The sequence below is a fragment of the Halichoerus grypus genome, chromosome 1 (assembly GCF_964656455.1).
Source record: "Halichoerus grypus chromosome 1, mHalGry1.hap1.1, whole genome shotgun sequence".
NCBI lineage: Eukaryota > Metazoa > Chordata > Mammalia > Carnivora > Phocidae > Halichoerus > Halichoerus grypus.
Window position 1 is genome coordinate 19,833,899 of NC_135712.1, and position 144,179 is coordinate 19,978,077.

Here is a 144,179-nt window from a genome sequence, read left to right on the forward strand (position 1 = left end):
AGCGATTCCTGATGATAGACATATCCGACCGGCTGGTCTTCTGTAATTCACCTCTGCACCACTCACTGAATAATTAATAGCATTGATTTTGTCACAATGTCTGCCTGCTCTCTGTGGAAATGAATTGCTTTGCTGAGGAAGCTGATGTTGGCTAGCGTAGCTGTCATGAAGATTCTAGGTTGCCGAGTCAGCCAGTATGCTGCATTCAGGGCTAGGTCACTGCTCACGTCTCTGGTTGTGTCATGTGATCAGCTGTGATGAGGACCTTCACTGGAGGGTGGGGGCTCATTCCTGCTGAAAGTTGAGTAGTTGCTCTAGGAACAGTTTTAATGAACTGCTCAATGTGTTCATCTTAATTCTGTCTCAAGTAACCATATGACTTTGTCTATGCCTCTGATGATCAATTCTCCATGGCTAAAATGAGGATATGGAAAAAAAAAAATACCAGTTTACCATTGAGTCTACCAGTTTCCTCTTTGTAATTATTTTTACTAGAGTATTTAAACTTCAAATATCTTTTCATATTTCAGAATAAGAGAAATAGTTTATATTTTCATGTAGTTTTAATGCTTTGATTTTTTTCTTTTGAGATTCTTTAATTTACATGTAATTTTTTTGTGTGTGGGTGTAAAATTAGAACATAAGTTGATACTGTTTTCAAGAGTATTTAAAAGTTTGATCTTGCACCAGTGAGTGAAAGATAAGCTGTGCCTGCACCACATACTTTTCACTTATGTTGTCCTTCGCTGAATTAGTGTGCAACCCCAGGATTTAATTTTACAGTCAAAATAAGCACATAGCACATTTAACTTTCTTTCTTTTTTTTTTTTTTAAAGATTTTATTTATTTATTTGAGACAGAGAGAATGAGAGAGAGAGAGCACCTGAGAGGGGGGAGGGTCAGAGGGAGAAGCAGGCTCCTCGCCGAGCAGGTAGCCCGATGCGGGACTCGATCCAGGGACTCCAGGATCATGACCTGAGCCAAAGGCAGTCGCTTAACCAACTGAGCCACCCAGGCACCCGCACATTTAACTTTCTGTGCTGGTCAGAAGCTTCCTGTTTTGCGCCTGTATGTGAAAATAAGGCAATGGCTTCTCTTTCTCTCATTAGGGCAAATGGTCCATTTTTTGTCTGGCATAAAATAACTATAGCTGTGATCCAGAGACTCTGGCAGGGAGTCAGCTTGGTAATTTGCCGGGTTGCACAATTCTACCCTAAAATTATAAGTACACGGCTTAGTTTTGAGTTCACAGATTTTGCAAGTCTTAGAGCACTTTTTTTCAAAAGATTTATTGGGTCAAAATTTCTGAACTCTCTGGGATGTCTGCAATGATCTTTGTAAGAATTTTTCAGCTGATGACACGCCTTCTATATCTTTTTCTGTTCAATGCTTTCATTCCCAGGCTGATTAGGAGGGTTATTCTACTGTCAGCTCAAATTTGCCCCATGGGGACAGTCACACCTTACCAGTATGGCCAAATGACTTATACTCTGTTGAAAGTTTAGGTTGGGGAGACTTTCCCCTATGAAATACATTCAGAATATGTAAAATAGGACAGAGAGAGCCAAGGGGAAGGCACAGGGAAACACAGTAGGCCTTTTCGAAATTGCTTATTCCGTGGAAAGTGTCAGTTCAAGAGGCCTTAATACTTTCAGAATTAGGAAGTGAGAGAGGATGAATGAAGATTAGCAGTCTGCATTTAGGCCTTTGTAAGGCTGCCCAGTGCTGAATGAATCAAATAAACACTCCAATATCCATCTGGTCATGTTAGCCTCCTCTCTTCCTTTGGAGAAACCCAAGTAAGGAGGTGCTCTTTAAAATTTCCTCTATCTCAATAGGCCCACTACAGTGCTCTAAGAAAGGCTGCCTATGCTTAAGAGGGTCTTTGAGAATCTTTTGAAGCTCTGTTTCTGATATTAAATCAAACTTCCCTACAGACTGTAATGGAATCTTCATTTTAGGCTAAGTTAATGTTTTTTTTTTTTTTTTTTTTTAAAGATTTATTTATTTATTTTAGAGAGAGAGAGAGAGCATGAGCATGGAGGGGAGGGGCAAGGCACAGGGAGATGGAGAGAGAAACTTAAGCAGACTCTGCACTGAGTGTGGGGCCTGACGCAGGATTCAATCTCACAACCCTGAGACCACGACCTGAGCCAAAACCAAGAGTCAGACATTTAACCAACTGTGCCACTTAGGAGCCCCAAGTTAATGTTCTTAAGCTTGTTGTCTATCAGATCTTTTCTTGTCTGTGTTCTTGATATTTTATATTCCCACTCACTTCTTGAGATAATCCTAAACAGAGTACATACTTAAGTTCCCCCTTTATCCACAGTTCAAGCAATAGGACATTCTTACTCACTTTCACACTTTTGCCCTGACTTCTGGTTGCTTCAGGAAAGTTGAAAGACTTGAGCCCCCTGCTGATACAAAATAAATGTGTCCAAGAAAAAGATAGGTGCTCAGTTAATTTAAGTGAACTGGAGAATGGAAGTAGATTTGATGGGAAAACATGGAAGATTTGATTATATAGCATTGAAACAGGAAATTTGTATATTCTGTTATTTTTAAAAAGATGATTATTAAATTTTCTTAAAATTAAGCATTTTCTTAATTTCTAAATTTTCTTAAAATAAATGCTCTAAGAAGAGGTTATGTTACTTAGGCTCTTTTGTTGCAAATTAACAAATATTTACTAAAACTGACTTAGGCAAAAAGGGAAATTTATTAGCGTATAGAATTCAAGGAAGGATTTATCAACAAAATAGCAGGAAGGGGAGCGATGCAGCTGAACAGTAAGGAAAATGGCTATTGGGTACTGGCATGTTGATGATGATAAGAAAGCTCACATTAAGTAGTTGGTGGGGAATAACTAAATAAATGAAGATGTGATAATTTTCCAAAGCATGAGGTAGAAATCTCAATATCTGGCCATTATTTCTCTCAGAACATTTGTTTTCTTTTATCCTAATACCCACTGGCTTCCTGTGCAAGATGGGCAACACGGTAACATGGCTAACCATCCATAGAGCTCATGTTTTATGATTCTCAGTTCATACCATTAAAGAAAAACTACCATAATGCTTTCTCTGCTGCCAAATTTAAAAATTCGAGGAAAGGGACAGATTAGCTCTATACGAATTGGATATTTGTCTCTATCTAAATTCACAGTGTTAATGGAGTTTAATTTGTGTCAGGTGTCATTATAAGCACAGCTAATTGAGTTCAGTCACAAAAGAACGTGTCAGTTCCTGTGTGATTATGGGGCTGCAGGATGGAGTAAAAACGGGGGGGGGCACTTCTTACATTAAGGGGGTGTGAGTTCTGAAAGATACTCTTTTTTTTTAAGATTTTGTTTATTTATTTGAGAGAGAGAAGGTGAGTGGGAGCGAGAGGGTGAGAGAATCTGAAGCAGATTCCATGCTGGGCGCAGAGCCAGATGTGGGGTTTGGTCCCACAACAGTGAGATCATAACCTGAGTTAAAACAAAGAGTCCGACGATTAACCGACTGAACCAGCCAGGAACCCCTGGAAAATATTCTTTTTTTTTAAAAAAGATTTTATTTATTTATTTGACAGAGAGAGAGAGAGAGAGCACACAAGCAGGGGGAGCGGCAGGCAGAAGGAGAAGCAGGTTCCCCGCTGAGCAAGGAGCCTGATGTGGGGCTTGATTGGGATCACGACCTGAGCTGAAGGCAGCCACTTAACCGACTGAGCCACCCTGGTACCCCTGGAAAATATTCTTAAAAGATGTTCATTAAAGCTGGATTATAGGAGTTATGCTATGATCACATATTATTGTACAGGGGACCATGCATAAGCAGGTTATCCTCACATTTCAGCTGTGTTCCTGCTTTGGTTCTCCCACTTTTAACAGCTACATGGATTCTACAAGCCCATCTCATGGTTCCTATGGATCTGTTGAAGTGGCCAAGGTAAAAACTAGGCGTTGGATGATAAATGTTTCTCCCTGTTTTGGAACCATCAATAATCATTGACTAATAGTTTCCAAAGTTTCCTAGATAAACTAAATCCCAGCAAGAAGGTCTAAATTTTTCTCATATCTAATTATAGTGTGAGAATGGCCAGGGAATCCCCTCCATTCATGCTAGAAGGGCCCATTTAGCCTCAGGCTTCCATGTTGCTGTTAAAAGTGGGAGAACCAAAGCAGGAACACAGCTGAAATGTGAGGATAACCTGCTTATGCATGGTCCCCTGTACAATAATATGTGATCATAGCATAACTCCTGTAATCCAGCTTTAATGAACATCTTTTAAGAATATTTTCCAGGGGCACCAGGGTGGCTCAGTAGGTTAAGCAGCTGCCTTCATTTTCTAAATTTGGACAGCAGATCTTAGGATTCCTTCGTCATAGGGCATTCCCACATTCTCTCTATTCCTTAGACTAGGACAGGAGTATTTTCTCATTAAGAGAGAGACAGAATACTCTTAAACTTTGGCATATTGTCCCATCTTCATTCATTTAGTTACTAATTCATCAACTACTTAATGTGTGCTTTCTTCATCATGAAACACTTAATATTTAATATAAATTAAATTAAATATTCAAGATAAAGACTCATGTAATAGCATTTTAAATCCATCAATTGTTATAAAATGATCATCAGTATTTATTTTTACATAAATTAGTCAAAGATAATTTTAAAATGTTTATTATTTTAAGTCTGTTTTTTAATATTATATATATAATTCAATAGTATAACCAGTATTTAAACTACAGAACTTAGGAATAGGTCTCCTAAATCAGTGAACTTTTCAAACCTTGTACCAACCCATAGTCTTAAATGCACATTTGGAAGGCAGGAACATATTTTCTTTCCTTTGTTGTGACTTAACCTCCATGGTCCCAGGTTCAAGAGCTGTTATTTATAGGCAGTTGCTGTGAGAACTCCCACCCACAGCATTTCAGCTCCACAGATGTATATCTCTGTGTTTATGGTGGGAAAGGAGTGAGAATTTTAGGTTGAAGAAGAGTAAGCTACAGAGTTTTACCAGTTGAACAGAGACTTATGAATATGGATGTATGATTGTTACAGTATTAAAGATAGTTAACCATTGCTGATGATGTTCATTGTAACAGAGCTGAGACTGCCTATTCTACAAAGGTTTTATTAAAAACCAAAGCTAAAACGCTTCTGCAATGGATTGAAGCTGCTGAGTCAAACTTAGAGGGTCACAAAATCATAATGCTACTAGATCAGTCTCATTCTAATCAATTTTAAATCCAGGTTAAGTAAACATGAGCTTCTCCTGATGTACTCTTCAAATATTTGATTTGCATTCTTGTTTCAATGTTTATTTCATCCTTCCATTGCTGTGTAGTGGGACTCTCAGCATAAGTTTTTTTTTCTCCATTTTTTTCTGTTCTACTGGGAAAAATTCCAGATGGCTTCTTAAATTATTGTTAGCTCAGAAGGAAACTAACCTCTTAGTAATAACAATTGTTTCTCTCCATGAATAATTGGAGATGTGTGTGGATATAAAATTAACTACACTAATGAAAGAGTTTAGGTATTTCAGATGACTGGAAAATGGAGTTTATTTAATCAGACACTTGGTGTTGTCAAGATTGAAAAGGAATATTATCTGGAACCTAGAGGTTTGGTGTCAGGTCCACGGTGTTTTTTAAATAATGGTTTTTCAGCTTTTCGACTTGACATTTTGGGCCAGGTAACTCTTTGTTTTGTGAAGCTGTACTGTGTATTTCATGTTTAATGGCATCCCTGGAGTCTACACACTAGATGCCAGCGGCAACCCCTTGCCCCACTGTGACAACCAAAATGTTTCCAGACATTACCAAATATCTCCTGAGGGAGAAAAAACATGCCTGATTGAGTACCATGAGTTTAAACCAAGCTTGGTACAAGAGACCTGGTAGTGACCCATGATTTGGGGGATGAATATATGGACACAGAACAATCAAATCATCGAATCTATCCCCCAGGAAACACTCTAATAACGTAAGTGCTGGGAGAGTGGCATCAGTCTCCTTCAAACAGTCTTAGCAACCAGCTCAGGTATCTGTACCAGTGGTAGACCGTTGTCAAAATCTGCGTTATGTGGCAAACAGAAACAATAGTAGCACCGACTGACAGGACTCCAAAGTTTACTCAACAAGAACTTGGGGGAGCCTAGTCTTCACCCTGTGGGGGTTCCTTTTCAGAGATCATGCAAAATGACACAGAGGGAGTATTTGCAATTTAAAAAAAAAATGTTGATTTGACTTTTTGAGTTTATGCATCTAATTTATTCCAGTTGTATTTTGAGATCTCTATCTTAAGAACAAAGAATGTTATGCAACATTTTTTAACCATTTTCTAAAAGTTATTTTGTCTGTGACTATAACCTTGGTGGATGATATTCACAAAAGATTACATTGACTACCAAGCTAAATTCTAGAATATTCCAACCTCAATAGCTTATAGAAGAAATTTAAACAAATTTAACCAAATTATAACATCATCAAAGAAATCTGATGAAGATATAAAATTTAATGATTTAAGGGCAATTTAGATCTAAATGCATTTAAAATGATTTTATAACTGCTGCAACAGAGGATATATAGTGGGGTCCTGAAAATGGTCAGATCGCAAAATTCCATAAGGAGAGCTGAGTGCAGTTCTTCCATATAAGATCCTACTCAGCCAAATAAGTCATTCTCTGACTCCCCTTATCTACTTTCTTCTTGAGATACAGAAGAAATGGAACAATGCCTAACTCTTTAACTGTAGCTCAGAGGTGGGAAGGGTCTCACATCAATTCATTAAGAATAAAATGAGATGGATAGATGATAGATAGATAGATAGATAGATAGATAGATAGACCTAACTACACATGAATAGGATGAAAAGAAATGAGAGAGAGATTATGGGAAAAGAAAATTAAAAACAAACATTTATAAAGATCTATTTTAAAAAGTCAGGAGCATAGCAATTAATAAGCTGGAAAATATTCAAAGAAAGGCAGATGGAAATCAAATAATACTTTTATATAAAATGAAAGGCTAGACTAGTGGACTTGGTTTAGGTATTTCCCCAATATACTTTGTAACTTTATTGCATATCCAAGAGCAATTGAACGCACATGACATCCTTACATTGACAAATATCAAAGGAAAGAGAAGAGGAAAGAAGTGGACTACATATTCTAGTTACATGTATTTGATATATATCAGATGGATGATCAATAAGTAGATAGACAGATAGATAGATAGATAGAAAGCATACATGCATAGATATGTACATACATACATAGAAACATACATACATACATAAATAGAAGTATTGGTGGGGAGAGTAAACAAAGGAGACAAAAGATACCAACAGAACCAAGCTAATGGACACTCTTTAACCTAGAAGGAAACATTAGAAGTCAGTGCATAAGTAACCATTTCTCAATTCTCCCACCATTCCCCACCCCCCACTACCAACCCAGCCATCCTGGAAGCCTGGGAGAGAAGCACTCTTGGGCAAGCAACTTGGAAAGGGGAAGTCATCTTGCCTTGACACCGATGAGAGGTCTAAGCAGGGATCCTGAAATGTAGAAGATATGTATCATGTATCAGACAGGGTAGAAGCAATTTCAACAATGATACGAAAAAGTGAGATGTAGCAGCACTCATTTGCCTAATCTAACTCAGTCTTACTGAGCTGAGATGTGTATTTTTTACTAAACTGATTCTTGTTACCCTGATTTTTTTTTTTTTATTTGAGAGTGAGAGAGAGAGAAAGAAAGAGAGAGAGCATGAGCAGGTGAGGGGCAGAGGGAGAAGCAGGCTCTCTGCTGAGCAGGGAGCCCAACGTGGGGCTCGATCCCAGAACCCCGGGATTATGACCCAAGCCAAAGGCAGACGCTTAACCAACTGAGCCACACAGGCACCCCAGTTACCCTGATTTTTGAACCACATAAACCCAGGGGTATTTAGAAAACTCAAGAGAGGAATTTTTTTTTTCAAAATTACTATTGCAGCAATAAATTAAACTAGAAGCCTTTTAAAATTTGATTTTAAATAAAATTTTAAAATTTTATATATTTTTTTAAAAGTGAGAAAATTTCACCCTGAACTTATGGGTTAGATAATACCATTTATACATTTGCTAGAGATAGGTGTGCATATCTAGATTACCTATTAAGTTTAAAATTTTTTAGAGATGGAACCTATAGACTATATCCTACTAAATTTGTATTCCCTATACAGAAGACAATTGTTTTGAATTTTTTGTAAGTAGGGAATATGCAGTTTTGGGGAAGGTTATGCTAACATGTGGTCTGTCAGTCTAGTTCATCATAGGATGAATATTGGATGCTTCGAAGTTTTGTATGTGTATGCACAAATGCACTGTGCACGTGTTGGGCGTAAGCTAAAAGGTACTTATCCTTTTGCATTTTCAGGGGCTCTGGATGGCCTGTCGGCAGTGGCTTGAGCATCTGCAGCTGACAGGTACTCAGAGTTAATGACATTATGATTAAGGACACTACCTCTGCAGATTAACTGCTCTTAAACTTATTACATGTGCATCCTTAAACAAGTTTTGTAACCTCGCTGTTCCTCAGTTTTCCAACTAGTAAAATGGTAGTTGTAACACAATCCTCACTGACATTACAAGACTGATAAAATGAAATAAATCAATACATGTAAAAATGTTTGAACAGTGTTTGACATATAGTAAACACTCAATAACTATTAGTTATTGCATTAGGGATGAATTTAATCTCTGATGAGAGAAGAAGAGAAAAAGAACTCAGGTCCAACGTGCACTGTAATAATGTTCTTACAATGAGGAGTGTGGACACTTTTCCAATCATAAACGACTTTGTAGCTATGGATCAACAGTAACCTGTCAGTTGCTTGAAACTTCCTTGTAAATACAAAGAGATTTACTGCTTTTGTGTGAAACAGTAATTCAAAGAAATGGGTTGTTGAAAACTTTGTGAGTACTTCTTGTCACATATCAGAGTAACCTCTGTCATGGGAAAAGTACCTGCTTTTACCTAAATAAACATCTCAGGTTCTGAGGATTTCCAGCACACAATGTAAAATGTCTTTCAAAATTGGTCTTAGAAGGACAGATGTTGATTTAAGCAACTTTGGCTCTGATTAATAGAGTTGAAAAAATATATACATACATTTGACTTCTCCCATACAGAAGTAGATTTCAGAATATTTGTCAAATACATTTTTCCAGTGAAAGAATGTTCTAAGTTGATGAGGTTATTTTAAGGACAAAGAACATACAGTGTTGCTTCTAAATTTTTTACTAGAGTGGTGGGGAAACTTGTAGCTCTAAAAGCTTCATATACATCAACCACAGCCGGTCCTTGACTTATGATGGCTTGACTTTTTGATCCTGTGAAAGCGATACACAGTTGATAGAAACCGGACTTCAAATTTTGAATTTGGCTCTTTACCTGGGCTAGTGATTAGCAGAACGATCCTCTCTCGTGGTGCTGGGCAGTGGCAGTGAGCCGGGGCTCCCACAGCACCACAGGATCACCAGGATCAACAACTGATAGATACGCCGACAATCATTCTGTACCCACACAGCCATCTCGTTTTTCACTGTCAGTAAAGTGTTCAACAAATTACATGAGCTGTCCAACACTTTTTTATATAATAGGCTTTGTATGAGATGATTTTGCCCAACTGCAAGCTAATGTAAGCGTTCTCAGCTCATTTAAGGTGGACTAGGCTAAGATATGATGTTGAGTCGGTTAAGTGTATTAAATGCAATTTGACTTAAATATTTTCAGCTTAGGATGGGTTTCTTGGGATATAACCCATCCTAAGTCAAGGAAGATCTGCTGTGGCAAATGTAGTGGAAAATTTCACATCATGGTTGCATCACTGTCCCGGGGCTGCTGTAACAAATGACCACAAAGTGAGTGGCTTAAAACAAAAGCAATTTTTTTTTTCTCTCATAGGTCTGGTGGCTAGAAGTCTGAAATGAGACTTGTGGGACTAACATCAAGCTGTTGGCAAGGCTGTGCTCTTTCTGGAGGCTCTAGGGGGAGAAACGACTTCTTGCCTTTTCCAGTAGAGCTTTATTCCTTGGCTAGTAGCCCCTTCTTCCAGTCAAAGTCAGGGACAGAGCATTTTCTTTGACTCTGCTTCCCTCTGCTCCCATCACATGACATTCTTCTCTTCTATTTGGAATAAAATCTCCCTCTGCCTCCTTCTTATAAAAATACTTGTGATGATGCTTAAGACCTACCTGAGGATAACCTTTCTACCTCAATATTCTTAACCTCATCTGCAAAGACCTTTTTTCCATATAAGACTCACAGGTTCCAGGAATGGGACCTTGATTTTTTTTTTTTTGTGAAGGGATTCTATCCACCTTAGCACTATTATTGTTGGAAAAAAGGTAACCTTTCATACATCACAATAAAATTGCTAATCTGATTGGCATACATTATTATTAAAAAGACCAGAACTTTGAATGAAAACTCCATATAGCTATAGCTTTGCTATATAAATCAATATTCCCCCCCCCTCAAGATTCCCCCGAGCTGTGATCTCTTAAGCACATTATTAAAACAGCCAATTAATATAAATTGATGTGACTAATTCTGTTTTTTTTCTTTCTGTTCGTTTTATTTTTTTAAAGATTTATTTATTTATTTTAGAGACAGAAAGAGACAGAGCACAATCAGGAGGGGCAGGGAGAGGGAGAGAGAATCTCAGGCAGACTCCAGGCAGAGTGCGGAGCCTGACGAGGGACTCAATCTCACAACTCTGAGATCACCACCTGAGCAGAAACCAAGAGTTGGTCGCATAACTGTGCCACCCAGGTGCCCCCGTTCATTTTATTTTTAAAGTTTATTCATGCTTACAATTTTAATTTTAACATTTGTAAGGACAACCTCAGCAACAAAAATTTTGTTATCAACTTTGTTACCTTATTACTAGTATATCACTAAACTCTTAGGAAATGGCATTTTATATTTATAAACATTCTCTTCAACCATTCTTTGGGGTACCTGAGTTATTCATACTTGCAAAATAGATTTTAGATAATCAAGAATTAGAACATCAGTCAGCCTGGAAGTCCAAGATCAGGGTGCCACCATGGTTGGATTCCTGGTGAGGGCCCTCTTCCTAGTTTACAGATGACTGCTTTCTTGCCGTAAAGGCACTAATCCCGTAATGGGATCCTGCCCTCGTGACCTCATTTAAATCTAATTACTTCCCAAAGGGCCTACCTCCATATGCCATCATATTGGGGATTAGGACTTCAACATATGGATTTTGGAGGGACACAAATATTTAGTCCATAACAAGTGGCAAGCAATTATCTCCTAAAAGTGTTCGATTAAAGAGTGTATTTTACCACAGATCACTTAGGATATGGTGTTAGCATCAAAGATATCTAATATTCCTTCTCTAATAAATCAATAACAGCATCCAATTTGTATCATTTTTTGAATAACAATACAAAGGTAGACTGATTTTTTTCAATTTCTTGAGAGAAATTAATGAGTCATAAAAATGATAGGATTTATAGCTGTATTCTTAAAGTTATGAGAATTAAAATATTCAAAATTTGTTTTTCTATCACAAGAGAGAGTATGTTTAATAATTATCAAAATGGAAAATTGAAATGGCACACTTCGGTTCATCATAAAAATGCAATATTATTCAAGTGGTAAAACCTTAATAAGTGTATTTCTGAGTGCAGTAAATGAAAATTTGAAAAAATGCTCTCTTCCATAATGAGGGGTCTTTGATTTAGCTAGCCCATATCAGTGGTTTTTGATGTTAGGAGCTTTGTAATGTAAAATAATTACAGAATATAACTGAGTGGGTAACTATTATATTATAATTTCTCAAATGAATTTGTTAAATTAACAAGGGGTAAATGTCTAGTTCTTAACAATTATCTTAAAATAGGTAATAACAATGGAGTCCTTCATAATCCTTCACAAACACCCAGCCAACCCATGTCAATTAATTTAATTTGCTTGGTGGAATTTAGATGACCTTCATAAAATATCATATAGACTTATCTAGTCACGTTTAAATAAGAAGCTTAAACAGTTGTATTACGAAGGAAAATGAGTTTCCTTTTACAGAATTTCACTAGATTAGAAAAGGTAAATAGATACTACAAAATGTGAAGAGAAGTATTAAAGCTCTGTATTCATAGAGGGCATATATTCTGCTGCTTTGATTCATTTTGGGAATGAAGCCTATAAATAGATAGATATGTAAATAAACCACAGAATTTTCACTTTAGATGATTCTGAAAATTTCTAGTTACTTAACAAAAATATCATGCATGTATGTGTATAAATATAAATTTATGTAATGTGTATATATAATGTTAATATATACATTTACATATACATATAAAAATCTTCAAAATTTTAAATAAATTCATTAGTGGTTGCTTTGTACCGTTTTTCATGAAGGAATTTTCTAAGACATAGATGAAGAACAGGAAGACTGCAAATGTCATTATAGTCTGCCTCAAACATCTTTCATCTCTGAAATATAAACCATGTTTAGTCATCAAGGATAGAGAACTTCATCAAGGATAGAGAATTGTAATGACATTAAATTTCCAGGTATTTTGGGATTAACAATGTGGTGAGGGTGCCTTCGTGTGATATTCACACACGAAAGGTGAAAAATATCTGGTTGAGTCATTACAATTACAGCAACAATTTTGTCATTTCATCATAAAAAAAATAAAAAATAACCCAACATCTTACACTTGAAAAAGATTACTTAAGAATCTGTCTGTGCATGGAACATAAAATTGACTAAGTTTCTGCATTAGTTCATAGAGTATTAAGTAGTTCAGTTCAACCTTTTCATTGAGAATAACTAAATTTTTTGACAAAATAAACACGGCATCTTACTGGTGGTGTAAGAGATAGAAAAAAATACTAGGAAAAATGCTAGCACTCAAAGCTGATTCTGCTAAAAGGGCAGGCATTTTCTGGCCTAAGAAGAAAGAGCCACAGAAATTATCTCCTTAGGCTGTGGAGACTCATGTCCAACTTAAGGGCATAGAAAAGGAAGAAATTATGATAAACCATCACTAACTTAAACATTTATCCCAAAGGACCATACACTGAGATAAAGATGAATGAAAGGTTAAATAGCTCTGAAGTGCAGGCTTATTGCCCTGTATTGGATCACCCAAGTGATTTGGAAAACTTCAACCATTAAAATTGAAAAATGTAGTTCTAGACTCTTAAAAACTCCAGATGATTTCTGAAGGAAGAAACTTTCCTCCTTCTTGGGTGAAAAATATATCATTCTATCATCAAATAAAGAAAGGTAGATTGGAAACTACAATAAATTGTTTCTCTAACATTATTTCCAATCTCTGGAGTCTGAAGGGGGTAAGCAGGTAAAGCCATATAGAGACATGTGTGACTGTGATTTATATATTGGTTCTTTGTGAGTCAAGATATTCCTTGGGTAAGAAATTATTGTTGCTACCATTAGCTAGACCAGGTAGGTGGAACATTGTTAATGGCTGGAAGTTCTGTAAAAATATTCAGATGATACTAGTTGTTGGCCAGGGTATCCAATGCTGAGATAATTGCCTGAAGTTTGGCCAAGGGTGTTGACCCTTGGGTCTTGTCCTTTATTGGGGATGTCCTGGTTAAGGAACGAAAGGCAGCAACTCTTCACTGGGTTTGTCAAGTGTGACAGTGGTGATGCCCATGTGTAAAGTGTAGGAACTTCCATTTCTTTTCACTCAGTTCATAGCAGGTTCTTCCTAGGTGGCCAAGGGGTGGATGAGGTCCTCCAGCACTGTGGCATCTGTAAGGCCCTGAGGATGGGGGGGGTCACCCCGTCCTGCATATGGGATACGCCAGAGGCCCCAGGTTTGGCTCCATCCCCTAACACAGTCTTCAGTGGCTGTGCAGAGCTAGCTGAACTTTTGAGGTGTTGCTTACATGATCCAAGGTATAATGAGCATCAGTGTATGTAAGACACAGGCTTAGGGCCTATGAGAACCTCTGTTTCCAGGAATGTTCAGTTTGTGGCAAGCAATTTTTGTCCTACTGTCATATAGATAGGGACAAGGGAGGCGATTTCTTGCAGTACAAGCCTGTGGACAACATGAGGCCATCATGGTGATCCAGACACTCCGGGAGGTGTGAGGAGGCTGTTAAAGCTTCTACAGTGAAAAGTCTCTGGGGAACATTAAGGTTTGTGCCTAGTGTATTGCAATTTGGACAGATTCTAGAGACTTGTTGGAAGCTACCCATTAACTTAAGTATAGTTTTTAAATGAGGAAACTATGTTGCATCCAGAGCCCCCCCCCCCCGCAAGCCTAAAAGATGTTGGGATTATTTTAATATAGTCTGTGTTGAGAGGGTCAATAGCTTTTCTTGGCAGTATCAGAATGAAGCAGCTCTTGGTCATCAAATAATTTTCAGAAATTTAACTGAGGTGATAAGCCCTTGAACTGTGTGTGCAATGACCCTTCCCCTTCTTTGTGAGTTCCTTTGTATTTGTATATCTTGGATAATTGTACCAAATGAATCTCTTTGGATGAGGACATCATCGATGCAATGTTATATCTGAGCCATGGAGAAAATTGAATGCTGTTAAGATCTTGTCTCCGAAGATTATGTGTACTTTCAAGGCAGTGAAGATAACCCATGAGTAGCCAGATAAATATCTCTTTGGAGATGAAGGCAAATTACAGCTGAGAGGCTGTTGAAATAGGCACTGAACAGAATATATTAGTCAAATCTATAATAGAAAGATACTTTTTGCTGATTGGATAGCCAGTAATTTCAATAATATTTGGTACAGGGCCCCAGTGGATGGAGCTGTGGTATTAAAGTTACAGTAATTGGCTCTGAGATGCCATTCATTTTTTCCAAGTTTAAAAACAAGCAAAATTGTAATGTTAAATGGAGAAGCAGTGGGATATAATCACCACTTCTCTAAATAGTTCTTATATAAAAGGTTTCAATACTTGAAAGTCCTGTTTTAATTTACATTGGCCATGTTGACTATTTTAACTGGGGCCAGGAGGGTATAAGTCAATTGTCAGTTTGTAAGTGTCAAAGATTTAATGTAATTTTAATTTATTACACACTGTTTGCAAGAGCATCCATGCCCACTATGAGGTATTTTAAGGCAATGAATGTTATAATCATGGGGAATTTAAACAATGCAATAATTTCTGTAGTTAAAGAGAAGTATACTTGTTCATCCTATATTTCATGTTTAAGAACTTCCTAAAGATTATAGGGGAAACATTTTTTAAAATTTAGTGGGATCGCAAGGTATAACTATAATTTGAACCCCAGAATTAAGGCTAAGAAGTTTTGTCAATTGATGTGTCAGCAGATGTTAAAGTTAAGTCAAATCTTTTGTTATAGATGTGCAAAATCCAATCAGTGCCCTTTTATCTTTTTGTTGTATAAAGTCTTATAGCAAATTATGGATATCCAACTGGGTCGAATTTGGGACCTTTGTTTCAGTGATTTTGTTTACTCCTCCTGTCTCCAAGCTTCTTTTTCTTTCTGTGTTTTTTCTTTTCTTTTTTTTTTTATGGTTAATTGCTATACTTTAGTGTGGAGGGTTCTCTACCCTGCTCCTATTTGTAAGCTTCTGCCTTTCAAAGAGCCTCAAAACAACATTGTCACTCATCACAATGTCTACTTTTCAGGGTGTAAAGATGTGAGCTGCAGGGGTTTCGCCAGAGTGGTGCCACGGGTGTGCTTTCCTACAATCTTGAGGCTCATGATCTTGTCTGACAGAGGCATAGTCAGAAGCAGCAGCGAAAGCATGTTGTAGGACTGCTTTTCAAATAGCGACTATTCTTCTTCCACAAGTGTGACCAGCCAGTAGCCTGTAGATCACACAGGCTGTCAGTCTTTCCCCTGCACCTGCATACTGGACTCGAGACACCTGGTTCATTCTATTGTATTTCATTATTCCTTTATATTTCTGGGCTGAAATATAAGACCCAGGCCACTTTTAGGGGGCTCTAATTCTGTACTCCTGTTTCTAAGGGCCAATTATTGAAACTTCTGACTTAGGTTATCTAAATCTCTAAGAGGGGCTTGGTAGAATGAAACAAAATATGCAGAAATCAGCAGGGCTCAAAGTGCAAGTTACCCAGAAAATAACAGCTCAAAGTGTCTGTTCACCAGCAGACAGCAGATCTGGTGAGCAAGCCAAAGCAACAAAGAAAAATCCCTAGTGGTGGTCATCCTCTACACATCCTGCTCATAGTAGCAATTTTTTAGACCATCCTGCAGAGACAATACAGAACCTCCACCCAAAATGTGTTTCAGATATCAAGACTGATGATTCCATAAACACACCTCAAGGGAATATAAAAGTCATTATTTACATAAGGAGACTTTATGAAGACCACAGAGCAGTCCTCTCAACTTGCTCTGAAAATAACTTGATAAAAAAAAAATAAAAGTAAACTGGCTTGGCGTTTTTACTATTGTAATGGGATGAGGCCAGTGTGAGGATGCCCACACGTGGACAAGGTCTTGCATAGTGTACACTCTCATCAGCACCAAAGGAGGGGGCACCTGAGCTTTCTTATCAGCTCTACCTGATGTAGGCAGAGGGGAAGAGGTGGAGGTGAAGCATAGAAGCTGTTAGCAGTCTGACATAAAAAATAGAGTGGGATTTGGTATGACATGAGCTCTGTGTCTGTCCAGCAAGTGGGGTCTCCAGGGAGCTGCCATACAGGTCCAGTAGTGACAATATTCTGGGGACAGGGCTTTGGGGAAGCTCCAGACCTGCTTTCAAGTTGCCTCGAGGGTGCTCGTTTTTCCAGCTGCTGTGTTTGAAAAGCTCCTGGAGAGGGGGAGTTGGGGAGCATGGATGTGAAGCAAATACCACAAACCTCACTGTTCTTGCCATTATCCAATTGTTTTTCTTGAATAAACACTCCTTGGGTGGTTGCAAGATTTGGGTAATTTCCAGACTTCTGAAACTTTGATTTTGAAGTTTTTGTCAGTGTTTACTTTGTTTTTGTGGAAAGGTGGATTTTTTGGTGTTTCTTATTTAACCATTTCAGATATGTTCTTCTCTTAATCCTTTCTTAACCTAGACAGATGGAAGCATGAGTCTTTTTTTTTTTTTTTTAAGATTTTATTTATTTATTTGAGAGAGAGAGTGAGAGAGAGAACACAAGACTGGGGAGAGTCAGAGGGAGAAGCAGACTTCCCCCTGAGCAGGGAGCCCGAGGCGGGGCTCAATCCTGGGACTCAGGGATCATGACCTGAACCTAAGGCAGATGCTTAACCAACTGAGCCACCCAGGAACCCCAGAAGCATGAGTCTTGCTTCAGTTCTCTGAACTTTGAAATGTTAGGGGTCAGGTTTTGATGTAAATTTATGAGGCCAAGAGTGTTGAGAAATCTTAGAAGATGATAATACATGGTATCAAATCCTTCATAAGATACTATTTTTTCTTTTTTTTTTTAAAGGGGAGGTATTATAATTAAAAATAAGCAATTTAGATTATTAATGACAATCCTGAAATAATTTTTACTTTTTCTCCCATTGAATATCCATTATTTACCAAGAATAAATTCCCCTACTCTTCAACATTATTTGTGCCTGAGGATGTACTACAAAGACAAAATCAGAACATACACAATATATTTGTGCATACACATCAGAAATGCTTTAGGATCGCGAGTTTCCAGCAAGAACTCAGACACCAGTTTTTTTTTTTTTTTTCAGAAATGCTGGATGTGAAATGAATTGATTTCATTTGGAATTGTTTTATTTTTCTTTTCCCCACAAGGTATTTATATTAAATGCATTTTCATTTATTTTGTTTTTATAATAGAAATAGAAGTTCGACGCAAATGCATAAAAATGCGCAATCTGGTATGCTATTTGACACTTCTGAACTTGTTAAATATTCTTGTTAATACATAGAAAATGATGTATTAGCATTATTAGCCTTTTGATCTTCTTTCTTTCAAGCCTTAAGCTTTTATCCCCTGGCAGAAATTGCTGCTGAGAAATAATATGCTCGTCTACATATGCTAATGACTTTTTATTTGGGGGTTGTACTTTCTTGTAACCAATCCTGCAACTGTGTATATCACAGTTTCCATGTGCTCAAAATCAGTGACTTCCTGACCCTTGATCCTGCCCCATTGTGGGTGTTTATTAACCCTCCCATGAACGTTGACTTCTGAACTTTCAGCTCAAAGTTATGACTAAACTGGCATTTGCCTAGAGTGCCTGACAGATTATTTCTAAAACGAGGTAAATAAAAGGAGTAGGCATTCTACCAAAATCCTCTCGCAGACCCGGGTTCTCTCCTCTTCCTTAGTCAACACCATGCACATAACATCACAATCGTGACATGGACATATGGACTCGTTAATCAACTTGAGTCTTTCTCTGGGCAAGGGCAATGAGGGTCTCCTGAACAGTTAGTTTGGGGAACATTACTCCTGAGTAATTTTTCTAAAGCTCTGAATGAACTGTTGCAGGCATGACTGAGCAAGTTAACTGCTGTGGTCACCTGCGATCAGGGATGCACTCTATTTCATAATGTCAGAGAAAAGTCATCGCCAGTAGAACAATGTGAGTGATATCTTGAAACACTCGCTCATGCTAGGTTTACTCAATGTTGACTTAGTAAAAAACTAATGTTTATAGGCAAAGCTACTATTTTGTCTTATTTGGCACATTTTTAAAGGAAGGCAAAGAAGAGAATGGTCATTTATTTTCTCTGATCTTTGTTTTTATTTTTTAAAAGATTTATTTATTTATTTTAAAGAGAACGAGAAAGAGAGAGAGTGCAGGGGGAGGAGCAGAAGAAGAGAAATCCTCAAGCAGACTCCCCGCTGAGCGTGGATCCCAACAGGGGGTTTGATCCCATGACCCTGAGATCATGACCTGAGCCAAAATCAAGAGTCCGAAGCTGAACGACAGCCACCCAGGCACCCCTCTCTGATTTTTAAACTAATTCTCAACATAAATAAATTATTTCATAATTAAGATGCAATATTCTGGTTTCCATTTGTAAAGCAAAACTCTCAGCTGAGCATCTTTTTCCAAATAATTTCCTTAATGGAATATAGACTAAATTTGTTTAAACCTGATAGATCACATAGGAACACTGGAGAAATAGTTTTAATTGAATATCATTAGGAAACTTGGGATGGGCTTGAGCTCTCTTAGAATCATAGCAAGTATTTCAGGGCAGGAAAACAGAAATTCATTAACGAAACTTCTTATTTTTCAGAATATAAACTTTTCATGATGCAGAGCTTTTCCAAAACATCATTAATGAAGGTGGGAGCTGGGATTCAAGCTTTTGCCTGCTAATGCTAAGCTGAATTCTTGTTCTTAGTTCTCTCGAGATCCATGTTTGTGCCACATTAGTTCTATATTAGTAAGTGAGAGTCTTTAACTTGTTTTGACAAAGTGTACGTACATCAAAATACATTTATGTATATTGCTGGTGATTTCCTTCACTACCAATTTTTAGTTTTTCTTTTTGCTTCTATATATTTAAGTATTCTTTCTTGTTGCTACTCATTTTATAGCAAAAAATGTTGTCCCAGAAAATGGTTTTGGCAACAGTGTTCATAAATTAAGTTTTACTTCAAGTAAAATTCACCTATGAGATTTTATGATGTGCATAGAAAATGAACTGTCCATGCATTGTGTATGTCCTTCTTGAAACCCTAAAAATTAAAATGCTTTTAATAAAATCAAATGATATTTTTCTACTCCTTCATAAGACACAATCCCACTTGGAAACAGCTCTATGTCAAAGCACTTCTGGGGAGAGAAGTGGAGAAAATTCTCCATAGAGATGCTGTTGGTGATCTGCCTGTGACTTTTGAGTTTCACTGAATGAATATACTAGTGATTTCTTACTAAAAGAGAAGCCTGTGGTTTTTCTGGCCATCAGAGCAAACGTGATGTGCAGAAAGGACAGAATTTCTGTGGAATTGAACTCCACTGGAGTGAATCCTTAACAACAAGAAAAGGAGTTATTTAATAAATACACCGGCTTCCTCTTCCCTCAGGAGAACAACTCAGGAGCAGGCTCCATCCAGTGTCTCAGCAGTCTCACGTCAGATTGTGTCCCAGGTGTCCACTCTGGTGATATGCTTTTTCACATGTTCCGTCTTGTCTTCCTTCCTTTTCTACTTCACTCCCCTACCTCCCTATCAATTCTTCTTAAGATCACACAAAAATAACACAGTTTGCAGAAATCCTACCAAAACATTCTCACAATAGTCGGATTTAAAATCTTAGCATGTAAAGATATTTCTATGACTCTTGAATTTAAGGTAAACCAATCAGACTTTTTCCCTACCTAAGTCATGAGCCAATGATTAAAATAAGATAATAACGATCAGGAGATGGAAGCTAAAATACATTGTCATTATTGATACAGATAATATAATAGGAACACAGGTTATATCTGAGTGCAAGAAAGCTTCCTAAATTCCAAAGCCAGTATTATATCATGTATTAACTTCATCTCAGGCATACCTCAGCCACCATAGTCAATCTGCCCACTCCATCCTCAGCTTGCCCCTTTGCCTCTGCCCCTCTCAAGGTTAGGAACTCTTTCAGGCCAATTGAGAGCAGGTCCTACCCCATGAGGAAGAGAGAGGGACCAAATTGGGCATGCCCAGTTTATTCTTTCTAAATTTACCAGTGAGAAGTCACCCTTCCCCTTTATGGGCAGAAGTGAGTGAAGAGGAGGAGAGAGGTCCCTAGTGTTAGTGGAGCTTCTGCTTCATGGAAGGAAAAAATAAATCAGGGTAGAATGAAGTCATTCCTCTGCCCTCAGAATTAACCAATCTAGTCCCACCTGGGTACTTCTGTAATCACACAGACTTAGGCCAAAGGAACATATTGTCTTAGCTTTTGATTTCTTTTTGCCTTTTAGGTGATGGGCTATTTTTGACTGGTTTTAGCTGAGGCAAAGTGGACCTTTTACTCTGCCTGGATTCCTTTATTTCTTCTAGATAATCACATACAAGAAGATTAATTGGTGATTCATTTTTTTTCATCATGTGAACATGAAACAAACTGCAATTAAAAATTTTGTTTTTTATTTCCCTGATGGTGAGTGATGTTGACCATCTTTTCATATGTCTGTTGGCCATCTGTATGTCTTCTTTGGAAAAATGTCTATCCATGTCTCTTTTTTTAAGATTTATTTATCTATTTGAGAGAGAGAGAGAGAGAGAGAGAAAGAGAGTGAGCAGGGGGAGGGGCAGAGGGAGATAAAGCCTTAAGCAGACTCTCCGCTGAGTGGAGAGCCCAAAGCAGAGCTCCATTCCAGCACCCTGAGATCATGACCTGAGCTGGAATCAAGAGTCAGATGCTTAACTGACTGAGCCACTCTGGGGCCCCAGAAAACTGCCTATTCATGCCTTTTGTCCATTTCTTAATTGAATTATTTGGTTTTTGGGTGTTGAGTTTTATGAGTTCTTTATAGATTTTGTATACTAACCCTTTATCAGATATGTCATTTGTAAATATCTTCTCCTATTCTATAGGTTGTCTTTTAGTTTTGTTGATTAATTTCTCTTTCTGCTGCTTCATTATGGGTGTATAGAAATGCAACGGATTTCTGTACATTGATTTTGTATCCTGCAACTTTACTGAATATGTGCATCAGTTCTAGCAATTTTTTGGTGGAACTAGAGAGTATTATGCTAAGTGAAATAAGTCAGAGAAAGATGAATACCATATGATTTCACTCATATGTGGAATTTAAGAAACAAAACAAAAGAGCATGGGGGAAAAAAGAAAGAAAGAGACTCTTAACTGATGGTTAGAGAACAAACTGAGGGTTACCAGATGGGAGATGGGTGGAGGGATGGGTTAAATAGGTGATGGGGATTACAGGTGATGTATGGAAGTGTTGACATTGCTGTCCCATCCTTTAGTGGGGTTACCCAACTCAACCAAAGCTAAGCTGTCTTCAATTTGTAACAGTACTCAATCCTTGATCAAACTCTCACGTCTTCTAATACTATCTCAGGAACAGAAACCAATCTGGAACTTACCTTCACTTTCCTTAGATCTTTTAGTGGGAGCCCAAAGCTTATACAAGACCCTTCCCACCTCCATTTTGAGTAGCCGCTTTTCACCATTCCTCTGAGATACTCACCCTTGGTACATTGCATCAGTAGATCTCTTTTATCTAGTGGTCTTTAGTTAATTAACTTTTCTTACCACGGATTTGCCTCCTGATAAACCCATCATAAGTTCAAAATATTGTAAGTAGAAAATGCATTTAATACACGTAATCTACCGAACATCATAGCTTAGCCTAGCCTATCTTAAATGTGCTCAGAAAATTTATGTTAGCCTACAGGTGGGGAAAATCAGCTAAAAAAGGTAATTATTTTTTAATTTTTTATTGTTATGTTAATCACCATACATCATTAGTTTTTGATGTAGTGTTCCATGATTCATTATTTGTGCATAACACCCAGTGTTCCATGCAGAATGTGCCCTCTTTATCACCAGGCTAACCCATCCTACCACCCCCCCCAGAACCCTCCGTTTGTTTTTCAGAGTCCATCGTCTCTCATGGTTCGTCTCCCCCTCCAATTTCCCCCCTTCATTCTTCCCCTCCTGCTATCTTCTTTTTCTTCTTTTTTCTTAACATATATTGCATTATTTGTTTCAGAGGTACAGATCTGTGATTCAACAGTCTTGCACAATTCACAGCGCTCACCATAGCACATACCATCCCCAATGTCTATCACCCAGCCATCCCACCCCTCCCACCCCACCCCCCACTCCAGCAACCCTCAGTTTGTTTTCTGAGATTAAGAATTCCTCATATCAGTGAGGTCATATGATACATGTCTTTCTTTGATTGACTTATTTCGCTCAGCATAACACCCTCCAGTTCCATCCACGTCGTTGCAAATGGCAAGATCTCATTCCTTTTGATGGCTGCATAATATTCCATTGTATATATATACCACATCTTCTTTATCCATTCATCTGTTGATGGACATCTTGGCTCTTTCCACAGTTTGGCTATTGTGGACATTGCTGCTATAAAAATCGGGGTGCATGTACCCCTTCGGATCCCTACATTTGTATCTTTGGGGTAAATACCCAGTAGTGCGATTGCTGGGTCGTAGGGTAGCTCTATTTTCAACTTTTTGAGGAACCTCCATACTGTTTTCCAGAGTGCCCACACCAGCTTGCATTCCCACCAACAGTGTAGGAGGGGTCCCCTTTCTCCGCATCCCCGCCAACATCTGTCATTTCCTGACTTGTTAATTTTAGCCATTCTGACTGGTGTGAGGTGGTATCTCATTGAGGTTTTGATTTGGATTTCCCTGATGCCAAGCGATGTTGAGCACTTTTTCATGTATCTTTTGGCCATTTGGATGTCTTCTTTGGAAAAATGTCTGTTCATGTCTTCTGCCCATTTCTTGATTGGATTATTTGTTCTTTGGGTGTTGAGTTTGATAAGTTCTTTATAGATTTTGGATACTAGCCCTTTATCTGATATGTCATTTGCAAATATCTTCTCCCATTCTGTCGGTTGTCTTTTGGTTTTGTTGACTGTTTCTTTTGTTGTGCAAAAGTTTTTATCTTGATGAAGTCCCAATAGTTCATTTTTGCCCTTGTTTCCCTTGCCTTTGGCGATGTTTCTAGGAAGAAGTTGCTGTGGCTGAGGTCGAAGAGGTTGCTGCCTGTATTCTCCTTTAGGATTTGATGGACTCCTGCCTCACATTTAGGTCTTTCAACCATTTTGAGTCTATTTTTGTGTGTGGTGTAAGGAAATGGTCCAGTTTCATTCTTCTGCATGTGGCTGTCCAATTTTCCCAACACCATTTGTTGAAGAGACTGTCTTTTTTCCATTGGACACTCTTTCCTGCTTTGTCAAAGATTAGTTGACCATAGAGTTGAGGGTCCATTTCTGGGATCTCTATTCTGTTCCACTGATCTATGGGTCTGTTTTTGTGCCAGTACCATACTGTCTTGATGATGACAGCTTTGTAGTAGAGCTGGAAGTCCGGAATTGTGATGCCACCAGCTTTGCTTTTCTTTTTCAACATTCCTCTGGCTATTCGGGGTCTTTTCTGGTTCCATACAAATTTTAGGATTATTTGTTCCATTTCTTTGAAAAAAGTGGATGGTATTTTGATGGGGATTGCATTGAATGTGTAGATTGCTCTAGGTAGCATTAACATCTTCACAATATTTGTTCTTCCAATCCATGAGCATGGAATGCTTTCCCATTTCTTTGTGTCTTCCTCAATTTCTTTCATGAGTATTTTTTAGTTTTCTGAGTACAGATCCTTTGCCTCTTTGGTTAGATTTATTCCTAGGTATCTTATGGTTTTGGGTGCAAGTGTAAATGGGATCGACTCCTTAATTTCTCTTTCTTCTGTCTTGTTGTTGGTGTATAGGAATGCCACTGATTTCTGTGCATTGATTTTATATCCTGCCACTTTACTGAATTCTTGTATGAGTTCTAGCAGTTTTGGGGTGGAGTCTTTGGGGTTTTCCACATAAAGTATCATATCATCTGCAAAGAGTGAGAGTTTGACTTCTTCTTTGCTGTTTCGGATGTCTTTTATTTCTTTTTGTTGTCTGATTGCTGTGGCTAGGACTTCTAATACTATGTTGAATAGCAGTGGTGATAGTGGACGTCCCTGCCGCGTTCCTGACCTTAGGGGGAAAGCTCTCAGTTTTTCCCCATTGAGAATGATATTCGCTGTAGGTTTTTCATAGATGGCTTTTATGATATTGAGGTATGTACCCTCTATCCGTATACTCTGAAGAGTTTTGATCAAGAAAGGATGCTGTACTTTGTCAAATGCTTTTTCTGCATCTATTGAGAGGATCATATGATTCTTATTCTTTCTTTTGTTAATGTATTGTATCACATTGATTGATTTGCGGTTGTTGAACCAACCTTGTAGCCCAGGGATAAATCCCACTTGGTCGTGGTAAATAATCCTTTTAATGTACTGTTGGATCCTATTGGCTAGTATTTTGGTGAGAATTTTTGCATCCGTGTTCATCAGGGATATTGGTCTGTAATTCTCCTTTTTGATGGAGTCTTTGGTTTTGGGATCAAGGTAATGGTGGCCTCATAAAACGAGTTTGGAAGTTTTCCTTCCATTTCTATTTTTTGGAACAGTTTCAGAATAGGTATTAATTCTTAAATGTTTGGTAGAATTCCCCTGGGAAGCCATCTGGCCCTGGGCTTTTATTTGTTGGGAGATTTTTGATGACTGCTTCAATTTCCTTAGTGGTTATAGGTCTGTTCAGGTTTTCTATTTCTTCCTGGTTCAGTTTTGGTAGTTGATACATCTCTAGGAATCCATCCATTTTTTCCAGGTTATCTAATTTGCTGGCATATAGTTGCTCATATTATGTTCTTATACTTGTTTGTATTTCTTTGGTGTTGGTTGTGATCTCTTCTCTTTCATTCATGATTTTGTTGATTTGGGTCATTTCTCTTTTCTTTTTGAGAAGTCTGGCCAGGGGTTTATCAATCTTGTTAATTCTTTCAAAGAACCAGCTCCTAGTTTCGTTGATCTGGCCTACTGTTCTTTTGGTTTCTATTTCATTGATTTCTGTTCTGATCTTTATTATTTCTCTTCTCCTGCTGGGTTTAGGCTTTATTTGCTGTTTTTTCTCTAGCTCCTTTAGGTGTAGAGTTAGGTTGTGTATTTGAGACCTTTCTTGTTTCTTGAGAAAGGCTTGTATTGCTATATACTTTCCTCTTAGGACTGCCTCTGCTGCATCCCAAATTTTGAACAGTTGTGTTTTCATTTTCATTGGTTTCCATGAATTTTTTTAAATTCTTCTTTAACTTCCTGGTTGACCCATTCATTCTTTAGTAGGATGCTCTTTAGCCTCCATGGATTTGAGTTCTTTCCAACTTTTCTCTTGTGATTGAGTTCTAGTTTTAAAGCACTGTGGTCTGAAAACAGGCAGGGAATGATCCCAATCTTTTGGTACCGGTTGAGACCTGATTTGTGACCTAGGATGTGATCTATTCTGGAGAATGTTCCATGGGCAGTAGAGAAGAATGTGTATTCTGTTGCTTTGGGATGGAATGTTCTGAATATGTCTGTGAAGTCCATTTGGTCCAGTGTGTCATTTAAAGTCTTTATTTCCTTGTTGATCTTTTGCTTAGATGATCTGTCCATTTCAGTGAGGGGGGTGTTAAAATCCCCCACCATTATTGTATTGTTGTCAATGTGTTTCTTTGCTTTTGTTATTAATTGCCTTATATAATTGGCCACTCCCATGTTAGGGGCATAGATATTTACAATTGTTAGATCTTCTTGTTGGATAGACCCTTTAAGTAGGATATAGTGTCCTTCCTCATCTCTTATTATAGTCTTTGGTTTAAAATCTAATTTGTCTGATATAAGGATTGCCACCCCAGCTTTCTTTTGGTGTCCATTAGCATGGTAAATTGTTTTCCACCCCCTCACTTTCAATCTGGGGGTGTCTTTGGGTCTAAAATGAGTCTCTTGCAGACAGCATATCGATGGGTCTTGTTTTTAATCCAATCTGATAGCCTGTGTCTTTTGATTGGGGCATTTAGCCCATTTACATTCAGGGTAACTATTGAAAGATATGAATTTAGTGCCATTGTATTGCCTGTAAGGTGACCGTTACTGTATATTGTCTGTGTTCCTTTTGGGTCTATGTTGCTTTTAGGCTCTCTTTTTGCTTAGAGGACCCCTCTCAATATTTCTTGTAGGGCTGGTTTTGTGTTTGCAAATTCCTTTAGTTTTTGTTTGTCGTGGAAGCTTTTTATCTCTCCTTCTATTTTCAATGACAGCCTAGCTGGATATAGTATTCTTGGCTGCATATTTTTCTCATTTAATGCTCTGAATATATCATGCCAGTCCTTTCTGGCCTGCCAGGTCTCTGTGGATAGGTCTGTTGCCAATCTAATGTTTCTACCATTGTAGGTTACATATCTCTTCTCCCGAGTTGCTTTCAGGATTTTCTCTTTGTGTCTGAGACTCGTAAGTTTTACTATTAGATGTCGGGGTGTTGACCTATTTTTCTTGATTTTGAGAGGGGTTCTCTGTGCCTCCTGGATTTTGGTGCCTGTTCCTTCCCCAAATTAGGGAAGTTCTCTGCTATAATTTGCTCCAATATACCTTCTGCCCCCTCTCTCTTTCTTCTTCTTCTGGGATCCCAATTATTCTAATGTTGTTTCATCTTACGGTATCGCTTATCTCTTGAATTTTGCCCTTGTGATCCAGTAGTTGTTTATCTCTCTTTTTCTCAGCTTCTTTATTTTCCATCATTTGGTCTCCTATATCACTGATTCTCTCTTCTGCCTCATTTATCCTAGCAGTTAGCGCCCCCATTTTTGATTGCACCTCATTAATAGCCTTTTTGATTTCGACTTGGTTAGATTTTAGTTCTTTTATTTCTCCAGAAAGTGGTTCTCTAATAACTTCCATGCTTTTTTCAAGCCCAGCTAGTATCTTTAAAGTCATGATTCTGAACTCTAGATCCGACATCGTACTAATGTCTGTATTGAGTAGGTCCCTGGCAGTCGGTACTACCTCTTGTTCTTTTTGTTGAGGTGATTTTTTTCCGTCTTGTTATTTTGTCCAGAGGAGAATAGGTGAATGAGAGAACAAAATGCTAACGGGGTAACAATGTCCCCAGAAAATATACTCTAAACAAATCAGAAAAGACCTGAAGCCTGGGGAAAAGAAAGGGAAAGAAAGAAAAAAGAAAAAGAAAAAGATAAAAACAAACAAAAACAGAACAAAACAAAAAAAACAGAATATGATCAAATATGATCAGGCTGGTGCATAGATCAGTGCCACACACTAGATTTTTGGTGTATTTTGGTCTGTTAGAAGAAAGTGCCTCCCAAAATTTTAAAGAAAGAAAATCTTATGTATGTACAAAAATAAGGGTAAATGTGATGAAGGGATGGAATATGACTGTAAAGATGAAAATTATAAAAGATTTTATAAAAGGAATTGATAGGAAGTTGTTTGAAAAAAGAAAAGAGAGGATTTAAAAAAAAAGAAAAAAAAAGGGAGAGAATGTGATCAGGCAGGAGACTAGAACAAAGCCATACACTAGAGATTTAGGGTATATTTTGATTTGACTTTTTATTTACATTGTCAAACTCTTATTGCATCAGAAGAATCGAGCACTGGTATTTGTTTCATTTCATTTTATTTTATTTATTCATTTTTAAAATTTATTTATTTATTTATTTGACAGAAAAAGAGTGCGCGCACACAAGCAGGGGGAGTGGCAGGCAGAGGGAGAAGCAGGCTCCCTGCAGAGCAGAGAGCCCAATGCAGGATTTGATCCCAGGACCCTGGGATCATGACCTGAGCTGAAGGCAGATGATCAACCAACTGAGCCACTCAGGTGCCCCTATTTTTTTCACTGTAAATATAGTCCCACATAAGCTGAATGGGAGAGTTTTGCTTTCAGTGGTGGCTTCTATAACACTTCAGTGTCTAGGAGTTCAAACAATTACAAATGCTTTGCTTTATTAAAGCTGTAATGAGCAAACACTGGCATTTGGTTGCTTGAAAGTTGCTTGTATTTTGCTCTTGTTTATTCCTGTCTATTGTCAAGTTTTAACTAATTGTGTTGTTGCAAAAAAATATACACACAATGTTAGAAAAGATGCTGTTTTGCCATAGAAGTTCTCCTGTGCCTTTTTTTTTAAATAAATGATTGGTGAATTTTACATTTCCAGTGGAAATTGTATTCATGATAAAAATTTACATTAAAATATGACCCAAAACATATAAAAATGCAAAGATAAACAGCTATTATTAGTACAATATAATTCTATAATAAAGCAAATGCATATGTGGGCATATGGGACGCAGTTGGGGAATAAAATTCTGAATGTTGCCTTTATGGTTTTATTTTCAGTGAAAGCACTTTGATGTCTTTATAATTGGTGTTATTCCTTTCATGTGTGTCCGCAAAAGATAATTGATGAATTATATTAGTTATCTCAAAAATTCACAACGAAGTCCCACACCTAACAATGCCTATATCTATCTCTAGCTCTGTATCTCCACGCATGTGTGTATATGCACCTACATCTACATCTTTATCCTTGTTGTGAATATGAATTTATTCAAGTAGACTAACTGATTATAGTATAAAATTTCAACACTACCATATGTGCCTAAATTAAAAATTAATCTGCAGAATTTGATAAGCATTTATGTAATCTGGTTTGGGAGCCAGACTGCTTGAGTTATGATACTTGGAAACCCATTTGACTGTTGAATGACATTGGGTAATTTAATTAATCATGGTGCCTTGATTTCCTTGTCTGAAGGTAAACATAATGATAGCTGACTCATATGCTTATTGCAAAGAGCAAATTAATTCAGGTTAAAAAGTAACTAAAGAATGGTATAATATACTTTATGTCATCAACATATGTTGTCATAATTAACAAGTGAAATTCTGAAGCTCTGTGTATGTGTGTGTCTATGGGAGGTGTACAGTAATTTCTGTAACTTGGGGCTTATTTCCAAAGATCCCTATAGACAAAAAGTCCACCTATTTTCTTACAAAATGTAGATGACCCAACATAAAATTATTTTGTTTTTTTATAGGTGACTTGAAATATTCTACTTTCAGCGGAAAGTAAATGTTCCACTATGTGTTGAAAACCAAGATGATAAAGATCCTCCCATGTGAATGGACCAGCATAAATAATGATTGATTTGTCCTCTCACAGCTTCAAAAGTAAGCTATAGTTCACTGAGAAGCTTTATAGAAAACTTCATTTATTCTGGTAAGGCTAAAACAATTCTGAGTAATTAGCAAGTTAATTTATAAAGAACCAACATTTCCAGAATTATTAAAATAGGATTTTAGATGACTGGGTACTCAAGCTACTATTTTTCTCTTATACCTGTGAACACCATGGAATAAAGTAGTGAAGTAGGTTTTCAAATGGTGTAAGTATAAAGGCAGGTAATGAAGGATAAGAAGGATTAATTGGTGAGTTTTAAACCTGGGTTCTCACGAGCCTTTGCTACAGAACTTGGTCATCCTGACAGAATAGGCTTGAGTTATGAGAAAATACCATTTATGTGTGTGTGTTTATAAAGATTTTTATTATTTATTTATTTATTTATTTGAGAGAGAGAGAGCACGTGCAGGGGGACAGGGAGAAGAGGAGGGAGAGGAACAAGCAGATTCCCAACTGAGTACAGAGTGGGGCTTGAACTCAGACCCTGAGATAATGACCTGAACCAAAATCAAGAGTCAGAGTCTCAACTGCCTGAGTCACCCAGGTGCCCCAAGAAAATACCATTTGTAATATCACAACAATTAGAATTAACTGCATTTTTTACTTTGTATAACAAACAGAGCTTCATTTATTGATACCTTCAACATAGCATGTTGTTTTAACAGAGAATGTAGAGGTGGGAAAAATAATTAGAACCTTTCAGATATTTCTTACATTTCTGTGAATTATGAATTTTCTAAATTATTTTCTTTACGAAAACTACCTTTTTCTTAACTGTGCTTCAGAAAACAACAGGTTTAATGTAGACTCTAAAGGGAAATAAAAAATCATATTAGATATCTCTAAGGTATTTAGCGTTACTCTATGGTTTCCATAGAGATCATTTCTACCTAGCTACTTTAGTTTAAAGCCCTAAGTAAGAAAATCTAGGAAATACAATGCCTTAAAGATTAATCAGGAAAAGTATTTCTTTTGGTACTGCGATTGTGGGAAATCAGATATGGAATATGAAATTGATGGGCTAGTCAAGATCTTAGATCCCAATAGCTAAAAACAATCCTTGTCTTTAGAATAAGCAGCAAGAGACAGAAATCCCTTTATGTTCGCTCTTTCTCCCTCTGGCTTTCATTTGCTGTTTCTCTCAGACTTTCTTTCTCTCTCTCTCTCTCTCATACACACACGGGTGTGCGTGCGCGCGCGCTCACACACACACACACACACATACACACTTTCTCTCCCTTTCCCAAATATTTTCTTAAAATGCTAAATTCAACTTTTCTTCAAGTCATTGCTATAAAATCCATATGTTATGGAAATGGAAGAAGGAATATACATTTTTTATAGTCATACAAGGAACTGAAGTAACTTACATGGATGGAAATGCTGTTCAATGATAATTGATTTTTTTTATTTTATAGCTTAATTTTTGTAATATCCGTAAAGTTCAAAACTAATCTTTTTTTATTAGATGAAATAGGGCTTTTCTCCAGCTTATGGTTTATTTAGTAAGGAGTTTCAGCTAGTGTTTTAAAGAGAAAAAATTTGCTGTAAATAATATAGTTTATCATAATTTGTGTTCAGGAAGTGTTTACACCCTTCTGAATCCCAGTGCCCAATACATATTTTCAGAATCTCATTTTTAAAATTAAGGAACTATAGAATCTATTCAAGAATTCAACTCATTGTATCACGTTACATGTAATAACTGTATCTGTAAGATCAGACTACAGTAATGAACAATCATCACTGATTTTTTTTTTTTCTGAACTAGATGAAAGAGAATTCATAAAAGTGTCTTTATGGTCAATGTTTTTCACCAGATACCGTTTTTCCAAGATGTATGTGAATATGCCTTGATCACACCGTTCCTCTGTGACAAGGAGTTAAGTATTGAAAAACATTTGTTGACATTAGCACCCTTATGCTTTCCTTATATTCGTGCATGCTCTTTTCCAAGCATGTTTATTTTGCTTTAGCATTCTGAATGGGGGAATAACATATTTTTTCACCAGGATTGTAAATTAACATCTTAACTCATTAGCATAATCCTTCTTGCTCATTCTCCCAGCCAGTGCACATCACCTGCTGTGAACCCCACAACTACTTAAATAACAAATCTCACCCAATTAGTTTGCTTACCTAATTTTCTTTAATTAGCTGAAGTGTTGTTTTGGTCCAACTAAGATCACTTTGTCTTAGAATCTGCAAAGCTGAATACAAGCTCATTTATAAATGTCTTTAGTCAGAATTCCACCAAGGCCATTTACACTTTACTGGGCTGTTAGAAAATTGTAAAAAGTGAAGAAGGTCCTCAATAATGTTTCAAAAAAATACATAGTTATTATATACCAATACTTCTAAAAGACACTGGAAACACATTTTACCATTTGTACCATTGTTTGTGTTTTAGCACGCAAAAAATAAAACCTCATCACCCGAGAGATCAGTGATAATGTTAATGAATTTTTCTCATAAACAGAAAAGGAAAGAAATGATGGAGTAACTGAAGACCCCTATGGAACCAGCCTTGATCTTTACTGTGTGTGTGTATGTGTCTGTGCATGAAACATAAAATATCTTATTTACATGTTTATTGATGTATATATATATAAAATATATATTCATATACTAATATATATACATATTCATATACTAATTATCATATACTATTAGTATAGTATATGAATAAATATAATAAATATATTAGTATTATATGAATTATTAGTATTTTCATATATTAGTATCATATTAGTAATAATAAATATATTAGTATATGAATATATGCATTAGTATATGAATATATGTTTTTATATATTGCATGTATATTTTATATTTATTATATACATTATTATATTATATACACAATATATTATATATAGTATTTATTACATTTTATATTTATATTTATCACATGTAATCAAATTTTATATTTGATTTTATATTTATTACATGTAATTAAACCAAAAAATTTAGCCACTGATAACTACATTTACACATGGGAACAAACATGTACATGATTTTAGTAAGAGAGCAGAAAGCAGTAATGCTTCATGGGATGATTTCGCACAGTGTCTAACCTGGAACCAGGTTTCCCACAGTGCCCTTCTCTGTATAGTTCTGAGTTAGAGTTGATCTAAGAGACGTTGCCATAATGTTTGGAAGTTGCAGGTGAAGCAGGGGACCACAGTGGCCCCAGATCCACCAGTGGGCACAAGGCAACAGCGCCCGCTAAAGTCTCTTGATGGTACCTTTGGGGCATTGAGACCATCCAGAAGGCTCCAATTTGTCTGCAGATCCCAGTGCTTCAAGAGCGCTGATGAGTGACTTCCCCGTGACCCTTTTGCTCTTTTTCTAGACCTCTTTACCCCGTCTCTGCTCAGAGGTGTGAATGACCTACTTCCTGCAATCCCTTATTTGAAGTGTGCATGATTTACCTCCTGCAGTCCCTCATTTAGTAATATTCACAGTAGTTCTGCTTCCCTGGTTTATAAAATTTCAGGAAGCAAAGCTGGAAACTGGCATCCCATAACTTTATAAAAAAATCTCTTCTTTTGCTTACCACCTAGATGGCAAAGAGCCTGCTTTTGTAACATAAAATCTGAAGGAAACTCTAGGGAACACACTAGAAGATTTATTCCTTTTATGCCAAGCCGTAAGTTATCCTATGTTCTAGATTTTAAAGATCAATCAGAATTCATAGCAAGAATTACCAAATAATGACCATAATGACATGATAATGGAAATCATGGTCTTTATACAAAAAGGTAGTGCCAAGTCTCATTGATTTTTGTTACTAATTAGTATGCATTGAACAGTCTCTCTGTAATTGCTATGATATTGGATGCTCCCAACAAGGCTAATGGAGGGAACTGCTCACTTCAGGAAAAGTGTGTTTGTAAAGCTATATGTAATTGGTTTGTAGGACAAAGGCAATAGAACTCATATATGTGTGCTTGAATACATTTCTAGACAATTATGATAAATAAATTCTTTTATTATGTTCAGTTAGCCCTCATATAGTACATCATTAGTTTTTGATGTAGTGTTCAGTGATTCATTAGCTGCGTATAACACCCAGTGCTCATCACAACCCATGTCCTCCTTACTACCCATCACCGGCTACCCCATCCCTTACCCTCTCCCCTCTGAAATCTTCAGTTTGTTTCCCCGACGGTCCATAGTGTCTCATGGTTTGTCTCCCTCTCTGATTTCCCACCCTTCAGTTTTCCCTCCTTTTCCCTATGATAAATAATATTTAAAAAATTAAGAATGGTTGAAAGAAGGAAGACTTCTTTGCTTCTCTTCTATATGGTTTATTATTTCTTAAATATCTTAAGAATCTTAATCTGTGTTATGTTGATAATTCATTAGATGGTTTCTGCCACATCACCACAAGGATTTCAATTCATAGGGTAATATTTTCCTGCCCATGTGAATTGATAATAGATGACATTCTCACTTTTATTAAAAAATATAAAAATGTAAGCTTTAATCAGTATTCATAAAAAATTACTTCTCTATGTTTTGTTGGCTAGAGAAAATTTTAAGCTCAACTTCTAATGGGCCATAATAACCTTGAAACCAATTTTGTGTGTTTGTTTGTGTATGTGACAAGGGTGGAGGGGAGCAGTTCTCTGCTGGTCGTTTTTCTGTGATGGATTTAGTTTCTATCCCTTCCATTCCTCAGAGAAATAATGATATCCTTGCAGGTTGATAAAAGATTTTCTTTATTGAAAGATTTTTGTGGGGACAATGAAGCCAATGGAACTTTAGTCTCGCTTGGAGGGGGCTCTAATTCCTGGTGGGGTTTTACAATAAGAAGTAAAAATAATGCATGGAAATGGATCAAGATTTGCTACAAACCCTCAGGTTCATTATGACACCATGAAAAGCTTTTTTTTCTGTAGAACAGGTTCTGAACACAGAGAGATTAAAACTACTGTAAGGCATTTTTGGCAGGTGGTATATCATATGAAATCCATCTCATTGCAAACAATAATAAAAGTAGCTATTTAGTCACCTACTATAGACTGACAACTGGAAGATACAGTATCAGTTGGATTGTAAGACAGTTATTCCTGGATGTGCAGAACCAACATTACCCAGGAAGTTGTTGTAAATGTAAATTAGTGGTCCCAGTCCAGACCTCCTAAATCAGAACCTCAGGGGGCAGGGCCCATTTTTCTGAACCACTGCTCAACAGGAAGAGACATGAATGAGCCTTAAAATATTTATAGAACATGTATGTGTGTGTGTGTCTGTGTCTGTGTGTGTGTTTACTGTTAGATATTAACTGATTTTTTTCTTCCACATAATGGTCATCTATTTAGGCTCTGAAACATCATTGCAGTCTGCCTGAATGAATTTACCAGAATGGCACAAGAGAAGAGAGGTGGTAAATAAACTGTTAAGCAGACGCTTAACAGACTGAGCCACTAAGGAGCCCAGTTTTTGAATTTTTTCTTTCCAATCTGGTATCTTAATTTTAAAATATCTCTACAATAGACAAGTTAGTGTTTACTTTAAAATACATTAAAATATTATCTTTAAGAAAGAAGTTTTGTTTATGGGCAAGTGCAAAGGAGAGTGAGGATTCATGGAAAAGCAGAGCTGGATGACTTGTCTCTGGCCCACATGGCAGCAGGACGGCTGGGGCTGGAGAATCTCTTAATGAAGTAGCTTCTTCACATGTTGTGTGTCTTGGTACCCATTTGTCTCTCTCTGTCTTCATGACGGATTATCTTTCTCAGTCCCCCCATGTCCAAAGTCTTCTTACATTATAGTTGTTGAAGAAAAAGTAAACTTTTAATATGATGGCTGGCTTCCAAAAGGCACAAAATGAAGCTTCAAGGCCAGGTAGGAGCTATGCCTAGAACTCTCATGGTGTTATTACATGCTCTATTTAGCAAAGAACTCACAGGACCCCCTGAAAATTAGAGAAATAGACTCTACCTTCGGATGTGGGCATGGCAAGGTTACATTACAGAAGCGTGTGTAAAATGGGAGACACAGCATGGTCATCACTAAAACACGATTTCCTAAGAGGAAACTTTTAGAGAACAGGGATCTGACAATATTTTTCTAGGCCAGGCAAGGGAAAGACAACAGTAATTAGTGTGCTCTTGAGGTAGAATTGTTTCATTAGTTCTTATTTATAGCTTGAAGAAAACACTTCTATGATTACACTTTTCTCTTTGATCATCCCCACCGAGCAACTTTGTGCATAAGTTAGCTAGAATTTTAACATGCCTAATATAAGGGAACAATTATTCTAATTACCAAAAAAGGATTGGGTTAAAATGTAAAATAATAAAATAATATGTTCGCTAGTAGAGGCATTCATATATACATTTGTATCTCCATATATGAAGAGATTTTTTGATGTGCTAATTACTATTGAATGAAAGATGGTATATTTGATGTGCACCTTCAAGAAACAGTCTATCAGGTGAGGTGGTGAAGAGTTACTTAGTTATAGCCAGACTTTAGCAAGAGGTATTAAAGTACAATCAAATCATCAGGATGATGTCAATGGGTATGAGAAAAGGCTTCTAGAAGAAAGTACATTTGAGAACTTGGAGGACATCTAGAATTTCAAAAGTAACAGTGTTGAAATGTCCCTCGGGTAGGGAAAATAACAAGAACAAAATCACAGAGTCAGTGGGGAATCTGAGCTCCTCTTTCATGTTTCTGAATTAATCTTTCTTTCATTTACTTTCCTCATTTTTTTTCAGCTTTAGTAGAGCACTTTGATTTTCCTCCATTCTCAGCCATGCTCCCAACTCAGGAAACTGACACTTGTCAGTCTCTTCCCCCACGTGTCCACATATTTTCATTTCTTTTCAAGTCATGGTACAGTTACTATTTTCCCATTGAGGCCTTCCCTGAATTCTTTATTTCAAAGTACAACTTCTCCCCAACCCTCCCCCAACCCCGACATTAACTATCTCTCTTTTCTAATGACTTTTTTTGCCATACCCTTATCACCAGATAATATAAAATAAATTTCCTTAGTCATTTGTTTACTATTGTTCTATTTTCTTCAACTTAGATATAAGATTCGTGAGGAAGGGAATTTTGACTGGCTAGTTGACTCTTGTGTTTACACAATTTAGATATATTTGCCACATAGTAAGTCTTCATTAAACACTAACTGAATTACCAAAGGATAAAATATAATCTAAAAAAAATGAGTAGAATTGTTTTATATATAATATAATATATAATAGTATTATATTATGTAACCTATATATATATATATATACACACACATACTTAGTTGTTTATACATATACTTTATATATACATATATAGTTGTGTAAAGTATTACTTGTAGGAGAAATATAATATTACATCAGATACAGAAAAAAGGAAATTCAAAGTGGGTTTTTTAAAAAGATTTTATTTATTTATTTGAAAAAGAGAGAGAGAGAGCATAAGCTAGGGGACCAGCAGGCAGAGTGAGAGGGAGAATCAGGCTCCCCACTGAGCAGGGAGCCCAATGCAAGACTTGATCCCAGGACCCTGGGGATCATGACCTGAACAGAAGACAGACACTTAACCGACTGAGCCACCCAGTACCCCAAAAGTGGGTCATTTTTAATTGAGAGTAACCAGAAACTCATTATTGTGATAAAGGACATATATCTTCTTTCATGTAAAACTCATGCTCCATGCCCTGTATCTTGACAATTTCACAAACCCAAGAGTGTTCTGTTTTATTTTTCTCCAATAGGTCTCCATTCTTAAGTCACCTCAAATGTGGTTCCTCAAGTTCCAGGAATAACATAAACATTCCAGCCAACAGAAAAAAAGGAAAGGAAAGAAATTTATATTCTCTCTGCTTAAGGAACCTTCCTGGAAATTCCTCATACCACTTCTGTTATGACTCCCCTGGGTAGGATTTGTTCCCTTTCACATACTTGCAGTAGAGTCCTGGAAACTGTCTTTATTCCTGTTAAAAATCTATATTTGTATTGTTATGGAAGAGGGAAGGATGAATCTTGAAAAATAGTCTCTGCCATACAATAAGAGAGGAAGAATTAACATTTATTGAGCATCAACCATGGTCTAGGCATTGTGCAAAGAATTTTGTAAATGTTATATTATTTAATATTGCCAGGCTCCATAAAGCACGGAAAAATGGTCTTTACTTATTATATAATTAGTGCTCATCAAGTATTTATAAAATTCACAGCTGGAATGTGATCCCACATCTGTTTAACACTGACCACCATGCTCTTTCTATTCCAGAAATAACTATAGTCACAGAGTGGGACAGATCTCTCAAGGCTAACAGATTTCAGCCCTTTCCATTTTTCAAGTAAAAAATCTTTTCTGATAACAAAAAAGTGTCACTATGCAAATTTTTTTAAAAGATTGGGAAAGATAATTTAATATAAACTCCAAAGCATATTTATCTTAAAATTTTCTCATCAAAATAGTACATAACAAAAAACTCTTGATACTAACTCATCAAAAGTGTTGGGTAAATGCATGCTAATATGATGAAGCCAAATTGAAGAAAATCAAATTTAAAGTAACAATAGAAACAGAAAAGTGTGACCAATTCAAGAAAAGAATTCTGATGGAATGATAAACATTTACATTCCTTAATGCTACAGAAATTCTAACACTGATATGCATACAAGATGATAGAGTTTAAAAGGATTTCAACCACTGTTTGCAGGATTTCTTCAACATGTGGTTTGACTTTTTAATGAGTTATAATTATGCACTGGTTTACTTTATAAATAAATTGTAGAAACCATTAATAACTCCCCTGGAAAACTAGCTCTGAGCAGCCTATACTTTTGCATTAAAAAAAAAAAAAAAGACTGTGGATTTGCACAGAGTTTGTGCACAAAAGTCTGGGAGAGGACTTGCATTTTTAATTAATATACAGGCAAACAGGAGGGCTTCAAAATCTGTCAATGGGCTATGAATACTCCTCTAATAATCACAGTGTAGATTCTTAAAACAAAGACAGAATGGTATGAATTTAATCTGATCCACTGAGTACTAAAACTTTTTCTGAGAGTGTGATAATTGGCAATGTCAAGCATAACACTTATGGTCAGTAGGCAAAATAATTAAGTTGAGAAGTAGTGAGAACAAGAATCTTCATGTGGGCGGTAGAAATAGCAAAGACAGATTTACCTAAAAGATACTTTTGAAATGGAACTTAAAGTATTTTTTTATTGACTCAGAATAGTTGGAGATGGAAAAGTCTAAAAGTTCAATTAAATAATAAAACTGGGCCAATGGGAAGAGTTTCTTTAAGAAACTTAAGAACTTAAAGAAACTTAAGAGTTTCTTTAAGAAAATAGGGAAGTGAGGAACAGAAACCAATTTAGTACAGATGATAATGTGTTTAGTTTATGTCATGCTGAATTCAAGGGACTAGAAGAACATTCAAGAATTTGAGTTATTTTTTAGTTTGGGATATACACTTGAGGGTCATTTAATTGCACCTTTAAAGGAGAGGAAATTACCAAAGTTGGCTGATGATAGATCGATAGATAAGTAGAAAGATAGATATCTTTATATACATTTTTTTCTACTAAAACAAGTTTATTTTATAAGAGGACAGTGTTTTGTTCATCTTTGTGCTACTTAGAGTTACAGAACAAAAAATATTTATTACGTGAGTGAATAAAAGTACCTGCTTTAAGCAAAGAAACTTTACTAGATATTATCTCATACAGGGCTTTATAACCCAGCTGCACATTAGACCCTGGGGAATATATTCAAAAACTCCAGTGCACCAATCCTATCCCAGTAACTTGGAATCTATGAATTGTGAGGGTGGGATGTATCATGTGGAACTTGAAAATCTAATTTGAAAATTTCTGTTTAAGATGAGGCCATCTTAAAAACAATGTAACAATTTAGGAATATTTTCAGCATTAGAACCTAATTGATAGTGAGGGGTGCTGAGACTTGTATTTTTGTTGCTCCCATTTGGAAGAATGAAAATGATTGGAAAACAATTAGGAAAAAAAAAATCTTATGTTTACAAAACATGCTTTTCATGTTGTTTATATTGACACTATTTAGTATTTTTACTGACAAAGGCTTGTGACTTAGAAAACGTATTAATGTATTTCATTTTGGCCAAGTTTGGCTTTCTCATAAGAAAAGAGGATTATTTATTTGAACATACTTTCCTAACACTTATATTTAAAATGACCACGAAGGGGCGCCTGGGTGGCTCAGTTGGTTAAGCGACTGCCTTCGGCTCGGGTCATGATCCTGGAGTCCCTGGATCGAGTCCCGCATCGGGCTCCCTGCTCGGCAGGGAGTCTGCTTCTCCCTCTGACCCTCCCCCCTCTCATGTGCTTGCTCTCTCTCATTCTCTCTCTCTCAAATAAATAAATTAAAAAAAAAAAATCTTTAAAAAAATGACCACGAAGGATCTATATCAAGGCATAACTTGCTAACTACATTAGCAATTAGTTTTCAGAATTGAAGCCTAAAAATATTTGCTAATTGCATTACTTTTATTTATTTATTTTTTTATGTTATTCTTTGAAAACAGATAAACTTCTATTTAGGATTTTATTTTTACATTCACCTTATTTTGATTCTAATTTTTGTTTATACAGTTGAGGCATTTGGTATATTTGGTCCATATTTGCTATCGGTTATTTAGGCTTCTAATTATTATTATTATTTTTCAGAAAGAAATAAATGAAATGTTTAAAATGGTAAAATATGAAACGATTCAATACTCAAATTAAATAACTTACGTTTCTGAAATTACATTATTTGGGGCATTGAGCGACTGTTAATGTAAATTGCCGTAAACTTGTGACATGTTTAAAGGCTTCTGTTGCCTTTCTTCTGCTTACTTGGGAATCAGATACGTCTGGCAACTAATTTAAGCCAGTGAAGTTTATTAATTACTTCCCATTATCTCAGTTATGATATATGATGGCTTTCATACATGAGAGATTCCAAAAATATCTAAAACTGACACTTTCACTTTCCTCATTTCAAGATGATGACAAAGGGTTCTCCTGAGAAAACAACCACCTGTGCTCAGCTAGCTGCTCTTGGTCACCCCAGATTTCCCGATTAGACAGTTGGAATGTGTTCATATTCCATTTGCTACTCACAGATTACAATGTCTTTCAAGTTATTTGAATCCATTAGGTAAGAATACAATTTATTTTATGATTAATATTTTGCAAAAGAGAAGACCATTTACTTTGTACTGCATTCTTCTTGAAATTTGAATTATACAGAATCAATGAATTGACTAATATAACAATGTTAGTAACAAAGGAAATATCCAAAACACATAGGCAACAAAAAAGGTCTTCAGATGTATATATTTTATAGTTAGTACATATCTGAAAATAAGAGTCCTGTAAGTCTATGTCTTCATTAAGTTTGAATCTTAAAATTGAAATTATTTAACTCTGTATATGTGAAAGGGAGAACTCCTATCCAATACACATATGGATAAATTTCTCAGAATTATTCTGAATATCACAGGGAGATGGCGAGAGCTAGAAAGCTGCAACTTACTATTCTGTCTCAAGAACCTCAAATATTATTTTTGTTAGATTAATGCCTTTTTGATATAATTATAATAATGGCCACAGAAACCCAAATCTGGCAGATCTGAATTAAAATGATATTCTCAAGCCCAACACACATTTGAGTTTGTTTTGTTATTATATGACAAATTATTATCAGGGTAGAGAAAAATTTACTTAACGAAAGTGGTTAGAGTCCCCAAATCCTTGAGGAAAAAAAAATCAAACACATTTTCAAACAAACAAAAACTTCAGGGCAAGTGCCTTTTAAACAAAAAAATAGAGGAATTAAAAGGTCTTTGAAAGGTGAACTTTTCAATAAGAGAGGGTAAGTGAAAGTGTCTCATATTATGGTGACAATCTATGCTGGTCAAAAAGAAAAAAAACACAACTATCTCTGATGAGAAAAAAAAAAGTATATAGAATTAAAATCCAAAATAACCTAGATTATAAAAGTCAGGGAAAAAATATATGAAAACCCCATGCAGAAATGACCATCATGAAATAGACTTCATCAAGACTCTCTGACAGTGCACAAATAAAAAAAATTCAAATGTGTTTACTCATTTTACAAATGTACACATTTACCAAATTTACAAAGGTAACTCCTGTTAAATTCCCTGATTTATTCTCTTGGCTGCTCAGTTGTATAGTAGTCACTTTGTGTGTTGAGCATGTTTGTGTTTGTGAATGGGTGACGTGGGTGGTACCAGAAAGGATGTGTTGTGAATGAATATCTCCCAATAAATCAAACAAAGAATACTTAAAATTTCTTTATTTTTAAGAACAAGTTGAGTTTAATGGTTGGGTGTTAGATCCAGTCAATTATTTCACCACTCAATATAACCACAGATAAATTTTATTTTTCTTAAAAAATGGAATCATGTCCTGGTCATATTATTGAAATTTATTTGTGCCAAAACTTAATTTCTATTTGCTAATGTTTATTTTAATTAATCTGTTTTCTATATTTCCATCTCAATCTTTGTCTGAGAAAGTCACTGAAAAAATCCTATAGTTCCTTTCTTTTCTCTACATGATCTATTTTTCTTTCAGAATTGATGCAGTAAATTTAAGCTCCCAAATACTGGAATGAAAATAAGCAGATTGAACAAAAGCAGATCTGTTTCTAGTGAAAAACATTTGGATAATAACGTTAAGTTTGATTGTAACAGAAAAGTAGTTGCTTCCATTTTGGAGAAATGAGCGTACAGTAGTAAATTTTAGCTTTAAGGCTGTGGGGAGCAATTGTAAGTGATGAGAGAATTGTTGAAGTTCCTGCTGAGCAGAGCTTTAAGAACCTGTCAAGTAAATCTAATATTTTTCAAAAGTTGTAAAATCTATTTAGTGAGTAGAAAGGAAGTTAATGGGAACGTCTCTGATTCTGCCTAAGGAGGAAAACAGAAAAAAAACAGAAATGAAGAATGCCCTGGAGTTTTTGTTTGTCTCTTTTGTTGTTTAATTTTTCTTTTTAATTTAAACTGGCAATGAAGTAAAACTTAAGAAGGCTTGAGTGTCTCCATATCAGAGATGCAGCAAAATATAATATTTGAATTCTGCAAGTATTGTTTGATTTGAGATCCAGACTCTGACTTAAATGTTCTTATGATTTAAGCAATCCAGGATATTTAAGCAATCTACTTGTTTACTATTTAAGTGAATATATGTTGATACAAAATTCATACTGTTCTCTTCCCATTTTGTGCCTTAAAGTGTCTCAGGAATGTCAGATACAGAAACAATATTCCAATATTCTAGTTGCAAACCTAAGTGAAAGAAAAAAACAATGTTCCATCTAGTAGGGAAATTTATATATTCGATAGGCTGAAAATATTACTTTATTCTGCTGCCATGTAGACAAAGAAAGAAGCTCTTGTAAACATATTTGAAAAAAAATCCCTTGAATTTTTATCCTTTCATCCATCAATTAGTATTTGGGTTGTTTCCACTCTTGGCTATCATGAATAGTGCTGCTATGAACATGGGCACGCAAATATCTTTTTGAGATCCTGCCTTCAGTTGGAGACAGAGATGACATCTTTGGATCATATGGTAGTTCAATTTTTAATTTTTTATGAATAAGTAAAATGTGGTATGTACCTACAATGAAATTTTATTCAGGCTTAAAAAGAAAGGAAATCTTGTCACATGCTACAACATACATGGGCCTTGTGGAAAAAATAATAAGTGAAAAAAAGACACATACTGCATGATTCCACCGTATGAGGTATCGAACATGGTCAAATTCATAGCGACAGACAGTAGAGTGCTGGTTACTGGAGGCTGAAGGAAGGGGAAAAAGGGAGTTGTGTTTAATTGGTAGAGAGTTTCAGATTTTCAAGATGAAACAGTTCTGGAGAACTGTTTTGTTTTACAATGTGGATATGCTTAACACCACTGAATTATACACTTAAAATAAATAATATGGTTTTAAAATGACTAAGATGGTAAGTGCTATGCTATGAGTGCTTTACCACAATTTTAAAAGACCTCTTAAGTGTCTTATAGGATAGTCACAGGCTAGAATATGTGGTTATGTGAGATGTTTGTCCTTTGATGAGACAGAATGTGTAGTCTGTGGGCCAAATGGATGACAGAATGTCAGCCGTCCTCAAGGGGTTTTGATGGGATCCTGTCCAAGAAGATAACCTGCAAAGATGAGTGGAATTTAATAGTAAGGAGCTGTACTAATTATAATTTTAAAGGATTTTAATGCTTTTTATTACATGTGCTCTTAGAGACTTCCAACAATAAAGTCTCTACCTTACCAAAGTATAAAATGTTCTTTCTTTTAAAAGTGATGACAAATCTGGCATTTGCATTGATATGGTTATTTTCCTAGAAAGACTGGGTAACCATCATGTATGTTTGTTTAAATCTTTCACAATGAACAAGGGACAATTGAAAATAACTTATCATAAGAAGAAACAAGAAAACATGATCTATACTCAAAAGGGAAGATTATCAATGGAAACCAGCTACAGGTTGACCCAGAAGTTGGAATTAGCAGACAAGGATTTTACAGTAGCTATTATAATCATGCTTAGAAATTAAGAGAACATATTCCTATAATTAATAAAAAGAGAGGATATCTGAGCAAAAAAAAAAAAAACTGTAACAAGAAGCAAGTAGATATTCTATAAAAACACAATATTTAAAATTTAAAAGGATCATTGGATATGCTTAACAGAAGAATGAATATGAAAAAGCGTTAGTCAGTTTTAAGGTAGATTAATAGAAATTGTACAATTTGAATAAAGCACATCAAATATATTTTTAAATGAGAAGAGACTCAGGGACTTGTGACATAGCATTAAAATGGGTAACATGTGCAATATTTTTTTCAGAGGAAGAGGGAAAAAAATAGAGCAGAAAATAGTTTGGGAAAATAATGGCTGAAATGTTCTTAATTTATTAAAGATAAACATACAAATTCAAGAAGCTCCGTTAAACTCAGGTGGGATAAATAGAACATACACACATGTTCTTAAATCACAGTTATTAAAATAAATATGTCTTCAAAAAAATCTGTGAAATAAGACCAACAGCCAAATAAAACAAGAATTCCTACAAACTTCATAATGAAAAGACAAAATACACAACATAAATGGGCAAAGTTTTTGAGCAGAAACTTCACAACGAAAGCTACACATACAGCCAATAAAAACATTTTTAAAAAGCTTCATACCATTAGTCATCAGAGAACGCAAGCTGAAACTACAATGCAACATCACTATACAATCACCAAGACATCAGAAATTAAAGAGACTATAGCAAATGTTGTTAAGGATTTGGAGCAACTAAGCCTCATACTCTCTTGGTGGAGTATAAAATTATACAGCCACTTTCAAAAATTGGCTGGTAGTGTTTTGTTTGTTGGTTGGTTGGTTGGTTGGTTTTGGATTGGTTTTGGTTTTTCTTTTGACTGGTAGTGTTTTATAAACCAACATGCATTTCTATGCTCCAACAATCCCGTGCCTAAGAACTTTAGTTTATAAATAGTTTTGTACAAGTATATTCATAGCAGCTTTCTTTATATTGCCCAAAACTTGTAACCATCCTGTTTTTCATTAATAAGAAAATGGATATACAATATCTGGTATATTTACACAATGGAAAACTATTCAGGAATAGAATGCAATAGAGTACTACTGCATGCAACTGAATTAATGGATCTGAAAAACATGAAGCTGAGTGAAAGAGTATATACTGTATAATTCCATTCATACAAACTACTAAAAACGAAAAGCCAGTTTTTGGTGGAAGCAATTAAAAAAGTGGTTGCTTGGTGGTAGGAGTGGGTGACATTTCTTGGGAAGTAAAATGAGGAGACATTCTGGAATGATGGTAACATTCTGTACCTCACAGGTATTTAGGATGCCCAAGTATATACATTTTTTGGACTAACTGAATAATAATTAGAACTTTGCATCATTGCATGTAAATTTTCCATTTGCATTTATATGACTAATAATGAAGATTGAGATTTTCTTCAGTTTTTAACCTTTAATCTTTCCCTTTTATCAGATTTTCTCTATGTCTTTTATGTTTTATGTTTTAAGTCTTTTGTTTTCAATTTTTAAATGATTTTATAATTTGTTTAAATATTCTGGATATCATTTATTTTTTAATTACATGTGTTGCATCTTTTTAAATTGGCTTGGGTTACCACTTTCATTATGTGTATTTTGATAAATGCAAGTTCCTAATTTTAATAGGTTATTAATCAATCATATATATTAGGCATGCCAAGAGGTAGAGTTATAAAAACTTCAACCTTCAGAAAAATATCTGACAGAAATAGATCTGGATATTGGAATTATCAAACACAGGATTTTAAGGTAACAATAATAATATAGCAAAGAAAACAGTGAAAAAGTAAAGAAAGGAAAAAAAAATTCTAAATTTAAGAAATGATTTAGACCTATACTATTTGGAAAATTTTGGAGAGATTGATATTGTTATAATATTGAATCATCTAGTCCATTAACATGTACATCTCTTTTCATCTGCTGTAATATATTACTTTGCTCCTAATAATTTTTCTCTGCATAGGGGCAGCTGGGTGGCTCAGTCGGTTAAGCATCTGACTCTTGATTTCAGCTCAAGACATGATCTCGGGGTTGTGAGATCAAGTCCCATGCCTGGCTCTGCACTGGGGATGGACCCTGCTTAAGATTCTCTCTCTCTCTCTTTCTACCCTCTTCCATCCCTCTCTAAAATAATAATAATAATGATAATAATATATTTATTATATTATAATACATTTTATATATTTCTAATAATAATTTTTTCTGTATAATAATTGGATACACTAAATTAGATTTGCTTATTAGAAAGGCCATCTTCTACAAAATGATATTGTCTAAGTGTTTGTGGTTCATGTCAATGATAAAATAACTACTTGATTTAAATTAATGAAATTTAAAAAATCATACATAAGTGTACAGATCGATTAATTTTTTGCAAAGTGAATTCCCTAAGTGGAACCAGCATACAGATCAAGGAAAAGAAGCCCATTGCCTCTTTTAAGATACTAGTCTCAAGAATTAACATTAATGTTACTTCTAAAACCAAAGAATAAATTTGCCTTTTTTTTGAGGTGTCTGTAAAATGAACTATGTGTACTCATGTGTATCTAGTTTGTTTTGTTCAACACTATGTTTCTAGGATTCACCCATATTGTTTGCATATAAAAATAGTTCATTTATTTTCATTGATGAATTACTGTATATTCCTTCACAATTTATTTATCCTTTCCAATGCTGATGGATATTGTTGTCATTTCCAATTTGGGCAATTGCAAACAGTGCTGTTATGAACATTCACACATTCGGATATAATGAACATAAATACACATTTCTGTTGCGCTTATTCCTAAGGGTAGAATTACTGGATCAGAAGGTATGTAACTGAAGTAAATTCTGCTGAACAGTTTTCAGAAGTGGTAAAATAATTTATGGGTCTGTCTGCAATATGTAAGGGGATTGCATGAGCTCACTAACATTGTTAATGCCAGGATCTTTTAGTTTTGTTTGCCTATTGTTATTTTCTTACATGGTATTTCCTTATGTGTCAATATTGCTCTTTGATTTTAATTTTTGTTTGCAGGATGCCTAATAAAATTGAGCATCTTCTCATATGTGTTCAGTCCATTTTGGTATCCTCTTTAGTGATATCAAAATTCTATATTCCTATGTTTGGAAGAAACAAAAAATAGAAAGTAAATGAACAGCAGAGCCATTTTTCTTGATCTTTGCAAGATCAAAATTTGAAAAATGGATTATACTAAATTTGACAAATGGATATTTCTTTGAAAACAATATGTTTGTGTCATTACTCAGTGAATGATCTCTTCTTCTCCCTCACATATCCCCTCCTCTCTCTCTCCCATTTTCAGATTATTCCTATACTTCACTGACTTACATTAGTCTGCTCTATCAAAACTGTGGATAGTGTTTTAAAATCTATAACTATGTTTTTATCAATCTACTCCTTTTAGTTCTGTCAATTTTTCTTTACATGTGCTGAAGTTGCAATTTCAGGTACATACAATGTTAATATTTTTATGTTCTTCCTGATGAATTGACTCTTTTCTCATTACATACCCCCTTTTTAAAATTTACAGCAATATATCACACCTTAGAGTTTTCTTACTGTATTTTTTATCCAGCCCAATATTCTATTTTTTTTACTCTTTTTGTATTAATGTAATATACAGGTATATGTCATTTTATTGCACTTCCCAGATATTGCATTTTCTTTCAGATTGAAGGTTTGTGGTAACCTTGAATTGAGCAAGTTCATCGGCACCATTTTTCCAACAGCTTTTGCTTACTTCATGTCTCTGTGTCTAGAAAGTTACAGACTTTATCTTATGTTTTTAGTATGTGCAAGGCTGTATGACTTTAATCTTATGGGAACCAGGAAGGATTTTTGTTTTCCTTATCTTTATGTTTGGAATGCTCCTTTTTGGTTATTATTATTATTGTTATTATTTTTAATGAAGCAGATGTACAATGTGTGCTTGGAGCAGAAACAGAACTCATGTTTTGAAGTTTTGAGGAGTCATTCTGACCTTGGTATATACTAAAATATAGCTTCCTTGGGAGCCCAGGAGCAGGGCCCACAAATGTTAAAAGTTGAAAATTTCCTTTATAAGAACTTAATTGATAAGTGTTGGGTGTATTCTGACTGCAAATGTGATGGAAATAGCAAGAGAATTAGAAGTGGAGCCTGAAGATGGGATGGATTGCTGTCATCTCATGATCAAACTTTTTTTTTAATAGATTGATTTTTTTTTTTGATGTAATGTTCCATGATTCATTGTTTGCGTAAAACACCCACTGCTCCATTTGAATGGATAAGGAGTTGTTTTCCACTTGCCGAGTGGTTTTTTGAGATGGAATCAACTCCTAGTGATGGAATCAACTCCTAGTGAAGATGTTGTGAAGATTGTTGAAATGACAACAAAAGGTTTAGAATATTACACAAACTTAGTTAATAAAGCAGAGGCAGAGTTTGAGAGCATTGACTCTAATTTTAAAAGACGTTCTTATGGGTGTAAAATGCTATCAAGCAGCAATGGATGCTACAGAAAAATTGTGCATGAAGGAACGAGTCAATCAATGTGTCAGGCTTCATTGTTGTCCTATTTTAAGAAGCCACCCCAGCCTTCAGCCCCCATCAACCTCCTCAGTCAGCAACCAACAATACTGAAGCAAGACTCTCCACCAGCAAAAAGACAACAATTTGTTGAAAATTCCAATGTGGTTAGTATTACTAGAAATAAAGTATTTTTTTAATTAAATTAAATTAATTTTTTTTTTTTTTTTTTGAAAGAGAGAGAGAGAAAACTTAAAATCTTAAGCAGGTTCCACACCCAGTGCAGAGCCCGACCTGGGGCTCAATCTCACAACCCTGAGCTCATGACCTAAGCTGAAATCAAGAGTTGTATGCTTAACTGATTGAACCACCCAGGTGCCCCTGTACATCATTTTTTTTTAGATATAATGCTATTGCATGCTTAACGGACTATAGCATAGTGTAAACCTAATTTTATACCTGCCAGGAAACCACAAATTTATTTGACTCACTTTAGTGAGATATTCACTTCATTGCAGTAGTCTGGCAATATCTCTGAGGTATGTCTGTAAATAAATTATTTTCTCCTCTGTAGGTTATTAAGGAGTCATTACTTTATTATACATTTAGTGGCATCCTAGATATTAAAATAAGTATATAAAACAATCCCATATAAAAACTTTTACATTTATTATTTCCCCTAAAATACTAGTACCTAGAATTATTTAATTCCATTTACCTCCTTCCATCTTTTGCATCATTATTATCAAGCAGCTCTATAATACAAATATTTAAAATAAAATATTACCAACTAATATTAATTTATTCATAACCAGATACTTACCATCTCTCTTGCTCTTTATTACTTCCAAAAATTTTGTGGTTATCACTGGTATCATTTTCTTTTTCCTGCCTGAAGCCCTCCTGTTGGAAACTCAATCAGATATTTTACATTCGTAAGATTAAAAAAAAAATAAAATTACATTTTCAAATGGTGTGCATATGGATTCAAAAGAAATACTTTTTTCTTTGAAAGACTTTTTTTATTTGAGAGAGTGAGAGCATGAGCTGGGGGAGGGGGAAAGGCGGAGAGAGAGGGACAAGTAGACTCCCCACTCAGCCCGTAGCTGGACATGAGGCTGGATCCGAGGACCCTGAGATCATGACCCCAGCAGAAACCAAGAATCAGATGCTGAACCAGTTGAGCCACCCAGGGCCCCCCAAAGAAATACTTTTACACAGCCTGCATTAATTTAAATTATTACCACCATTTTGGGAAAGCTTTTGACATCATGACAACACTCAAACATGGGCTGGCAGCTAGGCCCGGTTTCATCTGATTCGTTCCTCACCCTCTTCCTGCTCTGTTCTAGGAGTTTGACACCTATGAGCTGAGTATCCTGTGCCCCGGTGTCCGCTGCCTTCCCGCTGAGCTCTACCAATGGGAATTTGATGGGGAGGAGAGGGCAAGAGCCAAGGTACGTTTCCCTCTTTCACCATTCTTTCTGCCTCTGCAAAGAGAACCCAGAACCTCAGCCCTTGAAGCACCCTTCCTGCCCTTGTCACTCATGCCTGAGGGGAGTAGCCACTTCTTGCTCTTTCCAGTCTCTGCTTCTCTGGCGCCTGGGGGGGGGGGGGGGGCAGTTCTCACCGAAAATGACGTATTTTCTGCGATTCACTCCGCATGGTTTAAGAGCTTAGAATTGTTTTTTTCTCTTTTCTTTAAAAGATTTTATTTTATTTATTTATTTGAGAGCGAGAAAGTGAGAGAGAGCATGAGAGCGAGGTGAGGGGCAGAGGGAGAAGCAGACTCCTCGCTGAGCAGGGAGCCCGATGCGGAGCTCGATCCCAGGGCCCTGGGATCAGGACCTGAGCCAAAGCCAGACGCTTAACCGACTGAGCCACCCAGGCGCCCCCTATTGCCTATTTTTTATCTTTCTTTTTCTTGAAACACAGTACTGTAATTTAGTACTGTCTTTTTTAAATCTCTAAAGGAAACATAATACATTCTACATGAAAAGTAAGTATTAAAATACTGTTCACATAATAAATACAGTATATATGTGTGAATGTGTGTGTATATGCCTGTGTATATATGCGTATGTATTTATAAATATAACTATATATACATATATATGCTGTGGTATGTATTCAATTAGACAAGCTTAGTTTTACATTTTAAATATCATGCAATGAATTGATTAAAATTTCTAACCTGTCAGTAACTATATTTTCGGTGGTAATTATTTTAAAGAGGACACCCTCTATCAAGTAATAATTTGATGATAGTCTTGAATTCTTACAAACATGTAACTTTCATGTAAATATTTGGCAAAAAACGGGGGACTATGACTTGACTAATAAAATCAAAATCAATAATACCTTTTCTGTAATTACTCAGAATAACACTATTTAAAAATAATTTGTGAGAAACCATTATTTAGGGTCATTTATCAACCCATTCATTAATTTGATAAATAGAGCCTTTGTGAATAACTTGATGAAACAGTGTTATGTGAGCAATTTTTGAGAAAAAGAAAAATCATCTAATAGTACCGAATATACTTTTTCTCCCTCATTACCAAAAGTCTATTCTTCAGGAATGTTCATTTCCTTATGAACCAATAATCCCACAAGTTAAGTATCCCCTTTTCCTCCTTTTATTGACTCTTCTTTGCTGCTATTCATTGACTTTCAGACTTACATAATCAGCAATATGATATCATAACCCCAAAATATTTCATTGCTATTACTAAAGTAAATATTGTCTATTTTTCATTAGCCATTAGTGTTTCCTTTATTATTATTTCTATAATTGTTTTCTATAAACAATACAATTCAATCAACTACTTTCCCCAAGAAAAATAATTTTTATTTCTCTTAGTTCCTGTCCTGTAATTTTAGAGGTAAAAAGTGGTTGGAGATTACACACACACACACACACACACAGAAACCCAGACACACACACACACACACACACATTTATGAATGGCTGTAGAAATACAGTAAAATTGTTATACAAATACTTTTTTTTAAGTTTAGATAAAGCATAGTTGGAAACCATGAATGTCTATCTCCATGTGAAATATTGTTCTTGTTCTCCTTGATCATAAGATTCGTTTTTTTAAGTTGTTTTTTCAGTCACTAAGGTTAATAAAAAATATTTCTGAAACTCATAAGCATATCATTTTTTTCAGTTATGGACAGGCAGTTTTTCATATGACAGTTTTTTATATTATATAATTTACATAGTAAGTACATAATAAAAATAGCCATTTTTTCAAGGACTTATTTATATATAGCACATCATTCTGATAGCGATCAACACAATTTTATTTTCTAAAGTTAAACTGCTTTTGGTCAAGAGGATTGTAGACACATGATTGTTTTTTTGCAAACTTTGATATGCTTGTCTCTGATAAATGCAATTAATCTAATCTAATTTCTATTCCCAAAGAGATACTTGTTAAATAAAAACCTCTCCATTTTTCCTTCAGATTCTACTCTGAACTCCTGGAATACTGCTTGCTTACTTACCTAGTTATGTTTCTTCCTCCCCGGATTTTAGACTTCTGCAATTAAATATATTCTAGAACTGTGCTGTTTAAGATAAAAGCCACTAGGCACATGGGGTTGTTGAATACTTGAAATGTGGCAAGTCTGGATGGAGATGGGTTTATACATAAAATATACACTGAATTTTGAAGACATTACCAAAAAGGAATGTAAAATATCTCCTTAAAATATTATATTAATTACATATTGATAATACTTCAGATATATTAGGTTAAATAAAAACATGTTATTAAACTTATTTTTACTTTTTAAAAAATGTATCTATTAGAAAAGTTAAAGTTATATGTCTGGCTCACATTATATTTTGTTTGGGCAGCCCTTTTTTATTGTTATGTTAATCACCATACATTACATCATTAGTTTTTGATGTAGTGTTCCATGATTCATTGTTTGTGTATAACACCCAGTGCTCCATGCAGAACGTGCCCTCTTTAATACCCATCACCAGGCTAACCCATTCTCCCACCCCCCTCCCCTCTAGAACCCTCAGTTTGTTTTTCAGAGTCCATCGTCTCTCATGGTTCATCTCCCCCTCCGATTTCCCCCCCTTCATTCTTCTCATCCTGCTTTCTTCTTTTTCTTCTTCTTCTTCTTCTTTTTTTTTTTTTAAGATATATTGTATTATTTGTTTCAGAGGTATAGATCTGTGATTCAACAGTCTTGCACAATTCACAGCTCTCACCATAGCACATACCCTCCCCAATGTCCACAATAGCCAAACTATGGAAAGAGCCAAGATGTCCATTGACAGATGAATGGATAAAGAAGATGTGGTATATATACACAATGGAATATTATGCAGCCGTCAAAAGGAATGAGATCTTGCCATTTGCAACGATGTGGATGGAACTGGAGGGTGTTATGCTGAGCGAAATAAGTCAATCAGAGAAAGACATGTATCATATGACCTCACTGATGTGAGGAATTCTTAATCTCAGGAAACAAACTGAGGGTTGCTGGAGTGGTAGGGGGTGGGAGAGATGGGGTGGCTGGGTGATAGACATTGGGGAGGGTATGTGCTATGGTGAGCACTGTGAATTGGGCAGCCCTTTTTTGTTTGGTTTGGTTTTGAGTAATCTCTACACCCAATGTGGGGCTTGAACTCACAACCCTGAAATCAAGAGTCATGCACTCTATTGACTGAGCCAGCCAGGGACCACTAGGCAGGACTTTTCTTGAGGATAAGTCACCTCTTCTTAGTCATTGTTAATTTCTTAATTATTATCTTCAGTATGTGACTTTGTACATACAGTTGCCCATATACTTACAAGCTATTTTTCTAAAATAAAATGATAAATGATTTTGTCAAAAAATAGAAAATAACTTTGACCAATAGTGTGAATGTAAACACTGTAGAGACCCAGGTTATTCGTTCTTGTTCCTGTTGCAATCATCTGAACACTTCAATTTCTTTTAAACGTTGCTTCCCCTGAAGACCATTCATGCACCTCTGGCCAATATTTCTTGCATCCTCCAAACTTACTTTAGTCCAACTTTAAACCATCACACTACTATATTTTATCCACAACATTCATTAGCATTCACTATTCAGTTAACAACTGAAATATTTATATACAAGTTGTTCATCAACAATTGTAATTACCAAACCACTTGGTAATTAGAAATACTTATTTAGAAATACTATTTGCTTACTGGCTTACATCTCCCTGAGAAATCAGCTCTAGGAAAGGACAACCCTTGTCTGTCTTTTTTTTTTTTTTTTTTTAAAGATTTTATCTATTTATTTGAGAGAGAGAGAGTGTGTGAACACGAGTCGGGGGGAGAGGCAGAGGGAGAAGCAGATTCCTTGCTGAGCAGGGAGCCTGACCAGGCAGATTCCAGGTCTCTCAGATCATGACCTGAGCCAAAGGCAGACGCTTAACCAACTGAACCACCCCAGCACCCCCTTGTCTGTCTTTCTTGACCTGCAGCTCTTAGAATAGTACCTTACTAAATATTTTTCAAACGAACACATGAATATAAAATTTTTGGTAAGATGAAAGTATTCAATATTTCTGTTATATAAAATTTTGCAAAGACCTTTTAAGATCCAGGCACATTGGATTTTACTCTTTGATTTAATTATTTCAAGGATTTTTTTGGCTGTGACATAGCACTTGTTTAGCTTCTGTCATCTCTGAACTATATCCTCCTTCTATCCTCTGTAACTAATTCTGCTCAAGGGCAGAGCATTTCTTTCTTCTCTTCCTATTGAAAAATTAAACAAATGGAGATTGACCAAAAGCAAGATTTGTCAAAGCAATCAGTGCCACAAGGCTCTGTAGAGAATTATATTTAGTTAATGCATATAGCATGTGGCAGATAGACATGGTCCATTTGGAATTTCTGTTAAAAGATTGTTTGTCAGAGCAACTAAGCAAAAATTGCACAAAAATTTCCACTATGATGCTGATAGTATTGTCAGGGCAAAAGTTATTACGTATCTACATAATTGATAGGTGAAAATAATTTACATAGATTGCAAAAAAATATTAAGATGTATACTTGACTAAAACTCCTTGCCAGTAAATTAATATATTATACAGGATCTACCATGATATCATTGTTATCCCTGTTCTGTTGTATACACTTGGAATCTAATCAAAAGTTAGCTTTATTAGAAAAAATGATTTATTTTCATATTTTACAAATATTAGGTAAGACTTAGCCATTTTTATTTATTTTTTTGTTTTTTTTTAAGTTTTTATTTTAATTCCAGTTAGTTAACAGTGTTATATTAGTTTCAGGTGTGCAATATAGTAATTTAAGACTTTGGAATTTGGTTCTACATATTTAATCTGAAATATTTTAGTTTTTTTTTTTTTTAATTTTAGACATCTGGTATCAGCACTTAAGAAATGATAATAACATTAAGCTCTGGCCAAGATTAAAGTAAAATTGATTATGTAAAGGCATCACTTGCTTTTTACATCACATTATTTATATCTTCTTAAGTGTAATTGTGCCTGACTTTATTTTGGGAAAAAAAAAATGACACTTTCAAATATGATAGTATCAGTTTTATTCATAATGAACAATTATTCACCAGTTAATGTGGGGACACATGACTTTTAATCATACTTCAGTACTGAAGAAATTGTTTATCACATGGTATGTGTAATATTTACTAAAGTAATATTTACTAAAATTTAATTTATTAGTCTTTTAATAAATCAATATATTTTTTTATTTTTATATGTGCTATGATGGCTTCCTTCATTTACTCTTCTGAACAATTTGCATAAGAATATTGGAATAATTTTGTTAATGATTGCAAGTACCATCTCACTATAAATAATACCAACGGGCTGCCCACATTTAATCAATTGTAAGTTCTTGATGAACCATCAAAAAAAAGTTTAAAATTATGTCTAGCATATTTCATCTTTTCAGGATCATTGAAAGTAAATTACTTAAATGTCAGACTGCGTTTGCCAGAAATTACACTATTTGCTTCAATATCACCACAATGTTTCTGGATGACAACGAAGTTATGACAAAATAAGGAATTGTTTCTCCCCTACGTTCAGTGAATCAAGTATTCTTCCCTTCTACCTCCCAGCTGTACTGTGAAATGGGGAGAGAGAGAAGACATTATATACCCACTAGGGAAAGAAGCCATTATGCAATCAGAAGTGTGAGAACAGTATCTGAGTGCTCAGGATAGCAGAGCAAAATGATGGAAGGACCCGGACCTATTGCTGATGCGAAAATTCTTCACCAGCTTTCTGATGTCTACATCTTCTCCTGTGAAAAGATAAAATCAACCCTCATTTGGTTAAACTAAAGTATTTAGAGTCATGGTAGCTACTGCCAAATATAATCTTAAAGACATGTGATGATGACATTAAAGCATGTGTGTGTGTGTGTTAATATTCATAATGCAAAAAAAGTGTTTTTTTTTTCTGGAAGATATCGGGTCAAGATGGCACTGAAACTTTATTTTGTAAAATATACCCATTTTCTAATCCCCCCCGACTCCCCAGAAAAATATCTTCTGAATATATATGTACATATTCACAGCCATGATACTAATATTCATGGATGATGTAACGCATAGAATTTGCTGGATGTATGGGTCTCCTGGAAGTTGGGTTTGGAATCAAGCAGAGGTGACTAAGAATTTGACTCCTGCAAGTGACTGGACAAGAAAACAACAAACATAATAGAACCCTGAGGTTGGCTTATTTTTGAAACTGAGCACTATGGTTAAGACTCTCACAAACACTCACATAAGAAGGCATTCATGGAAAGTTCACCAACTGCATGGGTCTACTGCATCCACATAGAGTTAAAAGGAATGACACCTGGCTTCAGGAAAATAAATTTCCCTCAGAATAACGTGGGCCCCACTCAACATTTTTATTATCATGCTAGTGTGCATGTGGTGTGGGGGTAAGATGGGGAGCCACGGATGAGGGGCCAAGCACTTACAGAGTGGATTTCTATAAAAATTGTAACTGACTGGATATCTTTGGCTGGGCTCTGCCTTTCCATCTTGGGGACAGGATAGGCTTCAGGGAGTCTATCTTGTCTCGCTCCAGGCTTGCCCTTTTCTGCTTTCTTTCTTGGAAATTAGTTGTAATATCCACTTCTCCTCCAGAAGTAATCTTTTCCTCAGCCTTAGAGTGTCTGTCCTGTTGGCGTCTAGCCTCATTTGCCACTGGATGAGAAGTTGTGCCTAATTCTGAGATTTAGTTAATCGGCACACATGGCCAAAACCCCGCCTTGAAACCAAGGCTCTATCAGCAATAAAATTGTTAGTTTGGCTTCAGAATTCTTCGTATTTGTATTATTTCTTAAATGTTTAATATCTGGTAAGAAGGGAAGGATACCATTTATAACAGACCTCCATCCCTCAGACGATAACTAGGTTGGCAAAAGAATTCAGACACCCATGATCTGAACTTGCTGCCTTTGTGATGGAAAATTTCTAACATCTGTCTTTTTTGAATTTTCCTCTCTTCTGTTTCTCCCATTCTATAGTCATGAAACTCTTACTCCTTGTAACTTCGTACTTCTTAATATATCCACCACATCTCTCAATATGTTTCTTGCATTTTTCAACTCTGTGTTTCTCTGTGTTGTATTCTAAGTGGATTTAACAGTGGTCAGTCATAATGTGCTAATTCTTTCTGGGTCTCTATTCTAGGATTTCCCCATGGAAAGAGTTGTTTGTATTTATGGCTGCAGATTTGGTTTCTAGGATATATATTTGGTCATATTTCATCTTCACTCATTAGTTCAATTTACTTGTTATTGTTTTATGACTTTCAAAAATGGGTGAAATATTTTATATTTTCTATTATTTAATTTTATTGAAAGGATTTTGTCCATAGTATTTTAATTTGGTGGCTCTCTTTTTAAATATTTGCTTCCTTTGTGTGTTTTAGAATATCAATATCATCATGAATAGAAGGTGTTTTTCTCCCTTGCCTTAAAAATCACTATTCTCTGATTGCCCATTTTATGATGTTCCTAAAGAAATACAAGGTCAATCATTAGTCTGAGGCAGGAAGATGATTACAGATTACACTGAGATGTGATGTAAGACCAGAAGGATGTGTATAAAGGGACATTTGTAGACAGTGGTAAAATAATTGAAAGAGTTGCCATCTGCTGATAGCATTTTCTCTTCTCCAACACTGAGATATATATCAACAAATATTTACCTGGCCTTCTCTTCTATCATGTCCCTTGGAAAAAATTTTTTCCTTAATCTTCTTAATGGTTTTATTCTTCTTTGTTCACCTTTTTGGATAATGAAGATTTATTGCCTATTATGATTTTTTCCTTCTTAAGTTTTGTACATTCCCCTTAGACAACCCATCTAAAATTGTAAATGCCTTCATGAATATGATGGCATGAAATCATCAATCAAAATCAAATACACCTGCTGAGTTTAGACTTCACAGTACCTATCTTCCCTTTGGTAATCCGTAGTTACATAAAATCCCTTATATCTTTAAATATATATATTTTACATAGATGTCAATACCATAAACCTGAGATTATCTTTGACATTATATTCTCCTTTGCCCCTATATTAGAAAAAAAAATTAAAACTTTTTTTTGGTAGAGGAGGAGAAACTCTAATTTTAATATTTGAATTCTGTCTCCATTTCTCCTCTTCTCCATGTGCACACTGTTGCTGAGGTTAATCCCTGATGTTTCTCCCTGGATCACTGCTGCATCCTCCTCCAAGGACCTCGGAGGTGACTGACTGCACAGGACCATCTTCTATCAGCTTCCACACCATGCTCAGCTCTTTCTTCTAAATGCCATAATGTAATTGTCAAGAGAGTTTTGGTGTTTTTTTTTTCTTTATTTTAAGATTTATTGATTTATTTTAGAGAGAGAGAGAGAGAACATGAGCAGGAGGGGCAGAGGAGAGGGAGAGAGAATCTCAAGCAGACTCTGTGCTGAGGGTAGAGCCCAGTATGGGGCTTAATCCCAGGACCCTGAGACCATGACCTGAGCTGAATCCAAGAGTCCAATATTTAACCAACTGCACCACCCATGTGCCCCTGAAGAGTTTTAATATATTATTCTCTAGGTACAGAATCTGAGGCAGGAATAATTCAAATGTATTTAAAAATGTGGTAGGAAGACAAAATTTCTCAAGTCATGAAATCTCCAAACATAAATTTTAAAAGCTGAGCAATATGAGACTGTGATGTGAGAGTCATGCCTAATTATACTAAGCATGGGATGATGAGAGAAGAAACAAGGAGAAAGAACTGTTCATGATGCACGATAACTTGCCATGTAAAAATTGTTTTATTTTCATAATTATTCTCTGAGAGGTGTGGAAGGAAAGGTCCAACTGGTTCCAAGTATTTTATCTTTCTCAAATTAATAATCATGATAATTTGTCACTATTTGTTGACATTTTCCACTGGAAATGAATTTCAACTCTACTTAAACAATACTTATATAACCAATATAAATGACTATAGTGTCATAAGATGTCTGAAGATTATACTGCAATTGTATGAAATCTATACATTTCAGAAAATTTGAGTTCCTTAAACTTTTTAATTAATATTGACATTATTATTATTACCAAATCTAGTATATTTCACGGCCAAACCTTTTTCTTGTGTTATATGTCTTGAATATAATTTATCACAGCTGTTTTTTGCTTTAATACAATGAAGTTTCAGAATTATATTATAAAATATGTGATTCATATTCAAACTATGATTCAATTTTATCATCTATTCTGAGGGCTTTACCTACATTTTAAAATTTCTGTGAATAAAATGTGTTTTTTTACTTGAGATGAATTTTTCCTATACTTTCTTCTTGCTTGCCATTCCACAAAGGCTTAATTGGCGCCCTCTGGCACCACTGGGTAAAATGATTACTCTTGAGATTTCTTTAAAAGCATCAAAGAAAATCAGTTATAATAAATCTAGATTATTCCAAAGGAGTGGATAAGAGGCTACAAAAGAGACAAATTCAGCTTGTTGATAAAGAGTATGTGTATAGAGAGAACACCTCAGTCAACTTCTTTTTTTCAACTTCCTTCCTGCCAAATAATTGTTTCTGTTGCATTTTTCATCTGGCACACACAGGACACTTGAACAACAGATAAGAAAGTAACAATATAAAGCAAATCATCTTTAGTCTGTACTTCACTTGATTCCATAGTCTTTATTCAGATTTATCTTATAATGATTTATTATATGAATTGATGAGATACTCTTCAGGGCAACTTTGTGGTTGTGAACATAAACAGAACTGAAGCAACATAACCGAATTTCCTAATCACACTGCCAAAGTTGTCTAACAGCCTCATAATGAAAAATAAATTTAATGCAATGAACATTGGCACAAAGGAAAAAAATAGGAAGACGTGGCTAAAAACAATAAAAGCTAAGATGAATCAAACATTGGATCATAACATTAATTCTGCTGCCTTATCATAGGACACCTAAATATCTTAGGAGCAGCAAGAATTTGGGTCTCTGGATCCTGACCTTTGTGGATTCACTATGAAAATTAACTCTAGGAGACCCATCTTCAAAAATTTTTATTAGTCTAATTACCCTTAGCCACCAGACTTAATTTTTTTTGAAATCCAGTATAAATGATGACAAGCTTTCTCTTCATGATACCATCTATTTCAAAAATTGCTTGAGCCCTAGAATATATAATGTCTTGTTTCAGAATGTTGCATGGTACAAAACAATGTAAAAATAAATTCATTGAAACTCTATATAGTTCAATTGTTTACACTGCCATGCCTTGGTGATTTTTAAATTATGTAGTATGCTTTAATTAAAAAACACTATGGTATCATTATTGCTATCAGAAAAGCAGTATGATATTTGTTATGTCAGAGTAAGTGTATCTCTGAGCAACCATGTAAGTTGAACACTTCTTGATGCTGAGTATCACTCTTCTTTGCCACTTTAGATAGTTATCTTTATTATCTTGCAAATAGAGAGAGATTTGTTCTCACTGTTAACATGCTATAGTTTATACAACTGAAGTGTGAAATGTCATATCTAAATACAATGATCACTGTGCATTCTTTAATAATGGTGTCACCTACGAGGCCAACCCATATTTTTTAATTATATTTTAGGCATCATTCCTGTGCTCATAATCTTGACATGTTCATTTTATTTGCTTCTGAGTCATTCAGAGAATTCTCATTCTCTGAGCACCTGTAAGGGATGTAAAAACGTAAAACAAGCATGAGGAATTGCTAAATTATTTAGGTTTGGCTAGGTTAATGGGAGAAGTAAATGTCACCTGGATGTTGATATTTGGTAGAGGCTTATAAAAAAAGAAAAATCCAATTTAGCAGTTTGTAATTGGGTCAGAATATTTCCATGGTCTGTTGAATTGGGTCAGAATATTGCTATGGTTAGTTGGTTTAATTTTGAGGAGTATGATCGTTGAATGTAAAATAATTTCTAATACACAGAATTTTCATCATTTGTACATAAGTAGAGAAATCATTTGTATATTTGCAAAACAAATTTTGGCAAATAATTAACCATATTCATCAGAAATAACAAGTCACATTTGTGTAATCCAATAAGCTTTTAATTGTTATATTAATTTATTCTTTTCAATTCAAAAGTACCTAAAACATTGGATAATGAATAATAGGTACACATATAGATTTAAGAAGGGATCACTATCTCAAGATGATGCATTAGTTTTAGTTAACTCTTTAATTATGTGGGGAAAATTAATTGGAGTCATTTGGAGGATTCAAAATTCACATCCTTATCAGGGGATTAAGAGAAATGTATTTTTAGAATCCCAAGAATATTCTCTCTGAATTTATCCTTTTTGAAGAAAGGGAAGAAATGATGTTATAATCAATCTCTTCCTGATTTAATACCATATGTAAATAAGAACGGTATATCAGTGTTTTTCTACATTCATGTGCAAAGGTCAGTAATTCTTTTTGATTCTCTTGCAAATGAAGATACTAACACAAAAGCCAAGAACACTTTGTGAACATTCATATGTCCCTAGGCCTATAGAGGTTTACAATCATTATAGTTATGTGGATATTTTAGTAGCACATCTGATAATTTAAGCCTAAAACCCTAGGTTAAAAAAAAAAACACCTAGAATCACAGACATTTAAAATTTTTTTTTCAACTCAAAGTGACTCAAACTACAATACTTTAGAATAGTGGCTATTTTCTGTAATATATGAATAATTGATTGCTGGAGTTTCAGTTATCTATTTTTGTGTTTGTTTCAAGTTTTTATTTAAATTCTAGTTAGTTAACATATAGCGTAATATTGGTTTCAGGAGTAGAATTTAGTGATTTGTCACTTACATACAACATCCAGTGCTCATCACAAGTGCCCTCCTTAATGCCCATCACCCATTTAGCTCACCTCCCCTCGCCCCCCCACCTCTCCTTGAGTTAACAATATTTAAATCATTTCTGTAAGAGGTCAAGACTGAAAAGTAACTAAAACGTGTAAAAACCATCTGTTAACTTAAAGGTACAAAAAGAGACGACTTCCTTAGCAAATATGACTTAGTTATCTGGAGTTAACAGGCCTATATTTGAAAGTTAGTGTATAAGATAGAAATATTTTTATTACTCAGAGCCCCGCATTTATAAGATGTAGTGGATCTCTCCCCGCCCCCCCCACCCCATCCCTTTCTCTCTCTGTCAATTACTTTCTTGAGGGAGATATGTACTCAAATGTTAACTGGTTGTAGGAAAATGGATCTCTTGATACTTCTAAAATTTCACAAATTAAAAAACAGTTCAGAATTGTGAGCAAATCCAGACTAGGCAGGATTATACTTTATTATGATTTCTTGGTTGCTCTACTCTCCTTTCCTCAGTAATCACATAGCCAAGTAATACATTGACCCACATCATTCATAGTGCAATGGTTTTTGCACCCAAGGGAGTTTACACTTCACCAAAGTATGGATATGTTTTCTCTACATACTGTTATATCTTTGACAGTTAGCTCAGCTTCTATTAGAGGGTAGATGCTTAAGATGTATTAGTAGGATAGATTAATACCGGGATGAGAAATGTGCACTTACAATGAATAAACAGTGTGGGTGAAGTAAGAGAAAGTGGAAATTCACCCAGTGGTTACTTAGTGGACAGCAGTAGCCTTCTGTCATCCTGCTACCAGGCTTGGCTCTTCCAAGTTGCTATTTCTTAAAACATTAATTTGCTTTCCAGGGCGATCATCTAATCACTCTGAAAACCTGTTTGTTAAGACCAAGTTGTAAGGTAAGTGGGGATTGTATCCTTATAGTCATTCTAGACATTTTCTTTAGAGCTACCAAAAACACAGAAACAAACAAAGAAAAAAAACAAAGAAAAAAAACAAAGAAAAAAACAAAGGAAAAAAAACAAACAAAGAAAAAAATGAGGGAGGGGATGCCATTTTATTTTTATTATTTTTATTATTATTAATAGGTTGATGTCTTTTGCATCCAGAGGGATTTAAACCTTATGAAAGCATAGACTGTATCTGCTTTGCTTACCATTTTATTGCCACCACTTAGGTTTCTACTAAATTTCGAATACAGGGTAGACTTTCCAGGGCTCTTCATTGCCCTCAGGCTGAAGTGCAAACCCTATGGATTCAGACAATCCTTAAGAGCTTTTGCTGCCTGTCCACTACTCCCCCCATCTCACTTGAGGATCCTGAACCCGCTGCTCTAACTCTTGCTGCTCACACATAATCACTGTCTCCTAGACCACCCCACATCTCCAGCTCTTTCTGACCTACATCTCAATTAATTCTATCACTTCCCCTAGATCATCCGGACATGTGAAATCAGGTTTAATTTCCCTTTCTATTTACTCTCAACCTACCTTTTCCATCACAGCAGTGCTCCTATTCATATTATTATTATTAACCTCTTACTTATGTAAACCATATATCACCAGTCTTTCCAGAACAACCTCTACTTCTGCTCCATGTTATACTTGAGGGCAGTCTTAACTCTTTGCATCCCTATCTCCCCCAACCAATATCGCATCCCCAATACCCACCAAAAGGGGGAAAAAATCCACAAACTATTAGAAAGAAATCTAAATTTGACTGAAGATTTTAGAAAGAAGAATAAAGAGGTAATAGTATCTATATCTAGTCTCCAAGCCTTTTTAAAATTATTTTTTTTTATTTATTTAAATTAAACTAGCCAAGGTATAGTACATCACTGGTTTTTGATCTAATGTTCAATGATTCATCAGTATAATACCCTTCCGATATTTTCAAGTAGACCTCTCTCTCAAGTTTGTCTTTTGGGCAACAGCACAGATCTCTTTTTCTTTGAAACATTCTTCTTAGCTAAGCATTAAATTTTGTTCTGTGAATTATTACAGCTATGAAAACAAAGGAAGCATATGAATTTCCTTTTTATCCTTGTCAAGCAATATAATATATTAAAGTGAATAAAAAATAATAATTCAGTGAAGTCCTCTTCTCTCTCCCCTTCCCTTTTTTTTTTTTTTTTGGTAGACCTAAAGAAACTGTCCAGAATGATTATGGAGATATAATCTTAATATATCTCAAAATTCAGTCTTTAATGTGAAGAAGCAGGTTTTCAGAGTGCTTCTGAACTTCAAATTACATAAATACAATAAAGAGGATTTTATATTTAAAAAAGGAATATGGAGTTAAATAATTAGGATAATTTATATAGCTTAATTATGAAAATACTAAAAAAATCATCCTCATTTAGATGAATATTCTACATTTTTTTTAAATTGTGCTAAATACACCTTTACTTTTTTTATTAACATATAATGTATCATTTGTTTCAAGTACAGGTCTGTGATTTATCAGTCTTACACAATTCACAGTGCTCACCATACCACATACCCTCCCCAATGTCCATCACCCAGCTCCCCTATCCCTCCCACCCCCCTTCACTCCAGCAACCCTCAGTGAATAATCTATATCTTGAGTGTCTTTTACTTTGTTTCATTTTGCCTGAAATGTTGAAATCAATATGTATTTCCAAAGTTCAATATGAAAGATTTTCATGAATGATTAATATAAGTTAATATGATTTTCTTATTTGTACAGAGTTCATTTACCTTAGCATTGTCACATAATTTATGTAGAAAGAGAAATATTGGCTCCATTTAGTTTTTCTAAATAGTGAGACACCAAATTAGTGTGCAAATTAAAGGTGTTGCTGCATTAAAAACTTTCTAGAAAACCTGACAAAGTTGTAAGAAATAAATTATTTATGCATGAGGATTTTTGTTTCCAATCTGAACCACATCAATAAAGCCCAGACTGCCATATGTAAATGCTATCAAAACATCCATACCGGGAGAGCCACCAGGCATTTTTAATTTAACTCATCTAAAACAAAACGGTTGCCTTCCTCAACTACCCTTCCTTCAGTCTTGCCTGTTTGAGTTGGGGGCAACACCGTCAATCCAGCTACTCAATCTAGAAGCTTTGAAATTATTCTTAACTCCTTTCTTCCTTGATACATCACATCCATTACATCAGCAAATTGCATCAGCTCAACCTTCAAAATGTATTTAAACTTGAACTACATCTCACTGCCTCTGGTAGTACCACCTTGATCCAAACCACCAATATCAGTGATCTGGATTTTTTGCAATATTCTTTTACCTTCTCTCCACCCAACTCTGTATCTTTTCTTAACACAACAGCTGGAGAGAATCTTTAAAAAAACTTAATTTCAATCACGTTACTCTTCTGCTCAAAACCCCCAAAGACATCTCTTCTTTCTTGGCATAAAACCAAAGACCTAATTAAAGAGGGCTCTCAGTAATCTGCCCCAACTCTAATTCCTTCCTATTTGACTTCACACTCAATGCCTGTCTTCCTATGTTCCATTCACACACATTAGCCTCCCAGCCTCCCAACATCCAGGCTCAGTGTCAGGATGAACAGACTGGAGCACTTTCCCTCAGATCTGTATGAGATTCATTCCCTGTCATCTCATTCAGGTCTTTACCCAAATGTCCCATCACTGAGACTTTCCAGGCTACTCTAAACTGCAATCCTCCTTTTAGATATCCTTTCCACGCTTCTTTTTTTCTCCCGTGTGCTGATCATCATCTGATATATTATGTATTCCATTTATTTGTATTTTATCTATCTTCCCACCAGTGGAATGTATATTTCATAGGCACAGGGTTTTTTCAATGTTTGTTTGTTGCTTTAACCCCAGTGCGAAGGACATATAAATCACACTTGATAAGCACTTGTTGGCTGAATGCATTATGGAAGCAAGCAATTTAAACTATAAACTAAAATAAATAATGCATTATTTCAATTATTGATGTTATATTTACATGATATTGTGAGGTGGATAAGAGATGGCACTGGAATGTCCATTGCACAGTTGAGGAAAATGAGTATAAAGATTGATAGTATTCCCTAAATTATAACCCAGGCTTCTCAAATTCCTTAAACTTGTCAGATATGTTAGATTCCTAGCGCTGTTGTAACAAACTACCACACACTTAGTGGCTTAAAACAATACAAATGTATACTTCTGGGGGTTTGGAGTCTAAAGTGGGTTTCACTGTGTTAAAATCAGATATCCGCAGGACTGTGTTTTTTTCCTCAAGGCTTCAGGGAAGAATCTGTGTCCTTGTGTTTTCCAGCGTCTACAGGTCACTTGCACTCTTTGGCTCATGGCCTTCACAGATACGTCACTCCACCCCCTGCCTCCATGGTCATGTCTTTGTCTCTGACTTGCTGTCTCTCTCTTACACTTATAAAGACACTTGTGATTATACTGGGCCCCCATAGATAATCCAGTATAATCTCCCAATTCAAGATCCTTAATCATGTCTACAGAGTCCCTCTTGTCAGGTAAAGTAATGTATTTCTAGCTTCAGGCATTAGGAAGTGGGTGACTTTGGAGGGCTATGATTCTGCCTCCCCTATCAAAATAGTATCGAATGCTCTATATCATACCATAACTGTAATCCTAATGTAAAATATATTAGTGAAAGTTACATGATTTTTCTTAGGGAGGTTTTAACTTCTATAACTTTGATTCATAAATTTATTTCAAAAGTTATTAATCTGGAGCTTGTACTACAAGATAATTTTCTGTTACTAAATATCTTCCTTTGAAATGAATAATATACTCTCTTGCTTGTGTCTTTTCCTCTGGTTCTAATCATTCAAAATAATTATACAATTTAATCATTGATTGAAGCAACAGTTTGAGTCAGATGGTCTCTTTCACAGCATCTTTTCCCACGCTCATTTAAGGAGGCTTTTTACGTAAAGCTTCTGGACATTTTATTTTCTTCAGTAACTAAATATAAAGAGTATACAAATTTAAAAAAATAAAGAACGCATGCTTTATTTGAGACAATATTAGTACCTAGAATTGTCATTAAAACTTGGTTGGGAATCGATGAGGTCTTACTGTACATCAAAAACCGATCACTTCTCTGAAGTCATCCTGGTCCTGAGTCTTGGTGAGTCAAACATTTTATATTCCAAATTTTACGTTTTTTCCCAAAGTAGCCATTGATGAATAAAATCATGGATACATTAACCTATGTTTGATATATATGAGATTTAAACGGAAAAATGAGTAAATTAGCTCTTCTTTTGAAACTTGTGAACAGAAATGCTGTCACCCCGTGAGTGAGTGGCCGACTGAGACAGCTAGGCTTCAGAGTGTGTGCTATCTTTTTTTTTAAGATTTTATTTATTTATTTATTTGACAGAGAGAGACACAGCGAGAGAGGGGACACAAGCAGGGGGAGTGGGAGAGGGAGAAGCAGGCTTCCTGTGGAGCAGGGAGCCCGATGTGGGACTCGATCCCAGGACCCTGGGATCATGACCTGAGCTGAAGGCAGACGCTTAACGACTGAGCCACCCAGGTGCCCCAGAGTGTGTGCTATTAATTATTCTGTGTTACATGGATCCTCACAAATAAAGATGACTTTTAAAAAGTACATAATACATTTTGAATAAGAACATATCCAAATAAAAAATTACTCTTGTGGTTCAATAAGTATATAAGATAAAGTAAAAGAAGTTGAAATAGGACAAAAATAGTAAAGTAGATTTTACTCTTCGAATTGACTAAATAAAAAACATTTTTGTAAGACATATTATAAGCTATTAATCGAAATTGACATTAGGAGTAATTTATGGCAAAAAAAGGCAAAATGCAGACTGATACTATCTTTATATGAGGTATGAAGTATATGAAGTATTCTATTTATATTCCACAAACATTCATAGTACAACTTTTATGAATAAGATACACAGAAAGGCTGACATTTTAAACTGTTTTCTAAGTGCCTAGCACTGTTCTAAATTTTCCAAGTTAGCTCATTTAATTTGCTTATATTTTACTAAAGAATGAAAGCTGGATTTTTTGATCCAAAATTGTAATTACCAGTCAATTATAATAGAAAGGTGTTGTTACATATTCATAGTACAGATCAATATACTGTCCACTCCACTTCACTCTTCAATCCGTACCTGTTTCATGATGGTGCTAACCTCCAAAAAATTTAAGTTGCCCTTGATTTCCACATATTTCTTATTCAGATAGAGAAGAAACTAACCTACAGTCTCTTGTGAAATATTTCGAGCTGATTTGCTGATTGTAGCAAATAAAAATAATCAGTTTCAAGATTTGGTAAGTGCAGACATCTATAATTGGTTTTGGTTTAATCAAGCAGTAGCAATATTTCTTTGGAGATAAAGTACATGATCTATTATAAGCTTAAGCCTTTAGAAATTTGTTTTTGTGAAAAAAGTGGAAACAGAAGATTTAGTTTTTATTATGACTGTTTTAATATTTTCTCAAATTTACATTCAACGATAGCAGAAGATAATATATTGCTGGTATGTTGAATATAATTGTGTCTATACACTTTCTTGCCAGAACCCAAATTAGAATAACAACAACTTTGAATTTATGGGGCATTAATCAGAAAATCAGTTGTTTGAGAGAGTGTTACAAAAGGGGCCATGATGAAGGAGTGTAAAGGGAAGTTTGCTTAGAGACATGCCATCAATTACAGACATACCATCTCATTTACTTCAATAAGTCTTAGCATAATATTTTGTTGAATCCATGTATTTTTTACACACAGGTATCCTAACCTGTCACCCCAGGTGGTATCTGACCTTTTACTCTCTGGATTTGGTTTAGAAATGTTTGAAGAAAGGAATGTCGTTAGCACTTTGTTATAGGTTTTGTGATCATAATATATCCTGCTAATTGAACCTATTTAGCTTAAAAATGAGCTCGTCGTATTTAGCTTCTTTAATCGTGTTTTTGTAAATATCCGGAATAAACATTCAAAACTGTATCCATACCTTGAAAGAGGCTGCTAGTATTTCCGCCAATATCTGTTCTTCTTTATTTTTAGCAAGATTATTTTTAACAGGATACACAAATGCCCATTACAGAGTATAATTTCTAGCCTTCTTGTGTTAGAGCAGAAGAGAGGTCTGTAAGTTCTGGAAAGTGCCGTTAGAAAGAAAGCCCCTTCTCTTTCCTGTGTGTGGACTGCAGTACAGGTGTGCTCAGTTAACCTTCACCAAGTGGACCTGTCACCCATTCCACAGATGGTTTGCCTTCCCAACATCATCAAACTTTCATGCCGGCGTTTTTCCGTTTAGTATGACCGCCGTGTAGGAATGAAACAAATATATAGACTGTTCAAGTCACTGTGTTTTGTTGTCCTTTATGCAAATAGCCTAGCTCATATTTCAACTAATAATGAATTTAGTAGAAAGATGTAGGAAAATTCTAGACAAAAAATAAAAACCATGTGGTCTTGTCCTACTGTAACAGGGAGAGGGCTGAGCAAGGACACAGCTATTGCTGCTGGAGTTGGTAACCTCTGATAAGTCACAGGAAAAAAGTCACCAGGGGATCCTTTAGAAGGTCAACCATACACCAACAGAGCTTCTTCTTTCAGCAAAAATGGTTGAAAACATGCAAAACATTTTGTTTCTTGTTACTTTTAGTGATGTTCTACTAGAGAAGAACTTAGATTATTTTTCCAAAAGGTGGCTCTACCCTAAAGAAGCAGGAGATAACACTGTGTCCCTAAGATTTTCTCCATCTCCTCAGTCAGTCCAGCTGCTGGTATTGAATTAAAGATTTTTTTTTTTTTTTCCCAGCAACTCTAGCCTATGGTTCCAGATGACCTTAATGCAAGATTGGTGTGTGCAGCTGAGTGATTCACTGCAAAATGCTACCAGTGAAGAGGGCGGGTTGGGGCTGAAATCTAGCTTTGGCTCCATTCAACATGCAACAAAGTTGGCAGCACATAGAGGGAGTAGCTTTTACTTTTTACAAAGGCGCTGTGTCAATATCTGTGGAAGTGCTGCAGCCCCTAGCCCCCCAGAGCCCCCCCTCTTTCTACGCTCTTCATCCAGAGTAGTGTCTCATCTTTAACTCTCACTTTAAAGCCCTGCTGTCATTATGTTGTTATGTTGACAAAGAGGGTTGGCAGAGTTCTGAGGCTAGTCAAAGTTTTTAAATGAAAAAAAAAAAAAAGTTTCAGAGATCAAATGAAACCAACTAGCTATTTAAAGATAGAGTCTTTGATGTTGCCACTTGCATGTGGAACTTACCAGAAACAAGTAAACTGGAATTCTCCTATCTATGTTGCAGGAACAGCGTTGCAGAAATAAATGAACCAACAAACCATAATTACCTGGGCTGCAAAGCCCGTGAAGCATATCCCACAGGAATCAGGCGAAAATGTTGGGTAGCTCGCACGGATATAATTTGCCCTTTCTCATCACTATCCCAGATGCAGCCTCAGAATAAAATGAGCAAAGAAGAATCTGCGAAACTTCAACCCAGAACTGCCACGTAAACTGACCCAGGGGAATTCCTTGGATACCAGCGCAGAGACTTTTCACGTTCATTCCTAATATGTATCGGCAATTGTTTGGAACAAAGGATGCTTGTTTCCTATGCTTTCATTTTCCAAATGGAGTTAGCAGGGTAGTGATCATGACCCTATTCTGATTTGTATTTTATGTGGGGGAGAATTTAGTTTAGTACTTGGGTTAAAAACCTTCCAGAGATGATTGCTTATCATGAAGACATCGTGTAATTTTACCTTGGATAAAATTACAGGATGTGGATAGGTTCTGTGTTGCCATTATTGGATTAGAGATCAGGTTATTGTATGTGTGGGAAGAAGGATTTACATGACCATCCAACTAAACATTATGTGCTCCCCTTCATTATGTGTGACCTAATGTCCTATTGTGATTAATGAGATATAAGTAAAAATTATGTGGTCAAATTCTAGATAATCTTCTTCAAATGATATGAGTTACTTTCTTTTCTTTTTCCCACTTTGGACAAAAGCCTATAATGATGGGAGAGTAAAGATAAAAGGAAGTCTGGCTTCCTAATAGGATCAAGCTGCTATGAAGGTCCTGAATACCTGCCTGGTATATTGGGTGAGAGATAAATAAATATTTTCAAGCCACTATATTTTGGGGTCTTAGAATTCATACTATTAGATGAATCAGTAATAAAGTAGTTTGAAACTTTACAAAATTTGAAACCCTTGCATAAAGATGAAATAGCCATTTTGAATAACAATGGTTTCCTGCTAATTAGTTTTGCACTCTGGCTCGCTCACTGTAGCAGAAGATGATTTATACCTAGCATGTGTCTGGCACACAGCATTCACTCAATAAGTGTTTGTTGAGTGAATTCATTTAAAAATTTTCCATTATTTATTATTCATCATTCATGCTTTCCAAAGACAAGAATTGTGCCTAGAGAAAGTTTTCTAATCTCCATAGAGTTGCTAGAATTTTAATACTATTCTAGTGCCTTTATCAAAACACAAACATAGGAGCCAAATTGGCCTCAGAAAGCCAAAATGAAATTAGCTTTTGACAGAGCAATTCCAAAATAAATTACCCCAAACAGGCTCTTTTATCCTTTGTAAGTGCAAAGCTCAGCTGTTAAGCAAATATGCTTCTGTGCTTGATAATGAAGTTGATGTGATCAGCCCTTTCTTTAGATTTACCTCTCACTCTGCTCAGAACCAGGTTTGGGGCTTAGTTTTCATCACATCTCATCAACTACACTCATTTTGTAGCTTCCTGCACACAGCGCCTCTCAGAAGCAGAAATGAAGGTATGCAGGAGCAAGGGGGTGTTGGCCTCATGAAGAGACGAGCTAAGTGATGACTAGTTATCAAGGTAGGAACAGGTCTCATTCAGCAAACGTTGATTATCTGACTCTTATCATCTTACACTCTTGATCTTATAGAAACTCAGAATTATATTTTAAGCCCTACCGAAAGATATAAACTTTGGTAGAAATAAAATAATTAATAAATACTACTGGTAGGTTTTGATGACTTACTCATTAAAATGAACAAAGCCCTTATTACAGAGGGATTTAAGTCTTTGGCAGTTATATTCCTTTTAGGATAAGGTTGCTTTTCATGTCCAGTCAACAGTTACAATGAATCAGTGAAGAACTAAGAGGGACCCATTGGTTTCCATACATATTCCTCCTTGTCCCATTGCATAAAAACAATGTAGCCACTATCTGTTCATTAGGGTCGGTTTCCCCTGACCACATGGCGTTTCTATTCAAGCTGGATACTCCCTGGCCACACAGAGTCCAAAGTACCCTGGGAACGGTCATACTTTGTAGTTCATAGAGAACTTCCCCATGTTTCCTGATAAGAATATGTCTCCCTTTGGTAACCAAAAGCTCCAGTCCTGCACAACCCAAAATTGCAGAGACAGGAAGCACAAAATCACCAACGATAAGTGGGAGAACTAGGTGACTCCTGATTTCGCCCCTTGGGTCCCAAATGCATATATCCTCCTGAGGAGAGACACAGTGCAAAGTCTCTGATTTAATACATATGTGATATCCTGAAAAAATATTTCCTTTCTGGAATTTTATTTATTTTTATTTTTTTAGAGATTTTATTTATTTATTTGACAGAGAGAGAGAAAGCACAAGCAGGGGGAGCAGCATAGGGAGAGGGAGAAGCAGGCTCTCTGCTGAGCGGGGAGCCCGATGCGGGGCTCGATCCCAGAACTCTGGGATCATGACCTGAGCCGAAGGCAGACATTTAACCAACTAAGCCACCCAGGTGCCCCATCTTTCTGGAATTTTAATTCATACAGTCCTCCTTGTTTCCACAGCTATCTGATATTTCTAAACTGTATTTTTTTTATATTTTGATTTTTTTCCCCCTAATTGTTGCAATGGCTTGCAGTTACCTTCTACATTCTACATGGAAACAGAAATTGCTCCAGGCATATCCATTTATATAATGGTTAGATTTTGGAAAAAAACAAACCAAATTATTAAAGTGTGAACCTTCAGGTAGAGCTAAAATTGGAGGAACAGATGCGGATATTACACCTTTTATTAAAACATGTTTACATTATTTGGAAGTTTTATATATATCACACATTCATGCATTTTATTTTATTTTTTATTTTTTGTAAGTTTAAAACAAGCCCAAAGTTTACCACAAGAACATTTTGCTGCATTTATTAATTTATTTATTTAATAAAGAAGGTGGGCCCTAGAAACTGGAAAAGCAAGGAAGCGGATTCTCCCCAAGAGCCCCCAGAAGGAACTCATGCCTCTCATGAGTTATGCATGCATGCGTGTATGTACGTATGCATAGAAATGGCAATTTGCTAGGTGTCCCGAAAATCTCCCCACTCCACCTTTTACAGATGACACAAGGTCAGACACATGCAAATAATTTGAGACTCATAAAACATTAAACATTCTATAAAAAAGTGAGTTTGCGTTATCATTTTAGGCACACAGAAAGTCCTATGTGAAGGCACCAAGAGGGGAAACCGTTTAGTGATTTTCAAGTCCTGAAAAAATTCTGTTGCGAATGAAACAAAGAAAGCAAAAGATACGATTAAAAAGGTGGGCCGTAGTTAGTTTGTGGAAGTCATTTCGTCACATAATAATTATTTTGATATTTTTCCTCAGTTATCGGAGACTTGTGGTAGTGAATGAAATACCAGAACTTTCAGTGTTCCCTGTGTCCGAAGCTATTACATGTGAAACGTTCATTGGCAGTTACACCTCTGCCGTACATTAGCCGGATGATGCAGACGTAGTCAGTGCCTTTATATCTAAAACTTTTATATAGCACTTTTTAAGCCTTTATTTTGAGGAAGGGAAAAGGCATTTGTCTGAATATGGATTCCAAGTTGTATATATTTCCTATCATTCTAAAAAATGAATTTGTGAAGCAAAATTTTGCTAAGTGTTAAATTTGGAAATGTAATATACCAGATTATTTAAATACTGCTCACTAACTAGTTCACTAACTAGTTTACTTGAAAAGGAAAATACATCTAACTTTTAAAAAAGTATTTGAAGAAAATTTCATTTTTGTCTGATTATAATTAAAAGAAAATGTTAAAATAAAAATAAAAGTAATATTTTCCAACAAAGATCTCAGTAATATAACAGAAACAAAATATATGCTTGTTTGAAATAAGTCATTTATAAGCCAAATTACCAAATAAAGTGAATTCCAATGAATTATTTAAAAAAAGATGAGGGTGCCTGGGTGGCTCAGTCATTGGGCGTCTGCCTTCAGCTTGGGTCATGATCCCAGGGTCCTGGGATCAAGCCCCGCATCGGGCTCCCTGCTCGGCGGGAAGCTTGCTTCTCCCTCTCCCACTCCCCACTGCTTGTGTCCCCTCACTCGCTGTGTCTCTCTCTGTCAAATAAATAAATAAATAATCTTAAAAAAAAAAAGAAGAAAAAAAGACTACTGTCAACCCCCACTCTCCACAAAGATGTCATTCCCTAATCCCCCAGAACCTGTCACCATGTTACCTTACATGACAAAAAGGACTTTACAGTTGACTAAATTAAGGCTCTTGGGATGGGGGCATTATCCTAGGTTTTCTGTGTGGGTCCAATGTAATTATCAGGGTCTTGTTAACAGGGAGGTAAGAAAGTCAGAGAGAGAAGATTTGTGACGAAGGAAGCAGAGCTGAGTGATGCACTTTGTATGGAGGAAAGGGCCATGAGCTAAGAGAAGGAGGTGGTTTCTAGAAGCTGGAAGAGTCAAGGAAACAGATTCTCTCCTAGAGGCGCTGGAAGGGACTCATGCCTGTCAAAACCTTGATGTTGACCCTATGACACCCATTTTAGATTTCTGACCTCCAGAACTATAATTTAATACACTTTTGTTATAGTTGTTTTAAGCTACAGAGTAATTTGTTTCAGTAGCAGTGGGGAATTAATACAGCACTGCTGTAGCTTATTCATTCCTAAAGTCATATTGCCCCACCATTTCAGAGAGAGAGTGATCTCTGGGGGAAGGAAGGTAGAGTAGGGAAAAGAGATGAAGTAGTCTGGCTGGCTTCTTCATGGGAGGGTGATGGCGGCCCTGTGGTTACTGAATCACTACCTTCTGAGAGGGAGAAGCATGTGGTGATATGTCTCGATGCTTATCTCCTTCCCATATTGTTCTGATCATTCATCAGTTTTCCAGGTGTTTTGTACGGAAACTGTACTTCTCCTTTGGGTGTTCTTGACTATTTGATTAGAAAGCTGTATAGGGACAAACAAGCATCAATATCCTTTATAATTCTTGACACAAAAATTGTCAGACTAATATCTTCTATGAATTTAAACAAACCATAACCAAATTTAATAACACCAGAGCACTAGAAACTTTGATGGAAACCAGAGATTTGAACGCAAGTTACCATATTCCAAGAAGAATCATCTAAGTGCAAAAGTTCTCTTTAGTGAGGTCACTGCATAGTGAGAAATCTGTGTGAGTCTAGTCTACCAGACAGCAGCTGCACACCGAACTGCCCCATAGATTCAGGCTCTCAAAACAAATCAACTAAAGGGGCACATGGGTGACACAGTTGGTTAAGCCTCCGACTCTTGGTTTCAGCTCAGGTCATGATCTTGGGGTCATGATGTCAGGGTCGTGAGATCTCAGTGCGAATTTGGCTTGGGTTTCTTTCTTCCTTTCCCTCTGCCCCCTTCTGCCCTACTCTCGCTGGATCCCACTCTCTCTCTCTCCCTCTAAAATAAATAAGTAAATCTTAAAAAAAAACAAAAAAACCCCAAAAACCCAAACCACCCATGGTACAGCATGCAGTCTCAGCAAAAACAAAATGAAAATAAAACAGCAAAATAACATTAACCCTTGGATAGAAATATAAATAATACAATTAAGCTTGAAAATTATGAACATAGATATATGCCCAGTACTTTTGTAACTTATTCTAAGTCCTAAATTAAAGCAAACAAAAAAGATTGCTAAATTTGAAAATGAAAGACTGGTTGCATTATTTCTTTATAAGGTCTATGATCCTGTTTTCCTGGAGCTGATAAAGGTCCGTGAGATTTGATCCCAGCTCTTCAAAACAAAGCCTAAGTGGAAGCTAGAGTCCAGAGGGCAGATTAGTTTATAAGGCAGCCAACCCATAGCTATAGATTTTAACACGAGGCTGAATTAAGCTCAGGGCAAAAAGCTCAGAAGGAATTGGAGTGGTGACTACCTTCTTGGTGTCTCCCTCTGACAGGAAAAGGATTTTGAAATATTTTCTGTATTTTTCCTTTTCTTCAAGCAGACCTTCAGTAAGGTTGCACTATGTAATATGATGGTGTAAATGGAGTGCAGATTATAAACGTTCAGAGTAACCTCAATGACAGTCACGATCATGTATTTAATTATAAATGGCTTTATTTTAAAAAATTTCATCTCTACCCTAAACTCCACTTATACTTTTACTCATCGGTGGTTCACTAACCATGACCTCTGGCCACACCCTGAAGAAATTTAAAAGAAGAAAACCTTAGAAAGCAAAAGGCAGTTTGGTAAAATTATTATATCTGTTGAATGATAATCATATAAGTTAGATGACATATATAGGGTCATAAAAGAAATTCTCATTTATATTCAAATGCTATATATTATATCATCTGTATAAAATTACTTAAGACAAAAGCAGACATAAGTCACATATTTTTATTTTAAAAAAACATGAACTACACATTGTAATATTAAAGAAGGACAAATATTTGAAGCGATAGAGGGCAGCATTGTTGCATTTTTTAATGTTATTAAGATTTTGCTCACTTACTGCTCATGCAACAACCTTCATTTCTTTCTAAAGTTTTATAGGTCAGTGTACGAAGATATTAGAAATGTTAATTTGAAGACTCTCTCTCTCTTTTTTTTTTTTTTACTAGACAACTTTGATTTGCATTTCTTCTCTGTATAAAGGACATTACCTGGAGAGCTACAGGAGTGTGGGAGAAAAAGTTTCATTCTTTTATATCTGGTCTGCAGAGCTAACCTACAAGGTCAGGGGGGTCGTGAAACTGGCAGTGAGCTGCTGTGGACTCCCCTGTCTCATCTTCCTTTTAATTCATTGAGTTTGCTAAGGATTTTCAAAACGTATCATTTATATTACTGATTTAGTCTTTTAAAACACTTTGATTTCCACATATTCTTTGATGCTGGAGTTAAATGAGATTTATCTATTTCACACCACTTGTCTGCTGTCCAGTAGGTATTTTTAAAGAACATTTTTTTATGAATGGCTAGATCTTATAAGGGAGAGGAAAATAAATGGTTTATCTTTGAAACAGCACTAACAAGACGACTATGGGAGATGTATAAGGAAAAGCTGTCGTAATGAGGCTACCATAAAGTCAGCTAGACAGAGCGAGAACAAAAGGGAAGATGAGTCCTGGGTCATCCAGTTAAAATTGTTTTCTAGAATTTCAGCGTGTAAATGGAACTACAGACCCAGACATACTGAATTTAAAGCTTTTACTGCCGCAGGAGTCGTGTTTGACACCTAAGTAGGCAAAGAATATTTTTTGCTGCATCCATTGAGTTTAGTTGTGCAGGATTTTTCTTGCTAGAGTGCTGGTTTTCAAAATAGAAAAAAAAAGCACATAAAAATTGTACTGTTCCCTTTTTTTTTCATGAAAAGATCAGCTATCAATTGGAGTTAATAGCTGAAGTAAGAAGGTACCAATTTAATCTCATCAAATTTTTGTGAGGGCTTTCAGCTCTAAGAATGCAATATGAAAGTGTCACACTTAAGTGATGTGTTATCGATGCTCATTTTTGTATCTTCAACATAATATGGCAGAATCTGTCATGAACCACAAATAACAACTAATGTGGGAGCAAGCTAAGCTTCTCTGTACACTTTGTAACATAATCATGACACTGTAAAGAGTCTTTCTTTTGACATATCTGTATTTGACCAGATAACACAAAATGGTCAGGATCAAAGTTCTTTTTTGCGGTTTGATGCTGCTTTTAGTTTTTGTCTCCAATTTGATTATCCAACCTGCTCAAATAATGACAGTTCATTTTCTTAGTGTTAATGTTAAAACTGCTTGTGATTTTCAATAAACCTTTATACATACTACAGAATTCTATCCTAGAAACTGCCCTTTAAGAGAGCTGGCCCAGTTATTGCAATTACAATTGCCATTTGTGAATAACTAGATACAGTTTTAACAAGTTAAGAGCCTCAGTAAAATCAGGAAAAAAAGAGACTACACAGGAAAAGTTCTGAAGATCTGACACAAGAACTTTCGGCTACCTTGGGTAGCTTATAATTAGGAAAATTAGTATGTTGAAATTATTAATTTTAAAGACTCAATGGTTTTCAAAAGCATTTAATTAATGTTTGAAAGCACAGATAAACATGTAAAGAGATCCTTTCACTGTTTTTCAAAATGTTGTCATATAAAATAGAAATAGTAAATAGAAGAATTTGTTTGGTAATTTATTTGTATCATGAAGCATCCTGTGCTTATTGTTTGAAAATCGACCATGATATGGAAATAATCTATAAAAATTATAAACAATTTTTAAAATTCATAAAAATAATCTTTAAACTTATGAAAGCTGATTTATAAAAGTATTAAACTATATAAAATAGCTCATTTTTTAAATAGTGAAATTGCTGAATCTGTCATGAAATAAGGTCATGAGGGAAAGAAGGCATTCCTCAGTCAAGTTTCTTTCAAAATTGTAGAAACATGAGATATCTATCTATCTATATATATATGGTGACTTTAGCAAAATCCTCCTAGACTCATTAGCGAGGCAAGATCACAAGTCCGTTCCAAGTTAAAAAAAATGAAGGAGAATGAAGACTGGTGCAGATATTTTAAGGTTGTTTTCCCTGTGGTAAATAGCTGTGCTGGCAAAAAGAGCAGTATAACAGAGGATACGCAGCAGATTAAGTGAATTTTTGTGTCAGTGTTTTTACCTTGTTCCTAGTGAGGCAGACCCACTTTGAGGGCCATGAGTTTGGACAGCGCAGGATGAGCATCTGCCCCAGCCTGGCTTCATGAGTTAGCATGAGACCGCAAGAGTCATATATCTGTTCAAGAGTCCACTTACTACGTAGACATATAAGGGTTCTTGCTACATTCTAAATACCCAAGTCTGCATCTATATTTAGCGGATCATCAGACCAACAGCATTTTTAGCCTCTGAGCATTATAGCTAAATTATATCTAGATAAACTCAACTATGTTATAAGGTACAAACTCAAAACTACAATATGACGTTCTAGAGATCTAATGCACTCTATCATGATTATAGTCAATAATACTGTATTATATACCTCAAAATTGATAAGACTAGAACTTAAATATTCCCACAAAGATAGATAGATAGATAGATAGATGATAGATAGATGATTGATAGATGATAGATAGATAGATAGATGATAGATTGGTAGATAATTATGTGACATGATAGAAGTTTCAGCTAAAGCTATGGTAATAATTTTATTATAATACATAAAATATCAAATCAACACATTGTACACTTCAAACTTACACAGTGTTTTATGTAAATTTTAGCTCAATAAAAAATAATGCTTACTCAAGTGTGCTGCTGTTTGCGATGCAAATATTTATCAGGGGGCTTATTAAAATATCTTAAATATGCAAAAAATATACATTTAAAGAGAATCTTAAAGAGTATTAGGGGAAAAAATACTTTTTTTTCAGCTAAATTTGAAAACCACCTTATGGCTTTCACTGATGCATTCTCAACCTTTCCTTTCAGAATTAACCAAAACTCAATACTTTAATTTTCTGTCCAATATTTTTCTTTTCCATATGTTATTTTATGATGAATACATGTGCAGTTAAAATATATTTAGTGATTTGTTTTCCTGGTCTTTGAACAGTATCTACACTACACAGTAATTTTTCTTCTGTAAATTATCTTTCTTACTCAGCATTATGTTTGCATGTTTCACATGTAAAGATTTTTAATATTATGTAGTATTTTAGTACATACGCATAATAATATATGTGTATTTGTATATATGTATATGTATAATATATGTATGGTAATATAATATATAGATTGTACTATGTATAGACACACATAGGAGACCCATTTTCCTGTCAATGAACATGTGAGTCATTTCTAAGTTTTTGATATTGCAAATGATGCTGTCATAAAGATTATCTATGATATTCTTGGCACAAAAAATGCAGATTTTAGGACTATACTTAGGAGTGTAATTGCTAGGTCATGGGATAAATGCATATTTAACTTTAGTAGGTTATTCCAAGTTGTTCTTCAACATATTTATAAAATTTTTACCTTGAGCAGTGCATGAGTTCTGGTTGCTTCAAATATTCTCCAATATCATTATTGTCAGATTTTACTTTTTGCTAAACCTACAAGTGAAAAATAAAATCTTAATTTTTAGTGTTTTAATTTGTATTACTTTGCCTGATGAGGCTGAGCACCTAGTACTAGATTTATTGCCTATTTGTTTTGTTTACTCTGTGAAATGCTTTTTTATATTTTGCATCCATTTCTCTTTTGCATTTTTTGTATTTATCTTATTTTTGATTAATATCTTATAGGGCCACCTGGGTGGCTCAGTTGGTCAAGTGTCAGATTCTTGATCTCAGGGTCACACGTTCAACCCCCTCACTGGGCTCCTCACTGGGCATGGAGCCTACTTAAAAATAAATGAATAAATAAATAAATACATATATACATACATATTTTATATAGATTTACATTTACTGTCAGTTCATAAATTCCTTCATATTTTCTGTCTTGTTTATGACATTACTGACAATACTTTCTTCTAAAGATCATAAGGATACTGTGTTCTATTCTAAAAGATACTTTCATGTCTAATCTTTAATCCAACTGGCCTTGATTTTTTTTTTTTTTTGATGGTGAAAGGTAGGCATTCTTTTTCTTTCAAAAAATGAGAAAATGTTGAAAATTGTCAGTCTTTTCCATACTGATGAAAGGCTCCACTCATACCGGAAGTTTCCACACACAGAAGATCTGCCTTCAGGCTTTCTATGGTATACCACTGGATTATTTTCAACAATCTCAATACATTTTTCTTCTTGTAATACTCTTTAAAATTTTCACAGTAAGGATATTTTCCCCTATAAATCACAATGTTTCTCCCTACTCCTCTCTGTCTAATACCTGAAAAAATTTGTGCACTTTTCTTGCCATTTGTTCCTTAAGTTCTTGAAAATATTGGGGCACCTGGGTGGCTCGGTCGGTTAAGCACCTCAGGTCACGATCCTGGAGTCCTGGGATCTAGCCCGGCATCGGCATCAGGCTCCCTGCTCAACAGGGAGTCTGCTTCTCTCTCTGTCCCTCACCCCTCTCGTGCTCCCTCTCTTTTGCTCTCTCTCAAATAAATAAAATCTTAAAAAAATAAAGAAAGCATTTACTAGTAATATCAACTGGATCTAAAGTTTCTTTGTTGTCACCCTCTGTTTTTCATTTTAAATTTGAGGTATAATTTGCATATAATAAAATTCACCTCTTTTTAGTGTATCAGTTTATTGGTTTATTGAGAGTTCTTATCATAGATGGATATTAAATTTTGTCAAGTGCTGTGTGCATCTATTGAGATGATTGGTTGATCACAGTTTTTTTTTCTTTTGTTTCAGCCTATTGATATGGGACATTACATTGATTGGTTGTCAAAATTTGCAGAAATCTTGTATTCATTCCTGGGATAAATCACAATTGTCCTTTCTACAGATTCCTGAATTTGATTTGTTAATATTTTATTCACAATTCTTACATTTATGTTCATAAAGGATATCAATCCTTAGTTTTTGTTTGTTTATCTTTTTCTTACAATGTATTTGTCTGGTTTGTGGATGATTTTAGCTTCACGTGGGTTGGGAAGTGTTTCTGCTTCTTATTTTCTAGCAAAGTTTGTATACAACTGGTATTATTTACTCTTCAAATATTTGGAGAAAAAAACAAAACAAAACAATGAAGCTATACAAGACTGAATTTGCTTTCAGGGAATTAAGGATTCAATTTAAAAAAAAAACAGAAACAAGATGATTTAAGTTATCTACTACTTGAGTGAGCTTTAGTAGTTCTCCACCTGCCATGGTATTTATACATTTTATCTAAGTTTTTTTAAGGGGAGAAGCTTTTGAAATACAGATTTAATTTCTTTAATAGATGAGAATATGCAGGTCTTCCACAGTATTTTTTTTTTTAATTTTTTTATTGTTATGTTAATCCCCATACATTACATCATTAGTTTTAGATATAGTGTTCCATGATTCATTGTTTGTGCATAACACCCAGTGCTCCATGCAGAACGTGCCCTCCTCAATACCCATCACCAGGCTAACCCATCCTCCCAACCCCCTCCCCTCTAGAACCCTCAGTTTGTTTTTCAGAGTCCATCGTCTCTCATGGTTCTTCTCCCCCTCCGATTTCCCCCCCTTCATTCTTCCCCTCCTGCTACATTCTTCTTCTTCTTTTTTTCTTTCTTAACATATATTGCATTATTTGTTTCAGAGGTACAGATCTGAGATTCAACAGTCCTGCACAATTCACAGCACTTACCAGAACACATACCCTCCCCAGTGTCCATCACCCAGTCACCCCATCCCTCCCACCCCACCCCCCACTCCAGCAACCCTCAGTTTGTTTCCTGAGATTAAGAATTCCTCATATCAGTGAGGTCATATGATACATGTCTTTCTCTGTTTGACTTATTTCGCTCAGCATAATACCCTCCAGTTCCATCCACGTCGTTGCAAATGGCAAGATCTTATTCCTTTTGATGGCTGCATAATATTCCATTGTATATATATACCACATCTTCTTTATCCATTCATCTGTTGATGGACATCTTGGCTCTTTCCACAGTTTGGCTATTGTGGACATTGCTGCTATAAACATCGGGGTGCACGTAGCCTTTCGGGTCCCTACTTTTGTATCTTTGGGGTAAATACCCAGTAGTGCAATTGCTGGATCATATGGTAGCTCTATTTTCAACTTTTTGAGGAACCTCCATACTGTTTTTCCACAGTATTTTTTTTTACAGTTATAGGCAGTTTGTGTCCATGGATTTTTCCATTCCATCTATGTTTTCACATTAATTGGTATAAAAATGTTCATAATTGCATCATATATTTTTAATATCTCTAGTACTTAATCTTGTGTTTTTTTTTTCTTTTTTTTCCTGGATTAGACTTTCTAATTACAAATTTGTTCACCTTGTGTCTTGTTTTATCTTGTTTCATTAATATCTGTTCTTATCTCTATTATTCACCTTCTACTTTTTATGGGTTCAAATTGCATCTTAGTTTGTCAAACTTCATGTTTAATTCTTGAACCATTCATTTATTTTATTTTATTTTATTATGTTATGTTAATTACCATACGTTACATCATTAGGTTTTGATGTAGTGTTCCATGATTGTTTGCGTATAACAGCCATTCATTTTTAGAATTCTTTCCTTTCCTTTCTAATGCAGCAGATGAGGCTACAGTATTTCTAAAGCACTGCTAACATACATTCCACAAGTTTTGATTTACTGTATTTAATTATAATTAAATTCAGATAAAGATAAATTTTGTAAGTTTCTTTGTAACTTCTTTCTCCACCCGCAGATTAGTGTTTCATTGCTTAATTTCTAAATACATATAACTTAATTCTGCTCTTGTAAGAGAACATAAACGAATAATCACAGCCCTTCAAAAATAATTGATCTTGTCCCATTTTATGATCAATTAATTATAATTTACCAATTAATTTTGGTACACGCTTCATGTTAGCACAAAGTAATGCACAGTTTCTCTTAGGTGCAGTTTTCCATAAAATTTATTTGAATTGGTTTTGTTAAATCAATCAGATTTACTATATCCTTCCTGAGTTTTCTCTGGCCTGGTAATCTATACAAAACACTACAACAAGATTTGCTTTATTTGTTCATAAATAAATCCACACATAAGTCAACTGCCTAGATCAGGTTGTGGCAGGAATAATACATCTTTCTTTTAATTTTTCTTTGTCTATATTTAATTATTTTCTTGTGAATATATTGTATTAAGAAAGAATAATACAAAATGTTGTTTTCTCTTCTGCTCATTTCAATTTCCCAATGTGTAATTTGAAGTAAAAATTTTAAATTTATAATGGTAATTTTCAAACCTACATTTATAACTAAATAAATGCATGTGGAAGAAAAAAAAATCAAGTGCTGATAGATAAAAAATAGCTGTCAAATAATATATTTCTGAATTAATTTCTTCTACGATTTTAGTGTAAACTCTATCACAGCCATGTAACACCATGATACCATACCATGTATTATTTTGCATGACTTTTTTTTTTTTTGCATGATGATTTATATTGGCTTCTATCTTGAAATCAATAAAATTAAAAATTTCTTAGGGTATGCATGGCCTGCTTATACTAAAAAATAAGAAAAGAGCATAATTTGGGAATTGCGGCTGGCAGAAATTGGTACACAGCGTTTACTTCCAGTTTCTAGATAATTCTGTTGTCAGATCAGTTTTCAAATATGTGACTTCAGAGGCAATCAAACTGATAGCAGATCAGAAGTCTGGAATAATTTAAAACATGAGTAATGCATGAGTAAATTGAGTAAACACGTGCATTATATTTTCTGACAATTGATTATTTTCTAAGTGTTTAAGTAGACTTTCACTAATAGCACTTATTCATGTAATATATTTACTATGGTTGTAGAGGCCAGATGCCAGGATAGGTAAAGAGAATTAAGTACCCTTATAGTAAATCAAATCACCTTGCAGCAAATTATATCACCTTTTTTTTTTTAAGTTTTATGGCCTTATAGTTTGAGAGTTCCTTGATTTAATGATTATCAAGAATCTCTTTTAGTGCCACGAATAGATAAATCAGCCATTAAAATTGCCCTAGCAGTTCTCTGACCTAAATGAATAATTTTAATTTTTCTTTGGATCATTTCCATTAAAAATTGCATTTAGTTTTAGAATAATATGTTTTTCTTCTTTTCTGGAATGTATAGGCCCAATTCATTTTCAATAATTCCTTTAGAAAAGACGCTTTATTCTGAATTTCTTTATTCCTTCCTATAAAAAAAATGATGCAATGATCAATCTGTCCATTTTAAGTAAGGCCTGGTTTGAGTTGATCCTTAGTTTATAAAAACTCTTATAAATGGATGAGTTCTGAGAATGAGTATTTCAGATTTTCCATCAAAGAGCTCAGTTTAGTTACCAGTTGGGGATATTTTCCGGGTTGCAATAGAGGGAGAGGGCACACACATGGAGCACAATGATCTCATTGAGGAACAGTGAGCGATTGAGCTGGCCTCTGGAAAGGCCAAAGTGGCTGGAGTTCCCAGTGTAGACTATCAGGGAGTAGAAAGCTTTACAGAGAGAAAATTCTAGGAAATCTGTACAGGGTCTTCTTCAAGACTTCTGCTGACTATCGATCAACATATGTGTATAAAGAAACTACCCAAGTCCGGGAAAGAACCCTTCAAAAGATTGCAGGAGGTAATACTTGAGCTTCCATGAGGTCAGAGATTAGTACCTGTTTTCATATGCTAGAGTAGAAAACCTGATAATTCATGGGCCTTGATGAAGGGTAGCCAGAAAGTTTTTGCTTTATTGAATTATTGAAATGTGGTAATTATTTATTTTTTGGAAGATTTTCTTTCTTTCTTTCTTTCTTTCTTTCTTTCTTTCTTTCTTTCTTTCTTTCTTTCTTTCTTTCTTTTCTTTCTTTCTTTCTTTCTTTTTCTTTCTTCTTTCTTTCTTTCTTTCTTTTTTCTGGAGAGAGCATAGGTAGAGCGGGGAGAGAAGCAGACTCCCCGCTGAGCATGGAGCGCCATGTGGGACTCCTCCCTCAACCCCAAGGTCACCATCTCAGCTGAAAACAAAAGTCAGACACAACCTACTGAGCCACCCGGGTGCCCCTTAATAACTCTATTATAATAATCTTCACTAATATGTAATAATAATTCACTATATGTTAAGCCTCTTCTCTTTTGATTAAAAAATATTAATATTAGCCTGAGCCACCTCCCTACCATATCTATTTTCTCCTTTCTTTACATTGCTCTGTGCGCCTAGAGGTCAACATCTGTGTATTGGGTTATCAGGTTCCCTTGTTGAGCCTTGTTGGGTTTTCCCCATGGGAGGTGCTATTGGTGTCCCCTCTTTTTGGTTCTTGCAGTAGCTATCATCCTCTAAGATTATAATTCTTATAGGAGGACCATGCTTCAGTTACTCTGATTCCAAATAATTTCATCTTTTGCTTTGAGTAAAGCCTAAGAGTAGTTATAGATTTCCATTGTTACTAATATCTGCATCCCTCCTCATTTCCTTGTGGATTCCCTTAGCCCCAGTTATACCCCTGTAAAAGTTTTCTTTAATGTTTTCTCTTCTGCTAAATTCATTTGGTGGTGCATTCTGCTTCCTGTCTTATGCAATATAATATATCTTTCTCTATATAGTCTGTTGACTTGACATATCAATAACTATTATCTTTCCACACTGCATCATAGCTTATTAGTTTAGCTTGCTCCTTTGGAGTATTGATCTTCGTGCTTCAGAAGGAGGGGACTGGTACTAAGTGAAGGTTAGAAGTGAGAATTCTTAGTTATGAGATACCATCAAAGTTGGGACCAAGAGGAAGACATACTAGATGTTTGCCAGTGTGGCTTTATATTATTACCATACCCACCTCCCCCCTCTTCCCCCTGCACACACACTTAAATAAATGCACCAGTCATAATAAAATTGCTTCAGAGACCACATGCCTGAAAGTTTATGAAAAACATGTTCATAGCAGCAGGCCACCAAAAACATCTCCTTTGCAAATATATATGAACATTTGCCTATCTTGCAAAACTGTGCTGTTAGGATTAGTACAGAATTAGTATGACATAATTAATAGAAATGTTGCATGCTTTTTTGTTTCAAACAATCAAGCACTCAGCTCTCATTTATTGGATATAAACTATGTGCAAGACAGTATTGGCCATATTCAGATTTGCTATTTTTTCATCAAATAACTTAAAATCAACATGAGGTAAAATATAGATACACATTTTGAGTATATATAAACACTTACATAGTGCCTGTATTATTTAATGATATACTTGGACTTAGAAGGCAGATTAGTTGGGTTCAAATCTCAACTAGAGCCAATAGCCCATTGTGTGACCTTGGGCGACTTAATTATATTGTGTTATATTCTTAATTATATTCTGTTTCTTCACCTACAAAATATTTTTAAAAAGACTATGTTCCTAACCAATACATTATGCTGCTTCTCCATATCATTGCAATATTTTGCATTTAAAAAACATAATTAAAATACTTTTTAAAAGTCGTTGTCACTTGTTACTTTTCCATACAGAGCAACTATCACAGTGATTTTATTATTTAAAGAGCTATCTGAAGTTAAAGAATAACTAAGATCAAAAACAACTTTATTCTGAGGTATTTTACCCTTTTATTTCCATCCAGGGATTCCTGTGTGAGAAGTTACAGAATTTAGAGTTCTGAATCACACTGAAGCTTTCGTAAACCAGTAGTTAAAATGACAGACAGATGTTCCCCACAACCAGTCACTAACAAGAGGAAAAATGGCACTGATTGGATTAGAAGTAGAAAGACTCATGAATTTGTGTCCTTAAAGGTTAGAAGACAAATAGATCTTTCAGCTCTGCACCGAGAACAATAAGCAATCCAAAAGCATTATTTGTGCAAGGTATTTGTAGAATCTGTTCCATTTGTCACTGGAACTGGTGATTGATGTTAGCAGGATTTGAGTTATAGTTCAGGCCCAAGATCAGTGTCCCCATGTTCAGAGCGATACTTTGTTTAAAGGTGATTCACATCCCTAAAACACTCAGCAATAGCATCTATCCCCATTATCATTTTTTAAGTTGCAGTGTAGTTTGTAAGGGGGAATTAAGCTTGGCCAACCTGAGGAAATGGGGAAAAATACAATTCTAAAAATAATTTTCCCCAAAGCAGATAATAAACTATATTATTGCAGAAATGATATTAATCCCTCTGAACTTTCCTTTTATTTATAACTATACATTAATCCAGAAGGTGAGGCAAATCTTTGCCTTTGATACTGTTCAGTTTGTTTTTCTTTCCTTTTTTTTTTTTTTTTTTAAGATTTTATTTATTTATTTGAGAGAGAGAGTGAAGGAGAGAGAGAGACTGGGATCGTGACCTGAGCCGAAGGTAGATGCTTAACAGACTGAGCCACCCAGGCGCCCCGATACCATTCAGTTTCTGAGCAGAGAGATTTTCAGAATGTATTTTTGAAACTTAAAAAAGAATAGAAAAAAAAACAAAGAAAACAAAGGAAGGATGCCTGGAACTACAGACTTCCTGTATGAGAAAAGAAAAATGTGAAAACACAGGGTCTGTGACATTGATACAAAATTCGAGATATGTACCATATGTATTATTATTCATTGACAGCTTGGGAGCCTGCAGACAGAGTGTATTTGATGTTGTCAATTCTTAAATATCTACACTAAATAAAAAATAACTAGGTGATTTTAGCTGAACCAACATCTATAACATTAACATTGACTATATATGGATCAATCTGAATATGAATATTACATATATATATATTCTACAATATATGCAGAACAGCTTCAGCATTTAAACTATTTTCAAATGAAATCATTTTGTTTATCTGAGAGAGAAGCAGAATAAAGCGAATTCATCGTTAAGTAGCAAATGTATGCCGGTATAATAACATGTGAGGGACACAATTCTAGGCCCTGGGAATACAATATGCTGAACCTCATGTACCTTACATTTAAGTGGGAGAGGCAGAGAATAAATGATATTAGACTATGCTCAGTGCCATAAGGCAGATTCTTAGGTAGCATGTTTCAGGAAGAGCTCTCTGAAAAAGTGAGTGTGGATCAGTGATGAGAAGGACTGTTCTCACAAAGGATTGTGTGAAGGCATTGCAAGGAGTGTTTTCAAGGCCCTGAAGACAGAAGGATGCAAGAATATGTTTTGGAGGAAAAACTAGAAGGGTGGTGAAGCAGAGGGCGTAAGGGGTGAATGGTGGGGAAAACAAACAAAGCTAGAGAGGTAGCTACGGGTCAGATAATAAAAGACTGTGACAGCTATGGATTTCTATATCATGGAATGCTTTTTTTTTTTTTAAGATTTTATTTATTTATTTGACAGAGAGAGACACAGTGAGAGAGGGGACATAAGCAGGGGCGAGTGGGAGAGGGAGAAGCAGGCTTCCCACCGAGCAGGGAGCCCGATGCGGGGCTCGATCATGACCCGAGCCGAAGGCAGACGCTTAACGACTGAGCCACCCAGGCGCCCCTATATCATGGAATGCTTTAAATAGAACTTTGTAGAACATTATAGTGTCTGCAAGGAACAGGATGGAATATAATAACTATATAAATGATATTCTGTAACCAGTTTCATGAGTTATTTTAGGGCATAATATACTATCCTCCCAACATTATTTAATAATAGTAATGGAATTTATTACTTGCACTTGGTTTCACTGGAGATTTGAGGGTTGTTTTTTTTTTAAGATTTTATTTATTTTTCTGAGAGAGAGAGAGAGAGAAAACGAGCGGGGGGGAGAGGCAGAGGGAGAAAGAGAGAGGAAGAGAGAGAGAGAGAGAAGCAGACTCCCTGCTGAGCAGGAAGCACGATGCAGGCCTGGATCCCAGGACCCAGAGATCATGACCTGAGCCAAAGGTAGACGCTTAACTGACTGAGCCACCCAGAGGCCCCTGGTTTTGATATCTAAGTCTGTTCAGGTAGCTGGAATGCCTATGTGACCAGTTAATTATGATAGACTCCCACCTGGAGCAGACTTTGGGCTTCCTGCCCGACACCTGGAACCCAGGTGCATTACACACATACTACTGGTAGTTTGAGAACTGGACAGAATACATCTTAGGGGACTCAGTAGTGGAAAGACAAAGACTCAGATCCTTTTTTTGCTGTTGGTGTACATGTCTTCTTCCTACATCATTGCTCCGCAAATATATGCAGTTTGTGACTTGAGTCTTTTTGCAGTCAAACACTTATGGTACACATACATAATTGATGTAGTGCCTTACAGTTTCCAAATAATCATTAGTATTATTATTTGTGTTTGATACTTTTGGAAGGTTATTTGTGATAGCTTAGTCAATATTTGATCTTTGTTTATACATTCAGATATTTTCAGTATCATTAATTTATAAGTCCTGGGCTAGTGAGTGTATTACTTCAGTACTAGTATTAAATCTTTATTCTCATCTTTAACTTGTTTCTCCAAAAGAATGCTCAGTAAAAAAGTGTAAAAAGTAAAAACTGTAGAACACATCGAGTAAGGCTTCTTGGGATAAAGGAGAATAGGAGGAACAGAATCCTGTCCACTGTCCTTGAATAATAGAATTTAGTGATTATTTTCTCCACTGATGTCCATCACCACAACTATAGCTTGTAATTTTTGTGAAACATTGAAGAAATTTTAGAAACAGACATAAATCCCATCCATACTGGGTCAGAATCATCCCAAATGTTTAATTCCTAACATACACAATGTATATAAAAAGTCTTCTTTTGTTGTTGTTGTTGTTGTTGTTTTGAACAACGCGTGAATGCTTTGAGCGCTAGCAATGTTTTTGGTGTGATGAGATTCTTGCAAATACATACCGTATTTAATGACGCTGCTACTCTATTGTTTTAGAATAATCCATAATAATAATATTAAACATACTGAACAGTGGAACATAGCATATGATGCAATAAGGGACATCTTTTGCTTCAAACGTTCCTCTAGTCTTAGCACATGAGTGATCAACACAATTTATTAGTATGTGACAGCTGCCGTAAAAAAATAGCAGAGACTTGGTGGCTTTAACAATAGAAATTTATTTTCTCACAGCTCTGTAGCCTGGAAGTCCAAGACCAAGGTGCAGGTGGGTTTAGTTTCTCATGAGGGTTCTCTGCTTGGCCACCTTCTCTCTGTGTTCTCACATGGCCTTCACTCTGTGCATGTTCTTCGTGTCTGGGGCTCTTTTTATGAGGACACCAGTCCTATTGGAATAGGGTCCTATTCCATTTGACATTAATTACCTCCTTAGAGCTCTCCCTCCAAATACAGTCATATTGGGGTTTAGAGTTTCAATATATGAGTTTGGGGGCAATAGAATTCAATTCAAGAAACCATATTGCATAAGTGATAATCACTGGGATTTTTTTTTTAAGGAATGATTTTTATTCATAACATGAATCTCTAATGCTGAATTTGTACTTCTTTGTCTACTATTAGGTGATTAAGAAGATTGAGGGATCATTTGGTGATTATGGTCCTGTGTAATTAAAAGTAGAAACCTCAAAATTATTCTTATTTTATTATATTTAAGTACTTTAACCACTTTTCATGAGATGAAGACCATGGCCAAATCTAAATTTACAAAATTTAGAATTTTCATTGTTAATACTTATAATGACAACTCTCTTTATTTTAAATGTTAATTACACACCTGCTATATTTTTTGAAAGAATGCAGGTTGATATCTGATGACTTTTTCTTATCTCAGTTTAACAACTAATAATCCATTAATTATAGAAAGAAGAGAATTTTCTTTTTCCCAGTCTCTTTGCAATGCCTATCATAAAATGTTTTTGATAACTTGACTCATTCCTTCTAAAACAGAGATTGAGTTCCAACATACACCAAAGGAAAATTAAAAGTAACATTTTATTTGGTGTGGTTTTTTAAAAAAAATCCATGTAAATCATTCTAGAGATAAACAAGTCCTGTGTATTGATTTTGTTTGAATAATGATTCCAAAATCAAGTCTTCACCCTTAATTTATATTATAATAAAATGTGAACATAAAAAGGAACCATTTATTTTTTTATTTTTTTATTTTTTTTAAAGATTTTATTTATTTATTTGAGAGAGAGAATGAGATAGAGAAAGCATGAGAGGGGGGAGGGTCAGAGGGAGAAGCAGACTCCCTGCTGAACAGGGAGCCCGATGCGGGACTCGATCCTGGGACTCCAGGATCATGACCTGAGCCGAAGGCAGTCGCTTAACCAACTGAGCCACCCAGGCGCCCAAAAAGGAACCATTTAGATATTAACATTCCTTCATGTTAGAAAATAATTTTGCCTGCTTTAAAAAATAATTCAAAAAAATGTATTTAGTACAATGTAAGGAAAACTGCTTCTGTTTCTCCCTTACTCACTACTCAAAGAATATCTCTGTACTCTAAATACTACTTTGTTTCTGGTCACCAAATGTATGAGTTTTCCACACATCAAACAATTCTTCAACACCAGCTGGGTGTCCTGTAATTCAATTCAGTTCTGACACTAACTGGAATTAGCGCAGACTCCACAGGTTAAGGACTCAGTCTCACAAGATTGCCCCCCCACTTAAGATGTCAATTACAAGTGCATTCTCCAGGTTACCCACAAATTCTGCCTGACTTGGCTACAAATTGGAGGTTCCCACAACACCTCTTTGGATTCGATCATTTGTTAGAACAGCTGACAGAAACTTGGTAAACACTTATGTTTGCCAGTTTATTATAAAATAGAGATATGATAAGTGATACAGATGAAGAGGCTTATAGGAGAGGTCTGGAAGGGTCCTGAATGCAGGAGCTTTTGGAGGCTGGAGTTGGTGTGTGTCCTCCTCCTAGCATGTAGGTATGTTCCACAACCTGGAAGCTCTCCAAACTCTGCTCTATTAGAATTTTTATGGAGGCTTCATTACATCGGCATTATTGATGATTAACTCCATTTTCAGCTCCTCTCCCTTCTCTGAAGAATAAGGAGTGGGGCCGAAAGTTCGAAGTTTCCAACTTGGCTTGGTCTTTCTGGTAACCATCCCCCATCTGGGAGCGTAACAAGTTGCCTCATTAGAACAGAAGACATTCCTGTCACGCAGGAAATTCCAAGGGATTGAGAAGCTCTGTGTCAAGCACTCCCATCACTCAGGAAATTACAAAAGTTTTAGAAGCTTGGTGTCAGGAACTGGGGTCAATGACTAAATATTAGAACAGAAGATTTCTTAGCATCTATTTACAAGGGTGTTAGGATCTCTGTGTCAGGATGGGGTGGGGAGGTAGAGACATCTTATATATTTTTATTATTATTTCAAATATACATAATTAAATTTTTCTAATTTTATTTACATATAAATATGATGCAGAGCACCTAAAACTTTAACACACTTAAAGCAAACAATCAAAAGAGCAATAATTATCATGACCATGAAGACAGATAGATTGATAATCTGAATTTTTTAAGGCTATTTTGAGTCATATTTGTCTATCTATCATCTGTCTATCAGACTTTATAACTGTGCATAGTCTCACTGGTCTAAAATCATGGTGTCAGGAGAACTTCATTCCTTTCTGGACACTCTAGAGAAGAATCACTTTCTTTGCCTTTTCCTGATTCTAAAGACTTCCCTCTGATCCTTGCACATAGTCCCCTGCATTCCAGAACCAGCAGTAGGGCACACCATTCGTCTCATGCTGCCTTCTGACCATAACTGAGAAAGGTCCTTCTCCACTTTTAAGGACTCCTATGATTAGATTGGGCCTTCCTTGGATAGTCCAGTATGATCTTCTGATCTTAATTTAATCATACCTGAATGTTTCCTTTGCCATGTAAAGTAATATATTTACAGGTCTGAGGATTAGAGTAGGGACATCTTTGAGGTCCTTATCCTGTTTATCACACTTCCTTTGTCCCATGCACATATTATCATGAGTGTCCTGCTAGTTAAATATCATTCTGTATGTGACAGGTGATAATGATTGATCCAAATATGAATACCTGATTTAATCTGAATCAAAGAGTACTTCATGGGACTTTGCTTTGGGACTGGGTCTTAGTCATTCTCTTTTATGGTGCTTAAATCTATGGATTTTAAAATTATGGAACTGTTAGTGGACAAGTTTCTTGACTTGTGGAGAAAATATGCCAATAGACAGAATTAAGCACACAGAGATTAAGAGACAAGAGCCAGAGCTAAGGAGAGCCTGATATTATTTAAATCTTCATGAGGCCCCTGGGGTCCAGCTCCATCTCTACTCTTTCTACATCTGAGTAGTTCCATTCCACCTTGAATTCCAAGAACTAAAGTTATTCACCTACTTTTTTTTAAACGAAGTCAAATTGGATTTCTGTTCTTGAAGTCAAGAGTACTAATTAGTATGCAACTAATCAGATTTACATAGAGATTTAGACTGAAAAATAATTCTTAACCAAATATGTTCATTTTGTTTTTTTTTAATTTTTTTAGATTTTATTTATTTATTTATTTATTTATTTATTTGACAGAGAGAGAGAGAAAGAATACAAGCAGGGAGAAAAACAGAAGGAGAGGGAGAAGGAGAAGCAGGCTCTCCACTGAGCTGGGAGCCCAGTGCAGGGCTTGATCCCAGGACCCAGGGAACTGCTGAAGGCAGACGCTTAACTCACTGAGCCACCCAGGTGCTCCGAAATGTGCTCACTTTGGTTTTATTTATGCATTAAGTAAATAATTAGCCTGACTTTCTTACTGCCTCAATCAGCATTATTTCTTCATTGCTCTGAAGTTCTTTTGATCAATATTTTCAAAATTATATGTATATATTATATATATACATATATAATATATATATCTTAATCCCTAATCCTAAACCTGTTTTCCAAAGATACATCTTTTGCAAGTATTTACATATTTTATCTTCTTTATTTAAGAATCCCATTGAAATTTACTACATACTCAATTTTTGAAACATCTATCTTAATTAAAGATCATTGTTTTTTATAGCTTTGCATAGATTTTAGCTCAAGAAAGCAGATATTTGCACATTGGATGAATATATAATCTAATGGATTTTGCAAGTCCAGGAAGTACAGCTGAATGGAAAAGCAGAAGCAGAAAACACTTTCTCTGTCTCATGGGGCCATTCTTCTCTCTCATCTTTGTTTTTATTCTGTGTGTCTGCTCCGTACTCATGCTTCTCTCTGCAGAATCACTCCCTTTGCTCTTTTGTTGATTCTCTTTCCCCAAACTTTTACTTACATGTAGATCTGACTCTCAGGACAACACCTCTAGCACCATCTCTAGACAATATTTTGGTTCAAGTGGCCATATCATCTGAGTTAGTGCCAGCACCCCAATGCATACTTCCTGGGAGAGTCAACCTGGCTTACCTTGGATGGTATGTCTTTCTCTGGCCATCAGATTTAGATGATAATAAGCTTTCCCTTTCTCTGGGTTTTGGAATAGAGTGCTCTACAAATCTTGATGTATGCTCCATTTCTACTATGCAGCATTAATTTATTTTTTAAATATAAAATTTACTGGTTTAATGTTTTAGCTTCTTTCTGGCATCCAGCATATCTTATATCTCCATGTAAACTCAATAGCATGTAGAATGCCTCACATATTTTATTGGTCTTCTGGTTTTCTTGGTCTTCTGATAGCTTTAGATCTAAGTCTAAATTTAAAACTACTTTTATATTTGTCCAATATAAACATCTTCTTAATCATTTCTAAAATGTTTTTAAGGTAGTTACCAAAGAACATACAAAGTATAACTTACAAAAACGCAAGTAAAATCAGAAAAATGAAGAGAATGTGTTACACTGATTTAATAGGCTCTGAAATAAAATGGATTTAAATTCACTTATTATCCATGCCATATAGAGCAAGTTAATTAGTTTATTTCCTTACCTAAAAGATGGGCAAAATAGTACCTTTTTCATAGGTTGTTTTACTGTGTGAATGAGATGATCAATATAAAGTTATGCTCTGTGCCTTATGTGTAACACACTCAGTAACTGTTAGCTGATTTGGGTACGATTGTTAATTTCATTGTTTATTATTACTGTTTTTACATTGTAGAGCTATTCTTGATTGATTCGCTTATTCAGTAGCTTTTTATTGAACCCCAACAACACACCAAAATGAATAGGCTATAGGGAATTGACAATAAACTCAGTCCTTGCCCCTACTCAGCTTATATTTTTGTGAAGAGAGAGTTTTGAAAAAAATCAATGTAGCAAACAAATAAACTAATTTAAAATTAAAGTAGGTCCTCTAAGAAAACAAAGAAAAAGATTGGCATAGAGATTTAGGAGAGGGGAGGAAAGCTTTCTGAGGAAGTGTAACATAATGTGAGGCATGAAGACTTTCAGAAGAATCTGGACAAGAGTGGAAGGTTTGGAAACTGGGGCACTCCTTCTGGAAGTAGGCAGAGTGGCACGTACAAGGCATTGTAGTGGGGGGATGGTTTGGCGTGTTTGAAGAACTAAAAACAGATTACTGCTATGGATACATGAGAAACAAAGCAGGAAAAGGTGGAGAAATAGATTGTAAACTGGCCAATTTAAACATAGTATAGTGCAATATTAAGTTTGGGTCAATTTTAGACACTTTTGAATAGAATTAAGCAACAGAGTGAAAAATAATTTCATTTTTAGGAAGATTAAACTTTCATAGAATAGTTTGTATAACATAGTGTGATTTCTTTCTGAAAAAGATAGACTTTTTCCTTGAACTTGATCTTATTTTTCTCAGTATCATGTACAGATAGTTGTTTAAAACTTTATATAAAATATAATTATCCTCTAAACCACTTACAATAACTCTGTATTGAAATTTAATGACTAAAGGTAGAGTTAAGCATAGGATTTTTTTTTTTTTAAAGATTTATTTATTTATCTGAGTGAAAGAGAGAGGGAGAGTGCAGTGGTGGAGGGGCAGAGAGAGTCTCAAGCAGACTCTGCACTGAGAATGGAGCTGGCTGCGGGGTTTAATCCCAGAGCCTGAGATCATGACCCTAGCCGAAACCAAGAGTCAGATGTCTAACCCACGGTGCCACCCAGGTGCCCCAAGCATAGGACATTTTAAAAAATATTTTCTTAAAGTATCAGAGTAGTTTGACTTAGCTTTAGATATAAGTCTAAATTTAATTTACATAGCTAACATGAATATATGTTAATAGGGTTTATCTATTTTACATACTATTTGACCTTTACAGGAAACATCAGTGGTTTTACATAGACATATTTCTGTTTTATTACTGAAACATTTCAAAAATCTATCTTTTGAAATATGGGTTACCATTATTTTATGAAATAAGTAGAATGAGTTAACCTCAGTATTCACTTTGAGATGCTCTCATCACACATTACTATTCAGATTGAGGTAATTGACCCTTTTTGAGAGCTTGAGTTTGCAGTGTTTATATCCTTCTGGATTTTTTTTTTTTTTTGGCCCTATTGTACAACAATGAAATATAACAAAAGAACTATTCTACAAAATAGTATTATCCCCAGTAATAAATAAGGACCATCAGTCTGTGATATATCAAGTTATTTGACCATGTTCATATAATTGATAATTTTCATACCTTGTACACAAAGTTATTATAATTAGGCAGTAGAAGTATCAGGAGGAGTAGCAAATACTTGTTAAAAAGAAAGAGGATGAATCTTTGCTCAGTGGTAATCTAGAGGTAGATACAGTGATAGAATACTATAATATGGAATAGGGAAAGATGTTACAAATATCCAAGACATATAACTCTTCATCCCTACTTTTTTTTTTAAAAGATTTTATTTATTTATTTGAGAGAGAGAATGAGACAGAGAGAGCATGAGAGGGTCAGAGGGAGAAGCAGACTCCCTGCCGAGCAGGGAGCCTGATGTGGGACTCGATCCTAGGACTCCAGGATCATGACCTGAGCCGAAGGCAGTCGCTTAACCAACTGAGCCACCCAGGCGCCCTCTTCATCCCTACTTTTAAGGGACTTGCATCATATAGAGGAAATGGAACACTAATAATCCCCATGGAACCACACATAGATGTTGGGCATCTTTTAGAGGAGCCAAATTCTTCTTGGACATTCATTTAGACTTTGCACCAAAAATCTTTGCAAAAACTCAAATTTATGATTATAGAGCTAAATCTTTCTATGTGTTTTTACACTATAACCTTAAATTACATCTGTAGAGGCAAACACGTCATTTCTTCTTCTTTTTTTGAACTCCTTTTCCTTGTACTCTTATTTAATCTCAGATTTTTTTCACTTTATTCTTCTTTGTTCTTGTCACCAAAATTCAATTTACCTGCAGATTTCCACTATGACCATTTAGAATCTCCATTCTACATCGATATCTCTCTCCAAAGAGTCCAATTTCCATTTTTTAACTAAACTTTTTTCTTTTATTCTCTTTAAAAAAAAGAAAAAACCAGTTTCTGTTAGGTACCTAGTTCTCTCCATAATGGTCAAACTTCTGGAATATATTGTCAATATTTTTTTCTACAGTACCTTTCTTCAGATTTAGTTCTTAGTCCTGGCATTCTAATTGTTTATCCACTATTTCTTTTAACCTTTTTTTTTTTTTTTTTGTCTCCATAGACAGCAATCAGGGTACCTGGGCTGCAGCCCCACTGACCTAGAAAGCCAGGACAGTAACCTCACTGTCACTGTTGCCCCACCCAACTGCACTGTACTGCTGGGGGCGTGGTCTAATTAGACAGCCTGGCCAGTGACCTCATCCAACACTGGAGCACGGCCAAGAGGCTACTCAATCACCAAACTTGGCCTCATCTGCCCATGGAACATAACCAGCCACACTGTCCAACCAGGGAGTCCACCTGGTGAGCATTCTTGAACGTCAGCCCAGCTAGCAGGATCACCCAGCACAGGGCCCAACCAGCAAAACCATGCCCCAACCTCAGAGATTCTGAATTAATTTATCTGAAGAATGGACATAAGGACATGAAAGAAAGGAAGGAAGGAAGGAAGGAAGGAAGGAAGGAAGGAAGGAAGGAAGGAAAGAAGGAAGGAGGGAAGGAAGAAAGGAAGGAAGAAAGGAAGGAAGGAAGAAAGAAAGAAAGAAAAAAAGAAAGAAAGAAAGAAAGAAAGAAAGAAAGAAAGAAAGAAAGAAAGAAAGAAAGAAAGAAAAAGAAATAAAGAGGCACTTTCCTATATGACTCAATTGTGCAGACAAGATTGAAGGTAAAGGAAACAGAGAGAGAAGAAGTCAAGAGTATGAGAATTTTGAAGAGAACAATTCCATAGGGTTTGATGGAATAATCCTAGTGAATTGTGGGGGAGATATAAGCAATGGAATAAGAAAGGACAATGCCATATGGGGAATGATGACCATTTTATGGATATGTCCTGCATAAACCACATAATTCAGCTTTTAAAATTAATGTTCTTTGTGGTCTACAGGCTTATAATTTTTAATTATCAAAGATGTTATTCTTCTACCTATGAGTCTATATTTCTTTTGTCTCTTGCTTTAAATTGATATATTTATCTTAAAACTCTAACAATTCTCATTTTTTAAAAATAATTTTTGCACTTTTTTTTGTTTATTTAGTTTTTTACTTCATGATGATTTTTAGAGTGTGAGGATTAGACTAATGAACACCTATTCCCAAGAGCTGTTTGAGTAGTGGATTCTTTCTCTCTATTAGTGAGGGTAACCATCTTATGGGTTTTTTGGTTATAGGGAGTAACAAAAACAAGTGAAAATCAAAAGTAAAGATCACATCGTACCTTGAAGTAATATTGGAAAGTATAGTGTATGACCATATCTACTCATTGCATTAAAGCATGTTGACCAACTAATGGTTACTGCACATTAAATAGTCTAATATTATCTTGAGACATTTGGGTCTTTGAAAACCAAAGTCTTCCTTAATTTGATATTTTCTACTTTAGGTCTAGAAAGAGTGGCTTTTCTCACTCTGAAAGATCCCAAATTTCAGTAATTTGAATCCATTCACTTTCATAACATACAATCCTAAATCATTTTTTTTTTTTTAAAGATTTTATTTATTTATTTGACAGAGAGAGAGACAGCGAGAGAGGGAACACAAGCAGGGGGAGTGGGAGAGGGAGAAGCAGGCTTCCCGCAGAGCTGGGAGCCCGATGCGGGGCTCGATCCCAGGACCCTGGGATCATGACCTGAGCCGAAGGCAGCCACTTAACCGACTGAGCCACCCAGGTGCCCCACAATCCTAAATCATTTAAATTCAATGTATTTTCATGGATTCCACAATTTATTTCTTGCCAATTCTTTCCACTATAGTTTTGCCAACTCAACCTTCGCATCAGTGAAGTACTAATACTATTCAATAAAGTTCTCTCTCAACTCCATATGTCTTGACTCTGCTTGCAAGCTTGAAAGAGTCTGCTTTCATCTCTGAATGTGGGAAATACATTTTGGTTGGTCTTTAACCACCCATCACTCCCTTCCTATATACTTTCTTGTGAATACTTTCCAGTGATTTCTTCCAAACTCAAAAGTAAACAAGAGGTGTCATAATGATGCAGCTGTTAGAGTCACAATTATTTTTAATATCTCTAAAATTAAGGAATATTATTTATTAAGGACTTGATGCCATCCATGATAGTTACAATGTCTACAGAGGAGGGATAGAAGCCAAATAATATTGATTATACCGAGAATTATTTTCTGTTACACAAATTTTTAAATACTTCAGTGACAGAGTTCTAACTAAAAATATGTTATATACTTGAAACCATATGAACTATACCAAAGAAAAGAATGGATAAAGCCATAATGCTGACATATAAAGTAGAATAATATTACCAGGCTCTGGTTGAATCAAGATAGGAAGGCACAGAGTCTCTGTATTTTTCATCCATTTCTCAATAACCTCTTCTACCAGGAGTTCTCAAAATTCCCAAGAAATCATTCAGTCATTTTGAAAACCACTAATATGGTGGATAAGACCCAGGTCCAAATTTAGAAAGCCAGCATTATCCTGATACAGCTTTAATAAAGCTGTGTGACTTCTGTCTCTGGGACTTTCAGCTTTTTCAACCTCAGATAAACTACTGAAGGTAGGATGGAAGTAGATGACTTTTCAATTCCACCTTAGTCAAAACCTTTACAATATTTGATCTGTATTTAATTACTTACAAAAATAAAAATGCTTAAGAGTTTACAATCAATGTATTTCTGAAGTCCAAAATGATAAGGTCCCCAGAGGAAATGTAGCCATAAATTATTGTTCAGACAGTTTGAAATAGCAAGCAATCTTTTCCTTTGTGTTTTAGAGCAATTTCAAATTGCATATAGAACCCCTATGACTTTCTGTGATCATAAAAATGAATGACTAGAATGAAACAGATGAATGGCCAGTGGCTATAATACATATTAATTTAATTATTTTCTAAGTACTTCACAAATATGAATTCATAATGGCCTATTACAGGAAAAGAAATTTCAATCTTTATAAGATCTAAAACTCGCCAGTCCATTGTAAGCACCTAGTGTTCTCTTTTTTCCTAGATTCATTGTGCAGGGGATTAAAAGAACAAAAGAACAAGGGATTTCAAAGAATAAAATGGAGTATTTTTCAGATTTTGTTGTTGTATGTCAGCTTGGTTTTTAACTTGTAGAATAGATGATGTGAAGTTCTGTTCATTATGAAGATGTGGATTTAATCATTAGTCTACTCTAGAGACACCTAAATCTAGTAGATCCAGATCTATGAAAAACAAAATATTTTGGAACACTTGGAATATTAATGAGTCCATTATACAGTATTCCAATAAATAATTAATTTGGGTAAATATGTAATGGAATACCAATCAAAAATACAAATATTTTGCATATGATTACCAATCCTCCATAGTTAGGTGTTTGGTACTGTGTTCCCTTATCATCCACTCAATCCCAAAACTACCTTCCTTCCACTCTTCCTAATGTAAAAAGACTGACTCACAAGAAAATATTAAAATAGTTTCTTGCCCTCTGAATTCCAGTTGAATTTGGCCCATGATGAGGAAGGAGAATGAAGTCAGTGTACACATTTGCCTGGTTTCCTCACCTGGGGCCCACAGTGTCCTTCAATCAAGGATTACTGCTTCCCTTCAGGTGTCCTTCTCTGCAAGACTCTCTCCTTTGGGTCTGGATAATCACTTGTCCCTCTTGTCTTTCTTAGGGAATATGAATGACAACACTCTGATCATTCTTCTTCTCTGTTGCTCCATTGTTCCATGTGGGCTTTTTACACCCTGCCTACAGTTTTGTAAATAGCATCCATATGGAAGCCTCCAGAAATTATGGTATATGCATGGGCCATCTGCTTTTTGTGGCTCAGTGATTAATACCTGCTATATCTTTTAGCAACCAGTAATACCAAATAACATCTTAGTTTGGCCCTTTAAAATTTTTATTCATATTTAAGCAAATACTACATGAATGTTCATGTACAAGGCACTCTGTTGGATAATCAGGAAACAATAGTGATGTGGGAAACAGAGGCAGAAGAAAAATTATTATATTTCCTTACTACCTACAGCCCACTGACAAGTCCTTGAACAGGCAGAGTGACCTTCCTCTAGGGACTCAACTGCCTCAATGTTAATACTTTGCTAAGGGCAAAAGGCAATCCTAGCTTGACTCCTCCCCCCAACCTGTAAGTCTACTTTAACATATAAAAATTCCTTTGAAACTTCCTTTATCTCTACTCCCCCCCTGCCCCCGGCCAAGATACGTGTTGGCAATCATCCCCCAAGCATATGGCCCACCGATATACATCTGAAGGGTCTCATGACCAAAGTTTTTTTTTTTTTTTTTTTTAAAGATTTTATTTATTTATTTGACAGAGAGAGACACAGTGAGAGAGGGAACACAAGCAGAGGGAGTGGGAGAGGGAGAAGCAGGCTTCCCGCCGAGCAGGGAGCCTGACGCGGGGCTCGATCCCAGGACCCTGGGATCAGGACCTGAGCCGAAGGCAGATGCTTAACCATCTGAGCCACCCAGGCGCCCCACCAAAGTTTTAGTAGATGGTAATAAATAACTTTTCCCAACAATAGCTAGCCCCTCAAGGTCCTGGAAACCTTGCTTCCAAAATTCCTTAGAGACTTAAACTCTCCCTACTCCCCCTCCCAACTTGAAATTATATAATGGGCCACTCCTCATGACCCCTGGTTCAGCTCTTTCTGCCCATGGGTCCTGTCCCTGTGCTTTAATAAAACCACCTTTTTGCACCAAAGATGTCTCAAGAATTCTTTCTTGGCTGTCGGCTTCGAACCCTAACATCTTTCTACATCAATAGTATATAATTCGGCTCATCTTACTCTGTTGCTAATAGTATCTAAGTAACCACTGCCTCTGAGGTTTTCTCAGACTCAATGTACAATTTTTGAACCTCAACTTTCTAGAAACATACAAGGCCTTTACCCTAACCCTGCTACTATTTAGAAGGAATTTTTGTCTTTTCTTCCATAATCTTTCATCTGTTCTGCTTTCATTTGAGGACTACTATCTTGAGCAGATAGTCCCCATGCATCATTATTGGCCAGGTGCTAGGCTAGGTGCTAAGTTACAGCAGTGACCAAAATTTACAAACCCTTCTGCCCTCCTGGAGCTTCCATCTTGGTATAGGTTCCTTATTTTATACTAGCAGGTGGATACTGTTCTTTGATCTGACTAGGAAGACATGAATCTTTATTACATCATTTTATTGTAGTGTGTTCTATTTCTCTGGGCCATGGGATACTTCAGCTATCTTTTTACACGACTTTTATATGTTGCTTCAGTCTTCCAAACTGTTTCTACGTAGAAATCATTCTACAATCTTTCTACAATCTACATAGAAATCCTTCTGTGGCATTTAGAGTCGGTAACTCTCCTTGACCTGGGGGTTACATTTCTCCATATTCATTCCCATCCCCTTCCATGTGAACATGCAATTTACAAGAGAAGTTTTTACAATCTATTTAAAGAGGTTTTTCCTTTTGTTTTCTTAAAAATATAAGTATACATTTGAATAGCATCATTTAAGATTTAAAATAAGTGTCTAATGATTTACTCACATTTGCCAAAAGGCATGTTAAGGATGAAGCTTCCTGAGAAACATATGAAATAGGCAGGAATTGTTCATTTATATCAAGCCTTTCTAGTTATTTTTGGCTAAATACCTTTTTTTAATGTAAGGATATATCTTTAGAACTATTTAAATAAAACAAAACACAAGACTTCTGTTTTTCCTGGAACACATTCCTGATGAGGGAAGGCAAGCTGAGGACAAAGCAGAAGCTGATACACACCACCACCCCCCATGGGATCTATGTGACATTCCTCAGGCACTCCTGGCTGCCCTAAAGGAAAAACAAATAGTTAACTTATAGAGATCACAATCCTGTAAGACATGAGTCTCCCTCATTTTACAAATGCCTTAGCAATCTACAGGAACAAAGCATTTCTATCAATAACCTAGCTTCCAGAAGGAAATGAAGATACAATTAAATGTCTTTATAACCTGCAGCTCATTGACAGATAACTTGAGGTGGGCAGAGTGTAATGTGCCTCCAGGAAGCTCCCAACTATCTTCATATTAATGCCTTCCTAGAGGGAAAAACAACCTTAACTTGAAAATGGCAAGGGCTCCAGTATCCAGTGAGTCTTCTTTAACATATGAAAATCCTTTTGAAACCTCCCTTTTTCTTACCTCTCCCAACCCCATAGTATATAATCAGCCACCGCTCACATGCCTGACGCAGCACCTCTTTCTGCCCATGGGTCCTGTCCCCGTGCTTTAATAAACCACCATTTTGCACCAAAGACGTCTCAAGAATTCTTTCTTGGTCATGGGCTCCGGAGATCACCCCACTGAACCTCCCCTATATTCCAAAGCCACATTATTCCTATTTCCTATTGAACCCTAGAATCCTTACAGAGATGTGATTTTTCCACCGTATTTAAATTATGAGCCAAATTGCAATTTCAGGCTCTATAAATATTTTGGAACCACTAAGCTCTCGGGATATGTGACCTTTTACAACCTAACACTGTCTCCTTGCCAGAAGAATTCTTTGAGTGCACGGCAATCTCCTGATTTTTTGCCATATATCCAGTTTCCAGTTGTGGTGTAAACATCAGGCATAATATGAGATCAAAATAAACATGAGTTTAGGATTATTTTGTTTTCAATTTATCTACCCAGTAGCTGAGTTTCCAATTTCCTCACGGTAGGCTCCCTTCCAATTTCAAGACATTGATTGTAGAGATTTCTTTGAATTAGTGGAAAGCAAGAAGGAGTTCCACCAGGTGACATAGAGATTACCACTTGGCTGAAATCTTTTGAAGTTTTGGAGCAGGAAACTGTGGATGAACCTCTCTGTGTGCCATATTATCTCTTGAGGTATGTGCATACTTCAGCAGTCAGCCTAGTTCAAGCAGCACCTTTGCCTCAATCTTAATTTTAGGATTGATCTGAAAGAGTAACCTATGTATTAGACTGATTGTTATTTTTAGTCATTTCTACTAGAACTGGAGTCCAATATAATTGCACAAGTAGTAGAAACGGAATCACTCTATTAAATGTGGGTGACCACACAGAATCAAAATAAATAGGATTTTAAAATTCAATCATTCTGTAATTAGTATATACAATTAGATCATGAACAGTAGTAAGATTTTATCTGTTCTTAGAATTCAGTGTGCTTGCAGGTTCAACAGTGAAGGCAGTGACTGAAGACAAACCCAGAGTGGATGACCTTGAGAAACAAAACTATCAGCAACATCCCACATTGTCACAAAGTCTCATCCCTTACAGTCTGTTTTAGTTAGTCTAGACAAGTTAATAGTATAGTATTCAGTCATCCCCCACATTTCAAGTAGCTTGAAACAACCAAGTTTCACTTCTTTATCAAGTTACGTATCAGGCAGGAGTTCATCTTAGCTCTGATACTCAGGCTGTCAGAGACATTCTCTGTTGGGACACAATTCTCCACGGATTACTTGTTTCTCCATGTCTTCTGAAGAGGCATTAGCAACTTCAATTCTGGATTCTATGTTCAAGGACATTTGAATAGTAAACAGTCTTGGAACGGAGATAATGTCATCCTTCTGAAGAGAGGGCAGATTTATTTCCTGACCGGAATAATAGAACTATCATCCGTCTCTGGAACAAAGGTTCGGCAGATCTGCTAGCAGCCCTCGTGGAGATTTCCTCAACTCTGGGTTCCTCAGTTGTGGCAGAGCTCACTGAGTGCCGCAGTCTCCTGGGTCATTCTCCATGGGAGTTGAGGCAAGGAGAACCAATGTGAGCATGAAGCTCCTGCTGTTCGCTGTGAGAAATAAAGCCATTTGACCCTGGCCAGAAGTGTCAGGTGTTCAGCTAGCATCGATGACATTGTAGCAAGTTAATTTGTTAGTCTGCAAATAGGGTAAAATTACAGTTTTTGATGCTCCCACCTTCTGTATTATTTAGAACATGGGCCTCTATAATAGCTGTCTAGGAAATTCTAGCAAAATAGAGAAGTCACACCTGACTTTTAATCTTCTAGCCAAAGTGACTCATTGAAGGGCCATTGACTGGAATGTGTCACCTGACTCTAACAAGTGGAAGGGTAAATGTACCCTTCCTGGATTCAGTTCTCCAGGAAAAAAGAGTACTGTACATTGGTGACTGCTAGTAACACATAAATCCACAGAATTTATTATGTGGCTTGTGGGTTGACCCCCTCCCCCCTTATAGATGCCAGATATTGATAATCTGCCATTGATGAAAGAATTCATATGAAGGGTGTTCTCTTTTTATGGCTTGTGCTTATTTCTAGCTTTCAAATCTGGGAATACTAGTGGATTTTTTTTAGGTTTGTGTTTATCCCTGCCTGACAAACACAAAGTGGATATAAACATATAATAAAAATAATATGTAATAAGGGCTTAAGATATAATCTCTCAGGATGTTTTGTTTTGTAAAATAAGAAAAAAAAAAGAATATTCTATAACAAATGGGTACCCTCCTGTCAGTCTCACCCCTGCCAATAGATTTAGGGGCACCTGGGTGGCTCAGGTGGTTAAGCGTCTGCCTTCAGCTCAGGTCATGATCTCAGGGTCCTGGGATCAAGCCCCGCATCAAGCCCCACATCAGGATCCCTGCTCAGTGGGGAGTCTAGTTCTCCCTCTCCCTTTATCCCTCCCCCTGCTTGTACTCTCTCTCTCAAATAAATAAATAAATAATCTTAAAAAATTTAAAAAACCCCATAGATTTAGTATATTTAGTACACTAGAGGAAGTGTTTAATCAGAATGAATAGTCATTATCAGTAGCGGCCTGATGGAGGGAAAAAATCAGATAAATCTTCAATCCACAGGTGTCGTATACATGGGAGACATCACGATTCTGGCTTAAATATCTCTTTTGTGGGCAACATCTTGCAATGCATAAAATAAATTGCCAGTTGTTTTTTTAACTTGGCCTAAGGATGGGAAATGTGTATTTGGATGAGTTCTGTAAGATGTGGATCTGAGTTCATCAGATCTGGGCTGAAAAAGAATGTTATCCAAAAGAATGCTATAAGCAGTTTAATTTTCTAACATTACCTGCTCCCTATCCCATGAATTATACTAATTATTTTATTCTTATGACTCATAAATCAAAATAAGCTTTTGAGATGGTAAAATAAAAACATTATCATCATTATTGTTAGTTTTAATACCATTTCACAAATTATCTACACAAGTAAAACAGATGGAAGGAAATCTATATAAGGCTAAAGAATGTGATTTACGATTGTAAACACAGGCCTGGTATGAATACCAAGTTCAGAGTCTATTCTGTAATATAACAATGTTGCAAATCTTAAATAAGGAATAGAATTAAGTAAATCTTTTTCATCATAGGTATTTAATGAACCTTTCTCAAGTGGATGAGTGAATAAATGACTAGGATGTATACAATAAAATTATCCCTTATTATCTCATTGGTTGAATACAACAAAAGATTTTAATAGAAATAGGTGTCAAAGCGGATTATTTTGCACTAACAAAAATTCCTATTTAAAAAATCAGCTTCTTAAACATTAAAAACAAGAGAAAAATCAGCTTTTAATATGCCTCAGAATTTAATTCTGTCGAATAAAATTACTAATAAATCATATTAAGAAGGACTCCATAGTTATAAGATTTATAGAATTAGAATTTCAATAATCAGTGTTTTTAAAAATGAATTTCTCTAGCTTATGTTTAATGTATAAATAAAATTTAGATTGACAGAAAACAAAAGTAAGTTGGAATTTCAAATATTTTAAATTAAATGCACTACATATTTTATTAAAAACTTAACAATGGTCACCAAATCACTGCGGTTTTGTTTTGTTTTATTTCTTAAGGCAAGCATGGGATGGGATTTACAAACAACTCAAAAGAATATTTTTACAAAAACAATAAAGTGAGTATTTCTGCTCTTGTCCTGTATTTGCTTTGATCTACACACACTGACTCTATGAGGTCAGGTCAGAGCTCTACGTAGAATCCTAAACTCTTCTGTTGATGTCAAAATACAGAGGACAGCTAAAATACTACACGTGAACTCAGAGATCATCAGCGCAGAGTAGATTTCGGATACCTGGGACTGAGTCTCAGACTCACCATTTACTTGTTACGTAAATTTGAACACGTTAACTTCCTCAAGATTTGGTTCCTTCATCTATAAAATAAAAACAATGGAACTAATACTTACCTTAAAGGATTATTTTGAAAATAAAATGGGTAATATACGTGAAGTATATATAGCAACCTTGGGCACATGGTAAATGTTCCGCATTAGTTTGGTATTATGATTATGATTTATCTCTAATATTCTTGGATTCTAATGATCCCATCCTCATCTTTCAGGATCTTGGTCCTCTTTGCTGACATTTACTCCTATCTCCCACACCCTTGCTTTGTGTGCAGTCTTCTTCATTCTGATGCAAACCGGGATCTGTCTGGAACATTACCCCTGCCTGACAAACACAAAGTGGATATAAACATATAATAAAAATAATATGTAATAAGGGCTTAAGATATAATCTCTCAGGATGTTTTGTTTTGTAAAATAAGAAAAAAAAAAAGAATATTCTATAACAAATGGGTACCCTCCTGTCAGTCTCACCCCTGCCAAGCTCCTCACAGAAGTTACATGTGCATGATTTGATGGGGGTCATCACATCTGCCTGGAGAAGTGATTTGTCTCAGGCTCTAATGGAAGCTCAAGGAGTCCCCAATTACATCAGGCACTTTCCTAGTTCTTGCAAAGACCTATCTTCAAAGACCTGAACAATCTGTGTTGGTTTCTATTTGTTCTTTCATGTTTGATGTGTCTTTTATGTTTATCTTAGCAGTAATATTATGTGACTTGTGATTTTTAGGCTTTTTTTTTTTTCCATTTCATTGACTTATCTTTTATCTCCTAGAAGGCAGGCACGACTGTGGAGTTAATCACTTTGTTTTCTATAGCACGGTGCTAGTCGGTACTCAGTGATCAACAATTCTTGGTTCTCAGCGAAGGCTTAATAGAATTTAATTCAGTTTTTTTTTCCCCTGGCAAAATAATATTAAAAATTATCCCATTTTTAGAAACATATTTCTTAAGCTTTTACACTGTGGTAAGGCACATAATTAGGTGATGATTTGCTTTAATTCTCCTGAGGGGGATGCCACACAGTTTTATTGGCAGGGTAAGTTGACCTTTTATTGAGTGTGCAGCTGAGATACTCCATTAATGGGGTTAAGTGGGACTTTCAACCTGGAATGTTCTTTTGTAAATTTTGAATATGCAAAGACTGTTAGATCCTTATTCCAGTTCATGCAAAGTGTTCATATAAGGTGCTCCCTGTTCATGCAATGTGTGCAACATGACAGTTCTTTCTGGTAAGTATTTATTAAACATTGCTCACTTTAGCAATGAATAATTATTTTTAAAACCTATTAATCTAATTAATGAAACTTCTAGTGCATATTTAGGATATGGCTTACTAAGGTCTTGGTAGCCACCTCTGAATGTGGGTACCAAATGCGAGAACTATTTTTTTTTTTTTTTTTTTTGAGGGGGAGAGAAGTGAGGGTAGGGGAAGGGGCAGAGAGAGAATCTTAAGCAGGCTCCATGCACAGGCACTATCTCATGACACTTAGATCATGACCTGAGCCAAAATCAAGAGTCAGACACTTAACTGACTGAGCCACCCAGCTGCCCCTCCCAATGTGAGAACTTTTAAACAAAATGAACACAATTAAAATTGTGTATGTGTGAATTTCTGATTTTAGTATGTCAAATTTTGAAATCTGCCCTTACATACAGATTAATTAAACTCCCACATTTATATATTACACTGTTTTAGTGAGCATATTTACTACATGTATTTTTATGTGTATATGTATGTGTGCATATATTGTTTTATATGTATATATATGAAGTATCATATTATTCAGTAAATCCTAATTATGTATAATTATCTGTCACCTGACCCATAAGGGATGCAAAGGAGTGAAACATACGAAAAGAAAAGACGGCCTCAGAGGAAACAGATCAGATGGGTGGGAGGAAAAGGGACATATAGATATCTTCAAAAATTTTCAAAAAGATATTGCTTCTCTGAAAAGGCAACAGAAAACAAGAAGAATCTTGTGAAAATGAAAGCATAATATCAAAACAAAAGAAAAGCTTAAAGATAAGTTTGAGAAATTCATCTCGAATCTTGAACAAAATATAAAAATATAAAGAAGATATAAGATAAAGGAGACAGCAAATTCCTATCCAGGGAGCTCCCAGAACTGAAAAATGCAATTAATTTTATTTTAATACTTTCATTAGAAAACAATTACATTTTCTATTTTTTTTTAAAAAGATTTTATTTATTTATTTGACAGAGAGAGACACAGCGAGAGAGAACACAAGCAGGGGGAGTGGGAGAGGGAGAAGCAGGCTTCCTGCAGAGCAGGGAGCCCGATGTGGGGCTCGATCCCAGGACTCTGGGATCATGACCTGAGCCGAAGGCAGACGCTTAACGACTGAGCCACCCAGGCGCCCCAACAATTACGTTTTCTAAAATAAACTGTATATGCTTTAGCAAATAAACATATTTTAGATTCATTTTTCAAGTATATATGTATGTATTTTTTAATGTAAAATAACTGCAAATCTATCATCTATCTCTGTCTGCTTGTCTATTTACCTCATCCACTAATCTACCATCCACCCATCTATCTGTCTGTCTGTCCGTGCTTTCAGTGATGCATCTCTCCATCTGTCTACCCATGTAATGCATGGATCTTCTGTTTAGGTGACTTTTAGAAAATGTTTATTATTTCAGAAATATAATAATATGTCAATACATTACACTTGCAGTATCTTTTGTTCATATCTCTATTTTTGTTATATTTTTGTTCCTATCTGTTATTGATGCATAACAAACTAATAATCAATGCGTAATATAGAAAACATTTTTTTACTTCACAATTCTTCAGGTTTGAACTTTAGACTCGTCTCCAATGGCTAGTACTTCTGATCACAGCAGCTCCTTCATGTGTTTGCATTAAGCTGAAAGCCTTCTAGTTGGCTCTGCTTCTGAGCATATTCTGGCTGTCTGCTGGACAATCTCACTTGTTCATATAACCAAGACCAAGCTTGTTCACATGGCAACAACAGAATTTAAAAGAGAAAGCAGAAGCCAGTAAGAATGGTTGATCACTATGATCAAAACTGGTATACTATCACTTTATGTCAGGCATATATTGGTAAAGAAAATATCAAAGCCAGCCAAGTTTCTATTGGTGAGGAAATAGACTAATTCTTAATGGGATTATCTTCAAAGTCACATTTCAAACGATGTGTGTTGGCTATTTTTGCCGTTCCAATTATCCCAATTATGATCTTATCTTGACTTTGTTACTGACTTGGAAAAGTTTAACAGATTACCTTTTAAAAGTGCTAAATTGCATTTCCTATCTTATGAAAGTGTTAAATTATATTTTCTCTGGTTTTTTTTTTTAAGATTTTATTTATGTATTTGAGAGACAGAGAGAGCGAGAGAGCATGGGGAGAGTGCGGCAAAGGGAGAGGGAGAAGCAGACTCCCCGCTAAGCAGGAAATCCAACACAGGGCTTAATGAACCCAGGACCCTGAGATCATGATCTGAGCCAAAGGCAGAGGTTTAAGGGATTGAGCCGCCCAGGTGCCCCCTCTGTTTGTTTCTGCTCTGCTTTGAGTACACACTTCAAACTGATCTCGGTAGTGTCTTGTTTCTTGCAATTGGTTCCCAGGGTCTCTGTATGTGTATGTATTTTTTTTATGTTTGTGTATGTATGTGCATACATCATAGCTGGATTATTTTAAAATTATAAGTAATAGCAAACTTCTTAAAAGTAATGATGCTAATATATTCAAAATCAGGTGCGGAATTCAATCTATTACCTTATATCTAAATTTTAAAGAAATAAATATACAATACATCATATATAATAAATATTTAAAATATATATTTAAAATCAAATCCATGTCTCCAGGAGAACATTATACATATATAAATACATATGTTCTATAAAATAAATAAATTCATACGAAATATATAAAATAATATATATAACAATATAATATGTAATGATATAATATATAATATAAAAATACATATATATGTTTGTTTAAACTATTAATTCCTGTTCAGTTTTAGATAGCAATGTAATTGAGCTACTTTAATTATAAAATGGAAAAAATAAAAGGCAATTTTAAAAAATTATATATATTAAAATTCTTAAATATAAAGTCTGGTTGAGATGAAAAGGTTAAGTAAGCTATCCACAGAAATAAGTTTATTTACTTTGAATTTCATAGCTTGCAGGAAGTGACATTGATTCTCATTTTCCTAGCCAAGATGCATAATCAAGCTAAATGTTTAAAAATAACTTTAGAAGGTGTACCTTGGGGGCATTAGTTTAATCATGTATGTATTATTTTTTTTTTTATATAATAAGAAGTCAGTCATGATCAGGAAATTTTCATACAGAAAGGGTAAATGCATTTTAAACTAAATAGTGATCACATAGAAATTCAGAATTAAGTGATTAGTATTACACTTCTATTTTCTATCCCTAGACTTCAGAGACAAAACTATAAGGCAATATACATGAAGCTTCCAATTAAAAAACATGAAAGTAACAAAAAAAAACACTAATTCTTCTAATTGGGTTATAAGGACAATCTTATAGCTCAATAAGTGCTGTTATCTCTATTAAAAACATACATTTTTTATGTAGGTTAATTATGGTTACTCTCTTATGGCAGTATAATTATTTTTAATTTTTTTTTTTTTTTTTTTTTTTTTTTTAGAGAGAGGAAAGCCGGGGGGGTGGGAGGGGAGAATCCCAAGCAGGCTCCATGCCCAGCACAGAGCCCCACATGGAGCTAGATCTCACAGCCCCGAGCCGAAATCAGGATGCTTAACTGACTGAGCCACCCAGGCGCCCCTTGTGGCAGATTAATTTTGAAAACAAAATGTCTATTGAGAAAAATTCTTAAACATGTAAATTATAGAGTTTTTATTTTATTTATTTATATACTGATTTTTAAAGCAGTTTTAGGTTAAATAAAATTTGATTGGAGAGTATAGGGAGTTCTTGTATACCTCCTCACCCTTCCCCTCTTCCCCTTATAATTTGTATCTCATATTAGTGTGCCGCATTTCTCACAGTTGAGGAGCCGATATTGATAAATTGTCATTAAAGTCCATGGTTTGTATTAGGATTCACTCTTTGTGTTGTACATTCTCTGGGTTTTAAAAATGTATGATGACATGTCTCCACCATGATAGTATCATGCAGAGTAGTTTCAATACCCTAAAAATTTCTGGTGCTCCACCTATTTATCTCTTCCTCCTTCCCCACAAACCCCTGGAAAACACTGATGTTTTTACTTTCTCCATAGTTTTGACTTTTCCAATATGTCATACGGTCGAAATCAGACCACAGGTAGCCTTTTCAGATAGGCTTCTTTCACTTGACCGCGTGTTTTCAAGGTTTCGCCTTGCTTTTTGTAGCTTTACTGTTCATTTCTTTTTGTGTGTGATCAATATTCCTTTTTATGAATGTTCCACAGTGTGTTTATCCATTCACCTATGGAAGGCCATCTTGGTTGTTCCTGAGATGTGGTAATGATGTGTATACCTGCTATAAAGATCCATGTGCAGGTTTTTGTTTGGGCATGTTTCAACTGATATGCGTAAGTACAAAAAGCATAGCTGGATCATATGAAAGAGTATGTTTAGTTTTCTAAGAAACTGTCAAACTTTCTTCCAAAGTGGCTATACTAATTTGCATTCTCACCAGTGATAAAGCAGAGTTCCTATTGCTCCAGGTCCCTTCCATCATTTGTCAGTGTTTTGCATTTTTATAGGTGCGTAGTGATGGTTGTTTTAATTTAATCCCTAATTTAATTTAATCCCTAATGACATGTGATGTTATTTTCCACCTGTAGGTTTTTTTTTGGTGAGATGTCATTGAGATATTTTGCCTATTTTTTTAATTTTTTCATTTTCTTATTGTTGAGTTTTAAGGATTCCTTGGGTATTTTGGATAATAGTTGTTTGTCAGATAAGCCATTTTTAAAATATTTGCTTCTAGTCTGTGGCTTGCCTTCTCATTCCCTTGACAGTATCTTTTGCAAAACAGATATTTTTAATTTATTTTAATTTAGTATTTGTTTAAAAATCTATTTATTTATTTGAAAGAGAGAGAGCATGAGTTGTGGGAGGGCAGAGGGAGAAAGAGAATCTTAAGCAGGCTCCACACCCCTCACAGAGCTCAACTCACAACCTTGAGATAATGACCTGAGCTGAAACCAAGACTCAGATGCTTAACTGACTGAGCCACCCAGGCACCCCAGATAATCTTAATTTTAATGAAATCCAATATATCCATTATTTCTTTCATGGATCATGATTTGGCACTGAATCTGAAAAGTCATCACCAAATTCAAGGACACCTAGATTTCCTTCTGTTCCTTCTAGGAATTTTACATGTATTATCCATTTTGCATTAATATTTTTGTGAAAGGTATGAAGTTTTTGTCTAGGTTCATTTTTTATTTAAACTGTTTATGTGTTTTTGCCTATGTATGTCCAGGTGTTCCAGTACCATTTGTTGAAAAGACCATAGTTTGCCTTTTGAATTTTATGTAATCATCAAAAATTTACATTGTTGAACAGTATATGCTTTCTATAGAGAATAAATGTCATAAATAAGTTCCCTCTAGCTATTGAACTTATGTTACGTAGTCTTAAGTTATTAATTACCTTAAAATAGGGAATCAGAAAATTTGTGATAATAAAACAAGTGGAGAGGATAAAAATATTTTTGTAGTTACTTTTTTTTTTTTTAAAGATTTTATTTATTTATTTGACAGAGAGTGACACAGCGAGAGAGGGAACACAAGCAGGGGGAGGGGGAGAGGGAGAAGCTGGCTTCCCGCCGAGCGGAGAGCCCGACGCAGGTCTCGATCCCAGGACCCTGGGATCAAGACCTGAGCCGAAGGCAGACGCTTAACGACTGAGCCACCCAGGCGCCCCATATTTTTGTAGTTACTTATAAATATTAACTTAAACCTCAGAATCCTATTGTTAATGAATTTGATTTGTTCCTTTGCTGAAATCCACCGTGTTAACCCTTCAGTAATCCTTTACGTGTTACTTAAAGTGAAGTGGATATGAAAATCTTAGGCATAGACAAACAAACAAAAAAACAACTATAGAACAATGTTCTCAGAATATTTTCTATGTGTTTATGATGAGCACATATTTTATCACAAGTCTGAGGAAGAGCATCCATTCATAGCCTATTCAGCACCATTTATGCTCCTACAACTCCTTTCTGCCAGGTGCATTGCTGTGAGGGTGAGGACTAGATCAGGTCACCCCTCTCTGCTGCATGTAATGTAGATATCATTCACATAATTTATGTGGGTTGAGAAGTTCCAAGATCTGCCACTGACCAAGCTGGAGACCCAAAGGAGCCACAGTGAATGCTGTGTCAGTCTGAGTCTGAAGGCCTGAGAACCAGGAGAGCTGGAAGTTACATTCTGAAAGCCACAAGTTCAGGACCCAAGAAGAATTGAATTGATGCTTCAGTTCAAGTCTGAAGCCGGGAAAAGAACAATGTGCCAGTTCCTGTCAGGCAAGACGTAAAGTTTTCTTAGCCTTTTTGTTTCATTCAGGTCTTCATTCGATTGGGTGAGGCCCACTCACATTAAGGAGGGCGATATGCTTTACTCTGTATCCTGAGTGATTTAAACGTTGATCTCACCCAGAAATCCGCTCACAGACACACCCAGAATAATGTTTGACCAAAAGTCTGAGAACCCCAAGGCCCTGACAAGTTGCCATACAAAATCAATCACCAGAATGGGCAAAGCAGTGAAGTCACATTAAGTATAGACGTAAAGAAGGAATTTTTCATTCCTAAGCAAATTTTCTTGCATTATCAAATAGAGATGATAAAATTGGCATTAAAGTTTTTGTAAGGATTAAAATCACAAATAAACTGGACATGTATTAGCATTTAGCACAGAGTGGTAGAGAGTATATATAAATTTCTAGGAATTTGAATATTCAATAAGCTCCTGAGCCCATAAATGTATGAAGTATTGGGCTCCTAATAGGACTCGTGATAATGGCTCTGGATTATTTCTCTCCATTAAATGTATATAAACATCTCACTGCAATGAGTTCATCAATTTACTTCCATCATACTTAGAGATACATTTCTGTAAAAAGTAACATTATATTTATTTTATTTCATTTATTTACATAAACATATATCTCATCTTATTTCCAGAATTTGAGGTAGTTATATCCAAGCATATATTCATTTTATTATCACTCAATAAGGATTTTATTTGCAAATAATAATATGTAGTTAAAGCAACATGACCCCTTTAAAGCCATAATCTCACAAGTTAGAATTTTTAAAAACTATCTTGACCTTTCTAAGTCCCAAGTGTATTCAGTTTAATGAGTGCTAATTTCCTATATACTATCCAAGCCGCCTAAAAGAGCACAAAAATGCTTCTTAGCCTCCCTGGTGTAGTTTACACAGTGGGAAAATATAGTAAATTATGTCACAAATTTACATTATAGGATAGAACGCAATGGTTGCAATTATATTTTTGATGTTTTTAAACTAAGTAATTTTAAAAGGAATGTATTTCTAATAATGGAATAAAATTCACATGCTGATATGCAATTTTAAAAGAACATTTTCCATATTCATAAGTTTTACCAATAATGTTTATGTTCATCATGAACCAATCTTTAGACTACTTTTAGGATATGAATGAGTATCAAGAATTTAGGGCCGTATCAGGGCAAATTTGTTTAGTGCACATGGAATGATGATTTCGCGTCTTCTATTGTTCTCTGAGGCCTTTTCCAGTTCTGCAAACTGATATTTTGTTGTGTCAAAGCTTGAACAACAAATGCTACGTCTTATTTAGCCGAGCAAAATTAGATGCCGACAAGTCCTTGTTGTCTTGCATAATCATTTCCAGTTTTATTAGAGAAGATATCCCTATACAAATCATCCCTTGCACCATAAAGAAAACTCTGATTTATTTGATTGATAGGTAACCAATAGTTGAATATTGGTTGTGCACAATATGTTTCCATAATATCGCACACATTAGCCCAGTTACATCCCTTCAGTAGTGATGATATCTTCTTTATAAGGGAGAAAAATCTTGTCTTTCTCTTGCGTGTTTTTTTTTCTTTTATGCTTAACCTGAGTAACATATGCACTCTCAAGGTTATAGTCCCATTTAAAATCATATTTGGGGGTGCCTGGGCGACACATTATGCCTCTGACTCTTGGTTTCAGCTCAGGTGGTGATATGAGGGTTGTGGGATTGAGCCCGGGTGGGGTCCCACACTCAGTGTGGAGTCTGCTGGAGATTCTCTCTCCCTCTGCCTCTGCCTCTCCTGCTTGTGCTCTCTCTCTCTCTCTCTAGAATGAATAAATAAATCTTTAAAAAAAACCCCACTATTTAGAAATTAGTAATAAGTAATATATAAAATTTAATTCATAATATTATATTTCCATAAAGGATATTTTTAGAAGTGGATCAAAAACTTGCCATTCTTTATAAAATTTGGAGATGAGTAAGCAGGAACCTCCTTATTTTTTTTTTTTTTAATTTTTAAAATCCTACAAACATTTTTCTACTCACAAGGTCACTTAGGAAGTACAGGTTAGAAAAATAGGTTCATGAAAGGTAAACATGCACACTATTATGTAGTATGGATCAGTGCCTCTCAAACTGTAGTATGTATGTGGTTCACCTGAAGCTCTTGTTTAAGATATAGATTCTGACTCAATAGGTCTGGATGGGGAATGAAATTCTGCACTTTAAGCAGGCTTCCAGGTAAAGCTAATGCTGCTGGTATGTATGTATTTAATATACAATAAAATGTATATTATATTTGATAAAATAAATATATATAATAACAATTATATTTCTTTTTTTTTTTTTTTAAAGATTTTATTTATTTATTTGAGAGAGAGAATGAGATAGAGAGAGAGCATGAGAGGGGGGAGGGTCAGAGGGAGAAGCAGACTCCCTGCTGAGCAGGGAGCCCGATGCGGGACTCGATCCTGAGACTCCAGGATCATGACCTGAGCCGAAGGCAGTCGCTTAACCAACTGAGCCACCCAGGCGCCCTAACAATTATATTTCTAAGAGTTCCAATTAATTGATTAAATAACAAAATGTATAGGTTATTTTATATTAAGTATATAGGTTCCGAGTGTTGCTTTGGATATAATGTATACAATAAGTAGGCTACCCGCCTCACTAGCTTCTGGAGCAGGAAGGACTGCTATGTTCCCATTCCCCGCACTCTGCTTTGTAGCTGGAGACTGCAAAACATAGAAGTGCTTTTAGAGATTTTGCTAAAGAAGTCACCTTAATCTGACAATAGGTCATTTGCATTTTACGTACAGTCCTGGCAGCCGAAAGATGCACTGCATTGTTTTACATTGTATTTCAGACTATCTGGAATGTTTCTGTGAAATACTCTGGCTCTAGTCTTTCTAGTTAACTTTCTTTTTCTTTCTTCTTTCTTTCTTTCTTTCTTCCTTCCTTCCTTCCTTCCTTCCTTCCTTCCTTTCTTTCTTTCTTTCTTTTCTTTTCTTTCTTTCTTTCTTTCTTTCTTTCTTTCTTTCTTTCTTTCTTTCTTTCTTTCTTTCTTTCTTTCTTTCTTTCTTTCTTTTTCTTTCTTTCTTTCTTTCTTTCTTTCTTTCTTTCTTTCTTTCTTTCGATTTTATTTATTTATTTGACAGAGAGAGAGTGAAAAAGAGCACAAGCAGGGGGAGCAGCACAGGGAGAGGGAGAAGCCTACTCAGCCCGATGTGGGGCTCGATCCCCGGACTCTGGGATCCTGACCTGAGCCGAAGGCAGACGCTTAACCGGCTGAGCCACTCAGGCGCCCTAGTTAGCTCCACTTTCTAATAAGCTGTTTGTATTTCTTATCAATCGAGTTTACTGAGCTACATGGTCAGTATTAGCATATATATGATTAGTGTGACATTGGCGGGTTGATTCTGTTCTAAGTCTTGTTACTGATCCTATCTTAATGTCATAAACGGCATTGGTGCCAGTGGTGGTAATAAAGTGGCACCGAAAAAACCTGATTGCGGTGGGTCCGAGTGTTAGAGTTCTCGTGCGGTCATTAACACACAGCCCTCTCTCTGTATCTATATCTCTATATCTGCTTGGTTTCAATGGAATTCAATAGCGTATCTGTACAAAATTTATTCCTATCTTAAAAGACAGTGTAGCATTCTTTATTTGGTTTGCTGGTTTTAGAGTTAATTTTCATGAGACAGGGAAAAGCACGGACTGATTATTTGAAGATCATAACTTCCTGTGAAAATTCCATCTTAGTGCTCCATTTCCCTCTCGCTGGTTAGTGACATCAGACCTTCTTTTACATGGTCATCCAAAGCATAGCACTGAATCGACACATTAATTCAGAGCTATTGTCATTTCCTTGTGCAACTGTCTCATTTTTTTTCTGTTATGTAAATGATCCAGATGGCAACAAGATCTTGTGAGATAAATAATACAACATAATTTGGACAAAATCATACATGATTACATCTATGTCTGTTACTGGGAAAATGAAGGTGGTGGGATGTATTGTGGTAGAACTTAAACTTTTGGAAACGTCTGTTCTTTTTCCAAGTTTGAATTGGTGTGGTGTCAATTACTACTTTTTTGTTGTTGAGCAAATTTGTGGGTCTAGAGTTTGGATCTAGAGTCTCATTGGTAACATAGGAACAATAAGAGTTACCTCTAAAGGGTTTTTTTAAACCTAGGGAAAGTATATGTAAAATGTCTACCTTACAATTTATACTCAATTAATTAAAGGTTTTTTTTTTTTATTATTATGGTCTTAAAGTAAAACCAATAATGTTATCATACCAATCATCATAAAGGTACACATATAGATGTGTATATATGTATGTAATTTTTTAATAGTCAACATGACTTAAGTTCTTCAGGTTTTGGGAAGAAAATAGTTTTTCTCATACATATTTTCTAGAAAGTTGACCTGCTACTTCATCATGACCTCAGGTATAACCCCCTCCCTACCCTTCCTTTCAGAGTTTGCCCAGTGTAATGCTAATAAGGCTGTGGATTTTCCTGTCTCTCCTGCCCATCAGTTACATTCCTGCTGGCCTTCACCCTTGGCAATCCTGGACAGTGTAGCTTCCTGTGGTCTGAGTTCTTTCTGATGAAAACTCTCCTCCTCCATGATCCACATCTGCACAGGCTCCACCATCACATATGACAAAGGTCTGACAGGCCATCTACAAATGTCACCTGGACTGAAATCTTAAAATACTTCCTTCAGACTAGTTTGGCTGCTATATATACACATTCATTCTAAGATAAGAAGAAAAATACATCAATTCTAGTAGGTTAGCAATCCATTTATTTATATTCCAAAAGAAAATTCCAATCACAGTCCATAATAACTGTCTTTAAGCGAGTTCAATTATAGAATGTGAAACAATTGGCCTGTAAGAGCCCACCCTAACATGTTCTTACATTTCTTTGCTGATATTTTGCTGCCTTATCTCTCTGTTCGTCCTTTGGAAAGAATTGCTTGAAGAAGTTTATAAGGTGCCTCTATGTTTCCTCTGCATGAATGCTTTCACACATTTGTTTCATCTGAGACAGCACCATTGCCGTTCACATATCACTGCTTCTTGGCTATCATTAGAAGACACATAACAAGGATATTTACTTAAAAAGGTGACAAAAATAGTTCACTGGGTGAAATGGAAGTGTGCACCTTGGAGTGGAAGTAGAACCAAGTCGGTAATTTTTAACAGATAAATTTGGACTTCATTACAAGATGTTTAAAGAAACAACATCTTCAAAACATTCACATTGTCAGTACTGGCCATCATACCAATGTTTAGAAGTTAAAATGAATCTTTAGATAATTCAGATGAATTTATGCCAAAATAAATAAATGATGTTTATGAACTTTGAGTTAGTTTGACCAAATTGGGTAAAATTAAACTTTAGCTACATTGGTGACTTAGGTGTCAGAAAAGTAAATCTATTAATTGAAAGGTTTACCACTTATTCAGAGGAATAAGGCATGTACTCCATACTGTACATCAGGAAGCCAAAACCTTCTTGCTCCCCAAAACTCTGTCTCTCTCTCTCTCTCTCTCTCTCTCACACACACGTATAATTTTCCACCTTCTTGTACAAATTGAAATTTACATATAAGAGTGAAAAAAAATCAGTTCTTGAGGATAGACATAGGAAACATTAAGGATTAGAGCTTTGTGCAAGATGTATATAACAATCTTTATAAAAGTGTTCTGGAACAAGTGATTTCTTAGATTCTTTGCTTTCAGTAATAAGGTGTAATGTTTTTCATTCTGCTCCAGGCTGTAGGGAACACGTACAAACATTTGTACACACATACTTGTGCATCTAAACACACACACACATCTGTTTTGAGTCCTCTTGTGCTGCTTCTTCTCCATCTGAGTACTTAGTGATAACCAACTTCATGGCCAGGTAAAAAGAAAGAGAATCACTGTTTACTAAAGCTTGCTCCCCAACTCCCATCCTCCACTCCCCTGGGTACTTTATCCTCCGTAGCTTCTCTGAACACAACATTGTAATTGGTCTGTTCATTGAATTTTTCAACTTTCTCAATATGAGTGTAACATTTGTTTAACTATGGGACGCTGAGTGATTTAGGAGGAAATGTTCAATTTTATAGGCTCAAAACTAAACTCATCTTCATCAACATGCCTTAAAAAACATTTCTTCTAATCACCTATCACTTAGTTTAGTAAGCTAGAATCTTAGCAACATGTTCTACTTTGTTTTATTTCCTCACTCTCAGTGGCGGAGTATGTTTTTCAGAAATAGCTTCAGAATCCTTGGAATCCCCAACTTTCTATTTCTTATCATCTACTTTTGATACATTACTTTCTTATTTCAACTGCTCCTGTGTCGAGAAGTGGCCCTCACCAGAACGAAGATGTTGGGGGCTCTTTCCTCAGTATCTCTAAACATGAGCCAACCTCATTCACAACTCCAATACAATTTTAGCTCTAGAAATTCCAGTTTAGGGAGACCCAACCCTACCCATCCTGTGCACACACTATTAGTCTGGAAAAATAATTCAGTATCTAGTTTTTAAGGGCACATTTTATTAATGAAATTATGAGCCTATTCTATGAAGGACCATCATGGCCATCCTGATGAACTTGTGTTATTTCTCAATTGTGCTTAATTATTTTTAAAAAAGCTGCTTATTCTCCCAGTCAGTTCAAGGTGAAGGGACCAAAGCTTTCAGCTTGATTCAGTTCAGACTCACTTAACCTAGGGTGGTTGAGGGATGATTAGTGACTCAGTGAATTTCTTTTTTTTTTTTAAAGATTTTATTTATTTATTTGACAGAGAGAGACACAGTGAGAGAGGAAGACAAGCAGGGGGAGTGGAAGAGGGAGAAGCAGGCTTCCCGCCGAGCAGGGAGCCCGATGCGGGGCTCGATCCCAGGACGCTGGGATCATGACCTGAGCCGAAGGCAGGCGCTTAACGACTGAGCCACCCAGGCGCCCCGACTCAGTGAATTTCTGAGCATTCTTGGCTATCATCACAGCCAAGGGTCCAAGACCATCTTCCAGTAGTGAATAATCAACTGTAGTTGAGGAGAATCTAATCAGAGATCAGAATGCAAAACACCCACATCTAATGGCATTGCAGGGGCCCATTGCGGATGCTACAGTTTCAAAAACACTCCTCAGTGATGCAGTGGATTCACTGTTTGTTTGTTTTTCTTTTGCAGATGGTCTTCGTACAGAACATACTAAGCTCTAGATTAATAGGGACAATTCCACATGTTACTGGGGATGATGAGGACGGTGTATGACTGTCCAGCCAGTGAAGAGTTGTCTTCAGCCATCTCTGACCCTCTACTGGCATCTGCTGAATTGAATTTCAAATCCTGTCCTCTTCGTTATGAACCATCATATACTGGAATCAGATTTTGAAACCTGTGTTCATGCCATGACCTCCACTCCCTGTGACCATGTGCATGTAGCCTTTTCCACCTGACCGTGGGATTCTCAGGTTTCTTTTCTTTTTTTTTAAGATTTTATTTATTTATTTGAGAGAGAGAGAATGAGAGGGAGAGAGCACATGAGAGGGGGGAGGGTCAGAGGGCGAAGCAGACTCCCTGCCGAGCAGGGAGCCCGATGTGGGACTCGATCCAGGGACTCCAGGATCATGACCTGAGCCGAAGGCAGTCGCTTAACCAACTGAGCCACCCAGGCGCCCTCTTTTTTTTTTTTTAAGATTTCATTTATTTGTTTGACAGAGAGAGACACAGCAAGAGAGGGAACACAAGCAGGGTGAGAGGGAGAGGGAGAAGCAGGCTTCCCGCCAAGCAGGGAGCCTGATGCGGGGATCAATTCCAGGACCCTGGGACCATGACCTGAGCGGAAGGCAGACGCTTAACCGACTGAGCCACCCAGGCACTCCTCAGGTGTCTTTTCATTGCTGACCTTTGGACTGTCCAGCCAAGGTTCACAGGTCTGTGTGAGGCTACCAGAAAGCCTTCTTGTATCCACTTCTGATTTGGCTATCACTCATTAAATATTATTACTTCACATTGAGGTTGGGCATTTTGTTAGGTGTTCCGTCACCTCAAGTAAGTCTTCTGGATGTAAATGCAATGTTTTCTACTCGCTAACATCCCCAGTTTATTCCTGGACTTTAGTGTAGTCTAGAGTTGGGTCTCTATCACCCTTCTCAGGGACTCAGGTTTTATAAATTACTTCTTTTATTTTCTGTAAAATTTCTTCCCCTCTGGAGTTGTTCAAACATACATCTCTTTTCCTAGTGGGAGGAAAACCTAGTTTTCACATATTCCCCCATTGCTTCCCACTCTATGGGGTTTATGGTATACACTTCAGGCTGTAAATCATTCAGGATCATAGCACTGTTGTGCTAAAATTAATCTCCAAAACAGCCTAGCTTTCATAATAAAACTGTACCTGCTTTAAGACTAATATTTCTGCTAAACATGAAAAAAAATCTATTTAAAAATCTGCTGTTCTCCCAGAAGCAATGAATGCCACTGACTGATTCATTTGAGGGACACCAGGAAATATGAGAGATTCAGGATATACCATTTTCAGATATTATATACAGTTTAGTGTATTTTTGCCTGCAAGTAATAGGAATTTTGCCTCAAACTGTTATCCTCAATAATAAAACAAAGGATCTAAGCCAGCACAGACTTCAGTGGTGGTTCTGCTGGCAGTTCATCAGCATCACTAAGGACCCAGATCCTTCTACCTGCCTCTCTTCTGTTAGTTCATTCTCAGGCTGGTAGCAAGATGGCTACATTCACTCCAGTGGTCACATCCTCAGGCACAGACCTAGCCTGAAGAAAATGAAAATCCTACCTCTCTTGTAGTCTTTCTTCAAAGTGAGAAAACTTTTCCTGAATTTCTGAGCCCACTACTACTAGTTATGGTAGTAGGATGGCAGTCCACTCCTGCAACAGTCTCTGGCAAAATATTGGAGATTACCCCGCCATCAAGGAAACCACTGGATTCAGCTTCCCCTGAGGCATAAGGGAAGAGGAACAGCAATTTACCTGCAGTAAATTGGGGTCGACGAGGAATTCTATTGACGAAGGGCATGAATGCTTATTGGGTAGGTAAATTATAATGTCAGCAACAATCTTAAAACAATATTATTCCTCAACATATACATGCAAGGAATTTCGAGATGTCCTAGTTTCCATGATAAAGATTTTAAATTACTCCTGTAGAAAACAGGGCACCATGAAGTGTTTTAGAGCAGAGATATAAGATGACCATGTTTTAATTAAAAGGATAAAACTTGCAAAAATGTGGAAAAGTGGAGTTAGAGTATGGTGTATGTGTGGTATGAGTGTACATGATGGGGAAAGCTACAATACAAGAAGAACTTCCAGAAAGCCCAAAAAGGTTTGTTTTTGCTTTAAATGAAGAGAAGTTGCACAAATACAGAGACTGAAGAAAGAAAAGAGAAGCGAATATATTACTATTTTTTCTTACTACATCTTCGTTCAGAAGAAACAGTTTCTGCCTGGAGTTGCCCCTTCAGAGACAAGCTTCTGTATGCGAGTGGGCTGCCTCGTGACTGAGCACTGGAGAAAGGGCAAATAAAGTGTAAGTCCCAGCGAGCACGGACATGAGAAGCAAAGAGTTTCAAACACGATATCCACATAGACAGGAAGAAAGCAACAATTGGATTTAAATAGAAGTTTCGACAACGATAGGCAAATTGAATGGAGCCTAAGAGAGATGTGCTTGGATGGAATCCAAACTGGTTCAAATCACATACATCTTTAGATCCCTTTGTTGACTTTCATTTGAGGATGTTAGTAAAGAGCTTAGACTTTGTGATTAGACAGACCTGGGCTTTCATCTTGTCACTGGTACTTAAAAGTGGGAATACCCTGTTATCTCGGCGGATGTTTTCAGCACGGACTTGGGCTTCAACACTCTCCCCGTTCCTGCTGCTATGTCACAGTGCAGTGATTTAGAACATGGGTACTGGAGAAACACTGCCAAGGTTTTATTGCAGTTTCACTGCTGACGGGTTACGACCGTGAGGAAGATGTTAGACTTCTCTGTGTATCTTCATTCTCTTGCCTGTAAAATGAGAATACTGATAGTACGTGCAACGTCATGTTGTGTGGATTAAATACCGGATGCACTTTTACTTGTGTTTGTTTATACTTCATGAATTTTTTTCTTCCTTTTTTATTTTAAATTTGCCTCCTGGTCAGTGTGGAAAGAAAATTGTATATTTAATGATCTGTTAAAAAATTATGACAGTTACAAAAAAAATGAAAAGATTACTGTACCTATGATAATTTAGATGTTATGGGGCTTTTAATGCCTTTTTTTTTGGTTCATTTATATTCCATATCACCACATTAAATTACTGTGGATGTGTGGCCTTGTCATATGAGTTTTTATAAAGTATGACTAGAGACTATTAGCTCATGATATATATACAGTGAATTACACTCGGTGATCTATGAGTATGACTTGAAATAAATTGAAGTTTTTAAATGATATTTAATTTTTGAGGTCTTTTTTTAAAATCTAGTGGGTTAAAATATATACCAATATATAAATACATACATGCATCCCTGAAAACGTGCTACACTCTAGCAACATTGATACACTGTTAATCTAACAGTACTTTTGCATGTATTCACTTACATTTTTACTGTAAGAAATAAAATTATTTCTTTTTTATGGTCTATTCAGATTAAAGAATAAAAGGTAAATGAACGTTTATGTCCCCCCACTCACCAAGATTAGGAAACCTTTCCCTTGGGGCACCTGGGTAGCTCAGTTGGTTAAGCGTCTGCCTTCAGCTCAGGTCATCCCAGGACCCTGGGATGGAGTCCCGCAACAGGCTCCTTGCTCATCTAGGAGCCCACTTCTTCCTCTGCCTGCCGCTCCCCCTGCTTGTGCTCAGGCTCTCTCTTTGTCAAATAAATAAATAAAATCTCTTTAAAAAAAAGGAAACCTTTCCCTTGTCCCCTCTCCTGTGCTCGTCCCGATTTGTTCATGTGTAATGCCCGATGCACCTGTTCAACTCTCTGGATGTTGCCAAACTATCCAGAGTGATGGTATCAATTACAGTGTTACCATGATGGATAAAAATCCTGGTTTCTACACATCCTTAGCAATATTTGCTGTAAATACATTTTAATTTAGTTTTTTTATCACTATTTTAAATATGCACTGTGGACCTTAATTATTTTCTTGATTTTAATGAGCTTGAACACATTTCCATATGTTTATGGACAATTCGTATTTCTTCTCTGTAAAATACCTCTTCATACTTTCTCATCTTTTTAACACCTGATTATTGGATCTATCACTATGACTGATAAGACTTCTTTATATTCAGAGTAAAAATTCTTTGTTTGGGTACAGTATTTTCCTGACGTATGGAGTTTTTTCTCTTTAATGCATATTTTTTTTGAAGTTTAATATAATTCATGTTATTAAACGTTTCCATTATAGTTTGCATTTTTTTCCTTGCTAGCAATCCTTCCCTATGAAGAATATAAAGGTTTTCTTCTGCATTATCTTCTAAAAGTTTCATAGTTTTATCTTTTTAATTATTTTAAGGAAATGAAACTGAGTTTTGTACACACCGTGAGGTACTATGTGGTTTCAGTCTCCTGCATATGGAGAACTAAGTGTCCCAACAGCACTTATTGTCTTTATATTATTTTTTGTACAGTAAACAACATCATTTCCAAATTACATAATTGTTAGTGTCATACTCGTATAACTTCATAGATAATTAAACATTTCCAAATTATGGGAAATACCTGTTCTGGAAAAAGCCATTTCCCACATGTTCTTTAATGCGATCCTGAGCTCACTCTTTAAAACCAATGATCCATTTGCCTATGCCCACACAAATACCAGAGAAATTACTAAAATTCCTAAATAATAATAAAAATCCCTAACATTTCTATCATCTATGTGAATAGTCGATAGAGAAAGTATGACTGCGCTGTTCTTTTTCCATAGTCTCACTAATTCTTGGCCATTCTTTCCTGCATTTTTTGCATACCACACACATCCTGCAGTGAGTTTTCTTTTAATTGTATTGAACCCAATGGTCATTTAGAAAAGAACTGTCCTCTTCTTCCTCTTAAATCTTTTCTCTACAAGAACATGTTATATCTTTCTTTCTCTCTGCATTTACTGAAGTATTTTTCATGTCTTTGAACAAATATTGGAACTCTCACCACTTAGTCCGATTTCACAGTAAGCTTTTATGCAAATGTCTCTTATAAGATCATCTACACTGATAGGTGCTATTAAATGTTGTATGACTTTGTAGGTTAATTTCAGTGACAATCCTATTTTCCTCTGTTAATCTCTTTTATTATAGGAAATCACATTAATCAATTGGTTGATACTAAACTAATCCTGCACTCATGATATTCACCCAAATGATCTTTCTGTATCAACACTCTTTCATGCATTACTGAACTCAGTTTACTAATATTTAGATTAAGATACTTGAATCCATGGTTATGACTGAGATAAATGTACAATTATCTTTTCTTCCAATTTTGTTTGTTTTTTTGTATCAAGGTTATTTTATCTTACATAATAAATTTGATTATATGATATATAATAAACTTCAAGAAAAAATTAATTACTGACTCGTTTTTTTTTAAAGTTTTGGAACTACGTAGTTTTTCAATATTTTCTGGAATAAAGATTTCTTCAATTTTGATATATTATATCTTCTAGGAATTTATCAATTAATCTGAAATACAAAGCTACTGACATAAAGCTATTCATTGAACCCATGTTTTAACAGTTTATGTGCGCAGCAGCTCTTTTTATGTCTCCTTTCCATACCAATCATGTCTTTTATTATTCTGTTTTCACATTACTAACTAGTCAGAGGTTTAATTTGTTAGGTTTTTTTTAAAAGGAATAAATTTTTAGCAGGGCAATTTTTGCTATTAAAATGTTTTTGCATAGGGGCGCCTGGGTGGCTCAGTCGTTAAGCATCTGCCTTCGGCTCAGGTCCTGATCCCAGGGTCCTGGGATTGAGCCCCGCATCGGGCTCCCTGCTCCGCAGGAAGCCTGTTTCTCCCTCTTGCACTCCCCCTGCTTGTGTCCCTTTTCTCGCTGTGTTTCTCTCTGTCAAATAAATACAATCTTAAAAAAAAAAATGTTTTTCCCTACTTTATTAATTTTTGCTCTCACCCTTATTTTCTTCCTTTTCCTGAATTTGGGTGTACTCTGCTGTTTTGTTGTTGCTGCTGTATGAATTCCCTAATTTAGAAGCTGACCTTAATACTCTGCAACATTTGGAAATGCCTCACTATACTATACCATAATCTTAAGTGCAATTTGATAACATATATTTATATCATTATTATATGCTAAAAGTTTTGTAATGTTTATTTCACATTGGAACACATAAATCTTAGATGTTAAGAAGTGTTGTCTAAGAAAGCATCATATTTCTGCCTGAAAAATAACCCTGACTTACTGCTATTTCCCCTAAAATGTTAAATACAAGAGGAAAATGGATTGTTATTCTGTCTCCCAGAGATGCAGTAGATGTTCGCTGAGCCAATTGAGTGAACCCCAAAAACATGTTTTTAACAATGTCAGAGACTACGGAGATACTTTGGTTACTGCTTTCCAGGAGCACATACAATTCTTCTCTGGTCTTCCCCTAGTGTCCACATGATGATAATCATATCAAATAAAAACATACAATTCTGGTGTGCCTGGGTGTCTCAGTTGGTTAAGCATCCGACTCTTGATTTCAGCTCAGGTCATGATCTCAGGGTCATGAGTTCTAGCCCTGAGTAAGCTCTGGGCTCAGCGGGGAGTCTGCTGGAGATTCTCTCTCTCTCTTTTTTTTTTTTTAAGATTTTATTTATTTATTTGACAGAGAGAGACACAGCGAGAGAGGGAACACAAGCAGAGGGAGTGGGAGAGGGAGAAGCAGGCTTCCCGCCGAGCAGGGAGCCCGATGTGGGGACCATGACCTGAGCCGAAGGCAGACCCCAACGACTGAGCCACCCAGGCGCCTCTCTCTCTCTTTCTATCCCTCTGCACTTCCCCCTGCTCTCTCTCTCTCTAAAATAAATAAATAAATCTTAAAAAAATACAATTCTTGGGGAGCCTATGAAATATATATGTCATATATATGAAATATTTTATATATCTTTATATATAAATTTATATATATGAAAGATTTTTTTTTATTTATTTGAGAGAGATTTTATTTATTTATTTGAGAGATAGAAAGTGAGCACGAGCAGTGAGAAAGGCAGAGGGAGAGGGAGAAGCAGACTCTTCCCTGAGTATGGAGCTGGACGCAAGACTCGATTTCAGGACCCCAAGATCATGACTTGAGCCAAAGTCAGACACTTAACCAACTTAGCCACCCAGGCACTCCACAGCTGACTTAATTTAAAAGGATTGAACAAAACACTATCACTGCAGTTTGGAAATTTTGGTCTCTTTAGTTAAATATTTCACTCTTCTTGATGTTAAATACTTTTAAAATAAAATAAATTGTTTGGCCCATTCATTCATATGGCAGGTAAGATGAAATAAATACATTTTGAATTTTCCTTACTGTATAATTACAATATTTTTTATTTTACCACCAATATTATAAGAATATGGTCCCCATGGCCCTGTGGACTTTTTGTAGCATGTGAGTATTGTTAGATTATTTACTATTACTGTTAAAAAAGTAAACAATGCAACTTATTTAGGTTAATGTGTAATTCAAAAGCTGTAATATGTATGTATATGTGTATGTATATGCATTCATATATGAATGAAATGAAATATTTTAGACCCCAGATTTTTTACCTTACATTGAAATCCCTGGATCTCATCCCAGGAGCATAAAATAACTTTCCAATTGTCAAATAACTTTCCAATGATGGAGCTGGAATTAAAACCTCAGTCCCCTGCCCCCTAAACTGGTGACATTTCAGTACTGCCATGTAGGAAGAAAGAAACCTCGAATTGAAGCCAATGGGCTCAGATTCCAGTACCACTTCTGTTCCTTAATGTATTTGTGACTTTGGGCAGGTCCTTCACATTTTCAAATTTTAACTTTCTCATAGACTTTGTGAAGCCTGTAATAATTTTTAGCATTGTCATGGAGATCCAGTGGTATAATATATACAAAATTGTTTTTGAACTGCTGTAGTGTTACTCAGTGTCAGTTATTTCAATATCACGAATGATTTTTTTATTGGAGGTGTTTCTAATATAAAGTTACAAATATGGAGGTACTGCTCTGTGTCTCATTAAATAATATTTCAATTTTAGATGTATCCATGTAACCACACAATATGTGATATAAGAGAGACTAAATGAGACTAAATATACTCTCAAAATCTTATTAGCCATGGGGTTTAAAACTCAACTGTATATTGGGAAGATAGAAACAATGTATCCTATCTAAGGTAGAAGAGATCACGGCCAACTCTTACCTCTTTGCTTCTCCTTAAACACCAGATTGCCAGCTCAGGGAGTTAGAAAACTGTACTTGTAAAGATGGAAACATCTGGGTGGATCTATTTCACAAGTATTTCTTAATATTATTCTATGTCTCAGTGAGGGTGACTGGGCAGTGTCAGATACGAATAAGATTGCCTCAGTCTTGTGTGCCCCCAGGTTCAGGCCCTCTGCATGAAAGTTCTCCCCAAGGTGGTGTCTTTCATGGAGGGTAAAAGTCAGAGCCACACACCGTGGCTTTGAGCCTGCAAAGCTGGTCCCCCCATGGAGCTTATTCACTGTTGGTTTTTCCCTATGGCTTATTTCTTCCTTGCACAACACATAATCAACTATTAGAAAATAATGGAGAAAATGGTGGCTCTCATGTGGGGCGGGGAGGAATCTTCTCGCATAAAAGAAGAAAACGAAATTGAAAAATAAGGCAGCATAAACTTGCAGGAGCAGTCAATGAGGAAAACTGCTGCAGCCAAGCTGGTAATAAGAGAGAAAACATAATTAAACCAGATGTTTTAAAACATGTAATTTTAAATGATCTACAACATTGATTTAAAATGTAAGTGTAAATAAAAGTGGATGGATTGGAAGCATAATTAAAACTGAAAGAAACAAAAATAAACTTGGTGAAAACTGAATTAGAATGATAGACAATAACTGACTTTGCTTAGCCAACAAAATATTAGCTAGGGAGGAAGATTTTTCTTGATTTTAATTTTAGTGCTGTTTAATCAAACATGCATTTAACAGGGTCTCAGTAGGCATTTTCAGTGATGATGAACTTCAAAGAAAATGAAACGAGGCAAATGTGCTTTCTTAACATTTTAAAATACAATTCAGGGCACCTGGGTGGCTCAGTCGTTGGGCGTCTGCCTTCGGCTCAGGTCATGATCCCAGGGTCCTCGGATAGAGGCCGGCATTGGGCTCCCTGCTCAGCAGGGAGCCTGCTTCTCCCTCTCCCACTCCCCCTGCTTGTGTTCCCTCTCTCGCTGTGTCTCTCTTTCTCTGTCAAATGAGTAAGTAAAAAATCTTTAAAAAATAAATAAATAAAATAAAATACAATTCAATTCAAGTTACTGTATTTAATGCCTGCAAAAAATTCTGCTATCCTGGGTACTAGGGGACTCTCAGTAACGAGCCTAATTTCAGAACATTAATTTCAACCCCAATTTTCTCCATAGCCTCACCTTACCCTAAAATTCTCTTTTCACCGGGACTAGAAATTTCCTTTCATCCTGAAACTAGATCTAGTCGTATTACCTGAGCAGCCACAGGTCCCTACCTGCCTGCTCTTGATCTTATTTCTCCTGCATTTTTATTTCAGTGTCATTCCCTACTTGCACTTTATTGCGCTCCTGCTGTCAAGTCTGGGGATTGTGGCACTTCCTCGGGTACCGCAAAGCTGTCCACTTCAGGGACTGTCATTCGGGCGAGGAGCTGCGACTGAACTCACTGGGAGAAGGCAGGGAGCACACTAGGAGAGGAGCGGAGGTGGGAAGGCTGGATTTGCTTCAAAGGAGAAATGTGAGGGCACATTGCCGCAACCTGGGGACAAACAGGGACCCCTGAGGAGGGAGTGGTTTCTTGCACGGATTTTCTTACTAGGCATATGATGTTTGAATTAGCTTCAATCTTAGAATATATAAGCTCTTCTCCAAAACAGCGATCTTTATTAGGCATGAAATTTTAGAGAAAACCAATTCAGTCCCCATCATATCTCCAGGAGTATGTAATACAATATTAACTGAAACACAATTTAGAATAATCCAAATCAGGAGAATGCTGAAAACTGTATTAGATTGCTAAAACTGAACAAACATGTTATACAAGTGTATGTAGTGAGAAAGCCACTTGTAAGCTGTCACTGCAAACATACGGATAATGGAGTGGCATAGTAGACCTGTTCTCAAATTGCACCTAGGGTTTAATTTATGAAGATATGACTAATTGACAACATGCAGGGGCCAATGCCACTGAAATAATTTATTGGTGTTGTATGACAAATTTGAAAGATATCAAGAGAAGGGCGCTTGGATGGTTCAGTTGGTTAAGCATCCGACTCTCGATTGCTGCTCAGGTCATGATCTCATGGGTTGTGGGATCCAGCCCCTCATTGGACTCTGCACTCAGCAGGGATTTTGCTTGAGATTCTCTCCCTCTCCCTCTCCCTTTGCCCCTCACCCCCCCAAATTAATAAATAAATCCAAAAAAAGATATTAAGAGATTATATCCTAAGAGTATTCATCACAAGGAAAAATATTAAAATTTATATTTTTTATCTGTGTTAGATAATGGATGTTAATTTATTGTGGTAATCATTTCACAATATATGTAAGTGAAATCATTATGCTGTACACTCCAAACTTAGACAGCATTGTATGTCAATTATATCCCAATAAAACTGAGGGGGAAAAAAGAAGAATTTCTTACTTAGATTTCTTGAGAGAAGACATGCCACACCACACAGGGAGACAGGGGAAAAGTCCTGATAGTCAAAGACAGAAGACATGAGCAAGAGGAAAATCTGAGTCAGAGCCCTTACTGGGGTTTCCATGGGAAAGTCAAGGCACGTCTTTGGGACATAGGGCTATTCCTAGCTATCTGATACTGGGCCCTCCCATGTTGAGGGCAGGGGAAATATTGGCTTGGTGTGTGAAGTTGAGATGAAGAGGATTGTATATGAAAGACTTGCAAGTTGTAATTATCTTTAGGAATTAGATAGTCCTGGGAAGGACAGTTTCTCCTTGGATCTGTATTCTCCTGAATCCCAGAGTATCAAAAATATAGAAAATAAGAAAATATAGTTGATACAGTTGGTCTTGTGATGAATGGATCCCAAATAGACAAATAGCAAATCTGAGTAAACAGGGCAAGAACATTCCTCTGACAGTCTCTACTTGAATAATAACTGCTTTCCTGTTTCCCACAGGTGATTATGTTCTAACAAGGCACAGGGATCCTAAAGTCTCCCTAGCAGAGTCTGGTGAAGTAAGCATATTAGGGACAAGGGCACACAGAGAACACTGACCATCTGGAACTCAGGGTCCACTCCATAGAATAATATAACTGGAACATCGATGATTGTCCTGCTCTTGGTAAAGAAGTGATGTTGGTGAAGTTGGCAGTACATGTTGCGCTGGCTGCCCACTCCTGCCCCGAATCTTTGAGGTTTCTTAGTTCACAGAGAAACCTGCATGATCATCCATTTCCAACTGGCCATTTCACAAATGGTGAAGCCTTCCCAAGGACGGCTGGAGCTTTTCACTGCACCATGACAATTCTGAGAGAGAGATTTGAATTGATTTCAGTGACCTACACAATATCCATGTATGTTCTTCAGGCTGCAGATACTAACCAAACTACGACTTCAGTTAACATTTGAGCAAGTACAAAAAAAAAAAAAATGTTATGGGCAAGCAGAAAGAATTAAAGCAGAGGAACCAAAAAACAATAGAGATTTTAATATGAGGAAAATAATGTAAAACTAAATAGAGTTGACTCTTGAACAACATGGTGGTTGGGGGCACTGATCCCCTCACACAGATGAAAATTTGTGTATAACTTTTGACCCCCCCAGAACTTAACTACTAACAGTCTATTGTTGACTGGAAGCCATACTCATGACATAAATAGTCAATTAATACATATTTTGTATGTTACATGCATTATATGCTGTATTCTTACAATAATACCTGACTTTTTCTTATATATTTTTTGGTAGTATTTCTAGGCTACATGGTTTGTCTGAGAGTGTTTTCAAATTGTCACAAATTTCAAAAAAATTTTCCAATATATTTATTGGAAAAAATTTCATGCAGTGGACCCATATTGTTTAAGGGTCAACTGTAAATATTTTATCAGTAATATTTCTAAACTGGATTGAGGTTTGAAAGAAAAATACTTTGCTACAAAAAGGAATAGTGAGAGAAAAAGAAAAAAAAAATCCCTTAAATTAAAAAAAAAATAGTAATGACAAAGAGCACAACAGATGTTCCTGAAATCTGGGTTGGCAGTTTAGAAGACCAGCTTTGGAAGTAAGAAACTCATTCACCCATTATTTATTAGGGACTGAAAATAAGTCACAAATTGTTCTCAGTGATTAGTATCATACTCAGGACCACATGAACAACATCTGCCCTGATGGACAAAAATATTTCTAAGTGTCATTGTTACAGAAAAGGAAATTCAAGCTATCTTGGAAGAGAGAGGTGGGCTCTTCCTTGGCCCAAGATCTGGGGAAGCATATTTGCTACGGTATCATTGCACTTAAACCGACTTGACCCTCTATTAGCTACATGATCTTGGATCAGTTACTTAACTCAGTGTGTTTCAGGCTCCTCAATTATAAATGGCAACAACTGTACCTAAAACATGTTGCCTTGTGAAGGTTATATGAGTTAACACACATAAAACACATAAAATAACATCTAGAGGATAGTAGATAACAGCTAATTTTTAGCTTTTTGCATTTTTATAGTTATTGTTTTCAAATATTTAATCCATCCACGATTTTTTTGTGTGTTCCTTTTGCAACAAATACCTAATATTAGCCCCAGATGTTTCATGCTATGGGCAGAAATGTTAACTGATTCATATCCTAAATGTGTGTGTGCGTGTGTGTGTGTGCATTCTGAAGTTGCATTTTATAGGGTACTTTATTACTTTGTTTTGGCATATATATATTTGATATACATAAAACACATACACACACATGTTGTCATTTATTTTGTTAATCTCTGTTCAGTTACGCTAATCTGTTTTCCTAATCATGACCAGCTTTATTTTTGATTAAATTAAGGTAACAGCACAGTAAATTCAAAATCAGATAAGGTGATTTCTGCAAACAACTATTTATGTATTTTTTTAAATAAAAGGATTTATTGTGTTTTGATTCTTTAATCTTAAAATTACTGTTACTTCTTGTTTGCAAAAAGAAAAAAAGGCATGTAGTGTCTTGAATTATATACATATGCACATGTATGTGAAGAATTGGCATCTTTGTGATAAATGTTAACACAACATAAAGCTAGTTATTTCTCTCCTTATGTCTTATATAATATACAGGATTAGTTGTATTTCATTTTTTGTTTAGGTATTTAGTTCTAATGACTTCTCAGGAATCTTTTATTCTGTAAGTGGTAGCACTTTATTTCATAAATCCTTATGTAGTGTTCTCCGCAGTTAACAAACAGTAATTTATTTAATCCTTCTTACAACCTCATGAGTCAGGGACTTTTGTCATCCTTACTTCACAGAAGAGGAATGAAAGGGAGCCACAGGGGACAATAAGTACATCGCCCAAGGTCACATGGCTGGTAAGTAGGAGATAGAAATCTGAGCTCAGGCTGCCACTCCAGACTGCTTTTTCATTTTTTTTTTCAAGATAGTACACTAAATACCCTTTGTGTAATTAATTAACTAATTAATTAGTGTGTTTTTTTATGAAACACCTACATAATATTCATTATGTGTTTGGAGTTCACATAGACCAACTTTTCAGTCCTCATGGCAACCTTATTAGTCAAGTACCAAAATCCTGTGAGGATAGTACTGAATCTCTGTCTTAAATCTGTCTAGTAGCCCTACTATCCACCTCCCTAGTTCCTTCAGTGACTAGCTACAAAGTTGGCACAAATATTCACTAAACTTTAAAGGGTGAGTATTTCTTGAGCTTTTGTGGTGGGGGATATGAGAGCAAGAAGGGGATTTCATCTTTTTAAATATGTGTACATGTATGCATACATTTTTATGTGTACATTGATATACTTATAATAATTATTACATTTATAATAAGAGTACCTTTCAAAATGCATAAAGTCATGAAAATGATCTATTTATGGGGCGCCTGGGTGGCTCAGTTGGTTAAGCGACTGCCTTCGGCTCAGGTCATGATCCTGGAGTCCCGGGATCGAGTCCCGCATGGGACTCCCTGCTCAGCAGGGAGTCTACTTCTCCCTCTGATCCTCCCCCATCTCATGCTCTCTCTCTCTGTCTCATTCTCTCTCTCAAATAAATAAATAAAATCTTTAAAAAAAAAAAGAAAAAAAGAAAAAGAAAATGATCTATTTAGTTGTGTGACTCTTTGAAATTCTACTGCATTACTTGTCTTTCCCTGTCTCCTTTGGCTGTGAGCAAATCACCTTGGACAATTGTACAATGGTCTCAGTGGGATTCCTGTTATCTCTCATGCTCAGAAGCAGACCATTCTCAAATTGTCTACTAACTGCCAAGATATGGTATGAAGTACAGTTAATACTCATTTTCAAGGAAAATACAGACTCTAATTTTAAAGTCTCTTCCTGTGTGTAAACAGAAAATGAAACAAGAATTATGACCAATAAATTGGCAGAACATTTTTCTAATCTCAAAAGAAAGGATTTTATATTTGTTTGTTGTTATGTGCATTTTTTCCTACCTAAATGAATTTCAGCATAGTGTTTCACAGATGACCTAATGGAAAAAGAAAAAGTCTTGAAAGGTTTTGCTTTCATTAGCCTTTTGAGGTAGGATCTAAATTGGAGGTTTTAGAGAAAATAGAGGATGGGATCCTATTTGTGATTGTACAGCAGAACAAGATACAATATATTTAAATAAAATAAAAACATAAAAAATAATACATCTCATATATTAGTGTACCACTTTCTTTAAAATTAATCTAAAATGGTTCAAATGGAAGAATGAGAACTGTCTTAAATTATAAGAGCTATATCTGAAAATTCTGGTGTATCATATAATAATTTGAGAATAAATAGTATTACTCTGCAGTGGTATGACATCACTAACCAAGCAAAATTATTTACATGGAAACTAAAAAATTGTGAGAAACTTGGCTAATGCATTTCAAACAGGAAGTTATACACCCACATGGCATATTCTCACTCACTCTCTCTCCCTATCTCCAACCAGTTAAACAAAAGACACACTTTGACTAACTCAAAAAGCTGTTATTTGTTATGTTATCAATAATTATAAAAGAGGAACTATATGTTGATGATATAAATACTAATTACTGTTTTAGGGTTTATTTGTTGATGTTTTCTGATTTTAAAATTCAGAATTAATGCAATGTTCCAAAGTGTATGTTAGAAAATGGACATACGTAGGGGAGGGTATGTGTTCTGGTAAGCGCTGTGAATTGTGCAAGACTGTTGAATCTCAGATCTGTACCTCTGAAACAAATAATGCAATAGATGTTAAGAAAGAAAAAAAGAAGAAGAAGAATGTAGCAGGAGGGGAAGAATGAAGGGGGGGAAATCGGAGGGGGAGAAGAACCATGAGAGACGATGGACTCTGAAAAACAAATTGAGGGTTCTAGAGGGGAGGGGGTTGGGAGGATGGGTTAGCCTGGTGATGGGTATTGAGGAGGGCACGTTCTGCATGGGGCACTGGGTGTTATGCACAAACAATGAATCATGGAACACTATATCTAAAACTAATGATGTAATGTATGGGGATTAACATAACAATAAAAAAATTAAAAAAAAAAAGAAAATGGACATACGTAAAACATAAAATCGCTATATATTGTAGCAAATGGCACAAATCTATGAAATCCCCACACATTGAAACAATTATTCTCTTTCAGTATGCTCTGGAGGATACAAACTGCACAAGATTATTGGTCAGGAATAGTTCTTCTCTTGGACAATGAAGCTCTATTCTTTACTTTAATTCTGTGGAAGTATATTATGCTGCTTTGGTATTTGTCAGAAGAGAAATTACATTTCTTCATGAAAAAGATATTCCTATTTTGGATGTAAGTTAGAAATTTAGAGTTACTTCTGACTTTAAGAATCACATAATTCTTTTAGCTAAAAATTCTTATGGTTTAATCTTTAATCCAGTTGTTAAAGTTTTTTTCACTGTATTTGATCATTAATCTATATTTTGTGACGTCTGCATAAGTAGTTGTATTATGCTAAGTTAATTTTTAAAAATTTTATTTATTTATTTATTTGACAGAGAGAGACACAGCGAGAGAGGGAACACAAGCAGGGGGAGTGGGAGAGGGAGAAGCAGGCTTCCCGCTGAGCAGGGAGCCTGACGTGGGGCTCGATCCCAGGACCCTGGGGTCATGACCTGAGCCGAAGGCAGACGCTTAACTGACTGAGCCACCCAGGCGCCCCTATACTAAGTTAATCTGATATTTCATTATTCTCAATAATCTTTAGACTCAATGTGTCTTCACTTAACCCTTGTTTCTGGCACCAGGGATCCCCAAAGTATAGTGATGTTGTTGTATTTTCCACATCTTAAAATCCATCAGTTCAATTGTGTTGTACTTGGTGTTTTTGGCCTTGGCTGATACGAAGGTGTTTTGTGAGGTTTGCTTACCAACTAATGACTTAGTGATCAAACTGTGCAGTACTTTGTACATTCTAGATTTTAAAGGTTTGTTTTTGTGTGTGTTATAACATCTCTACCACTATATGAGTAGAAATTAAGGCTTTCTGTAGTTTTTATATGTTGTAATATTCCTTAAAATAAATCTCTCCTATAAATAAAAAAAGAGAGATCCTTTAGATTCAAAATTTTGTCCAAAATTAAGATATCAAATCATGTGTATGCTTTCTGACTAATTATTAAATGTGCCATACCCTAGCTATCTACTGAAGTTAGTGATATGATTAAATCGTCGGTCAAGTTGGTTTCTTAAGATAATTGTATCCATTAGCTCAACTAGTGACCTGAGTTTGGGTGGGGATTATTTTTGTATTCCCTAAATTAAATAGCATGTTCCAGTACTGTCTGGTGTCTGGTTTCAATCCATGAACATGATAACAAGGGGGAAAAATAGAGGGTCCAAGCATGTAAACATATAGACAAACAGAAGACTTTATCTATCAATTACTGTCCTCCTCATAATTTATAAATAAGTGATATAAGACTATACAAAGGACACATTACTTATTTCTCTGCATGGAGGGGATAGTTGTGTCTTTAAGAATCTGCTATAACCAAATAGCTGTTTCTTTTCTTTTACATTTTTATTTATTTATTTATTTTTTAGTGATTTAGAAAAGTGAGAAATAAGGACAAAGGAGGAGGGACTGACATTTACTGTGGGATCATTACCTCTGATTTATACATAAAAATACTGGGACCACATGAATTAAGTACTTTGTCTAAGGGCACAAAAATAGAAATAAACCTGGAATTGAAACAGATCTCTCTGATTCCAAAGTCCATGCTACTGATAAATGTGTATCATTATTTCAAATATTTCAGAAATATTATTTTATACAAAATTAATATATTTTAATAATATCTAATTAGCTTAGTTAATATTTTATTGTACAATGTTATTACTTAATTAACTTAGATCATATTTTAAGTTTCTCTTTAAATATTTACAACCTTACTATTTTTCAAGAATATTTCATTTAAAACAAGATGAATATACAATTTTATTCTTAAAATCAAGACTATTATAGGCATAACTGTTTATTTTTTTAATATTTATTTATTTTAGAGACAGAGCAAGCATGAACACGAGGGGAGTGGCAGAAGGAGAGGGAGAGAGAGAGAATCCAAACAGACTCCCCACTGAGCACAGAGCCAATGTGGGGCTCAATCCCAGGCCCTGAAATGCTGATCTGAGCTGAAATCAAGAGTCTGATGCTTAACCAACTGAGCCATCCAGGCACCCCATAAGCATAATTATTTAAATATTTTGTTTGAGTGTATCAATTTTTAAAGAAAACATTCAATGATCTTTTTTTTTTTCTACTTTGTTTTACAAAAGCATTTGCCATAATTTAAACATTTCATTGAGATACTAATGATCTACACATCAAATATGGTCACATTCAGTTGCACAGCAAAGTATCTTGACTCATTAAGGACCATGGGGATTTAAATACAATTATAGATTTTTCATGTTTGTATAAGAAGTAGATGCTCAATTTTTAAAAAAGATTTATTTATTTATTTGAGAGAGAGAGAGAGAAAGAAAGCAACTGCAAGGGGGAGGGGCAGAGGGACAGGGAGAAGGATCCAAGCAGACTCCACGCTGTCAGGGAGCCTCAGGTGGGGCTCAATCTCAGGAGCCTGAGATCATGACCTGAGCCAAAACCAAGACTGGGTTGCCTGACAGACTGCAACACCACAAATAGATGCTCAATTTGTATAGGACTGTGACCTTTTTCCAAAGATCAAAGAAACATATAACTAAGACTACAGCAATATGAAAAGGAAGCAACCTGTCATTTCCCCCCAATCTAATCTATGTATCTGCTTTAGTTTAGCAGTTTCTGTGTCCTAGCATGGGAGGTACTCTAGGTTCTGCTTTGGTCAAGAAGAAGAAGACCAGTGTAGAAATTTTCTTCTCTGGATCAGAAGGGAAGCTAGAAAGAGTTCTGAGGAAGGTAACAGAGAGACACCAAATTGCTGAGTCCTCCAGAGTTAAGTCCCTCAGAATTATGGGTGGATGCTGCCTGCCTGAGTGTGCTTTTGAAAAACAGATCATCTTTGTTAAGAAAAAGTTAACAAATCATTAAAGGAAAATTCTCTAAATGAACTAAGGAGATGCTCAATGTTGAGACATGGATAAGAGGGATGGAAATCAAGCAGAATAGATGATTTGGAGTAAACATATGATGAATGGCAATCATTTGGGGGAAAAAAAAGAAAGAATTAGAGGATAGATATTAAAGGTGTGATATGTGAGTAATGGAAGGTGAAGAAGTGTAAAAAGTACCAGATAGAGAGAGATGATGAATTAATTTTTTTTTAAATGCTAGAAAAATTACTCTCTGAGGTGAAGAACAGACTCAAGTATGCAGATTGAAAGGGTTTACTGTGGTTCAGGCAGAACTGCTTAGGAAAAAAAAATATATTTAATCTTATTTAGCAAACTCCTAGACAGCAAAGATGACATTTAAAATTTTCAAGCAAGTTAGTGGAGGAAATTGGCTAACAACTGATTCTAGTAATTGTGTGTTCTCCTTAGAGATACCTAAGGATTAGGTCCTTGGCAGAATAGTTCTTACAACTCTTACTTAAGGAATTCAAGATAAGTGAGAATTTGGCCTATGCACCTATGAACTTGTGCCCATTTATGAGACTTTTTTAAAATCAAGAAATGCATTGCAAGTAGCAATAAGATACAGCTGTGCCAAAAAATTGGATCTAATCAGTATTTCTGAGAGCCTTCATAACTAGCAAGGTTTGAAATCTAAATGGTTCCCTGAGTTTATGGCTTGCCTCTCTGTATTGGTGTTATTGGTATGCACTCAGGTTTCTCCTGTGACCATGTGTGTCTGAACCTCAGTGATCTGGGGACATTTGGAAGCTCTCTTTGGAAATTACAAGAATTCCAATATACTGTTGCTGTGAATGCTGCATTTTTTCCTGTTCTCTATGCTTTCATACAATTGAAGAAAAAAAAAGTTGGAGCACCTGGGTGGCTCAGTCGGTTGACCAGCTCTTGATTTCAGCTCAGGGCGTGAGATCAGGGTCATGAGTTTGACCCCTGTATCAAGTCTCACGTGGGGCTCCACGCTCAGCAGGGAGTCTGCTTCTCTCCCTGCCACTGCCCCATGCGGAGAGAAGCTTGCATGCTCTCTTTCTCTCTCAAATAAATAAATAAATCTTAAAAAAAAAAAAAAGGAGCACTGCATGAAGCCTGTTTTGTCTAGACAATTTGATTGTCAGTTTGATCTAAAGCCTGTTGGTGCTTATAGAGTGAGAGCATGATGCAGAGTGGGGTCAGAAGCAGGAACAATGTCACATCCTCACATCAGTACGTCAGAGGCAGCCTCGACTAAGTGAAAGTTTGGAGAGGGAAGTTCAGGTAAGACTTTGATGCAAGGATATTTGATAAACTGTTGTTGGTTTGATGTGATGAAAGTTCTGTCAATGATTCCTGGAGCTAAATATTAAAAGTAGAATTTGGATAAGACAGCTGCTGATCCTCAGCAGAGCAATGCAGTTGCATCTATAATAAATAAAACTGAATGGCAGAAGGCAGATAAACAGAATCGTTTGGGATTATTGGAAACTAGCTCACAGTGAACTGTAATCCCTATAGGAAGATAAAAGAACAGTAATAGGAGATTGAAAGTAAAATTTGAAGGTACGATGATTGTGTAATGGAAGGTAATATAATTATGGTAAAAAGAACGTTTGTAAAATTAGAAAAAATACCTATATGTGAGTGCGTAATTGAAATAGATGTATTGTAGGAATAGAGAACAGAGCCGTTCTATGGTTAGACAGTGGACATTTACATCTTTTGCCAATTTTAATTGATGACATTAATTAGGGAGCTTTAGAATTGTCCCACATCTTCTCTATCGTGAATATCAAACATTAGTCATAAAGTAAATGTTTGAAAGAGGGGATTTAATTGTCAACAACACACTGTAACACAGTCTTGCTTGACTTACAATGGGAAAAGCAGATGGTTCCCAGATAGCTTTTAGGACTTGAATAATCCAGTTCC